The sequence below is a fragment of the Chlorocebus sabaeus genome, chromosome 10 (genome assembly GCF_047675955.1).
Source record: "Chlorocebus sabaeus isolate Y175 chromosome 10, mChlSab1.0.hap1, whole genome shotgun sequence".
Classification (NCBI taxonomy): Eukaryota; Metazoa; Chordata; class Mammalia; order Primates; family Cercopithecidae; genus Chlorocebus; species Chlorocebus sabaeus.
In genome coordinates this window covers 25876688-26020866 of record NC_132913.1, presented here as the reverse complement: position 1 = coordinate 26020866, position 144179 = coordinate 25876688, and the positions used below count along the sequence as shown (strand labels likewise).

The window sequence follows — 144179 nt, the reverse complement described above, 5'->3', positions numbered from 1 at the left end:
GGGTTTGGGGTTGTGGGGATGGGCTTACAAAGGGACAGCATAACACAATTGTGAGGGAATTAGAACTGTTCTATATGATATATAACTTTATGCATTTGCATAAAACCATGACACAGTACATAGCAAAGACAGAATTTTACTGTATGCAAAATATTTATTTCAAAAAGCTAAAACAAGACCACTTCTATTTCATACTGATTACAATTTTCTTTAATCAGAAATATGCTAACCAGAATTAAGGAGTAAAAGCTGATCTGTCCCTTACCAGGTCAAATGTATAAGTCTGACTCAGTTCACAACACTGACAAACAAAACTTGTATATATTTATTGTATATGTCATGACTTGCTCCCCATTATTTCTTCTGGATGGTCAATGAAGAGATAAAAATACAGATACGTTTGACTTTACCTATGACCCCACTCAGTTTCTTCTCTGTGCAGGAAGACGTGGCTACTATGTGTTTCTCTTTTGTGATCCTACAAATATATTTTGGATCATTCTACTCCCAAAAGAGGCTCTCAAAAGTTCCAAGAAAAAAAATTAAGAAATTTAAATAGTTCTTGAATAAACCAATATGTTTAATTTTCTTTTGTCTCATGTTTTCCAAAACCTAGTTGAACTCACAATTTTTCCTTCATGTAAATATTTTAACTTTCCTTGGAGTTTGTTTCATAAAGTAACATACTTTGAGAAAACCTTATTGATGTTGGATATCCGCGTTTGCACTTTGTACAATACTTAAAAGATTAATCTGGAGTCATAAAAAGTGTTGAAATCACGAGGAATTTGAGAGGTTTAGATGAATTGCTTTTACTGTCTATTCAGAGACTGTCTTATAGGCAAGACTCATATATATGTGCTTTATATATACTATATATAATTATATATAATTATATAATCTTATATAATATATAACTTTATATAATTATATAATTTTATATGTAATATATAATTACATAATTTTATATATAACATATATGTAGTATATATTAATGTTATATATTTAATATATATAACATACATATTTAATATATATAACATATATGAGTATATGTGTTATATATGTTATATATTGTATACATGAGTATATATGAGTATATAATATATAACATAAATATATACATATATGATATATTAAATATGTATGTTATACATATTTATACATATTAAATATATGTATAACATATATAAAAATATATATAACATATATATATGTGACCTTTTCTTTTCTTTTTTTTGAAATGGTGTTTCACTCTTATTGCCCAGACTGGAGTGCAATGGCATGATCTTGGCTCACCGCAACCTCTGTCTCTCAGCAATTGCCTTCAAGCGATCCTCCTACGTCAGCCTCCTGAGTAGCTGGGATTACAGGCATGCGCCACCACGCCTGGTTAATTTTGGATTTTTAGTAGAGACGGGGTTTCTCCATGTTGATCAGGCTAGTCTCAAACTCCCAACCTCAAGTGATCCTCTGGCCTTAGTCTCCCAAAATACTGGGACTACAGGCATGAGCCACCACGCCTGGCCTGTAACCTTTTCAAAACCACAGTCTACATGGATCAGTCCCAGAGAGAGGCCACGATTTGAAGAACCCAATCCATGTAACTGAAACTAATTTCAAAATGACTTAGATTTCTAATTTTTTGAATAGAATGAAAAGCATGTATAGACCATACAATACTTTTTAGACTCTTCTTTTTCCTTTCCACTGCATTTATACTAAAACTTCTTCTACCTCTCTCTTCTTTTTTTGTTTTTTGATATATTTTAAAATTTAAATTTATTATAATAATTTTTTGTAGAAATGGGGTCTGTTTGTTTCCCAGGCTGGTTTCAAACTCCTTCTGCCTTGTGATAGTTAATACTAGTGTCAACTTGATTGGGTTGAATGATGCAAAGTATTGTTCCTGGGTGTGTCTGTGAGGGTGTGGCCAAAGGAGATTAACATTTGAGTCGGTGGACTAGGAGAAACAGACTCACCCTCAGTCTGGGTGGGCACCATCTAATCAGCTACTAGCCTAAAAGCAGGCATGGAAACGGTAGACTGGTTGAGTCTTCCAGCCTCCATCTTTCTGCCTACCGGATGCTTCCTCCCCTCGGACATCAGACTCAAAGTTCTTCAGCTTTGCTACTCATGAACTTACACCAGAGATTTGCCAAGGACTCCTGGGCCTTCCGCCACAGACTGAAGGCTGCACTATCAGCTTCTCTACTTTTGAGGTTTTGGGAATTGGTCTGGCTGCCTCCTCAACTTACCGGCCACCTATTGTGGGACTTCACGTTGTGATCGTGTCAGTCAATTCTCCTAATAAACTTCCCTTCATATATTCATCTATGCTATTAATTCCATCCCTTTAGAGAACCCTGACTAATACACGCCTCAACCTCCCAAAGAGCTGGGATTACAGGAGTGAGCCACCGCCACCGTGCCCAGCCTCTCTCCTTTACAGTTTCTGGAACCTTCACTACCTCCCCTCTTTTTGTTTCACTTCACTCTCCATTTACACTTGAATTACCACCATTAAAGCCCACCAATAAATCTGATAAGGTAGGACTTGTCTTAAGGAGGAGAAGAGAGGGAAACAATTAGTACATCCATGCAGAATCCGCTTTCGCAGGCAAATAAAGGGAAAGTCAAGAAATACTCCTGTGATAATATTTATTCCATTACATACCAGAAAGGGGCATAGTCATTCTAGAGGAAGGCATTTAAGCCCAAATGATCAGACAATTGACATTAAGTGGACTGAGGGACTCAGTGCTTACTGACCAATTATGATTAGTATGACCAGTTTTAAGCTGTAAATAAAAGAGAGTATAACCTGGCAGGATGGCATGAGCCTGTAGTCTCAGCTACTCAGGATGCTTTAGCAACAGGATTGCTTGAGCTCAGCCCAGAAGTTTCAGGCTGTCGTGCACTTGTGAATAGCTACTGGACTTTATCCTGGGCAATATAGTGAGACCTCATCTGTAACTCAATTTAAAAGAGAGAGGATAAAATGTGGAGATCATGCCAGTCAAGGTTCAGTTAGGGAAGCAGGGCTACTATGAGTGATTGGCGATTTTTCTGTTAGAAATTAGACATTATGCAATTATGGCAGTGGCTGAGGAAGTGAAAATTCGGAAGGGGAGTTGAAGCATCAGTGAGGGGTCACCAACTGTTCTTGTGCAGCACTGGTGTAGGTGAAAAACTGGAGCTCTCAGGATGTTCTGAAAGGCCCAGCAGGGTCATGAAGGAGCAATCCATGGGAGGGTGTTGCATCTGTGTGTTCACTACCCCTGTGAATCCACCACCCAGCATCTAGTGGTGGGTCTGGGGTAGCCTTAGCAAGCAGGGACAGCAGTAGGGAAAATAAACAGATGGGACAGAGAGAGAGGACAGGGTGGAGCTGCTGGGTTCACTCTGGGGCCATCTATTACCACAGATTGAGAAGACTTTATAGAGCAGAACGGCTGCTATAGAGCTTCTGCCTTCTAGATCAGGTCTCATGTGAGTTCCATATTGGTCAATTCTAACCCAGCTATAGATGGAAAAATATACTGGGAAATGTGGGTCCCAATTTGATGAGGTTACACAGAGAAACCCTTCACAGGGGTCATGAGTGAAATAAAGAAATACAACATATCTTATATTAAGACTTAACAAGCATTGGGAGGATTCCCACTCAGTGTCAGACATTGTGCCAGATTTCTCTCTCTCGCTTGCTCTCTTGCTTTCTCTCTCAATCTCTCTCTCTTCTCTCTCTCACACACACACACACACTCACCTCTTTAGAAGCATCACCTTACATGCTACTTTCCCCACCCCTATTTCTGCAGTCCCAGTAAAAGAAATATTAAGAGATGTTTGGAAAGGTCTGGAATGTTATTCACAAGATGAAAACAGCAGTATAGTCTGAGACAACGCTGTGCAATGCTTAGGAGAGAAAGCTCTGGAGTTTGAGTCCAAATCCTGGTCCTGTCATACGATAGCTAAATGATCCTGGGGAAAATGCTTCATTTCTCTATTTTATTATTATTATTATTATTATACTTTAAGTTCTGGGATACATGTGTTGAATGTGCAGGTTTATTACATAGGTATACATGTGCCAGTGTGGTGTGCTGCGCCCATCAACCCATCATATACATTAGGTATTTCTCCTAATGCTATCCTTCCTCTTGCACCCAACCCCCCAAAAGGCCCTGGTGTGTGATGTTTCTCTACCTGTGCCCATATGTTCTCATTGTTCAATCCCACTTATGAGAGAGAACACGTGGTGTTTGGTTTTCTGTTCCTGTGCTAGTTTGCTGAGAATGGTGGTCTCCAGTTTCATCCATGTCCCTGCAAAGGACATGAACTCATTCTTTTTTATGGCTGCATAGTATTCCTTGGTGTATGTGTGCCACATTTTCTTTATCCAGTCTATCATTGAGGGGCATTTGGGTTGGTTACAAGTCTCTGCTATTGTGAATAGTGCTGCAGTAAACATACGTGTGCCTGTGTCATCATAGTAGAATGATTTATAATCCTTTGGGTATATATCCAGTAATATGATTGCTGGGTCAGATGGGATTTCTAGTTCTAGATCCTTGAGGAATCACCACATTGTCTTCTACAATGGTTGAACTAATTTACACTGCCACCAACAGTGTAAACACATTCCTATTTCTCCACATCCACTCCAGCATCTGTTTCCTCACTTTTTAATGATCACCATTCTAACTGGCATGAAATGATATCTCATTGTGGTTTTGGTTTGCATTTCTCTTATGACGAGCTTTTGTTGGCCAAATAAGTATCTTCTTTTGAGAGGTGTCTGTTCATATCCTTTGTTGACGTTTTGATGGGGTTGTTTATTTTTTTCTTGTGAATTTTTTTATGTTCCTTGTATATTCTAAATATTAGCTCTTTGTCAGATGGATAGATTGCAAAAATTTTCTCCCATTCTGTAGGTTGCCTGTTCAGTCTGATTGTTTATTTGTTTGTTTGTTTGCTTGCTTTTTCTGTGCAGAAGCTCTTTAGTTTAATTAGATCCCATTTGTCAACTTTGGCTTTTGTTGCAATTGCTTAAGTCTTTGTCCGTGCCTATGTCCTGAATGGTATTGCCTAGGTTTTCTTCTAGGGTTTTTATAGTTTTAGGTCTTATGTTTAAATCTTTAATACAATAAGCTAATTTTTGTAAAAGGTATAAGGAAGTTGTCCAGTTTCAGTTTTCTGCATATGGCAAGCCAGTTTTCCCAACACCATTCATTAAATAGGGAATCCTTTCCCCGTTGCTTGATGTGTGGTGTTATTTCTGATGCCTCTGTTCTATTCCTTTGGTCTATATATCTGTTTTGATAACAGTATCTTGCTGTTTTGGTTACTGTTTTCTTGTATTATAGTTTGAAGTCAGGTAGCGTGATGCCTCCAGCTTTGTTCTTTTTGCTGAGGATTGTCTTAGCTATATGGAATCTTTTTTGGTTCCATATGAAATTTAAAGTAGTTTTTTCTAATTCTGTGAAGAAAGTCACTGGTATCTTGATAGGAATAGCATTGAATCTATAAATTACTTTGGGCAGTATGGCCATTTTCATGATACTGATTCTACCTATCCATAAGTATGGAATGTTTTTCCATTTGTTTGTGTCCTTTCTTATTTCCTTGAGCAATGGTTTGTAATTCTTCTTGAAGAGGTCTTTCACATGTTTTGTAAGTTGTATTCCTTGGTATTTCATTCTCTTAGTAACAATTGTGAGTGGGAGTTCACCTATGATTTGGTTCTCTGTTTGTCTATTATTGGTGTATAAGAACACTTGTGGTTTTTGCACACTGATTTTTTATCCTGAGACTTTGCTGAAGTTGCTTATCAGCTTAAGGAGTTTTGAGGCTGAGATTATGAGGTTTTCTAAATATACAACCATGTCATCTGCAAAAAGATATAATTTGACTTCCTCTCTTCCTATTTGAATACCCTTTCTTTCTTTCTCTTCCCTGATTGCCCTGGCCAGAACTTTCAATGCTATATTGAATAGGAGTGGTAGAGAGGACATCCTTGTCTTGTGCCGGTTTTCAAAGGGAATGCTTCCAGCTTTTGCTCATTCAATATGACATTGGCTGTAGTTTTGTTATAAATAGCTCTTATTATTTTGAGATATGTTCCATCAATACCTAGTTTGTTGAGTGTTTTTAGCATGAAGAGGTGTTGAATTTTAGCAAGGGCCTTTTCTGCATCTATTGAGATAATCATGTGGTTTTTGTCATTGGTTCTGTTTATGTGATGGATTACATTTATTGATTTGCATATGTTGAACCACCTTTGCATCTCAGGATGAAGGCAACAGGATTGTGGTGGATAAGCTTTATAATGTGCTGCTGGACTTGGTTTGCCAGTATTGTATTGAGGATTTTCACATTAATGTTCATCAGGGATAGTGTACTGAAATATTCTTTTTTGTGTGTATCTCTGCCAGGTTTTGGTATCAGGGTGATGCTGACCTCATAAAATGAGTTAGGGAGGAGTCTTTCTGTTTCTATTGTTTGGAATAGTTTCAGAAGGAATGGTACCAGTTCCTTTTTATACCTCTGGTAGAATTCGGCTGTGACTGTCTGGTCCTGGGCTTTTTTTGGTTGGTAGGCTATTAATTAATGCCTCAATTTCAGAACTTGCTATTGGTTTATTCAGGGATTCAACTTCTTCCTGGTTTAGTCTTGGGAGAGTGCATGTGTCCAGGAATTTATCCATTTCGACTTGATTTTCTAGTTTATTTGCAAGAGGTATTTTTAGTATTCTCTCATGGTAGTTTGTATTTCTGTGGGATCAGTGGTGATATCTCCTTTATCATTTTTTACTGTGTCTATTTGATTCTTCTCTCCTTTCTTTCTATTAGTCTGGTTAGCGGTCTATCTATTTTGTTAATCTTTTTAAAAAACCAGCTCTGAGATTCACTGATTTTTTGAAGGGTTTTTTATGTCTCTATCTTCTTCAGTTCTGCTCTGATCTTAGTTATTTCTTGTATTCTGATAACTTTTGAATTTGTTTGCTCTTGCTTCTCTAGTTCTTTTAACTGTGATGTTAAGATATTGATTTTTATCTTTCCCACTTTCTCATGTGGGCAGTTAGTGCTATAAATTTCCCTCTAAACACTACTTTAGCTGTGTTCCAGAGATTCTGGTACATTGTGTCTTTGTTCTCTTTGCTTTTGCTTTCAAATAACTTATTTATTTCTGCCTTAATTTTGCTATTTACTCAGTGGTCATTCAGGAGCAGGTTGTTCATTTTCCATGTAGTTGTGCAGTTTCAAGTGAGTTTGTTAATCCTGAGTTCTAATTTGATTGCAACGTGGTCTGAGAGACTGTTTGCTATGATTTCCACTCTTTTGCATTTGCTGAGGAGTGTTTTACTTCCAAGTATGTGGTCGATGTTAGAATAAGTGCTATGTGGTCCTGAGAAGAATATATACTCTGTTGATTTGGGGTGGAGAATTCTGTAGATGTCTATTAGGTCCGCTCGGTGCAGAGCTGAGTTCAATTCCTGGATATCCTTGTTAACTTTCTGTCTCATGGATCTGTCTAAGTTGACAGTGGGATGTTAAAGTCTCCCATTATTATTGTGTGGGAGTCTAAGTCTCTTTGTAGGTCTCTAAGAACTTGCTTTATGAATCTCAGTGCTCCTGTATTGGGTGCGTAAACATTTAGGATAGTTAGCTCTTCTTGTTACTTTGATCCCTTTACCATTATGTAATACCCTTCTTTGTCTTTTTTGATCTTGGTTCATTTAAATTTTGTTTTATCAGAGACTAGAATTGCAACCCATTTTTTTTTCTTTCCATTTGCTCCGTAAATCTTCCTCTATCCCTTTATTTTGAGCCTCTCTTTGTCTTTGCACATGAAATGGGTCTCCTGAATACAGCACACCAATGGGTTTTGACACTTTATCCAATTTGCCAGTCTGTGTCTATTAATCAGGGCATTTAGCCCATTTACATTTAAGATTAATATTGTTATGTGTGAATTTGATCCTGTCATTATGATGCCAGCTGGTTGTTTTGCCCATTACTTGATGCAGTTTCTTCATAGTATTGATGGTCGTTACTATTTGGTATGTTTTTCCAGTGGCTGGTATTGGTTGTTCCTTTCCATGTTTAGTGCTTCCTTCAGGAGCTCTTGTAAGGCAGGCCTGGTGGTGACAAAATCCCTCAGCATTTGCTTGTCTGTAAAGGATTTTATTTCTCCTCTTATGAAGCTTAGTTTGGCTGGATATGAAATTCTGGGTTGAAAACTATTTTCTTTAAGAATGTTGAATATTGGCTCCCACTCTCTTCTGACTTACACAGTTTCTGTAGAGAGATCTGCTATTAGTCTGATGGGCTTCCCTTTGTGGGAAACCCAACCTTTCTTTCTGGCTGCCCTTAACATTTTTTCCTTCATTTCAACCTTGGTGAATCTGAGAAGATTATATGTCTTGGGATTAATCTTCTTGAGGCATATCTTTGTGGTGTTCTCTGTATTTCCTGAATTGGATATTGGCCTGTCTTGCTAGGTTGGGAAAGTTCTCCTGGAAAATATCCTGAAGAGTGTTTTACAATTTGGTTCCATTCTCCCTGTCACTTTCAGGTACACCAATGAAGTGTAGGTTTGGTCTTTTCACACAGTCCCATATTTCTTGGAGGCTTTGTTCATTCCTTTTCATTTTTTCTCTATTCTTGTCTTCACATTTTATTTTATTAATTTGGTCTTCAATCTCTGATATCGCCTTTCTCCCACTTGATTGATTTGGCTATTGATACTTGTATATGCTTCATGAAGTTCTCGTGCTGTGTTTTTCAGCTCCATCAGGTCATTTATGTTCTTCTCTAAACTAGTTATTCTAGTTAGCATTTCCTGTAATCTTTTATCAAGGTTCTTGGCTTCCTTGGATTGGGTTAGAACATGATCCTTTAGCACAGAGGAGTTTGCTATTACCCACCTTCTGAAGCCTACTTCTGTCAATTCGTCACACTCATTCTCCATCCAGTTTTGTTCCCATGGTGGCAAGGAGTTGTGATCCTTTGGAGGAGAAGATGCATTCTGGTTTTTGGAATTTTCAGCCTTTTTGTGCTGGTTTTTCCTCCTCCTCCTCTTCATGAATTTATATACCTTTGGTCTTTGATGTTGGTGACTTTTGGATGGGGTTTTTGCATGGTTGTCCTTTTTGTTGATGTTGATGCTATTCTTTCCTTTTGTTAGTTTTCCTTCTAACAGTCAGGCCCCTCTTCTGCAGGTCTGTTGGAGTTCTGGATGTTCACTCCAGACCCTGTTTGCCTGGATATCACCAGCAGAGCCTGCAAAACAGCAAAGATTGCTGCCTGCTCCTTCCTCTGGAAGCTTCATCTCAGAGGGGCACCGACCAAATGCCAGCCAGAGCTCTCCTGTATGAAGTGTCTGTTGACCCCTGCTGGGAGGTGTCTCCCCATCAGGAGGCACGGGGGGTCAAGGATCCACTTGAGGTATCAGTCTGTCCCTTAGCAGAGCTCGAGTGCTGTTTTGGGAAATCTGCTGCTCTCTTCAGAGCCAGCAGGCAGAAATGTTTAAGTCCGCTGAAGCTGTGCCTACAACCACCACTTCCCTCATGTGCTCTGTCCCAGGGAGATGGGAGTTTTAGCTATAAGCTCCTGACTGGGGTTGCTGCCTTTCTTTCAGAGATGTCCTTCCCAGAGAGATGGAATCTAGAGATGCAGTCTGGCTACAGCAGCTTTGCTGAGCTGCAGTGGGCTTCACCTAGTCCCAACTTCCCTCCCACTTTGTTTACACTATGAGGGGCAAACCACCTACTCAAGCCTTAATAATGGCAGATTCCTTTCCCCCTACCAAGCTCAAGTATCCCAGGTCAACTTCAAACTACTGTGCTGGCAGTGAGAATTTCAAGCCAGCAGATCTTAGCTTGCTGGGCTCTCCGGGGGTGGGATCCACTGAGCAAGACCACTTAGCTCCCTGGCTTCAGCTCCCTTTCCAGGGAGCGAATGGTTTCATCTTGCTGGCACCACTGGGGTATGAAAAAAAATCTGGCAGCTAGCTCGGTGTCTGCCCAAGCAGTCACCCAGTTTTGTGCTTGAAACCCAGGGCCCTTGTGGTATAGGCAGCCAAGGAAATCTGGTATGCGGGTTGTGAAGACAGTGGGAAAAGTGTAGTATCTGGGCTGCATAGCACCGTCCCTTATGGCACAGTCCCTCATGGCTTCCCTTGGCTAGGGGAGGGAGTTCCCCAACCCTTTGCACTTACTTGGTGAGGAAACGCCCCACCCTGCTTCTGCTCACCCTCCGTGGGCTGCACCCACTGTCTAACCAGTCCCAGTGAGATGAACCAGGTACCTCAGTTGGAAATGCAGAAACTGCCTGCTTTCCGTGTTGATCTCACCGGGAGCTGCAGACCAGAACTGTTCCTATTTGGCCATCTTGCTCTTATCTCCATTTCTCGATTCTTTAGCTTTGTCATTGTAAATTTCAGCTAATACCTACCTTAAAGGATTGTTTTATTGGTTATATGTGATAGTATAGATACAGCACCTGAAATGTAAAAAAATAAAGAGCTCAATTTAGAAACAATAAAAAATAAGTGTAAGATGGCCAATTAGAAGCAGCTGAAGTCTACAGCACTCACAGAGAGTGAACAAAAGTGATGAGTGAATTCAGCACCCTCAACTGAAATATACAGGTTCTCACGTTGGGACTGACTAGGCAAATAACTCGACCCACAGAGAACAAAGAAAAGTAGGGTGGAGGTGACAGTCCAACCAGGAGCAGCACTGAGCCAAAGGAACCCCAACCCCCAGCCAAAGGAAGCAGTGAGTGATTATGCCACCCCACCCCAGAAACTATGCTTCTCCCACTGACCTTTACAACCTGTGAATCAGGAGATCCCATTGGGAGCCCATGCCACCAGGGCCTTGGGTCCAATATACAGAGCTGTGTGGAGTCTCAGCAGAGCAGCTGCCAGGCACACACAGAAACCTGGGAGTTTTACATATTCTGGCCCTAGGATCCCTTGCAATGTGAGAGATCCATGTGTACATATGGATTCAGCCCCCTAGGAAGGGGAGTGAATCCAGGGAGCCAAGCACTGTCATTCTGAAGGCCCCACTTCTATGGCACCTCACAAGTTAAGACTCACTGGCTTGGAATTTTAGCTAGCCAATGGCAACAGGCTGGAGTCTGCACGAGACAGGACCAAGCTCTTTGGGGAAGGGGCAGTCACCATGTCTGCAGTTTGGTAGACTCAGCCATTGCAGCCTGCCAACTTTGAAGAATAAAAATGGTTTGGATGAAGAAGAGTCCCCGCAACACAGTGCAGCTGCTTTGCCAGATCGTGGCCAGACTGCTTCTTTAAGCAGGACCCTGATCCATTCCCACATATCTTTCCAACCTGTGAAGCAGGAGATCCCCTTGGGAGCCTACACCACCAGGGCATTGGGTCCAATACATAGAGCTGTGTGGAGCCTCAGTGAGTGAGGCTCTGGGTGGGACCTCTCCTTAGGGCCTTCAGTCACTCCAGTCAGGGTTCTGTGGACAGAGTGCTGATCTCTCTCGACAGATCTCCCAAGGGGAGGGGTGGCCACTATCTCTCTGGTTTGGTAGACTCAACCATTCCAGACTGTCAGCTTTGAAGAATGCAAATGGTCTGGACAAGAAAGGGTTCCCTCTAATGTGGCCAGATTGCTTTTTTAAGCAGGTCCCCGATCCTGTTCCTCCTGCCTGAGTAAGACCTCCCAAGAGGGATCTCCAGCCACCTCCTACTGGCACATTTGGGCCAGCAATGAGTCAGCCCTTCCCTGGAATGGAGCTTCCAAAGGAAGGAGCAGATTGCCATCTTTGCTATTTTGCAGGCTTCACTGGTGATACTTCCAGGTATGGGAAAAACTGAGGCAACTAGGGTCTGAAACAGACCCCAGCAAACTGCAGCAGCCCTATAAAGAGTGACCTGAAGGTTAAAAGAAAACTTTCTTTTACAAAACCTTCTTTTAGAAAACCTCTGTCTCCTAAAAACAAAGAGAAAACAACAGCAACAACAAAAAGACCCCACAAAAACACCATTCAAAGGGAAGTAACCTCAAAGATTAAATGTAGATAAATCCACAAACACAAGAAAGGATCAATTCAAAAAAGCTGAAAACTCAAAAAGTCAGAGTCCCTCTTCTCTTCCAAATGACTGCAACACCTCTCCAGAAAGGGCACAGAACTGGGCTGAGGCTGAGATGGCTGAATTCACAGAAACAGGCTTCAGAAGGTGGGTAATAATGAACTTCACTGAGCTAAGGGAGCATGTTGTAACTCAATGCAAAGAGGCTGAGAATCATGATAAAACAATGCAGGAGCTGATAGTCAGAATAGCCAGTTTAAAGAGGGACATAACCAACCTGACAGAGCTGAAAAACAACACAAGAACTTCACAATGCAATCACAAGTATCAATAGCAGAGTAAGACCAAGCAGAGGAAAGAATCCCAAAGCTTGAAGACTATCTTTCTAAAATAAGACAGGCAGACAAGAATAGAGAAAAAAGAATAAAAAGGAATGACCAAAACCTCTGAGAACTATGGTATTATGTAAAGAGACCAAACCTATGACTGATTGGGGTACCTAAAAGATACAATGGAATCAAGTTGGAAAACGTACTTCATGATATCATCCAGGAGAACTTCCCCACCTAGCAAGACAGGCCAACACTCAAAGTCAGGAAATCTAGAGAACTCCAGTAGGATACTCCATGAGAAGGTCAACCCCAAAACAAATAATCATCAGTTGTCCAAGGTCGAAATCAAAGAAAAAATGTTAAGAAGAGCCAGAAAGGCCAGGTCACCAACAAAGGGAAACCCATCAGACTAACAGTGGACCTCTCAGTGGAAACTCTGCAAACCAAAAGAGATTGGAGACCAATATTCAACATTCTTAAGGAAAAGAATGTCCAACCCAGAATTTCATATCTGGCCAAACTAAGCTTCATAAGTGAAGGAGAAATAAGATCCTTTTCAGACAAGCACATAGTAAGAAAATGCATCACCACTGGGCCTGCCTTGCAAGAGCTCCTGAAGGAAACACTAAATATGGAAAGAAAAAACCATTACCATTGCTACAGAAACACACTGAAGTACACAGACCAGTGACACTATGAAGCAACCACATAAACAAGTCTGCAAAATCACTAGTTAGCATCATGATGATGGGATCAAATTCACACATAACAATACTAACCTTAAATGTGAATGAGCTAAATGCACCAATTAAAAGACACAGAATGGTAATCTGGATAAAGAGCCAATACCTATTGGTATGCTGCCTTCAGAGACCCATCTCACATGCAAAGACACACATAGGTTCAAAATTAAGGAATGCAGAAAAATTTACCAAGCAAATGGAAAAAAGAGAAAAGCAGGGTTTGTGATCCTAGTTTCTGTCAAAATAGACTTTAAGCCAACAAAGATAAAAAAAGACATAGAAGGGCATTACATAATGGTAAAGGGTTCAATTCAACAAGAAGAGTTACTATTCTAAACAAATGTGCACCCAATACAGGAGCACTCAGATTCATACAGCAAGTTCTTAGAAACCTACAAAGAGGTTAGACTTAGACTCTCATACAATAATGGCTGAAGAATTTAATGTCCCACTGACAATCTTAGATAGATCATCAAGATAGAAAATTAACAAAGATATTCATGACTTGAACTCAGCTTTGGATCAAGTGGACCTGATAGATATCTACAGAACTCTCCACCCCAAAATAAGAGAATACACATTCTTTTCTTCATCACCTGGCATTTACTCTAAAATTGATCACACAATTGGAAGTAAAACATTCCTCAGCAAATGCAAAAGAACTGAAATAAAAACAGTCTCTCAGACCACAGTGCAATCAAATTAAAACTCCAGATTAAGATATTTACTCAAAGTCACACACCTACACGAAAATTAAACAACCTACTTCTGAATGACTCTTGGGTAAATCATGAAATTAAGGCAGAAATGAAGTTACCTGAAACCAATGAGAACAAAGAGACAATGTACCACAATCTCTAGGACACAGTTAAAACAGTATTAAGAGAGAAATTTACAGCACTAAATGCCCACATCAAAAAACTAGAAAGATCTCAAGGTGACAATCTAACAGCTTAAATAAAAGAACTAGAAGGCCAAGAGCAAACAAACTCCAAAGCTAACAGAAGACAAGAAACCATCAAGATCAGAGCTGAACTGAAAGAGATTGAGACACACACACACACACACACACACACACACACACACACAAACCCTTCAAAGAAATCAACGAATCCAGGAGCTGGTTTTTCAAAAAAAATAATCAAACAGATAGACCACTAGCTAGACTAATAAAGAATAGAAAAGAATCAAATAAACACAATCAGGAATGTTAAGAGAGAATATCACCACTGACCCCACAGAAATACAATCATCAGAGAATACTATAAACACCTCTATGCACAAAATCTAGAAAACTAGAAGAAATGGACAAAATCCTGGACATATACACCCTCCCAAGAGTGACTCGGGAAGAAATTGAATCCCTGAATAAACCAATAATGAGTTCTGAAATTGAGGCAGTAGTAAATAGCCTACCAACCAAAAACAAACAAACAAACAAAAACAAAACAAAAAAACTACAACAATAACACCAGAGGGATTCGCAGCTGAATTCTACCAGAAGTACAAAGAAGAGCTGGTACCATGTCTACTGAAACTATCCCAAAAATATTGAAAAGGAGGGACTCCTCCCTAACTCATTCTGTGAAGCCAGTATCATCCTGATACCAAAAACCCAGCAGAGATACAACAAAAAAGGAAAACTTCAGGCCAATATCCTTGATGAACATCAATGCAAAAATCCTCAATAAAATATTGGCAAACTGAATCCAGCCACACATCAAAAAGCTTATCCACCATAATCAAGTTTGCTTCATCCCCAGGATGCAAGGTTAGTTCAACATACACAAATCAATAAATGTGATTCATCTCATAAACAGAACTAGAGACAAAAACCTCGTGATTATCTCAATAGATGCAGAAAAGGCCTTTGATAAATTTCAATATCCCTTCATGTTAAAAACTCTCAATAAACTAGGTACTGAAGGAATACACCTCAAAATAATAAGAGGTATATATGACAAACTGACAGCCAGTATCATACTGAATGGGCAAAAGCTGGAAGCATTCCCTTTGAATACTGGCACAAGACTAGGGTGATGTCTCTCACCACTCCTATTTAACACAGTATTGGAAGTTCTGGCAAGAGAGTACTCAAATAGGGAGAGAGGAAGTCAAATTATCTCTCTTTACAGATGACATAATCTTCTATCTAGAAAACGCATCATATCAGCTTCTTAAACTGATAAGCAACTTCTCAGGATACAAAATCAATGTGCTAAAATCTCTAGCATTCCTGTGCACCAATAACAGCCAAGCAGAGAGCCAAATCATGAATGAACTCTCATTTGCAATTGCTGCAAAAAGAATAAAATATCTAGGAATACAGCTAACAAGTGAAGGATCTCTTCACGGGGAACTACAAACTGTTGCTCAAAGAAACCAGAGATGACACAAACAAATGTGAAAACATTCCATACTCATGTATAGAATCAATATCAAAAAAAGAGCATACTGCCCAAAGTAATTTATAGATTTAATGTTATTCCCATTAAACTTCCATTGACATTTGTCACAGAATTAGAAAAAACTATTTTAAAATTCATATGGAACCCAAAAAGAACTTGAATAGTCGAGACAACCCTAAGCAAAAAGAACAAAGCTGGAGGCATCATGCTACCTGACTTCAAACTATACTACAACGCTATGGTAACCAAAACAGCATGGTACTAGTACAAGAAAAGACACATAGACCAATGGAACAGAATAGAGAATTCAGAAATAAGGCCACACACCTACAACCCTCTGATCTTCAGCAAACCTGACAAAAACAAACCATGCGGAGAGGATTCTTTATTTAATAAAAGGTGCTGGGAGAACTGGCTAGCCATGTGTAGAAAATTGAAACTGGACTCCTTCCTTACACTACATACAAAAATTAACCAAGATGGATTAAAGACTTAAATGTAGGCCAGACATGGTGCCTTACACCTATAATCTCAGCACTTTGGGAGGCCAACGCAAGTGAATCACCTGAGGTCAGGGAGTTCAAGATCAGGTTGGCCAACATAGTAAAACCTTGTCTCTACTAAAAACACAAAAAATAGCTGGGCATGGTGGCACACACCTATAATCCTAGCTACTCGGGAGCTAAGGCAGGAGAATCGCTTGAACCTGGGAGGCGGAGGTTGCAGTAAGCCGATATTGCCCTACTGCCCTCCAGCTTGGGCAACAGAGCGAGACTCTATCTCAAAAAAAGAAAAAAAGGAATACTTAAGTTTAAAACCCAAATCTATAAAAATCCTAGAAGAAAATCTAGGTAATACCATTCAGGAAGTAGGCATGGGCAAAATTTCATGATGAGAATGCCAAAAGCAATTGCAACAAAAGCAAAAATTGACAAATGGGACCTAATTAAACTAAAGACCAACAGCAAAAGTGAAAAGACAACCTACAGAATGAGAGAAAATTTTTACAATCTATTCATCTGACAAAGGTCTAATATCCATAGTCTACAAGGAACTTAAACAAATTTACAACAAGAAAACAAACATTAAACATTGCCTAGTAAAAAGTGGGCAAAGGACATGAACAGACACTTCTCAAAAGAAGACATACATGCAGCCAACAAACATATACAAAAAAGCTCAACATCACTGTTTATTAAGGAAATGAAAATCAAAACCAAAATAAGATACCATCTCACACCAGTCAGGATGGCTTTAATCAAAGTCAAAAAACAGCAGATGCTGGCGAGGTTGTGAAAAAAAGGAATACATTTATACTCTTGGTGGGAGTTTAAATTAGTTCAACCATTGTGGAAAACAGCATGGTGATTTCCCAAAGACCTAGAGGCAGAAATATCATTTGACCCAGCAATTCCATTACTCTTTATATACCCAAAGGATTATAAATTGTTCTGTTATAAAGATGCATGCACACATATGTTCACTGCAGCACTATTCACAATAGCAAAGACATGGAATCAACCCAAATGCCCATCAATGACAGACTGGATAAAGAAAATGTGGTACATATGTGCCATAGTATACTATTCAGCCATAATAAGGAACAAGATCATATCATTTGCAAGGGCATGGATGGAGCTGGAAGCCATTATCATCAGCAAACTAATACAGGAAGAGAAAACCAAACATTGTGTGTTCCTACTTACAAGTATGAGCTGAATGATGAGAACACATGGACACATGAAAGGGAACAACATACACTGGGGCCTGCCAGGGCTGGGAGTGGAGGGAGAGAGAGTATCAGGAAGAGTAGGCAATGGATGCTAGGCTTAATATCTAGGTGATGGGTTGATAGGTGTAGCAAACCATTATGGCGCACGTTTACCTATGTAACAAACCTGCACATCCTGCACATGTACCTCTGTACTTAAAATAAAAGTTGAAGAAAAAAATTTAAAACAAAAGCGAAAATAAGTGTAAGTAAAATTTCTACTTCCACCTACTAACATAACTTTAAAAAATATTCCACTGCCAAAACAGAATGGTTTAAAATGATAGTTGAATATTTTAATTTATGGTCTTTCTCATTTCAATCAAAATGTTTAAATCTATCATTATTCAATAATATACAGAAAACTGAGTAAGTTAAATATATTATACAGTCCCAGAATTAGGATAATGAATTTTGAAAATTACAACCTGAAGTAAGTATGGTCTGGCACAAATAACACCAAATGACTGAATAAACAATTTAAAATAATTCAGTTAAAGGCATAAGTTGCATTTTAATAACTTTAGAAATTAAGATAGGGCATTTATTTTCTGGTATATTGTTAAATTTATATGCCTGCATTAAGTTCCTGTTAAGTACAGCCTTACAATCTAGATTTTCACCTAAGCTAATGTTGACGTATTGGGCATTTCTCTTCATTACCTCCCAATGATCAATATTGATCTTATGTCCTTGGCTTTTCCCTTATAGCTATTTGTCCTAAATGGGACAACTTCTCATTTTGCTACAGTAAGAAAGATCCCTCTGCTCTTTGACTGGTCTCCCATCTCACTTGGCATAGACTCTCAGTTTCTCATTGTTTCATGTTTTCTCCTGATATGTTCCTTTCTGCAAATCTGATTAAAGCATAATGTACTCCTCTGGATAAATGACAAGATGCTTATAAAGAAAAACTCCTGGAGAAAGAATATGATTTGGTTAGCATAAATGGGATGCGTTTACCTTATACTAAATATTGTTTATCTGTTTATTTTCAAATATTTTGACCAATACTATCAATTGGCATGTACATTCTACCTAGTATTAAGTGCAAAATAACTATAAATAATCTTTTTAACTTCTTATTTTCCTTTATGTACACATGAAGACACAGGATTATTGATTGAACCTACATAGCTGAGCTCATTTGAAATGAGTAACATTTTTATCCATTCACATTGCTCAGCAAAGTGAAAATTAGATGTAAGCTATTTATAGTCAACCATTTCAAGGAAGGACAAGCAGAAACCTGCCTACCCATTATATTTCACTTATATTACAACTTGTGTGACTTCTGATCAAGGGATCCCCCAATCTCAAAGGCAATGAGCAATGTCTGGAAGTGATATTGTCCAAGAAGACAGGTCCCACGTGTGCTAAAACCTATGGCATCTATTCAGCCCCCACACAAAGTTATTTTTAAAAGAGTTATGGCACTTTGTCTGTTCACCTTTATGAGGCAATGCCACATTTGGCCAGTAGATAGCACCCAAGATATTCCAATAAATATAGTGAAAAAAATCTCAGTGTGATTATTACTTTGCCAGGGAAACACCAGACAAGTTCATTTTAGATCAGCTGAGGAGGAAAATAGAAGTCCCCAATGCTTAGAAATTGGGATATTTTTTAAATCCAAATCCTAGTAACCTCCTAATGTAAACCTGTACTTTATCAGAGTAGGAAAATTAGCTGACTTGTTTCCTAACACAACTTCTGTTTGAATGTGTGGAGGTACCACACATTTGACACACATTTAGATAACACATGAAAGCAGCACTTGAACAGTGATGCTGAGGTCCGGAGAGACCGTGAAGAACAACCATGCCACTGCATTTCACAGAAACAATGAAGAAGGCTCAAAAGGCAACACTGTGCTGTACTCACTGATCCTGCTAAAGGGCACGGTGAAAAAGTCACATGCATTTCCGAATGCAATGTTTAAATTATTGAGAACCTGGCTATAAACAAACAAACAAAAATAAATCATAATTACTTAAAACTGATGGAGAGTGCCTTGGTGTTGTTAAACCTGCTGGTATGGGTAGCTGCTGCTTATGTTTTGACAAGTGATGACATCCTTGTTGCATAGGGAGCAGCTTCATCTTCCTTTAGCGGTAAGAATAGTAAAGAGAACTGCTTGTGTGATATTTGAACCATCATCCACATGTTACAACCTCAGCTCACCTGCTACAGCAAGTATGGCTCTACATTTAATAAGGTGATGAGTGTTAAGGAACCAGGCAAGTACAGAAATGTGGGATAAGAAGTTAGAAGATGAGAGTCATTCAGTTAGAGACCTAGTAAAGAAAAACTGTAGGCACCTGAACCAGGAAAGACCTTGTCAAGTGGGGATGGGGGTTCAGGCTGTTATACAAATTAGTTTCTAGGAGAGAGGTTTTTGTTCTGTGCTCTCCAGGGTCTAACATCAAGCCTTCTCCAGCTGCCACTCCCAGCCCACTTAAAGGGACTTATACACAAACTCAGAATGGCTGACCCAGTATCCTGCTCAAGAATTTTAAAATTTGGTTTAAATTGCCTGAAACGACCTTCAGCCACTGAACTTCCTATTCACGTAGGCTATTAAATTTCCTCTGTTGTAGTTGTTTGACTTGTTTGAGCTGTATTTGGGCACTTGCAAACAAAATGCTTTATTCATTCATGATAAGTTGTGGGGGTTGAGGGGCAATGGCGTTTACTCCAATCTCTTATCATGCCAGGTCTCTGTCTTCCCTCTCTTAGGAATTATAAGTATTCTCAAATTGGGAGATTTGCATTTGGTTAGCTAAGATGTTATTTTGTAAATGTGTTTTCCCCTCATTGTCCATTCATAATCATCTTGGTAGGGAAATAGGCACACCAGAGCTCCGGGCTACCCTACAGAGTAAGCTTACGGTAGTCCAAAGAGGCACTGACCCTGGGGCCTAGTCTTGATCTGCCACAATCTGGCTGTGTGACTTTGGGGATGGAATATCACTTTCTCTCTCTGATCCTCAGCTTCTTCATCTACAAACTGAAGAGGTTAAACAAGATGTTCCAACTCTAACCTTCCATAGTCCTGTTCCCTGCCTTCTCTCCATATATGAAGCAACATTTGAGGCAGGTTAAATAATTCCCTTGTAATGAAAGCTGTCATATTTGATGTACAAGTAGACAAGGTGATTATTCAGTTAAATAATCATGCATCCATGGACAATGCATGGCAACACACGTGGAACGATAATGACAGGTATATCTCTATCTACCCATGGAAAGAAAATGACAGGTTTATCAGTCATTTACCAAATCATTCTGATTTGGTAGAGATGTAATATCGGCACCCAGAAAGAAGCTCTTTACTGCCTTGTCAGTCTTGAGTGATGTTCTCTTGACCCAGGTGCCCTTTCATCACAGGGCCTGCTGGGATCCTGCCTGCCTCCCTTCCCCTCTAGCCTCTCCTCTTGACTACTCATAGTTGCATCAACCACCAACACACTCTTGTTACCTCCTTCCAGCATCCAAGTGAAGAGATAATGAAGAGGTAGTGTTGCAGCCACCAAAGGTTGGGAGAAAAGCACTTTAACTACAGATTAGTTAATTGTGTTTAAACCTGGAACAAATGATAAATTTATGCAATAAAACTTTATAAATCCTCCAATCGTGCCAAATATTTACAAAGAAAATGTCCAGTTCTTGCCTGAGAAGGCCCTGTAGAATCAAGAAAGTAAATAGATCCTAATGAGAGTTAGTTAAAGCTTCAGTGTATTCCAACGATTAGGGCTATAATTCTGTGGAGGATGGAAGAAAGGCAGGAAGGAAGGGAAGGATAGAGGGAGGGTGGAGAAAAGAAACCCAACTTCCTGGTAGAGTAGTAGTGCACAAACATGGCTGTATGTTGAAATATCCTGGGTGAAAAATATCAACGTTCAAGCCCACCCTCAGTGATGTTTGAAGTTCCGTGTGATTCTATTATGCAATTCAATACAATACAGCATTATATTTTATTAAAAAAGTGATTCAATTACTAAAGAAGAGTGGCCACTCGAAGGGATTTTATAATAGTTGTTAAGAATTGTTATCAAAAACCCCACCAGCTTCTTATTGCAGAGGTCTAAGAAGCTGGAAGCCTTCATGAGAATTTCCCCTATCCTTGGGGTAAATGCTACCATGTTCTGGAATCCTGAGTCTAAGGGCTGCACAGTATCCTTATGCCATATCATTCCCTTTCCCTCATACCCTTTTAAAATTACTGCCAGAACAATGCTTCAGGCTCCTTATAGTAAAATCTGTTTTCCTGATTATAAGATAGACCCTGAGGCTTTTAGCATCCATAGATCATTGTCACATCTATTATTAGCTAGAGGTTCATTTGTTGACTACATCAAAACTTTTGTAACTGCTGGACAATTGGAAAATACCTGAGGCAGAGTAATGAACTGGAACAAGCAGTGCACTGAAAATCTCAGGCCTTTGAATCAATTTCCGGATCTACCCATGCATCTCTAGGTGACTTGAAGCAACTCACAGAACTTTTCAGGCCTGTTTTCTTAACTGTAAAGGGAGAAAGTTGAATACTATCTAATATCCACTTGAAACTCTGAAATGCATACTATTTCCTTCTCCACTTTCTGGTAATGATACTAATGAACAGTAAAGGATAAGAAAGTTAAGTACAGAGGAGACGCACCAGAAAAAATCTAATGGTCTGGATGAGCCATAAGTTGACAATTTTGATCTCAAAGCATTCAACATATCCCTAGATATGTTCTTTGCTTTTAAAAGACTATAATTGGATCATGTAGCAGTAAAATTTGGTAGGTCCCACTTTCTACTACGGGTTTGTATGAGGGGGAAAAAAAAAAAAAAAACAACATTCTCTTTCCCCTCACACTGTGAAGAGTACCTTGCAAAATGAGAAAGCACTGATCTGATTCTCTAGTTGTTAAATAGACTGGAAAAGAGAAAAAGCGGTGAAAAACAAACAAAAACAACAACAACAACACTCTTCTACTATGCTAGAAAAGTTTAAAAATATTCAAACCCCAAGTTCAGTTCCTGTTCACAGTTCACTGCTCACTGTTGCCCTTGTACCCACATCTCCCTATTCCTCTATTCCTTTCTTTTCAACTACCACGACCACTCCTCATTCTGCCTCTATATCTTCATATCTATTCATGCATGATTTGTCTACTCCAAAAAAGGTTTACGACTCCATAATTTCTTGCAGATTACATCTAAACTGTTTATCTTGGCATTCCCAGATCTCTATAATGCAGCCTATAACCTAACTTTCTTCTCACTTTTCCTCAACATATTTTCTCCAGCCAGTCTGGGCTGCTTATTGTTCATCCCTCAGTTATGCCCTATAAAAATCCTCCACTCTGCCTTTGCTCATTCTGTTTCTCCCATACAGAATGACCTCCTCCATTTTCTCCCTTGTAGACTAATCCTGGCCATTCTTGGAAACTGAGCTAACTCACGTTTCGCCTCTTTCAAGAAGCATTCATGCTGGCCTACAATGATCTTTCCTTTCTCCAGCTGTACTAAGCAGCACTTACATTTTGCTGTATTGTCTACTGTGTTTTGTTTATTGCATATTTCTCAGACTGCATGCTGCTGGAGGACAATGTCTTAAATACTTCTATTTTTCTGCCTCTCTTCATCCTTCTCTTCTCCCGCTCTCCCTTTCTTCTTTCCATTCTTTCTTTCTCTTTACTATAGTCTGTACAGCAAAATTTGGGGGGAATCCAGAAAGATCAGTAGTTATTTTATAAATAAACACAGTAATGCCAGACTTAGGTTAGTGGGGCTGTTAATGCTTCACTTTTACCTGGCCTGATCACTGGGGCACGAAAGTTCACTAGTGCTTTTTAGCTTTTAACTTGGAATTCAACACCCCTCAGCATGTTTCTTTGTAAGACTAATTAGTGTTACTAGGGCACATGTCTGAGTTTAGGTTCTACTTTTAAACTTTATGTAGTTTCTCAAAAGAACAGAAATGATCTAAGACATATGAACAAATTGAAGGAAAAAAGTGAACTATTCCAGTAATTAAACAACTTGGTTATTTATTTATTTTCTTTTACTTTACTTTATTTTATTTTATTTTCAGATGGAGTTTTACTCTTGTTGCCCAGGCTGGAGGGCAATGGCATGATCTCGGCTCACCGCAACCTCTGCCTCCCAGGTTCAGGTGATTCTCCTGCCTCAGCCTCCCTAGTAGCTGGGATTATAGGCATGTGTCACCACGCCCGGCTAATTTTATACTTTTAGTAGAGACGAGGTGTCTCCATGTTGGTCAGGCTGGTCTTGAACTCCTGCCCTCAGGTGATCCACCCGCCTTGGCCTCCCAAAGTGCTGGGATTACAGGTGTGAGCCACCGCACTCAGCCTATTTATTTCAATAATGTGTTAAATCATGCCATCCTCATTTACAGAGTCTGTGATAGCGGAATTGCAAACTACCAAATTACCAAATGGAGACAGGACCTCACCTTCTGGCTCTATAGATGAGTCAGCTGAGCTCAGGCAGAGACATCAAGTCTAAATGAGGTAGTGCCTCTTGCAAAGCTGTTAGCCTCTCTCCCCTTCCAGCTGTACCTCTTCAGAAAGTAGTTCCTCTGTTTCCGCAAAACCCTTCCTATTATGTCCCTTTTGTTTTAAAAAGGTTGTCTGTAAATAAGATGCAGCCCTCTCCAGGGACCCAAAGTTGGACAAGATCAACCAATAGAGACTCTTCCAGTTTTTGAAATCCTCTTATTTGTGCTTTTAGGACAGAATAATTTTCTAGAACTGGTAGAACAGGGCTCTAAGTCTTGGTAAAGAGGGAATTTTTGTAGGGATGAGGAGTGGAATGGGTGAGATATAGATTTGGATATGCAAATAGTGGTTTTGTTTTTGAGCCTGTTGCAAGGCAAAAGGAGAGTCTAAGATCAAGCAGAAATGAGATGCAGGTAGTGCATCCTTTGCCATGGAACCCCCAGTCAGGCTTAGCAAGGGTTTAGGGAGGATGCAGCCCCTTGCTTGCCTCTCTCCCTCCCTACAGGAAATGGAGTTGTACTGGAAAGATACCCTACCTGCAGGCTCAAGGACAACACACTCTCAAATTCACACTGGGATCCCAGAACACTCTGGAATAACCTCCCTCCCCATCTGCGCAATCTTGGCACACTCAGTGAAAGGAATAGTAGGACTTTGCCCTAGTCAAAGCAGTCCTCCTGCCTTTGAAACCAAGGCTGCTCTACTTCAACCACTAAGATTTAACAACCCTCCTTCATTTCTATTTTGAGGTGGGGGTGGTAAGCAGAGAAGAAGGACCCTTTTTTTTTTTTTTTTTTTTTTTTTGGTCCAAAAATTACAACCCAATCTGTGCTTTTTGTTGTGTTTTATTTTTTAAAGCCTAGAAATCAATTGCAATTCTACTCCCTTGCTTCAACATGGTGTTTTCTTCTCTAAGAGCTTTGCGTTTCTAGATGTAAGAAGCAGTCTCGCCTTGCGTATTCTGTTGGAGTAACTGCCTAAAGTCTCATCCCTGGAGAAGTGAATGTATGTCTCTGGACCTTAGGTTTCCTATTCGCTCAATAAAGGGGTGACGAATGACGCCTAAACTCTGATCTACCGTAAAAGCAATGCAGGTCTGTCAGCCCAATTGCCTTTGATTTTTCCTCTCGAGTGTCCAGAACAAAGATAGTAAAAGGTTAAGGACCTCTCCAATGGAGAGTTGTTAACACAGAGGTCGAGGCTCACAGGCATCAGGTTTGCAGCTTCGCCCGGCCTCAGAGATACCACTCTCCAATATTTCTGAAGTCGGAGGCTGCGGTGGGGTATCCCGTCTTTATTCGGCTTCTCCAAAGACAGGGCAGAAGGTCTGGGAGCAACTCCGTCTGTCTTCAGGACACCTAGCTGTCTATACCATCCCTAAACCTGAGTAAAGCGGACTTCACCTAGCTCCGTTTCTCACAGTTCTGCTCCTGGTCCCTCGAGGTCCCCATTACTTCCCAACCCCAGAAATCCTTCCAGCCGCACCAGGCACACTTTGCACCCCTTACCCGCGGCTCTGAGAGCTTGGCGCTGCGGTGGAGTAGGGCACTCTCCCAGGGCGTCCTGGGCTCCAGTCCCACCTCCCCGCCCCAGCCTTTCCCGTTCGCAGCCCCCACGCCCCGCCCCAGGACTCTGCAATCGCCTTCCCTTCCTAAACTCTCTGGGCGCTCTACCGGCGGGCGCACTCCTTCTTGCAGCCACCCAGGAAGAACCTTTCCTTTCCCCCATCCCCAGCCTCCCCAGCCAAAGCGAGATCCAGTCCGTGGACAGGGCGCTTGGCGCAGTGGAGCCTCTCGGACCGGCCTTCTGCTGGGCGGGGATGGGAGGAGGCACCCGGCCTCTCCGGGCTCGGGGGCGCCGGCTGGCCAGGCGTGCTCAGCTCTGCCAGGCATCTGCCCGGCGGGATCGGATCTAGAGAGCAGCCTCGCGCTGAACCTATCACCCAAGCGCCCGAGCCGTCACCTCCCTCCCACAGGCGCCCCCAGCGCTCACCCCGAGTCCGGCCAAGCCAGAGAGTCCAAGGCGCGACTGGAGCCCCCTGCCGCGTGCCAGAGCTCCAGCTGCCTCGCACGCTCTGTGCCGGCCCCCTCCAAGGAGGGGCGCGCGGGGGCCCGGAGAGACACCTCCGGTCCGCCCACCCTCCCCCTTCCCCGCCCGCCCACCCGGCCCGAGCTGCGCTGCACCGCGCAGCACTCGGATTCCGGGAGGGAAGCGCCGCGCTGTGTCCCTGGCGTCCTCAGTCCTGCCCCGCGAAGTGGAGATGCGCGAGAGGCAGGCGAGGGCGCGCAGCTCGTGAGAAGCCGCGCCAGCCGGCATCATGCGCCTGCGGCCACTGCCTCTCGTGGTGGTCCCCGGCTTGCTGCAGCTGGTGAGTGCCCGGCCCGCGCGCAGCCCCACGCGCCGGGGACGCGTTTCGGCGGGAAAACCGCGCAGGCGGCTGACTTGGAGCCCAGCCTGGGCCTGCTTGGGACGTGGGGTTGGGGACGCGAGGAGGGCAAGGAGTTTTGGGTTGCCTTAGAGGTCGAAAGGAAAGAATTGAAGAATGGAATAGAGGGGATCTAGAGGCGACTGGGGGGCTTAGCACCGGTTGGAACTCGAGCGCTGGGGTAAAGTAAGCAGAAGGCGGCCGGGAAGTAGTTCCGGGAAAAGGAAGAGTTTTATTGGTAAGCGGTCAAGGAGAGGATGGGAGGTAAATGGATAGGATGAGAAGGGGCAGAAAGACCTTCCTCCAGTTCACAGTTCGAGAGGCTTGGTGGTGTTTATTTTTCACGTGGTGTTTTGCCCAGATGCACACAGACACTTCTTCCAAAGCACAGCATAGTGCATGCATCCTCGTTCTCAGAGCCAGCTAGTGGCGGCTTGCTGGGGGAAAACTTAGGCAAAATATGGATTTGGGGGACAGCTTGGATTTCTCTTCGTTTTCCGTCTGGCGCTGGGGACTGGGATGGGGTTTTCTGTCAGCTGGGGACACGGGATGTAACTTTCACGCCCAGCTCCGCGCAGGAGCCCCCTCTCGGGCATCTCGAAGCTGTCTTTTCAGGGAGACATCTCCCGCCTGGTCTGGGTGACTCGGGGGCGCTGAGGAATAAGAAAGATGTTAAAATGTGGTTTGGGGTTCGCGTTGTCACTCTCTTCGCTCTTCCCGCGAGGCGCCACCCTCTCCTCTTCCTGATATACGCCTGTATTCTATATGCATGGCTAATTACAGTTAAGGGAAAACCAAAGTAAGACCTTCAAGAAGAAACTTTTAAAGTAAAATTACAGAAGCGGAGTGTTTTGGCTGGATCAGCCTCTGTGATGGATTTCTTCTGGTCACTTAGCACTTGCCTTGATACGGTGCTAGTAAGAGGACTTTCTCTTGATGCCATAGTTTCTTGGTCCTCATACTTAAGACTTTGCCCAAGCACTTAGAAGATGTCAATCTGTTCTCTTTCTCTCTCTCTCTAATTCTCTTTGTCTCTTTCTTTTCCTATTAGAGGGAAAATCAAGTAACTTTGAAAGTTTCTCTATGATATGTATGATATTGTTAAGGCAGAGGCACTTTGCAAGTTCTGAGGGTGGAAGGAACTCTAAAAGGTGGAGAGACCACCGAGATGCCCGTGGTCCATGCTTGTTACGGTGGAGATGAGCTTCACCTGCACAGCGTTAACTCAGAAAGTCTTCAATGGCATCAAGAAGAAAATGCAATGATATTCCCAAATATCCTTGAATGAGCCATCACATACTGGCTATGTACGATACTGCATGTTAAAATACATTTTACATCTTAGACATTATGAATCCAAAACATATGCCACATTAATCTTTAGTATCCCTTGCTTTAAAAATTTTTTTTAGTCTGGATTCTAATAAAAGATGATCTAACAGAGCAGCATTTATATGCTGTGTGCAAGGAAAAGCCTGGGGAAATCAGGTATTTATGTGGGGGTCTTCAGAATATCTTTACGAATCTTAGTTCATTAATTTTGCATTTAATAAACATGAACTGTGTGCTCCGTAAGCACTGTGATAGGCTCTTAAAGATGAGAAAATATATTTGTCCACGTGTCGGGGAAAAGTTCTCATCCCAGCTACTATATGGGAAATGTTAGAATTTTTTTTTCCGCACCACCATAGCTAATAAGGAATAGGAAATACGTCTTGAAGGGATTATATGCTCTCCTTGAGAACTAGATTCTAATATTACAGCATGGATTGATTGATTCGCTTTTAAGAAAGCTTATGTCAAATTCTAATCCATTTTGGGATTGTGCTTGGGTTGTAATGTTTTTCTCCTGGAGCGCTTTATCATGGTAAGTGAGGTGGGGAGCTGCAGCCCTGTTGATAAGCACACATTCCTTACGCTGCCATCCCTTCGGACAGTAAAAGGCTGTTTACATTCTCCACATTCTTAGAGCTGTTGCCAGCCTTATAACACAAGGGAGTTAGAATGTGAAAGGAAAACAGAGTGGCTGAGCAGATCTAAATTGAAATATTCCCCAATCCCACCACATGCCCCACTCCAGTAGGTCTCAAAAAGGACAGATCATAATTTGCTCATTTGGATGGCTCATAGTTTTGTTCTACCTTTTTCAGCTGGTATTGAACTTCTTTGTTAAATCCTAACAGCAAGGGGATAAAATGTTTTCTAGATGTGAAATTAGTCTTTTACTTTTCTAGGAACCATATGTACTCAAAAAAATCTGTCCTTTGCTGACATAAGGCTTTTTTTAAAAACAATTTTTTGGTGAGGGAGGAGTGAAGTTACCTTGTTGTCGAAATTGGATTTTACTTTTCCATCTGCACTGCCAGCCAGAAGAACATACTTTAAAAATATATTAAATATTTTAAAAGAGCAATGGATTCATTTGGGCATATCAAACATTTAGTGATATGAAAATTACCTTTTTTTTTCTGAAAGCAGTTACAGGGAGTTAAGCCCAAATAAGTCACTAACTATGGTTATATATAACATATATAATACATACATATATATGTATATAATACAGTCACAATAACTATAATTTTTTTTACCTGTTTATGTGATGTTTAAAACTTCTAAGAAAACAGTAACTGGAATTGGTAAATACTGCAGGTAGCCTAGGAAGAATGTGTGTTTGTTACCTGTCCTTGCCCAATTTTCCTGACCTGTGTATCGTGCTTTTAACAGACAGGTGGCTATAGCTAATTAATGGGATTACTATTTGCAATATTTAAATATCCATCTTGAACGTATTCCTTTTTTAAAAATTCTTATTCAGCAACATACTCTTATAAAGAGTTTTAAGAGCACGTTATATCTTTTCTGCCATCTAATGAAGAAAAAATTAGCATTTGAAATGAATATTATAACAAAATGCGTGTTGTTTCATCATGATACAAGGTAAAGACTTCACCAGATGTCAACTGTTTACAGATTTGCATGATGATTTGTAACTGGTAATAAGTGTGATTTTTTTTTGTCTTTAAGTAAAGTGAAGATTATAAAAAAGAATAAATTTTAATTTAAATGAATGATTAACTAGTGTTTAAGATAAAATTTAGAGCTGATTTTAAAAATCAGTTTCTTACACATTTCAACTTGTTTTACTGTGATACAATGCTGAGTTTACAAAATAAAATATCAGTTAAAAGCAATGTAAGCTGGGAAATTTTTAGAATCCTATAAAATCAGATTCTTGTGATGAAAGATGGTAAAATCTTAGGCTCATCCTTAAAGTATCACATAATTTATTAAGGGTACTTACATTTAAACAATTAATAATTTTAATATTTGTTTAGTCTGATGATCCAATTTATTTCCTGTTCTGTATTTACAAGAATTGATAACTCTTTACTATCTTTCATTCAAAAATGACAATTTTCCTCATACAGCCTTGATCAATAAATACTGAAATAGTATTTTCCAGTGCTGGATCAATAGTCGTCTGTTGGCTATATGAAAATGTGAAGAAAAAAAAGAAACCACTATATCATTATTATGACTTAAAGTTGGCTGCGCATTAAAATTAACTCCTCATTATAAGCATCATTATTTTAGACATTTTAAAAAATAAAAATTAAGATTAGACAATTAAATCCTCGGTTCCAGCCACCCACCTCCCAGTAAAAGTTGTATTCCCTTGGTTTATTCTGATATTATGTTGTCTGGTCCAGTTTTAAATGCCTTCCATACAGAAAACTGACTCTTTGGGAAATCATTTTATTGTTTAGTTTCTGAATGGAAAAGAAAACCTTTCTTAACCTTTGTTCTATATTCTTTCGTAATTTTTTCTTATTTATTGTTTTTGATTAATAATTGGAATGCTAAATAAGGCAGAAAGCTTTTTTGAAAAATCTTTTAGAGGTTTATATTGTCAGCTTAAAATATGTAGTTCTTGCCATCAAATGTATTAAGAAATGTTGGTTTATATAAGGCATTGCCCACTTTTTGTCTATTAAAGAGCTGATCAATACACCTTGAATGATTCAGTCGTTTAGTGGTAGCAATCAAAGATGAATATAAATGTGTCACGGGTTTGTGATTTTGTAAAAGCTCTAGACTGTCTCTTACTGTTTACATATTCTACGAACTCTTTTACCTGAAGCTTCACCGGGAAAGATTTGAAAAAAGAATTATAGCCGCACACTCAAGTGCTTACAGTTAAGGCTGTGTCAGCGTTTCTGTAAAGAATCTCATTTCTATCTTAGCCATAAGCATTATTGTTGGTTAGAAGCTGGCATTTAATATCTTGATTTGGAAGTAAATTATTTCAAAACTGCTTTAAAAAAATTGGCCCATATGATTTTGAATGCTCCCCATATGAGGCTACTCTCTAGGTATCCTTATAGTATGCAGGATGGTGATTTAACAAACTAATTTCTGTATTATTGACTTTGTTACTAAATTAACAAGCACAATCCTATGGTTTTGACTTCCACAATGGTTATAATTTAAGTTGGGATATGTTTAAATGATTTTAGATAACCTTTTCCCAGTTAACATATATATTGTACTGCCGTAAGATTTTCTAACACTATTTCATCATAAGTATTTTTAATTATGCCAAAATCGGTGCCCTTTTATAAGTCTTTATTTACTAATGCATTTTTTAATTAGTTGTGATTTGATTAATGGGATTGATGACAACTCCATTCTTTATTTCAAAATCCTGCTAAATACAAAAGGGATCTAAAGCAATTTACAGTATAAGTTGTGGTATAGATTTTCATATTACAGGAAGAATCCTAAGATGTGATTGACTGAAAACTTCTATTTTATGTTATTTTTTAACTTATGAAAATCTAGATTAAAACTCTCGAACAAGGGTTTGACTCATTATGCTGTAAGATTGGTATGTAATAAGGAATTATCTTTCCTTGTAGAATTACCATTAAAAATGAAATTTCCATTATTTAAACCCAAGTGTGGTAGGAAATATTTTTCTTTTTCTTAGTCAGATCATTCACAAAATCAAATCGTTGTATCTAAAATTGCCATTCTTGTGCTCACTTCAGCAGCATGTATACTAAAATTACCATTCTAGTTATTTTTTCCTTTCTTAAATGGTAAGACAAGTGAGACATTTTATAAACTTAAACTACAAGGATAATAACGCTGACTTAGATTTCCATATGCTTACATAATTTTAAGTTTCTTTCACACAATTATCACATTCTATTCTCCCAATAAGACTAGAAGATAAAGAAGGATATTTTAAATGTTTCCATTCATGTTTTGGAAAGAACAATGGATTTCATGTCAAAAGACTTGGAGTCTATTTCTGAGTAAGTCGAACGTTCAACAAATATTTGTTCACTCAGTTTTGATCCAGACTTTACACTGAGACTAGAGCAGGAGGTGAGAACATAGCAGTCAACAAAACAGAACTGGTCCAAGTGTGTGAGTGTGTGTTTATGTGTGTATGTGCGCACCTGTGAGTGTGTATGTGTCTTGGACAGTTCGTTTAACTTCCTGAAACCTTTCACCTATAAAATGAAGTCATTAATGACAAAGTAGATAAAAATTTGTTTTTAACATCTCTCCTTTTTAAATATATTGTAACAGGGGTTCTGAATTTTTCTTCATATGATTTATGTCTTTAGTTACTGTATATATATGTTACATATAAATGTAATTGTTTTAAATATACATTTCACATGTATTTTATGCTGTTAACCACATCACAAGTGATTTATATACGTAGAAGTAGATTTAAAACACTACAAGACAGATTACTATATCTGTGCTTATGGAAAAGGAAAATTTAGTAAAACTAGGCAGAGAATTGATGAGCACTTACTTAACATATAATCAGCAAAATCAATAAAAAATTAAATTAAAATGGTGCATTCAGGGATTTTCTCCCCCCATACCATTTTAAATTGTAAACTCCTGACATCTAGTCATTGCTCAATTTAAATAAACGGCAAATTGACTCTCAGTTAAATTATAATTATTAAGATAAACATTACAGATTAATACTGTTCTTCAACCAGAAAACTAGCAAGTGACTTTTGTATGCCTGAATAGAATACAGGCTATTTAAATCAGAAATACTACAATGGTTTCAGGAATTCACATGTAAATGTTACAAAATTTTAAAAATAAAACAAACAAAAAACTGGCATGTGAGACCCAGCAAAGATGGAGAAAATCGCCGATGATCCTAACCTTAGGAGAAAATCCAAGTGAAACAGAAAGACTAGCTAGTCCTTGGATTCAGTCCAACTGTAAACGCTGTAAATGCCTCTACAAATGAAACTTGACTTAGAGATATTGCTGGGTTTTTTTGCCACATAAAGTGATTCTAAGGTCATTAAAAACAATATTTACATAAATTGTGTAAGTCTCTTCGTGCAAGAATATGCAAGACTATGATTTTCAAGCTTTTTCATATATAATGATAATGTTTAAATTTCATCAATTTAAGTTATATAGCAGGTATATTTATTCACCCAAAGCAATAATTTAAGAAATAGTGTGTATTATTCAAAGGGAAAGAACACATATGTGGTAGGGCTGTTAAAAACATATGTGATTTCTGTTCCCAAATTCCATTCCCCATTTGTGTGTGTAGACAACTACTGAAAGTGGTTGATTAGTATGAAAATCTGTATGATCTTTTCAATGGATAATGCATACAATAAATGAATAGGGACCATAAAGCATCATTTAGCAGTTTGTAGTAATGATAACAGGAATATGTATTAATGAAATTTTGCACTTGGATAGTTCAAACAGGAGACAGTTGGGATTGGCTTGAGGAATATGGCTATGGAAATGGAAAAGAAGATGAAGTTTCAAAAGCATGTTTTCCATAGTCTCGAGTTTACCTGTTGCTCCTGTGTTACTGACTCTCCAATTTGTATCTCAGTTTCTACCCTGTTGCTCAGGCTCCAAGCCCGTGTCTCCATAATTTACTGTTCCATTTTACTTGGATGTTTTATTGTGAACTCACACTCAACATGCGCAAAGTCACACACATCTATCCTGAACAAGTGCCTTCCAACATTCATGGATTTGGATCTTGAAGTCACTACTGTCCCATTTTTTTTTCTTTTTTTCTTTTTTTTAAATTTATTTATTATTATTATACTTTAAGTTGTAGGGTACATGTGCATAACGTGCAGGTTTGTTAATATGTATACTTGTGCCATGTTGGTGTGCTGCACCCATCAACTCGTCATTTACATCAGGTATAACTCCCAATGCAATCCCTACCCCCTCCCCCCTCCCCCCTCCCCATGATAGGCCCCAGTGTGTGATGTTCCCCTTCCCGAGTCCAAGTGATCTCATTGTTCAGTTCCCACCTATGAGTGAGAACATGCGGTGTTTGGTTTTCTGTTCTTGTGATAGTTTGCTAAGAATGATGGTTTCCAGCTGCATCCATGTCCCTACAAAGGACACAAACTCATCCTTTTTTATGGCTGCATAGTATTCCATGGTGTATATGTGCCACATTTTCTTAATCCAATCTGTCACTGATGGACATTTGGGTTGATTCCAAGTCTTTGCTATTGTGAATAGTGCTGCAATAAACATACGTGTGCATGTGTCTTTATAGCAGCATAATTTATAATCCTTTGGGTATATACCCAGTAATGGGATGGCTGGGTCATATTTGGAGCCTTTGTGCTAAGACAAGTGACATGATGTAAAGCACTGCACGGTTTGCAAAATTCTTTCGTGGTTAATCTGTGCATCAGCTCTGAAAAGTAAGTAGAGCGATAGTTATTGCACCCATTTTACAGGTGAAGCAACAAAAGCACACTGCAGGTTTCAGAGACAGACTGTAGACTGAGCAGATTGTAAACTTCAATCGTCCACTTTGATGATGAGTGCTATCTTTCTAGGTACTCATCACTGACACCCAGAATGATGGACTTGAGGGACATTTCTAGGAGACATCCCATTCTGCTCAGTGACCACTGAGCTAGAAACCTCAACTCATTCATCTTAGCTTTGCCATAAAGTGAAACAAGTTGAGTAGAACAAATGAATTCTTGGAACATTTCTTTATTCTGGAGTTCTACGTAGAATTTAACCTCATGGGCCGGGGGCGGTGGTTCACGCCTGTAATCCCAGCACTTTGAGAGGTCGAGGTGGGCAGATCACCTGAGATCAGGAGTTCGAGACCATCCTGACCAAAATGGAGAAACCCCGTCTCTACTAAAAAATACAAAACTAGCCAGGCGTGGTGGCTCATGCCTGTAATCCCAGCTACTTGGGAGGCTGAGGCGGGAGATTTGCTTGAACCTGGGAAGCGGAGGTTGCATTGAGCCAAAATCGCGCCATTGCACTCCAGCTTGGGTAACAAGAGTGAAACTTTGTCTCTAAATAAATAAATAAATAGAATTTAACCTCATAGAGCCTAGTCGCCAAGGGTCCCAGCTTTAATACCATTTTCATGTTAAATTAGTAGCCAAGTAATGTGGCTCCAGTTAGGATCAGCAGAGGTTTTGAGAGTTCCTCTGACTTCTCAGGATCTCACCTATACCACTCCAGATGGAAAAGATAAAACGGAGAGCGAAAGTGTGGGTTCATGGGCTGCTAAACCCTGGTTTTCTAGTGGACAAGTAGGAATATGAGGACAAGCAGGTGGGTGTGGGAACTTGTCTAGTGGGTGCCCAGACTTGCATAGAATTTGAGAGCATTAATATATAATTTTACTTTACTAGTCGCACATGGCTTTTGCTCTTTTCTTCTTTGTTTTAATGAAAATACATATTTTATTGTAAAGGTAATATTGTAGTGGATGTTATTGGTTCTTCACCCAGATTTGTTTTGGGGAGGCACTTTTGCAGAATGCACTCAGGGCCACAGGTGCCATTCACTTCCCCTGGAAAGCTCTTGACTAATGACTGACAGATGTCAGAGTGTGAAAGCCCAGCTCCCTTGCCCCCACTCTGGACAGCTCCCAAGTATAACTGAGGTGAAACAGACAATCTGGGGAATCCCTGCAGGAGCAGGCTGAAGCTACCCTCTGCATGACTTTGCCTGAGATCACACACTTCCGTGTCTTTTTCCCATTCTCTCACCAGCTGCCATGCTTCCTTACCAGGTTTCCCTGGAAGTGCTTCTGTTTTAAATCAATAGCCCTCAAATACTTGCTTCAGCGTGTTCTTCTGGGGAACTCAACCTAAGATTTCTGTTTAATTTTTTTTTTTTTAGTAATACTCAGAATTTTTTTAAGTAGCCATCCTCACCCCTGCCTGCTTTCTGCCACCTCGTACCTTACACTCAGGGCATTATTAATAGTTTAATGTTTATCTTTCCAGGTATTATGGATATGTATGCTTTTATAATAATTATATCATGCACAGTCCATGTTCTGTTACAAGCTTTTTTAATGCAATAGTATATTTTGGCTACTTTGGTAGAGCAACTTATATTTTTAAAGATTCACAGTATTTCATGGCATTGATATGCCATAATATATTTAATCAGTTCTTAATTAATATTTCAATTGTTTTGAATTCTTTAATATAGTTGTAAGTATACCTGTAACACAAATTCCTAGAATTTAAAATGTTGGTTCAATATTGAGAATGTATATATTGAATTTTGATAATTAAAAATGTTTTCCTAAATGATTGTACCAGTATAAGGTATTACATTATATGTGCATACCTGTATTGTGCTACCTGAATATTGGTATTTTTTTAAAAAATGTTTGGCAATCTATTAAAGGAAAGTACTTCATTGTTTTTGACATGTGTTGTATACTGTATTACTTATTAGGAATATAAAGCATGTTTTCATATTTAATAACCATATGTATTTCGTATTTTGTGGATTGCCTTTTTGAATAATTTCCTATGTTTCAGTTTTTTACAACCTTTGAATTTTATACTTTCTTTTTACTATTGCTCACACACAATTGTTCTTTATTATTATTCCTGAGTATTTTGTACATTATGAGGTTGTTATGGATATCTTTTTTATGGCTGACATTTTAAAATTGGTTTTTGCTGGAATGTAAGGAAAACTATTTATTTTTGTATATTTATGTTTGTATCTGTTCTTTTTCTGAACTCAATTATTAGTTGTAATATTTTTTATTTGATTCCCCTGGATTTTATGTCTAGACAATCATATCATCTGCAGATAATCTTATATTTGTCTCTTTTTATTGAACATTATGTCTCATATTAAAATTTATTCTCCTAGTGAATTGTATATAACCTTCAAAATATTATTGAATAATTCAGAAATTAAAGTTGTTATGTTTCCAACTTTAACATAAACTCTACTAAGTATGAAGTCTATTATTTATTAATTTTTATTTTTATTTTATGTATGTGTTTTTAGTATTTTATTTAGAAACACTAGCTATATTCATAAATGAAATATAACTAAAGTGAAATATGCCAGATTTTTGTATAAAGACTATGGTGGGATTAGAATTTAAAAGACTTCTATATTTTCCCCCTCACTTCTGGGAAGAGTTAAAATATTTGAGAGTTGCTTTTTCTTTGGTAGTTTTTTGGGAATCATTCTAATCTATTTGGACCTTTTTGTTTTGGGAAAAGAAGTCTTTTATAAACTTTTTATTTCCTTTATGACTACTTACTACTCAGGTTTTTTTCCTCAACCAACCCTTATTGAATCTCTTTTATTAACTTTAAAATTATGCATGTTTGTGTATCCTTAAATTTGTTTCACATAAAATTTTATATACTATTACTTTAATTTTTAAAAACTTACTGCACACTGTGAATTTACACTGTTTTGCCCTCAAGTTTGTATTATATTAATTGTTTTGTAAGAATGGTAGCTAGGGGAGTGCCTTCATTTTCTTTCTAGGTTTGACACCATCAATAGAAGACTTCAGGGGCGAATTTCATAGATAACTTGCTAAGAGGTCCAAACTGAGTGGAGCCTCAGGGTAAGGGGTGAGCATCCAAAACTCCACCAGCTTTGTGCTCAGGGGAGCCTCCTGGTAGCTGCCTTGGTTCCTGCTTCATGCCCAACTCCTGCTGCACTAAGCTGGATGGCGGGAATTGGGCGCACATGGGGAAAAAACTTCAGTTTTCTGACCAGGTGTGGTTCTCCTTTGCCTTTGTTTGGTTACAGGCTGCTCAGCATGCTTGGCTTTTCCGTTATTTTGATTTACATTTCTTCGTGTCCTCTGGGGATTCTAATTTTATGGACACTTTTGGCATCCTTTTCTCTTTCCAGCACCCTTATGCATTTATTTTTGTTTTTGCATTTCTAGTTCATTTCACCGAGATTTTTGGAGGGAGGCAAATGCATGCATTCTTTCAGTCTTCATTGCAACTGGGAATCTTGTAGTTATTTTTGGCTCATCTTTCCTCATCCCCTATAATAACCATTCAGTCACACAATCCTATGAAATTTCCTTCCAAATCCCACTGTAAACCCTCTCTTCCTCTCCATCCCCAGCCGTTTCATCACTACCACAGCCTCCTCACTGGTGTATCTTATTCCAACATGAGCCTTTTGAATTCATCCCACATATCACAGAATCATCTTTCTTAAATTCTCCTTTGATTTACTATACCACTACACTATTAAGAGTGAGATTGTGATTCTCTTTTTCTGAACACAGTGAGTCTAAATTCTTCTTCCTGGCTTTCCCAGCCTTAAATCTCTCCTCCAATATTTATCACATACTCTTAACTGTGGCGGGGCCTGTAACTTTAATGCTCCATGAATATTTCAGAGTGGAGGGGAAAGCGTAGTTTTTGATGTCAGACTGACTTGGATTCTGGTGCTTCCCTGGCATCTTGGACAAGCTAATAAATCTACTAAATCTCAGTTTCTTTCCTTATAAAATAATGGTAGTTATAGCTATCTCAGAGAGTTTTGCTGATTACTTACAAAAAAAAGTAAAATACCTGGCTCATAACATTAGCTTAACAAATGTCAGTTTCCTTTCCATCTGTATCAACTTAGGGTCTTTGTGCACAAGCAACCAAAACTGGTTCTGACCAACTTAAGCAGAAAAGAAATTAGTAAAATGGGGCAGCTCACAGAAAGGGTGAACCAGGCATGTCTAGAACAGAATCCAGGGTTTGTGTGTCACGAAATTGTCAATTAGCCAGGATAATGAATAAATGCCAACCATTTTTTCCCTGTCTCTACAATCCTTGCTTCACTTCATTTAAGATGCTATGTTCTGGTTGAGAAAGCCTGGTTGGCTTGGGTCATACGCCTTAGCTTGAGAAGGGCAGGGCACTTTGATGAACAGTTTTGCATCTCCTAGGGAATCCACACTAGATGTTCCCCTTAGAAAACTTGTGATCAGCACTCTCACTAAAGAAGGAGCTCTGTTAGAGAAAGAGACCCAGACAACTACAGAGAAGACCCATTCCAGCTGTTCATCTTAATTCACATGATTTCCACTCATAAATAGTCATAGATAACCAGAGATCACCAGATACTTAAGAAAAATCGTCAGGAAAAAAGGGACAAAGAGAAAACAGAACAATTTACCTTGGAGGCAAGCAATAATACAAGGAACGACTTATAATTTTTTAAATGACCAATTAGTATTCTCAGAGAGCCAAAAAGATATTGTATCCTGAAAATAAGAACAGGTTGCTATGAAGGAAGATCAACTGGGGAAAAATAAATCATTATTAGAAACAAAATTTATAACCGATAAAATAAAAAGTTAAGGAGAAGGCTGAAAATAATAGAGATAATGACATGCTGGTGAACTATAAGGTGCAGCCCTGGAAATTTCACATGGGAGACAGCAAAAAGACCAAAATGGAAAATATGAGAGAAGTGTGAAGAGACACAGAGGATAAATCCAGAAAATCCAATGAAGAGCTCCAGAAAAAGAGGACAGAGGCAATGAGAGGAAGGACGTAGTCAAAGACACAGTGTGGAATAGCCTGACTTAAAAATAACAAACTGGTGAAATTTCTATACTCAAGTGAAAAAATCTGAAAATTCTAAAAGCTTTCAGAAAAACAAGACAGGTTACTTAGGAAAAATGTTATATCTCATTAACAACAAAATAATATCTTCACAGTTCATAGGGTAGGAAATATTGAATCAATAGCCAAACTATCTATCAAACATGAAGGACAGAAGAGGAGAAAATTAGAGAAGGTAAAAATGATTAGGTGCAGCAAACCACCATGGCACATGTATACCTATGTAACAAACCTGCATGTTCTGCACATGTATCTCAGAACTTAAAATTAAAAAATGGTATTTGGGGCATGAAGGGTCTCAGGGGAGCTACTGCTCTCCCCGTTTGGGGAAATCCTCAAAAAGGTGCTGCAAAGCAAGAGAGAGATAGAGCAAAGGGAGATAATGAGTCACTCAGTTGCACTCCAGTCTGAGTGTGACTCAGTCTCTGGCCCTGGGAAAGTATGGGATTCCATTTCCTTCTGTGATCAGGCCACACTGTGACTCTATAGGGGGTTCCACTGAAGTTATATCAGCTTTATAAGTGCTATTTATTAGTTTGCTGTTTTTGAAATGGATTTATGTTCGAAGCATGAATGATTTAGATATTGTTTAAGAATAGAGTATAATATAATAAATATTGATGAACTAAAATAAAAAAAAAATTGGAGTTGAAGGGGATACAAGAGGTAAAAGTGAGCAAGCATGCCAGGTTCCTTATCTTACATAGTAAGAAGTTAATAGAAGCTGTATAACGTTAATACATTAAGAAATAGATACAAAGTCTTAAAAGTTACCACATACTAGAAGAATTAAAAATGATACAACCAACAAAAATCCAGTATACATCTTTGTCCATAAATTTCAAAATGAATGTGGTCTTTTCAGCAGGGAGAGCTGTCCAGCAGTGGTAAAGTCTTGCTCCTGTGGCATGAGTTGACTTCTGGAAGTGGGAAAGCAGAGGCCATCTGCCGGATCATGCTGTAGGGCAGGGTGTATCAACCTCAGAACTGTTGTCATTTTGAGCCAAATAGTTTCTTCTTGTTGGGAGCCATCCTGTGCATTGTAGGATGTTTAATAACACATCAGGCTCTTAACCAGATGCCAGTAGCACCTTCTCCCACTTATACAACCCAAAGAAGTCTCCAGACATTGACAAATGTCCCCTGGGGAGCAAAAACAGCCCATTTGAGACCTGGAGTGGGTGAGAAACCTGACATAGGTGATTTCTGACTATGCGAGAAGCTGAACCAAGTGACTGCCTCAGCCTCTCTCAACTAAATGCTTTGTCTTTGAACTGTTAGGAAGGGAGTCAGCATTTTGCTTAGACCTAGTTTCTTTCTTAACATTTTAGTTTTTCCAATTCAGACAAATTTCCTTTGATTCAGTTCAATTCAACCAACATCTTTGAGTGCCAACTATGTCAGACACTGTGCCCAGTTAACACATCTCTGTTGGACAAATTTTCATTTTTGAGGGTAATAAATGATGAATGTTCCCCCGATATTCCTTGCCTAGACAAGATTTCCTTTCCTACTAGACACTGTCACACATTTCATTTTGTCTCAGGTTCAGATATTACCAGTTGTTAGGGCTGGCTCTGAAAGTTTTAGTAAAGCCTTCTAATTTCCATATTTCAAAATGAAGTAATGAGAGAAAAGTTACTTTGTAGAAGACAGCAAATAAAACTGAAATTGACAATCACAACTATTGGTTGGCTAATAAAAATGTGAACTACTTCACACTTGACATGCAAATTTGTTACAATTAAAATATAGTAAGATTCCACTCTTCAAAGATTTTATCACAAACCCAGATTATATTTTTGATATGAAAATGAGTGCAGTGGTTCTGAGTGTAAAATTTGATTCAGTGTTTTTGAGATAAAAGGCAGCTTACAGCTATTACTTTCCACTCTTAGGAGCTAGGTTGCATTTCCTTTTTATTGAAAAATTGGAGATTTTCAAGTTTACTGAAATGTAAGCTGTGAGTTACTCTATTTGTATAAATGACATGAATCATTTTCTTCTATACTGGAATGCATTTTTAGTTAAGTTTTTCCTTTAAGGCAATTTGTAGTTTTTAAAAATGTATCTGTGAAGATACCCTCTGAGAGCTGCATGTCAACCTCCAGAGATAAAAATGGTAATAGAAACATAAATGGAATCCCTGGTGGTGTTAAAATTTGAAATATATTTTCACAAAATTTTAACTATGCATACATATCGACCTTAATTATTGCGATCAGGTCTGAGAATCACAGTGGACCACAGCTGGGCTGCTGCTCATCTGATCCCTTTACATATATGGAGAATGAACCTGCACATAGAATTCTGTACCCTTCACAGTGAGTGTGTTGGAGCACCTTGCACAGGCCAGCACATTCCTGTGCCTGTCTTTATACATATACACATGCAGGCACACAAATAACACTCTTTTACTGAACTTCCTCACTGCAAAAAAGGCTGCATTTTTCTTTTGCTTGTCTTTGCCTTGAAAGTTATAGACCTAATTATGCTACTACCATTCTCTGTACACATCCCTAAGTAAGTGAAGCCCTTCTTTATCCATGAATTCTTAGCTTCTATCAAAGATTAATGTAGGAAATGGCCATAGAAAAACATTTTTTGGTAATACTTGCTTTCATATTTTTATTCATCCACTCAATAGTTTAAGTGTCTACAGTAGGCATGGAACTATGCTAAGCTTTTCCTTAGAAAATATTTCTATGGGCAAATTATTTCTTCCTGATAAATCAGGTATTTTTAAGAATGAGAGTTTCAATTCAGTGTTTTCATTTATAACTTTCCGACTAGGAAGAGCAAAGCTAATGTGTAGCTCAGTTGCAACAAGTACCTTTACTAAACTTCATTTTCTTGAAGTTTTCTTACCAATTATATAATTTGTGACCATCATATATAGATAGATAGATAGATATAGATTGATAGATATAGATAGAGAGATATAGATAGCTAGATAGTCCTATTATATACGATTTATATCAGAAGCCTTGAGAATATTTTTTGAAAATATTTGCACTAAAAATTCCTTTGCCAGATATTTCACAATTGCTGTCCTAATGTACCTATAACACTAATTTGCTGAAGTCATTTTAATTCTGTGGATATTAATTTCCTCTAAATTCTTCCTTCTGCAAATTGAGATGACTGGATTCAGTGATTCCCAAATGCTGGTCCATGGGCCAGTTACAACAGCCATAGCAAGAAAGCATTTTCAGAACATTTAGGCATGCTACATCAGTGTCTCTGGGCTGGAGCCAAAGCAGCAGGTGATACTGGGACCCAGCCAGGTTTGGAGACCCCTGGATCAGATTTTCTCTTAAGTATCCTTTGGCTTTGTGAGTTCATGATGCTTTTGGAGGGTGGAATATAATCCAGCACAAAGGAAAAGACTGCCAGTGACTCAGGAAGGGGAATGCCTTAGGTCATGAGAGGATTTTCCAGCATTTGCAGACCTCTCCCCAAAGGTATGTTAAGTGTTTCTCTGTGGTTTGCTGTACACTAATTACATTACTCCATTGTAGCGTTTATCTCATTGTATTGTAATTGTGGGTGCACATCTTTGTATATTTCACTTAGCTCAAGTGAAATCTATGAACACAAAGAATGTGGATGTCAGTCTCTGGAATATCACAGCCATCCTCATAGTAAGCATCAGGTAAATGCTTGAATGGATGAATGAACGAACTATTGTGAGAAAACACTCAGTAACTCCCTTAACAGGTTTTGCTTCAGAGCCCCTGGAAAACTACCTGTAACAGATTGCAGGGAAAAAATTTGGGGTGGCATATTCCAACTAATCCCTTTGTCTGCTGGTTCAGTATCACTGATTTCCTTCGAAGTGTGTCCAAAACCCCTTTGCTTTGGAGCTCTGAGTTTATTTCCTTTCCTTACAGTTTGGTCATAAAGATCCTTTGGGACAACACTTCTATACTTAAGTTAAAGTACCGTACCAAAATAGACTGTTACTTTCTCTACCTGATTCTCTCAAGCTTAACTGTTTTCTCTTCTAGGACAAAGAAAGGATATTTGCAGTAGCCAGAGAACTGGTTGATTCCATTGTTTCCCCTTTGAAGTTTGATATTCAGTCAACAACATCCACATTATAAGACTTTATAATATTCATTACAGGCTCATTTCTACTACAATATGCTATGCAGTATTTTTTAATGTATTTTTATAATTAGCGGAATAATTAATATAGGAAAAATATTATTTCTAAAGTATTTCTACAGTTTAGATTCAGTTATTTGATAGAAAAATATTATGAAAATAAGGATTTGGCTGTCAATAATTTAAAATTTGTGATAAAAATTTCTGATTTTGTGTTTATTCTGATATTTTAGTGCTTTCCTACATTGATCTCCTTACTTCACTGATTTATGATTTTTCTGGTGAGGTAATAGGTGTAATTTGCAGATATTTATATGCTAAGGACACTTTCTTAGTATAGCTTAATTTACTGTCTTTATAGGTTAATTTACTGTCTTTCTTTTCAAATTCCAATCATCAGGTATCAGATTGTTATTTTAGTCTTAAAGTGATTATTTCATGATTTAAACTTTAAAATTTTTGAAAGACCAGATATCATTTTAGCAGTCATCACTTCACCTACTTGAAAGCACTGTAACTTATTTGCAATAAGCTCTCCTGTATATGAAAGTAGATACAATGAAACATAATAATGCATATATTAATACATAGGTGTGATCTGGCTTAAGGAGCCAAGCTTGGTGTGTATGGAATAGCTCCTCTTCTCATTATACTAAGCAAGCTTGTTTTCAGTAGATAAAGAGGGCAGATATACTTTCCGTTGAAGAGTGTCAGCTGCAGACTGTTCTTGTTTAAGCCAGACACAGCCCACTGTCTCCATTTGATGAAGGCATCCCATCTTAAGCTGTCATCCCCAACATCCCTTCTTAGACTATCAGAGAAGAGACTTGCATTTTCATCCAGGAACAACTTGACTTCAGGGTTTTGGACAAGAAAAATATTAGGGTGTAATAAACCCTTCTCATCTTTGGTACCACATTTAGTAGACCAGAATTGATATGGTGAAGGCATGTGACCAAGTCATTAAGCAAATTCCTTCCATAATATTTTATTTTGTTTTTCTTTGGATTTATATTGAAATGAGGTGGAACCAAAGCAACTGTACCCAAGATATTATTAAATGAAATGCCTGCAATTGAAGAGCAGTATTATATTGGTGCCAGCAGTGGGCAAGGGCTGTGATCTTTGAATGCTATTAATGAGAGCTTTGAATATCTTTATTAAGAATTTTGGGATGCTAGAGCTTCTGGGTAATGTTTGAACCATGGTAAGTGATGTGCTAGTATTGGTGCAAAATCTGGAGAAAGAACAAATGTGGATGCCTATGACCTCAAGTTGACCACTGTTGATCATGTAATAAAGTGTATTTTGACCTCTCATCTCCAGATATATCAGGGACAAGCTAGAAGTGTCACAACAGAAACAAAACCTGTGATTTTTGTCCTCACATCTGTTCCTTTCTCCCTCACTCACATTCAGTTCTGAATCTGCTTAGTATATTTTCCAACGTAAATTCCTGCTAAGCTCTTTCTCTGAGAACCCACAAATTTATCTAAGTTTCAATCATGCTTATGCTACTCGATTTTAACCAGCCTAATCTAAGACTTCGGCCTTTGTGACTCTATACTCTTTGAAATATGATGTTTTTGTGTGTTTAGCAGTACTCCCTTGACATCTTCCCTGAACACTGATCAGTACTTTGAATGGTTAGCTTTGGACACCTGCCTTTTGGACGCTTAAGATAAAACATATTTTGCTTTAGATATGTACTTCAACCAGAATCTTTGAAAGCTAAATATTCTTGTATCCGCAAGGGGCCAGAAAACCACTTTGCCAACTTTGTTTTAGTGAACTTTGGGGGTGGGAGAAGGTGTACTTGGGTACTAAAGCCCAAACCAGCTTTCTTAGCTTCAAGTGGCACAGGAAACACCCTTCAGATTTTCTACATCCTGTCTCAGAATAGCACTTCTTTCTGTGCAACAGAACATACTTCAGCTTCTTGCTGGAAACCAACAGGAGGCACAGCAGATGCATTAGTAAGTCAAAGAAATTTCAAACCCGTAAAGAAATGTAGCCAAATGACGTTGGAAAGCTCTGATGCATAAATGTGACTAGGAGTGTGTCCTGGCCCCTGATTTTTGGGGACCTGACCAGGGAAATGGTTGTCAGGTTTGCCCCATTGCTAGAGTAGCTGACAGCCATTGGTGATTTGTGAGATCAGATGACTTAGATCAGACGAAACATTTGAGGTAGGGGTTAACAATGGAACCCTTCCGAGAATGCCCTGGAGAAAGAATTAGTTGAAGTTAGGCAGAGCCTAGGTAGGGGAGACTTAAGGTGGACTAGATATGCTCAAATGGAGATGAGGATGGGGGCAGATGGTAGCAGTAGGTTTGGACAATATCTTTGGATCTTTACGGCTTGCTGAGCTTCAGGCAAAGCGAACTCTGGCACCCTGAAAATCCCTATAGGATAGATGTTTACCTGGCAGGTTATTAATCAGTTGGAGGAGTGTACGTGCAGACCCTGGGTTTAATCAGCCGCCTGCTTTTGCCAGGGATGTTTGCTTGGCCAAGGGAGCTTAAGCCTTTCCTCTGAGCTCACTTTCTGTCTGGAGTTGAAATGATGGTTCTCCCACCAGCATTTGACTTCAGACAGAGGGTCCACACCTGGTTTGACTGGGAACTCTGCCAGCCTGTCCACTCCATCCACGAGTCTGGTATTTTAATCTAAGAAAGCAGTTCACAACTTTTAGTATGCAATGATCTGGGATAGTTTCTAAAAATGCAGGTTCTTGAGTTTCTGCCTGGGAGAGAGATACCATGGGTTTAAGGTGGTGCCAGGAACCGCAGGAACCTGGTTTTAATTTTTAAGCATCATCTAAGGACTTTTAACACAATTTTTGAGAGAGATGACACTTTGAGAAACACTAGCCTAAAGGGAGCTAGTTCTACTTACTTTTAGAAAATCCTCTAGACACATTATGATTTTTGATGATAGATGATTTATTCAGGACCCTGACAGCATTTCGGCTCCAAAGCAGGGACCTCTGTGCAGTGAATGAGGTATGGTTTTCTCTGTTCTATACATATCTTCCCAGAATTTTGCTGTTAGGAAGCATGTTTTTAACATGTGGGTTTTTTTTTTTTTTTTTTTTTTTTTTTGGTGTTGTTGTTTCAAAGGATGGGGCTGAGAGATCTCAAAAGTTAAGCAGACGTTGAGCATGGGGACAGATTCAGCACGCAACAGGGAGCAATGGAGATGGTTTGCAGAGGAGAGTCTTATTACTCATTAGTAGTTAGGGAGGAGGTAGCCTATTTATCTTATTGTTCTGTCACCCTAGATATATGGGCATTTGTCTGATGTAGAGTTGGGTTTGTCAATTTCCCCACTTCTTTGGGATGAACAAATTTAATAAATTTTAATTTTTTGATTTAAAATAAAAATTCTAGAAGTAGGTTTTAAATCTGAGGCCTTATTCAGAATGATTCTTAAACACTTTATAGAAAAAGGGTGGCATAGGAGTCTGCGGCAGACACTGTTAGCTGGTTGTCACAATCTCTATCCATACCCTCTTTGTCTTTTGTAAAATTCTAGGATGATTAATAAGATAGGTATGGCTGGTGATATACAAGTGGAAATTTGCTGAGCGTTATTTCTGGGAAATCTTTTTTTTTTTTTTAAATTAGAATAAGGATAAACTTGGCTGCCATTCTTTCTGTCCTTGGTACTTTGCCCATTTCTCACCTTCCCACCTGGAGTGTAGACTTGTAGCTGGGGGGTGCAGCAGCTATCCTGTGAACATGAGGGAGCAAGCATGAACCAAGAGCTACCTCTCTCTTGGACCAAGCATGAACCAAGAGCAGAGAACAGTGATGGGCAAAGCCTGGTGGCACAGGGGGTCCACAGAGGGCATTGTGGACCCTCGGTGCCACCATTAGCCGGCTTGCTTCAGGGCCTCTTGTTTCTTGAATCCATGCCTCTTTAAGCCACTGTTGTAAGCTTTTGCTATTTGAAGTATCACATTGCCTTCATAAAAGATACTAAAACATTTTGTGAAATGTACCACCTTAATAAAAACACCTACTATCATGGGCAGTTCTGAATCATTGTGCAAAAGATGTGTTCATTAAAAAAATGGAAAAAAGGAAATAATTTTTTTAATGGCCTGAAAAATGATGCACCAGAGTCTTTTGGAGTTCAAAAGGAGTTAAAAAGAGTGTTCAAATGTCAATCTATTCCTCCCCCAGCACACCTGGTCACAAATTGCTTTATAACTGGAGTGGGTGGCTGCAAAATTGTCTCAGGACCTGAGATGGTAAGTTTTATATCTGTCAAGGTATCCAGAGGAAACACTTTCATGACACAAGCATGTTGTGTGTAGAGATTCAACCAGCTCTCTCTCATTTTTCAGAAGAATGGAGTGGCTTGGGACCACTTGTGAGCAAACTTTTTGCTGGTGTTTTTAGTGAGGTACAACTGGTTTTAAATACATTCTGATGACATCAGATTTCTCCAGACATGGTCAACCAATCAGGGACAAGATCTACCAGACCACAGTCTCTAATTGTGAGTCTTTCAATTTTGAGAGCTGGAAATTTGCAAATGTAAGCATATAACTTGACAAACTAAAAACATATGATGGTTAAGCAGGGTATGTTTCATCAGGAAGTCCCATGGTGGGAGCAGGTGGAGACGTGAGGCATGCAGAGAAACACTGTTGTGCGTGGAACTCTGGATTGGGAGCAGGAAATCGAACTTTAGTCGTGGTTCTTCCTGTCTCTTAGTTAGATGACCTTGAGCAAGTCAAAATGTCATGAAAGCTCAATTACTGCCCTGTAATTAAGGAGATAGGATATGAACTTGAAGTTATGCTTAGACCTAAAATTCTGTGATTCTATAGAATTTCCTCAAGAATAGAGGAATGTGATCCTTGGTGCCAGAGCAGAATTCAGGCAGAGGTGTCCTAGGACCCTGAGGTAGATCCTCAGTAATATTAGTTAATAGCATTATAGAGAGACCCCAGGAAATAACATTTAAAATCAGCAATCAGCTTTGTCAAAAGAGGTGCAGTATTATCCAGTGATGATTTTTCATTTTTTTGGAGTTTCTATTGTAAAAGGGTTTTGGCCTTTTATGAGATTTAGTCTGTAGATTTAGAAGATGATAGAAATTTCTCTAAAAACATGAGTCTATTTGAGAGCCTTAACATGTTCATCTTTGGTTCGTTCATCCTTATGCTTCTCCCATCTCTCATTCTCACAACTTGTTGAAAGTCACATCTTAATAATGCTTTTCAGGCCAGCATTCCCATCCCTCAGGAACATTACTCTGGTAGAATATTCATTAAGATGTATATCAGTCAGGGTTCAACCAAGCAAGTGGAACCAGTATGAGATAGATAGATAGATAGATAGATAGATAGATAGATAGATAGATAGGTAGATAGAGAAACACACACATATACATACATACACATACATACACACATGCACACACATACGTATATAAGACAGTGAGGTATTTTTATCTGTGTGTGCATACACATAAATTTACTATGGGGATGGTTGACCTTACACAATTTGGAGGCTGGGTAATCAGTCTCTGTAAGCCTATCATCTTTGTGTCTCATGGTGCAGCATGAATTCCACAGGGCAGACAGTTAGGAAGAGGAGATTACAAGCAGGCAAGAACTGACTTGTGGCAAACGGGAATGCCACAAGGACGGACAGAAACCTAGGTTAGCTCTGGTTAACTCTGATCTTGGTTACAAGGGTATCCTGCTGAAGCTAGGGCCTTTCTTCAGAGAGTTACACACATACCTGACCCAGGTGTCAGAGAAAGTGCAGGAGGATCCAAGGGAAGGTGGAATCGTTATAGGCCTGCTGCTGCTTCGTGTTCATGCAGCAGATCGGCAGCACCACGTGTGTGTCTTCTTCCTTACGCCTCCCACATCTCGCAAGAATCTCTCTCATGGCCCATCTAACCCAACATAGAAGGAAATTCTGAGAAATGTAGTTCAGCCTAGCCAATATTTCCTACCATTACAAGACCATCATTGTAGGAAATATGAGGAAATGAGAAGCATATTTCTTGCCCTGAAGAACTTTATAGTATGCTTAAATTAATGGAAATCTCTATGTAAAGTGCTCAATATAATTCTTATAAACTGCTGGTTTCCTTTCCCAGGTAGCCTTGCATTGTGACAGATTTAAACCTATTTTGAATCTTTTTTATTAAAGTCATGCTACTTCAGTTTGTATAGATGGTCACATTTCCACAAAATAAAAAAGACAGTGTTCTGTTACTTTGCTTAGAGTAAGAGTTCAGTTAGTTATTAGAATAAGTGAGTCACATACCTGCTGAATATTGCTTCATTCATTCATTGGTCCAAAATTAAGGCTATAATTTAATACAATAAATTATCTTTTAGTCCACTTAACTGATTTGCCAGCCTAACTAGCAGCTCTGATTCCCCTGTAATATACTAACTAGTCTTGTGGAACACTGAGAGTTTGAGGCCATGAGAGATATTTCTGAAAACTTCTGCTCCTGCCAACAGAGTTGTTATTATTATATCAGTTTTCTTTTATATCCAACATATTTATGCCACCTCCACTTGTTATTGTGATTCTGTAATTTAATTAATTACTATTGTGGATTGATAAAAATTGTTTCCCAAGAGAAAGAGATTTTCATTCATAAAAATTCAGTTAAACACTTTGGAAAGATTAAGTAAAAGCTGCTTTTTTAAATGGCTGGGAAATTAGCATGGCCAAGGCATTTGAAATATAAAAAGGCAAAAAAAAAAAAATTCTAACATTTTAAGCAAGTTCTGCACCTAGATTTCTTTGCAAGTGTGTCCATCATGGCTGTGCTTAAAAGAATTGGCACTGAAAAATCTTAGGGTGAGTGTGGTTTCTGCAAGAAATATAACACATAACACCTGTTCTGAGGGAAAACAAATCTTGGCCAACCAGTGAAAGATTGGCATTATATATTTTGATCAAAATGAAAAAGATTTATATTGGAAGTTCTAGCTAGTTCAATAAGACAAGAAAACAAAATTAATGGTGTTCATATTAGAAAGGAAGAAATAAAACTGATTACATAAAGATTAATTAATAAATATTCATTTAATTAAAAAATATTACATTATTGAATAAGTAGAAAAATCCCAAAGAATCAATAACAAGAACAATAAAAACTCCTGGAACTAATAAGTGAGTATGGCAAGGTCTCAGGATACGAGGTTAGTAAGTTCATTTGTTTCCTATACACCAGTAAAGAACAACTGGAATTTGAAATGTAAAACATCCAATTTTACAATGGCACCAAAAAATATTGATATATTTAAGTATAAATCTTATAAAATATGTACATGATCTATATGTGAAAAACTACAAGACACTGATGAAAGAAAACAAAAAAAATCTAAATAAATGGAGAACGAGTGCATGTTTGTGAATTGGAAAACTCAATATTGTTATAATGTCATTTATTCCTAACTTTATCAACAGATTCAATGCAATACCAATTTAAATTCAAGCAGGCTATTTTGCAGATATTGCAAACTGGCTCTAAAATTTTTATAGAAAGTCCAATACCTAGAATATCCAACCTAATACTGAAAAACAAAACTGAAGGGCTCACCTTACCTGATTTTAAGACTTACTATTAGGCTGTAGTATTCAAAACACCATGGTATTGGTTAAAAAAACAAATATAGACACATAGATCAATGGTGCAAAAAAGAGAACCAGGAAACAGATCTACACAAATATAGTCAGCTGATTTTTGACAAACGAACAAAGGCAATTCAATGGAGAAAGGGTAGCCTTTTCAACAAATGATGCTGGAACAGTTGGTCATTCATATTCAACATATGTATGTGACATAAACTTACACCTTTCACAACACTAATTCAAAACAGATCATAGACGTAAATTTAAAATGCAAAACTACAATACTTCTAATAAAAAGGAGAAAATCTATGTGACCTTGGGTCATATAGAGGCACAATTTGTGAAAGAAAAAACTGACAGCTTGAACTTTATTGTAACTAAAAACTTGTCAGTGAAAACACTATTTAAAGAAAGAAAAGATAAGCCATATACTGAGATATATCTGCGGAATATATATCTGATAAAGAACTTGTATGCAACATATACAAAGAATTCTCAGAACTCAACAGTAAAGAAACAATTTAAAGATGGCCAAAAGATCTGATACCTAATCATAGAAAATGTACAGACAACAAATAAATATATGTAAAGATGCTTAACATCATTCGTCATTCACGAATTGAACATGTAAACAACTGGAAGATACCACAACACATGTAAGAATGCCTAAAATCCCCCAAAATCTAACAATACCAATTACTGATTAGGATGCAAAGCAACAGGAACTCTCATTCATTGCTGATGAAAACACAAAATTGTATTGCAATTTTGGAACATGCTTGACTGTAATATTTGGAAGACAGTTTGACAGCTTCTTATAAAGCAAAATATATTTTTATAATATGACCCAGCAATTGAACTCCTAGATATGTACTCAATAGGTTTGAAAATTTATTTCCACAAAAAATACCTGCATGCAAATGTTTATAGCAGCTTTATTTATAATCACAAAGAACTGGAAGGACACAAGCTGTGCTTCCATAGTTGAACAGATAAACAAGCCACGGTACGTTCATACAATGAAATAGCATTCAGTGATAAAAACAATTTGAGCTACCAAACCATGAAAATGTATAAATGAACCTTTAATGCATATTGCTGAGTAAAAGAAGCCAGCCTAAAAGACCACACGCTTTATAATTCCAATTATGTAACATTCTGGAAAAGGTAGAGTTTTGAGATGGTAAAAAGATCAGTGGTTGCCAAAGGTTTAGAAGAAAGAGGAAGGTTTGGATAGTGAAGGACGGGCTGTATTTAATCTGGTGAAACTATTCTACATGATACTCATGGTGGATATGTGATGCTGTGCATTTGTTAAAGTCCATACAATTTTCCAGTGTGGTGACTGAATCCTTACAAATGTAAACGTAAAAAATCAATAAAAAGGCTGGGGAATTTTAGAAGGATAAAATGCAAAATATGACAAAATAGCCTAATTGTATTAAAATTATTTGAAACTGTAGTCCCAGGTATTTGGGAGGCTGGGATGGGAGGGAATCACTGGAGCCCAGGAGTGTGAGTCCACACTGGCAACATGGCAAGATCAGCCTCAAAAAAAAGAAAAGAAAAATTGGAATAACCTCACTGAAGAGGATAGGGAGGGGGTGATATTTCCTGATCTAAGTAATTGTATAAATAAATGATGAGTGGAGTCTGTAAAACTAACGGCAAGAAACTGTATATAAGCACTGTACTCTAGTTAATAAAGTTATTTTCCATAGAGTTGTAGGTTAACAATTCTTGTATCACAATACATGAATACTAGAATACATCAATTAAGTCAATGTATGGTGTACAGTGGGAGTTAGATTTCTCACTCTGAAGCTGAAATTTACAGATATCAAGGGGTGGAAGCTACAGTGATCTATTTGGTAACAAATTAGAGTTGGAGACATCCGTAGGCATTCAGCTTTAGTTTAATGTAGATATACATGGTTGCACATAAAAATATTTATAGATACATGTATGTATTTACAAGTTAGCATATACATAAATATTTTCTTGCTCTTACCAGCTGAGAGGGCCTAAAAACAAAACACTCCAGTTGCAATGAGCACGCCTAGAAACCAGATTTTTGTTTCTAATGCCATTTTTCATACAAGAAAAGAATTAAGGCTTCTTGGAGAAATGACTGATTCTAGAACCTAGGCAGGAAATATACAACATGGTCCTAGAGTGTCTTGTAGTGCCAGAAAGTAAGGAAATGCTCAAAAACAAAATTACCAACAAACACAAACCGGAAACAAACCCTCAATGCCACAAGGACACAGGAGCCAACTGAAAGAACCTTCAGTGGTCAAATCTGGGGCAATGTGAACAACAGAGTAAATTAATATTAGATTATAACCCAAAATATCATATCAATAACCATGTATCCTTACTGATATAAATTATTGAATAAAAAATGAGGAATAATAAACAAATCTCCCATGCAAAAGGATTCCAAATGATTTATATAGATACTTCACCCTCAAAGAGGGGAAACATAACTTAAGCATGGGCTGTGCATAATAACTTTCTTCCAGATAATACTGTATGAAAAGGGGAAACATAAATTTATAATGGAGAAAGCTGACAGCCATACCACATCCAGATGATCAAGGTTAAAATTAACTGTAATGTCATGTTGATTTTATATATCCGTATATAGTGGATGAAAAACTGCATGTTGTCTACATAGTATTCCTCCCCCAAACATGTAATCCCAGTCTGATTATGTGAAAAACATGAGACAAGTTCCACTTGTGGGACATTCTTCAAAACCCTGACCAGCATTCCTCAAAACTGCTAAGGTCGTCGGAAACAAAGAAAGTCTGAGAAACCGCCACAGGCAAGAGGAGCCAAGGAGACATGACAGCTAAATAGAATGCATACCTGGATGGGATCCCAGAACAGGGAAAGGACCTTAGGTGAGAACTGAGGAAACCTGAGCAAAGTATGGGCTTCAGTTCATAATAATGTATCAATATTGGTTTATTAATAATATCAAATATACTATACTGATTTGATGTTGAAACTAGGGAAATTAGGTGTGGTGTATATGGGAACTCTGCTATCTTGACAATTTTATGCACACTTAAAACTTTTCTGACATTAAAAATATGTTTAAAATGTGTAAGGACTGTGTATTATGTATAAGGTTGTACATGTCTCAGACGTAGATGTCTCTTTTGAACTGGCCCAGTGCCAGACCTAATGGCATCAGATAAAAGGGAGGCTCTCTCCTGAAATCTCCATTATTAATTCTGTGGCAAGAACTCTACTGGATGCCTGAGTTTTATTATCTCATTCAATACCCATCACGACCCCACTGGGACAGTGTTTTTCTTTCAGTCTATGGATAAGGAGTCTGATGCTGAGAGAAAATGAGAGATTTGTCAGAATCCTCGGCCTAGTAAATAAGATTTGAGTGTAAAAGAAATCATATGTGGACTTTCTCTCTTTACGTTGCCTTATCGCATTGTTAGATATAGGAGGCCTTTAATATCATGTTGTTAGCTAAAATTAAATCATTCTTTATTGCTTTATTCTCAAAATTTATTTCTTACCCTTTTGGGCTTCTATTTTGTAGTTCAATGTATCTTTGAAACCAAATTCAAAGTAATTTAAGCATCTCAAATATTCCTGGAGTTATCTCTCCACAGTCTCAGTAATGTCTGTTCCTCAGTTCAGTATTGAGCACTTTGAGTATTACATTTAGGATTTGGCATTACAATTTAAATTCAGTATACTTACAACCTTTCAAATAAGAATTGAAGACACCCTGGAAAAAAATGATAAAATTAATTCTAAAAAATCTAAACAGAATTATGAGGGAATAAACAAATACTTTAACCTTAAAGGTTAATACAGTTATTATAATTCATCATGAAAGCTGACACTATTTTATCTGATGACCAGGAAAAATAAGAAAATATGATTATATTATATGTCTCCTTTGAGGAGGGAACATACCAGTTTCTCAGAGAGGAAAAACTTTCCCTTGTTACAAAGTCTGAATGGATTTATTAGGATATTTTAAGGAGGTAAAAGGAAAGATTTGTTCACAATAGTTTCACAGCCAATATGGAAATAAAATGTATATGGTTGTTTCTCATAAAATCTGACTAACGGATTGAAGCCACAATAATAAAAGACAATTCAAAGCACGTAGTTATTTGAGATGATGTTATAATGTAGTTCATGTACTTAGAATACATTCCAAATTTTAAGTTGAGGATATGTTAGACAACTGAGAGAAGTATATAGTTACCTTGTTCTTAAAATTATCGTCCCTAAATATTATCTTTCTTTATCTGGGTTTCTGTGGGTATCTGGATCTCAGAGAATGTATGATTTAATGTGTGATCAGTACTGCTCACTGATTCCATGCACAAATGTTTTTGCCAAGTACCTTCTGTGTCAAGATACTCTGGTTCATTTGATAGCTAGTTACTTGCTCTCATGAGCATATATATGCTAGCAGAGAGATAGAAAATAGCATTAAGTCACCAGGAGACTGTTGGGCAGTAAAGGATGCTATGCAGGTAGGCCGGGCACAGTGGCTCACGCCTGTAATACCAGCACTTTGGGAGGCCGAGACAGGCGGATCACGAGGTCAGGAAATCGAAACCATCCTGGCTAACACAGTGAAATCCCGTCTCTACTAAGAATACAAAAAAATTAGCCGAGCGGAGTGGCAGGCACCTGTAGTCCAAAAAAAAAAAGGATGCTATGCAGGCAACATAGGGTACTGAGAAAGAGATGGGGGAGGCGGGGAACAGGGACGTGGGGTTGAGCAAGAGAGCACAGCTTTATAGAGGGTGCCAAGAGAAGGCCTAGATGAACTGGCATTTGATCTGAGCCCAGAGTGAAGTGAAGAAGCCAGACATGGAAATATCCCAACAAGAATCAGTCACCTCCTACCAGGTCCCACCTCCAACACTGAGGATTACAATTCAATGTGAGATTTGGTGGGGATACAGATCTTACCCATATCAAGCCTGTACTATTTAGATTTTTATGGTTGTTGTTGTTGTTGTCTTGAAGTTACTGAGACTGTGTATACATCTCTTTTTACTTGTAATTTAATTTTTATTTATTTATTTATTTTTTGTTATACTTTAAGTTCTAGGGTACATGTGCATAATGTGCAGGATGTGCCATGTTGGTGTGCTGCATCCATTAACTCACTATTTTCATTAGGTATATCTCCTAATGCTATCCCTCCCCATTCCCCCAACCCCACAACAGGCCCGGGTGTGTGATATTCCCCTTCCTGTGTCCATGTGTTCTCACTGTTCAATTCCCACCTATGAGTGTTTGGTTTTCTGTTCTTGTGATAGTTTGCTGAGAATGATGCATCCATGTCCCTACAAAGGACACGAACTCATCCTTTTTTATGGCTGCATAGTAGTCCATGGTGTATATGTGCCACATTTTCTCAATCCAGTCTGTCATTGAAGGATATTTGGGTTGGTTCCAAGTCTTTGCTATTGTGAATAGTGCCGCAATAAACATACGTGTGCATGTGTCTTTATAGTAGCATGATTTACAATCCTTTGGGTATATCCCCAGTAATGGGATGGCTGGGTCAAATGGTATTTCTAGTTCTAGATCCTTGAGGAATCGCCACACTGTCTTCCACAATGGTTGAACTCGTTTACAGTTCCAGCAACAGTGTAAAAGTGTTCCTATTTCTCCACATCCTCTCCAGCACCTGTTGTTTCCCGACTTTTTAATGATCGCCATTCTAACTGGTGTGAGATGGTATCTCATTGTGGTTTTGGTTTGCATTTCTCTAATGGCGAGTGATGATGAGCATTTTTTCATGTGTCTGTTGGCTACACAAATGTCTTCTTTTGAGAAGTGTCTATTCATATCTTTTGCCCACTTTTAGATGGGGTTGTTTGTTTTTTTCTTGTAAATTTGTTTGAGTTCTTTGTAGGTTCTGGATATTAGCCCTTTGTCAGATGAGTAGATGCAAAAATTTTCTCCCATTCTGCAGGTTGCCTGTTCACTCTGATGGTAGTTTCTTTTGCTATGCAGAAGCTCTTTAGTTTAATTAAATCTCATTTGTCAATTTTGGCTTTTGTTGCCATTACTTTTGGTGTTTTAGACATGAAGTCCTTGCTCATGCCTATGTCCTGAATGGTATTGCCTAGGTTTTCTTCTAGGGTTTTTATGGTTTTAGGTCTAACATTTAAGTTCCTAACCCATCTTGAATTAATTTTTGTGTAAGGTATAAGGAAGGGATCCAGTTTTAGCTTTCTATATATGGCTAGCCAGTTTTCCCATCACCATTTATTAAATAGGGAATCTTTTCCCCATTTCTTGTTTTTGTCAGGTTTGTCAAAGATCAGATAGTTGTAGATGTGTGGTATTATTTCTGAGGGCTCTGTTCTGTTCCATTGGTCTATATCTCTGTTTTGGTACCAGTATGATGCTGTTTTGGTTATTGTAGCCTTGTAGTATAGTTTGAAGTCAGGTAGCGCGATGCCTCCAGCTTTGTTCTTTTGGCTTAAGATTGTCTTGGCAATGCGGGCTCTTTTTTGGTTCCATATGAACTTTAAAGTAGATTTTTCCAGTTGTGTAAAGAAAGTCATTGGTAACTTAATGAGGATGGCATTGAATCTATAAATTACCTTGGGCAGTATGATCATTTTCACAATATTGAGGAATCCAACTTACAAGGGATGTGAAGAACCTCTTCAAGGAGAACTACAAACCACTGCTCGATGAAATAAAAGAGGACACAAACAAATGTAATTTAATTTTTAAAGTGATATTTTTGTCCAACAGATTTGTCATCATTCACTTATCTGCAAGGCCTTCACAGGTAGGGACTGGGTCTTATTCACCTTCGTGTCTCTAATACCTAGGCATAGTTACTGGGCTGTAGCAGCACTCAATAAATATTTGCTGAATAAATAATTAGACAAATGAATGAGATTTCAATCTGCTGGTTCCCATTTACAGCTGTACTTGCTGATGATGTTTATAACTCTACAATTTGGCTATTTATTAGATAAATACTTGTTTTAAAATTTCATGAGTATTTTTTATTTAGTACTCCAAAATGATGAATTATTTAATCCTTCATTTGCTTATGCCCCAGTATATATTTGGACTATGTATTAATGTTTAGAATTAAATTATTTGCGTACATTCCAGGTTACTTACTCTATTTACTTCATGACAGTTATTAAAACCAGAACACAACCCTTACACTCACAAAAATGCTTCTTTGAGCATAGTATATGGTGAGCTATAAAAGAAGCATCATTTCAATCTTCATCATAGAAAATAATAAAGTAAGAAGGCTTGTATTTTGGAAGTAAAAACACATCTCTGTTATTATTTTTATCCTACAGAAGCCTCCTGTCACCCCGAACATCATTGTGTGTGTACCCTTTGTGTATTTTCTGTTAAGTCAGAGAAGAAAAAGATGTTTAAATTGAAATATCTTCTAAACAGTGAAATGCCTACTATGCTATTGTCTTTGTCTTATTTGAGACTGGACGCCTGTGGCCCTAGGTTCCTGGCTTCAACCTGACTTCTGAGCATCATTTGAAATGAAAAACAAAACAGTCCCTTTTAATAAGCAACACACTCTGTGTTATTCAGATACTAGGAAACGCTTGCATTAGTCTTAAGTTTGTAGAAGAATATTTGCTCATTTAAATTTTATCTCTTACAAAGAACAAAATCTAGGTTGTGGTGTTTTTATAAGAGAAATGTTTTATATCACTGAAATTTATTATTTTATTCTGACATTATAAATTGTATTCTTAACTATTGGTGATTTAAAATTACTTTTTTTTTTCCTGCAACTATCTTCAAAACCTTGAATATCTTTATTTTATTTTTACATGAATAAGTCCACTTGGGATAAAGAGGCAGATGAAAAATAAAGCATAAAGAAAATCTCTTAATTCTTGAACTTGTATTAAATTATTATTTTAAATAAAAATTTGAACATTTTGTACAGTTGGGATCCATTATTGGAAAATGTTTAAAACATATCAATAATCAAAGATAAAGTGTATATAAAAGGAATTTTATACACATAAAGGTATATCATTAAAATATTATCATTAATAATAACTTTACTAGTTGTATTGGTCCCTTCTCACACTGCCATAAAGATACTACCCAAGACTGGGTAATTCATAAAAGAAAGAGGTTTAATTGACTCAGAGTTCCACATGGCTAGAGAGGCCTCTGGAAACTTACAAACATGGTGGAGGGGGAAGCAAACATGTCTTTCTTCACAAGGCAGCAGGAGAAAGAAGAGTGAGCAAAGGAGGAACTTGCCAAACACTTACAAAACCATTAGACCTCCTGAGAACTCACTCACTATCATGATAACAGCATGGGGGAAACTGCCCCCATGATCCGGTCACCTCCCATCAGGTTCCTCCCTCAACACCTGAGGATTAAAATTCAAGGGGAAATTTGCCTCACAATATCACTAATGAAATAAAACCTAAAACTTTAGGATTGGATGAACTAAAGTAATAAGAAATTGTGTCCTTTTGGTAAGAGCAGTAGTGAAAAAGCAAAAATGAAAAACTGCTTTTCTTTGATTATTTTGTTATATAATCAGAGCATCTCTTAAGCTTGCTGATCCCAATGCATAATTTTATTATTTTTTAAATGTCTTTTTTCGTCTAACTTCAGGTGCTCTGCTTTGTACACTGATTCATCTTATTCTTAGCTTTGCAATAATGTGCCATCTTTGATTTTTAAAAGTTAATCCAATAGTAAGTAGAAACTTCTTCTTTTACTATTTAAATATGACAATTTCTTCTTTCTCTAATAATAAATACAGTTTCCATGGTATTACTGTATGTGTGTGCACGTATGTGTGTGTGTATGCACGCACACGCATGTGTGTAAGAGAGAGAGAGAATCTCAGATGCAGGCATTCTTTATTTCTAATCTATAATTTCTATCCATTTTAGTAATAAGTTGTTCCAGGCACTACCACATTTTTTGCACACCATTTGTTATGTGTACTCTATTCTTGTCCTATAATTGTTCCAGATTGGACCATGATGGAGAAACAGCCTAGAAAATGGCCTTGTTGGGCAACAGGATGCCTCATTGCAATGCTGACCTGCAGAAGATACAAATGATGATATCAAGTTAACATCTAATGAGCTTTCATTCTCAAAAATTGCTGAAAGTCTTACAGCAGTCCTCACCAAGTCCACTGAGATAGATATAACTGTCTTATTCTTGTGTTCCAGATTAGAAACTAAGGCTAGAGAGATTAAGCAAACTTTAATTGATCATTGTCCTTTTTCCTTCGTGACATATGGCAGTGTTACATGCACCTAGCACATTGCCTCCCACGTGACAACGTCCATGAAACACTGGATAAATGAATACATGAAGTAATTTATTCTGGTAAATGACAAAGCTGATAAAAGGACCCATAACTCAACTCTAGACGCACTCACTTAGCATCAAAAGTCATGTCAAAGGGAAGATGTTAAAATCATCCTGGAGAAATAAGTCCAGAAGTAGTGATCAGAGCAAAGAGAGTCCGAAGGTGAGAGCCTCTAGGGAAGGTGTGGAGGAGAAAATAGAGCTGAGGCAGGGTAGATGCAAGCAGTAAACTGAAATTGGAGAGAAGGGAGGCAGTGTAGACAAATTCTGGAGAGACGGTCGATATCCCTCAATGGGTTTTATGAGTTCTTGGAAAACATCTTCTGTGGTCAGGCTAGTGAACTTCAAGAAGAGAGGGGATTCCCCCAGTCCTTCTCAGGCCTTTGTAACAGGAAGGATAGGCACAGCCAGAGTGACTGAATTCAGATAAAAGATGCTAAAGTACACTACCATGTATGTGTAGTGAGACATGGCCACCTTTTTGACACCCACTCTTCCTAGATCCAGCCAGGGAATAGCAGAGCCTCCAATGTTGCAAGGGTGCCATTTTCCAGAGAGATCCATTAATACCATGAGGGTTTAACAGCCATGGGAGGGGACAGGTCACTACTGGAGGCCAAGTGTACCACACGGGGCCCCTTCACAGTCTTTGGGATTACGTTCAGCTTTTCAATTGGACCTTCAGTTCTCCATCCAGTTAGTGTCAAAGCACAGTCCCAGAATGAGGGCAGGTACATCTCTGACTTCTTATCCTAATATCCAGCCCCTCCTCAAGCAATGTGCCCAGCAACTACCAGCCCCAGAACACCTGACATACAGCAAAGTTCACTGGGCAAGGGCATCAATTTTCTTTCCTTGCCTGATCTCCTTTAAGCTTAATTGGAACTGAATTGTCAACCTTGTCAAGCCTCAGGATGCATGATAAACGTGCATGAATGTTCATCACCGCACTATATACGATAGCAAATTATTAGGAATGACCTAAATGTCCATCAATAGGAGAATGTTCAAATATCTTGAGATTTATCTTCATAGCAGAGTATTTAACCTTAGGTGGGAGGGGAATATAGTGTATTTGATGAAACCTTGATTTGGGTTGTTATCTACATATTTAAACAAGATTTAGGAAAAAAAAAAAAAAAAAGGTCTCCTTTTTTCAGAATCAGGGCCAGGCACTGCATTTATCATACAGTCACTTCTGCTTTGCTGTCTTCTGCTTCAAAACCCTTTCTTTGTAGGAAATTTATTTGAGAAAAAGAAAATGAAAGGCAGTATGTGGTGGCAGTGGGGCCTTCTGTGGGGGAGACAACATCAACAGCAGAATTCTAATGTGAAATTGATGGTGTGAATTTGTTCAGTGATAGTGGGATCTTGGAGCTTTAAGTAAGAGAGGCCAATATGAGTAGGTTATGAGCAAGAGACAGCAGTAGTCTTTTGGATGTCTTCCCATGTGCTCAATTCAACATTTCATTTACAAGAACTATTAGCTTCCTGGAGGACTGGCAATATCCTCATCCACTGGGGCAGTTTGGGGAAGCTGGGCCTACCAAGAAGGGCCTGCCCGCCAAAGCTTCCTGTTGCCCTGAGGTCTGTCACAGACTAACCCTAAGGTCAGATACAGGTCAGCTTTCATCCTCTGTCTGGCTGGAGCCAGGCACAATGAGGGAACATGGAAAGCCTTGGCCAGTTCCTCCCTAAGGGAGGTTCTCAGTTGCAGAGTCATGTTCCCAGGTGCCTGGAGGCAAAGTGAACTGCCCCTTCACAGGACACAAGTTGCACCTCTACTGAATAGCTTGTCCTTTCTTGAGGTCCCAGTCGGGGACAAGCACAGGCAGATAACAGAGGGATTGATGGGGGCTGTGAAGAAGTCTCCACAGGTACCCAGGGGTGTCTCTGTTATGTAAAATTGAAAACTGAGAATTTAGTGTCCTTGGCTGCTATTTCAGCTCAATGTGCAGCATCCCCTAACACCTTCCTAGAATGGGCTGAAGGTGCCAACCTAGTCCATTCAGACAACCACACAGGAGGACGAATTCCCTTGTGTGCTGCCACCTTCCTTGTCTCCTGTCCCCACAATGATCAGCACTGCCACCAGAATTTCAGAATCTGTGGATGGCTATTTTGACCATCTCTTGGTGGACTAGGCCACCAGCCATGTTGTCACCCAATGCAATTATGACTCTAATAATTTTGCACTTTTGGGCCATATCAAATTTCCTAAATAAAACATTAGAAATACAATTAAACCACCTTCCTACTTCTTCCCCCCACCCTATAATTGAATTCCTCTCTTTCTCACTCCAAAGGTAATAGCTGCCCTGAAATTGTTGGGTAGATTTGCCTGGCATTTGCAAATGTTTGATTAACCCAATATTATGTTTCCAAGATTTTTCCATTTTGAAACATAATGTCTTTCATTTTTATTGCTATAATATGTATCACTATATAAATATGCCACAATTTATTTATTGATTCTCTTCTTGATGCTCTTTCGTGTTTCTCTATTTTTCTGTTATTAGAAAGTATTACACAATTAACTTTTTGTATAAGACTTCAGAACCACAAAGAAAAACATGCAAACAACGCCTCCCCCCATCCCCCAAAAAAGAAGAAAAGGAGATGCACAGGCATTGCACCAAAGTGGAAACTTAAGTGGCCAATACACAGTTAGCTTGATTAACTCACTAATAGTCACTAGCAAAAAGATTCTATTGCATATCCATGTATGTTTTTGGGAGAAGGTAGGCAAGTTGACACTCTTTTGTACTGCTGGTGAGAGTGTAAATTGGTAAAACTACTTAAGAAAGCAATTTGTTAATATCTGGTGCAAACACTACAACCTATTGGTCCTGTTTCAGGGAATGGCCCTTCACTCTACTTCCCCTTTGTAGCATTAAGACAAAAATCATTATGCATTCAGTTTTCCCAGTAAGCTGGGCACCTGGCATGCCCAGCTACAGCTGCAACCAAGAGAACAAGCAGGACAGCCTGAGAGGGTTAGTCTTAGGGGCAGCAATCACAGTGGAATGATGGAAATCAGGTCATGTTTTCATCATTGCAGCAGCTGCAGCTGTTTCCTTTGCTTTGCCAGCCACACATGGAGAGCTGACAGCTGGGTGCACATTTCTGTACTTGCACCTAAAGGCTGCGTGGCTAAGAATCCTGCACCCTCCAGAAACATTCCCCGCATCATTTTCGACAGCATGTGGGCATGGAGATGGGAAAAGTCCTCTGGAAGCAGCCGTCTACACTCAGAGTTCCTTTGCCCAGGCAGGGAAGAAGTGAGCTTGATTCATGGTCCTTACATGGTGGGGCTAGAGCCAGGAAGAGCTCTGTTCGTCACACAGTGAGAGAAACCAGCCTTAAAAACCAGTGCCCGAGAGAGAGTGACTGGGAAGTGTGTTCAAGCAGGTCCGTAAAGTAAGAAAGGCTTAAGAAGAAGAAGAAGGCTTGGAGCATCTGGAGGTGGGAGACATAGGGAAGATAACAGATTAAATAGCAGATTTAATGCATCAGTAACTGTAGAGAGGCTGGGATGAGATGGACACCTACCCAGTGTCAAAACATTGATCTGATCAAAGAAAATATTGGTCCAAAAGGTGCCTATGGGTACTAATGGGACAGCCAGTTTATAGCCTTTAAGGAATAATGTGAAGTAGTCAGGCCAGAACCAAAGATAACAATGCATTACTATTCTCTCTCATTCCCTCCCTCTGGAAAAGCCTTTTCTTTTTTGTTTCCATTTTTATGGATTTTGACAGAAAACATATCCATTTTGAAGCCAATCATCAGTTTCACAGACTATTTATCTGTACTTGTAAAAGGAAACATACTGTCACCTACCTTATTTATGGAGACAACATTCTTAGAAAGGAAAGTACAGTGTAATAGACACAACGAATCCACATAACATTATACCTACTGAAAACACATATTTTTTTTTTCTGGCCAAATCACCCCCCTACTAATAATGAGGATGGAGTAATGTTCCTAAAGAGAGTAAGAGAGTAGGATATTTAAAGACAAAGTAAAATAATAAATTAATGAAAATAACAAGATAGCTTCCATCTTGGTTTTTTGTTTGTTTGTTTGTTTGTTTTTGTTTGTTTTTGAGACGGGGTCTCACTTTATTGCCCAGGCTGGAGTGCAATTGCACAATCTCAGCTCACTGCAGCCTCCACCTCCTGGGTTCAAGCAATCCTCCTGCCTCAGCCTCCTGAGTAGCTGCAACTACAGGTGCATGCCACCACACCTGGCTAATTTTTGTACTTTTAGTAGAGATGGGGTTTCACCATCTTGGCCAGGCTAGTCCTGACCTCAGGTGATCCGCCCACCTCAACCTCCCAAAGTGCTGGGGTTACAGGCATGAGCCACCACACCTGGTCACTTTCATCATTTTTGTAACAGCTTCATTGAGTTACAATTCACAAGTCATAAAATTCACTCTTTCGAAGTGTCTTATTCTGTGGGTTTCAGTAATTCATAGGTGTGTCATCATCACTGCTATCTAGTCTTAAAGCATTCCATCTCCCAAAAAGAAACCCCATACCCATTAGCAGTCACTCTTCATCTCCTCCCTGCTCTCTCTCCGGTCCTAGGCAACCTCTAATTTACTTCTCTATGGATATGTCTATTCTGGACACTTCATGTAAATGGAATCGTACAAACTGGCTTCTTTCACTTACCATAATGTTTTCAAGGTTCATTCGTATCGTAGCAGGTATCAGTACTTCATTTTAAAAATAACTGAATAGGATTTCACTGTATGGATGTACCACATTTTATTTATCCATTCGCCAGTTAATGGACATTAATTTCAGTCTTTTTGTTTTACTAAGGTGGATCCCGCCCAGGTGACTGTGACTTCCAGAGGTATCTTGTGGTATATGTAAATTCATTTCTCCTTGTATGTAATTAATGCAGGCTAACTGCCTTTGTTACAAGCAATCAAAAGAACTACTTTGACACTAGCATACCTCTCTTGAAATACATTTGTGATTGCTTTCTTTTGGCTATTTTGTTTCTTTGAAATGTGAGCTACAACTGTTTATCAGAGGGAATAGTCCTGTACATAAGAAATGATCTCACTAAATTATACCAATACACATGGATTTAGAAGTGAAAATGCAGGATAAAAATGTTGTTGCTGTTTGTGGTTGCCATATCCGAGACCAATCAATATTACTTGTTATTTTTAATCATGACTACATCTCTATTGTGATGTAATCCATTGTTTTCAAGGTCAGTCTCTAGACCTCCTGGATACCTATGGAAGTTGAGCTTCAAAAACACTTTGTTGACTTTGCAAAACTACAGTTAGGATATAAGTTAGGTCAATGTATCTTTTTATTTGGGTTCATCAAATAAAGCTGACTTGTTCTGGGCCCAACAGCAAGTGCAGATGCCTGCTTGCTAGGAGTGGATACAGTTTCAGCCAAGCAGGAGACTTGCTTGCTCATACATTTGCCCTGCTGGTGTCCTGTACACCTGTCACTTTCATACATCATGGGACCTACTGCTGTTACCGGACACTCTTCTCCTCTCTGACTCCACAGTCATACCAGGGTTTTTGAAATGAACATTCCACAGAAATATTAGTGAGAAAATTCCTGTCAGAAATACATTCTGATACATTCCCATAAGACCCAAATTCATCTCTCCATTAGTCAAAAGCAACCTAGTTTTTCTAAATATGCTCCATTATTTCCAAATAGTTCCGAGGCATATTTCTAAATATGCTGTGTTTAAAAGGCCTCCCTTTATTCCAAGATTCCTCAGTATTTGAACCCATGTAGATTCCAGAATAAAGCCATACTCCTTTGCAGCTCCAGCCCCTCATGACAGTAAAGATCTCTGAAGTAGTGTCAAGAGTTAGCTCCGAGCCGTCTCACACGATGAGGTTGCCGGCCACCCCAGATCTGGAGCTTTGGAGGATCAATAAAACAATCTGCATCTGAGTCCAAGACTCATTATTTCTGGGATTAATACCCTGGTAATGAACTCGTTCAATCTGGTCCAAATTTTGTGTTGATCTCTTTCATTTGGAATGCTGACAGTTGGCTAGAATCACGAGGTAATGATGGCATGGGATTGACTTTGCAAGCCCACTAAATAGAGAGCAATATGCTCAATTTTGTGGAAGTTGTAACTGTGAATTAGCAACAGTGCATTTTACCATGCTATTAATAACATTTTCCCCATTAATGCCCCCAGATGAATGCAATACAGGTCTTTCTCTGCTTTGGGGATCCTCTACTTCTATCAATTTGGTATCTAATTAATTATGTAAGGGCAGGAAGGAAATAGAAGCAAGGGTAGGTGATATCTAGTTATTTCAAGCAGCAGTCCAGAATAGGATTAGTTGTAACCACTGCAGAAAGTATGTAATCCACTAAGTATCTTGCTTTCATGTCAATTTCTGCCACTTTTGCTACTTTAATATACATTATTTTGTTCTAGTAATATTTGCCTCTAGGTTATTTCAAATTAGGATGTATGAGTAGAAATACTTCCGCAGACAGGGAAATTAAAAGAAATTTCATCCCTAAATGAGATATCAGCTTGTGCATCTTTCCCCAAAATCACTGGGATTTTTGGACTAAACAATTCTAGAACTCATTAGTAAGAAATACGAAGGGGAAAACGTGGAGGATGATTTCCTCTTTTTCTAGCATTCTCTAAAATCCCTTCAAAGAAAGGTCAGCCACAGGAACTCTGAAGAACATTCTTCCACCTGCATTTCTGAGCTCCTCCTGTCTAAGTGGCTAAATGAATGAGAGTGTATGAGTCTCTTGAGCCAGTGATGCCCACAGCTCTGCCAGCAATCACTTGGCCAGAGACAGTAACTGAACATTATGCTGCCATGGACTAACGCCCCTGCACGCTTCCCTGGTCCCATCTTCAACAAAGCTGAAAAGTCAACAGCATTCGTACAGAATCAGGCCAAGTTGACAGACAAAGGTGTTTTCATTCCCTATCTCAGATCTGTTAGGTGTAATTTCTGTTATATTTTAAAATAAGTCATTTTCACCAGGAGTTTATGTAGCACCTATTACTTGCCAAGAAAATGTGGAGGGAGGTGGGAAGCAAGAGGATTGTCCCAGTATGGTTCTCCACTTCAAGGATCTATTTCAAGATGTATTTTCCCCACCCCACCCCCACCCCCACACACATCTCTACTGTATTGGCTGTTCAAAAGTGCAGGAGGAATCGGCACTTTTCCCCTATATTTCTGTGGCAGAGTTTACAGGGTGACTTCATGCATACCCTTTCATACTTGATACATACCCTTCTTTTCCCCCACAAGCCCCATTGCAAACTAATTCTTACTGTGATCTATAAAGCAAGGAGGAGACTTCAAACTTTACAACGCAATAAGAATTAAAATCTTGGATGATAAAAGTTATTACACATGAGTGAGTTTGTCTCTCCAAATCAATGAAATAAATTAGGTTCCCTGTGTTGTAGCATATGGCATCCTCAGAATTGCCTTCATATAATTATAACTGTTTATTAAAAAGAATTATGTAACAATATGGTTGATTTATTCTGATGTGATTGGCTTAGTTACTCAATTGGACTAAGCAATATACCCTAGATAAAATTAATTTAATTAGAGAATTCATTTCAGGGTGACTAGAACCCCTCATCACCTTTTGATAAACTTCTGAAAAGGTGTGCAAGCAAACAAGCAGAGTTCAAGAACACGTAGACACCTGTGTGGCGAATTAAGAAAGGAAAGAGAAAAAACGGAGCACCATTTCAGAGCACCTCCAGCCAGAAGGTTGAAAAATGATACTTTACTTCATGTTGTTAAATCTTTTTTTCAAAGGACAAACAGTTCTACGGCCCTCTCTTCCTAAGTTATCTGAGGCCCAGTTACTAAACTGTACACTAGCCTCACCATTTTCTACTCCATCATCATAGTCAGGATCTCCTGTGGTCAGGCCATTGGTGGCCTTGGGGCCCTCATGCTTCAGTGTGATCTTGATCCCAACACGGGCCAGTCTGCGTGTGTCTTTTCTGGGGATATGGAATGCCATTGTGAAAACTGGCACCATTGTGCTCAAGAGGATTATAGAGAGCAGAGATAGAGGGATGAGGGCAAAATTACCACAGCTATGACGGAAACAATTCAAAGTCTATATATCCAAATGTCCAGGGTCAAGAACTGTATCCTCCCACCTGCTTTCTGTCTGGTCTCCTTACTTCTGTTTTTTGTTTTTTGTTTTTTGTTTTTTCTCTTCTCTTTCTAATGCATTCTGTACAATGCCACTATCTTGTTGCTTGCTTATGTTTATTTTTTGTTTCATGAAATAAACCATACAGACCTTACTTCATTCCAAAAAATGAACCTGAGATAGCTTCACTATTGCTGGGCTAAGCTTGCTCAGCCCCTTTGATCAGATGTTATTTCCTTGCTTGAGAGCAGATGGCTTCCATCAACTAAACTGCAGAGGAAAGTCAAACATCCTCAACCTGGCATCTAAGTCCCTCAGTAACCTGTCCCCACCATGTCCCACCAGCCTTGCCGCCTGTGATCCCTCTGTGGGTGCCCGTGTGGCAGGCATGCAGGACCACTCGCCATTTCCTCCCTCCCCCATTCCCTTCCTCCTGTTCTACGCCCTCCACACCTTAGCTCATTCCATATTCTATTTCCAAAATAGCTCTTCGCTTCATTTCATTGCTGCTTCTCATATGAAACCTTTCCTAATCATCCCAACCAGTAACTATCTCTCCCTCTTCTGAATGTATGTGTGTACTTATAATTTTGATTTTAAATCCTGTGGTTGTTTATATACGTCTAATGGTTTCATTCACACTGGGGCTGTGGCCCTCGTTCTCCTTTTCTTCCCGGAGCCTCTTAGCATATTAATCTAATGTGGAATTCAGTGATTATTTAGTTGAATGAAAGCACATTATTGTTATTATTATTGTGGTGGTGTTGAAAGGTGCTGTTTTTTTTTTTATTATTATTGATGCAATGCTTTATAATTTCTGCTTTCAGGCAGGAAAACATTTCCCATGGAAGCAATAATATGCGCATTCATTCACCATCCTACATCCATGCTGGATTTTAACACATTGTATTTAGAAGTTTCCCCTCTCAGAACAAATAATTCTGTTTCCCAGGACTTCGTTAATTATTGGAGCCAACATTTCTTTCAGGGCTTGTTAATTTCCATTGTGCAGTCTATTGAGTCTGTGTGAGTTGCATGCAGACAAGGTCTTCTAGGCCTGTCCATCTCCAAAGAAGCTGATGAGAGACAAAGTTCCCAAACATCCGATTTTGTGCCCTTTGATGCTGTGGTACATGTGGCATGAGCGATAACATATTTTCTGCATGTGGCATTAACCAGGCGGAGCAAGGGGAGCAAATTCAGGCAGTCCCCTTGGTTCTGACTCTTTGTTTCAGTGTAGTTAGATCAGAGTTGTACTGCATCTCATTGAACTTGAGTGCTTTGATTTCCTTTGTTGTAGGAACAAAACTGTTAAAGAGAGAATAGAACAGAGGTGCTTCTATCATGAGCGTTGAAGTGATTGAGGAAATCTATACTGAACAAAAGACCCATTTATCAGTGCCATGAAAATCCTTTGAATTATCACAAAGTTTTTTGCTTTAAATCTTTTATCCTAGTGGATTGATGTAATAGGTATATCTCTAAAAGCTAGGTAAAGATTTTTGCACACAATGAGGGGAGATGAAAATGTTTTCCAAAATAAAATTATAAATAGTGATTTCCATTTGGGGGATGAGTCCACCAAGTGTCACTCATTACACCAAGTGTTTTCTTTCTTCATCATTTTATTTAATTACCAGTACACCTCCATGAGCTATATATTATTCCCATTTTACAGATGAAGAAAATAAATTTTAGAAAGTAATAAAGTCAGATATAGAACCCAAATCTTAATTTAAATTCTGCTTTCTTTCTTTTACACTGGACTGTTTCTACATATGAAATGAAGGTATTCTGTTTAACAAGGCAATGAGTCAACTCCTCTGTGTTGATCACTGAGTTATTTACTACCTAGTAAGACTGGCAATGTCTTCCAAAGGATGGCACACTATGTAATGACTCAAAGAAGCTCTCCACTTTTTAGTTGCCTGAAAATCATGTATTTTATAGATACTGATGAGGATATCAGCCATTTCAAGAGATGGAGGGAGCATCCAAGGATAATCCAAAGATGCTGCTCTTGACTTGGGAGAGAATAACCCAGAGAGGCTGAGACATTCCAGAAAAACACCAACTCTGAAATAAATATGAAAATGTGTGGGTACTGGAGACATGAGGAAGTGAAAAGCAAGGACACCTGATATGGTCTGGCTGTGTCCCCACCCAAGTCTCATCTTGAATTATAACTCCCATAATTCACTTGTGTTGTGGGAGCGACCCAAATGGAGATAATCGAATCATGGGTGCAGTTTCTTTCATACTGTTCTCATGATAGTTAATAAGTCTCACAAGATCTGATGGTTTATAAGGGGAAACCCCTTTCTCTTGGGTCTCACTCTCTTTTTGCCTGCTGCCATCCATGTAAGATATGACTTGCTCCTCCTTGCCTTTTGCCATGATTGTGAGGCCTCCTCAGCTATGTGGAACTGTGAGTCTACTAAACTTTTTCATTCCAGTCTTGGGTATGTCTTTATCAGCAGCATGAAAACAGACTAATATACTAAATTGGTACCAGGAGTAGGATGCCCCTAAAAAGATACCTGAAAATGTGGAAGCAACTTTGGAACTGGGTAACAGGCAGAGGTTGGAACAGTTTGGAGGGCTCAGAAGAAGACAGGAAAATGTGGGAAAGTTTGGAACTTCCTAGAGACTTGTTGAATGACTGTGCCCAAAATACTGATAGCGATATGGACAATGGATAATAAAGTCCAGGTAGAGGTGGTCTCAGATGAAAATGAGGAACTTCTTGGGAGCTGGAGCAAAGGTGACTCTTGTTATATTTCAGCAAAGAGGCTGGTGGCATTTTGCCCCTGCCCTAGAGATTTGTGGAACTTTGAACTTGAGAGATGATTTAGGATATCTGGCAGAAGAAATTTCTAATCAGCAAAGCATTCAAGATGTGACTTGGGTGCTGTTAAAAGATTCAGTTTTAGAAGGGAAACAGAGCATAGAAGTTTGGAAAATTTGCAGCCTGACAAAGTGATAGAAAAGAAATCCTATTTTTGGAGGAGTGATTCAAGCTGACTGCAGGAATTTGCATAAGTAACCTGGAGTCAAATGTTAATCTGCAAGACAATGGATAAAATGTCTCCAGGGAATGTCAGAGGTCTTCATGGCAGCCCCTCCCAACCACAGGCCCAGAATCTTGGAGGAAAAAATAGTTTCATGGTCTGGACCAGGGGACCCTGTGCTGTGTGCAGTCTAGGGACTTGGTGCCTTGCATTCCAGCCACTCCAGCTGTGGCTGAAAGGGTCAAATGTAGAGCGTGGGCCATGGCTTCAGAGGGTGCAAGCCCCAAGTCTGAGCAGCTTCCACATGGTGTTGAGCCTACAAGTGCCCAGAAGTCAAGAATTGAGATTTAGAAACCTCTGCCTATATTTCAGAGGATGTATGGAAACACCTGGATGCCCAGGCAGAAGTTTGCTGCAAGGGTGGGGCCCTCATGGAGAACCTCTGCTAGGGAAGTGCAGAAATGAAGTGTGTGGTTGGAGCCCCCCCACAGAGTCCCAACTGGGGCACCACCTAGTGTAGCTGTGAGAAGAGCTCTACTCTCCTCTAGACCCCAGAATGACAGATCCACTGACAGCTTGCACCATGCACTTGGAAAAGCCACAGACCCTCAATGCCAGACTGTGAAGGCAGCTGGGAGGGAGGCTGTACCCTGCAGAGTCACAGGGGCAGAACTGCCCAAGACAATGGGAACCCACCTCTTGTATCAGTGTGAGACATGGAGTCAAAGATCATTTTGGAGCCTTAAGATTTGACTGCCTTGCTAGATTTTGGACTTGCATGGGGCTGGAGTCCCTTTGTTTTGGTCAATTTCTCCCATTTGCATTGGCTGTATCTACCCAATGCCTGTACCCCCCATTGTGTCTAGGAAGTAACTAAGTTACTTTTGATTTTACAGGTTCATAGGCAGAAGGGGCTTGCTTTGCTTTGTCTTGGATGAGACTTTAGACTGCTGAATTCTGAGTTAACACTGAAATGAATTAAGACTTTGGGGGACTGTTGGGAAGGCATGACTGGTTTTGAAATGTGAGAACATGAGATTTGGAGGGGCCAGGTGAAGAATGATGTGGTTTGGCTGTGTCCCCTCCCAAATCTCATCTTGAATTGTAGTTCCCATAATTCCCTTGTGTTGTGGGAGAGACCCAGTGGGAGATAGTTGAATCACAGGGGCAGTTTCTTCCATACCATTCTTGTGGTAGTGAATAAGTCTCATAGTTCTGATGGTTTTATAAGGGAAAACCTCTTTTGCGTGACTCTCACTCCCTTTTTGCCTGCTGCCATCCATGTAAGACATGATTTGTTCCTCCTTGCCTTCCACCATGACTGTGAGGCCTCCCCAACCCATGTGAAACTGTGAGTCCAGTAAACCTATTTTTCTTCCCAGTCTTAGGTATGTCATTATCAGCAGCATGAAAACAGACTAATAAAACACCATCATAGAATCCCAACTATAAAACTCCTACAAGACTCAGTCTCACAGTTCAGCTGTTTCATATTCACAGAATTATAGGAGGCTGATTATCTCATAACTCATAAAAACCAACATTCCCAAGTTCAGGGGCATCCATTGTCATGGACTTGCCAGAACAGCACCATTTCTATCTATGCTTATTACCTAATATAACTGCCTTTCTGCCTGTCCTCAACTTCTGGCTTCACCTTCTTCCTGTTTGGTCACACTCCAGATTAAGACTTTACTACTTATGGACTGATAGCCCCTAAATCTACATCCCTGGACCTTGACCAGTTTTCTGATTTGTATCTCATTATACATCTTTATCAAGATGTTTCTGAGCCACTGTGAGCTCAGTTTACCCTACACTGAATTCTCTCTCTCCTCTCCTCTTATCTATGCTTACCATATTGCCTCTCTTTGCAAATGGTTCTATCAGGCATCTGAGCACAAAAGCACAAACCTTGGGAATCATTCTAGTTTCAAGCTTTCTTCACCCTATTTACCATACCTCATCAGCCACCAAGTCTTGTTTGTTCTGCCTCTTCATAATCTCTCATCACTACTATGGTCTCCCTCTGGCTTATTGCTGTTACTTTTGTAGCTGGCATTCCCATCTTCAGGATTGCCTTCTTTATGTCACATTCCATCCTTCTACAAGGAGGTATTCATTTTTTAAATTCAGCTCAAGTATACCCTTCTCCCTAAAGCTTTCCCTGGCTTGACCATTTCTTCCTTTTTACCACCTGTCACATTGAATAGTTACTGTGTTTACCTCATCACCTTTCTCTCCAAATTATGAATGAGACAACAGAAATTCAGCCCTATTTATCTTTGTATCCCCAATGTTCAGAATATGACAGATAGTCAGACTCATTGAATTGAATATCTCCAATATAAATACTGCTTCTCAGTGACTTCTGTGCATTCTAGACCTGCCCTTTACAACCACCTCGAATATCTCATTCTTCTTTTTTTGTGACAGAGTCTTCTTCTATCACCCAGACTGGAATGCAGTGGTGGGATCTTGACTCACTACAACCTCCTCCTACCACATTCAAACAATTCTCCTGCCTCAGCCTCCTGAGTAGCTGAGATTACAGGCACCCACCATCATGCCTGGTTAATTTTTGCATTTTTAGTAGAGATGGTCTTTCACCATGTTGGCCAGACAGGTCTTGAACTACTGACATCAGGTGATCCACCTGCCTCAGCCTCCCAAAGTGCTGGGATTATAGGTGTGAGCCACTGTGCTCAGCCTCATTCTTCCTTTGCTTGACATTTCTTCAAGTATTTACAATGAACATTCACATTTTTCCCTACGTCTTTTCTTTTCCTGGTGTAGCTGCAAATCTTTCCACTATCCCTGACTTTGTTTTCAGGACACTTCCAGATGCTGGTCACCATCTTCAGGAAATAATGTATTACTCAATGTCATCTTTAGAATCAAGTCTGAGTATCAGGATGCAGTCTGAGCCCCATGGGCACAGTAGTCTCCTTTGATGGTCCCTTATAGTCTGTACTTACAATGCAGCCAAATGTTGTGAGAGCTTTCTTAGGTGTCATACACCTTGTTATTAATAATTGTAGCTAGAGGACAATTCAACATACAGATATGTTTTCACGTAAAATGACAATTTCTGAAGAATTTTTCTCTAAGTTTAAGTGCAAGTCTTCACATGTCTCTCCATTCATTTAAATTCTTTTCTTCTTGCCTTTCAAGATCCTTTTGGCTCTTTGTTATGTTACCTGAAATATTAACTATCTCTCCTAGTTTTGAGTCACTTGAAGACTTGGTTAATGACTTTCCTCTAGGTTTACACAGAAATAAAATATTCAGATCTTCATTCAGTCCCTGTTTAAATTCAGATGCTTCTTCTCAATACATGTAACTTCGTATCCATTCTTTCTGAGTTACTTTCAGTTAACAAAGTGGCCTTTTGTTTATCTTGATTTATTTAAATACACTTATCACTAAACCATTCTTACTAGGGAATCTCAGAAACTTGTTATTCAATAGAAAGAACAGCTTCAAGGGAATTTCTCCTTCAGGTCATTTCATTAGAGACCATGTAGATATGGGATGGATGTACAAGAAAAACCATACAACACAAATTACTTCACTAAGTTCACTTTTCTCAAGTGTTCAGAAAAAAAGAACTATATAAGGCATTTGACGAATTTGTGCATGTCAAACAGAACAAGAGATGATTTAAGAGGAAGAAGTCACAACAGCTACATGAAAATGAGGGAAATACACTCAATTGCTTAGAAGTTTATTTTATAGAATACCAAATATTTGTGATTTGCCTCTTATTTTTTTATTTTAATCTAGAAGTTTTGGCTTTAAGTCAAATGTGCCATAACGTGCTTAATCAGCACTGGTGAACAGACCTCTAAAAGTGGAATAGAAAGAATAAGGAATGGAACCAGGAAGAGCCAGAGTGTTAAGAATTACTAAGAGCCAGTTATTAGGACTTCAGAGTCATAGGTCAAAGCCACAGATGAGAATCAGAATATTGGCAGGAGAAATATTTAGAAGACCCTAGACAAAGAGGAGAAGAAGAGAAAAAAACCTTAGGGTGTCTCATAAAGCCTAACAAGTCAAGAGAAGAGCAGATCCAGCACAGCAGAGCTTTGAGGCACAGGAATGAAGCCTCGGCCAACATACCTGAGAGCCTGAAATCTCACCTTACTTGGAAGGAAGTGCACAGCCCAAGGCTGACACTGACAGATTTCAGAGGATATCCTCTCCTGAAAAGAATCTCCTCCTTTGCAATCTCACACTTCAGTATTTCTGCTTGTCCTCCTTACCTAACCATGCTGGTGCCTTTTAAAAGGCTCAGATGCATCTTGTACTCTCTTTCAGTGCTGGATGTGTGACCAGTCACCAGGAGAGCTTCCTGATCTTCTCTTCTCTATGACTTTCCATAGGCCAGTTTTCTCCACAGGATTCAAAAAACATCTTTGATTGCCCAAGATGATTACATCCTTAATCACAGAGCCCTCGTTTTGACGCATTATGTATGAGATCAGCAAACTTGCAAAGCAATGTTGTCCATAGTTTCCCATTTTCAACTTGACATACTGCGGATTTAAATCAAGCTATCTTGGAGCAGTAAGCCAGTTCCTTAACCTGCGTTGCCACATTAGTCACTGTTTCGTTATTTCTGTTTCCTCTTAATCCACTTATCCATACACACCTGCCCACCCATAGAAGCCTACGCAGAGATAATTTTCAGATTTTGGCAGACGTGCATGCATATGGATCAAAGGTTGAGGCAATGTATATCTTGTGAATAATGACAGAACCTGCTAGAAACCACTACAAAACTGTCGGGCCTCAAAACGTATTATTTCAAAAGAAGGTGACTCTCAGGGATTGTGAGGAAGCTGGACTTGATTAGGGCCATTCTTCTGTCTCCTGCTTGTGCTGGGCCAATGGCCTTACTTGCTATATAAATGAATGCTGATCTTGGGTCCTGGGTCTCCAGTCCTGCCTTTGGGCCCTCCAGTCCTGTCTGCAGGTTGGCCTTCCCAGTCTTTAGAAGATCTATCAAGTTTGCTAAAATTGATCATCTTGAGTGTTCACGGATTAAAGCTCAGTGTGGTATTTCCTGGTGAACTTGGAAACTCTGCCCTATCTACCAAGGGATTAGCATTTTTAGCCCAATCATTGTATTAATCATGACTCTTACCTTAAATTGTCAAAGCCCAGAGAGACGATGACAAACAGGATTATTTGTGAGTTGCCGCTGTGTTCTTCTCTAGAGGATCTGTTTATACATTTGGATTTCCTGGATCATCACTGCATTGTCAGCTACTAGATTAGAGCTGGCAAGAGCAGGTACACAATAAAAGCGTACTGCTTAAATTTGACCAAGCTTTTCCTAAATACTATCAGTTTGCTTTCAGTGATTTTTTTTCTAACAAGAACACAGCAATACTGAACTCATAGTCATTTATTTATTCAACAGATATTCCACAGCCTCTTATTATGAGCACATAGAGCACATCCTATGCAGGGTGAACAAAGGAAAAGTGTTTCCTGTTCTAAAAAAGCAAACAGCACAATGGAGGCAGCAGAAACTGAATAAATAAAAAGCAATAAATAATTATAAATATTTAGGGAAACTCTGAGGCAGAGGAACAGGGACCTGTAAGACAGTGAAAGTGGACACTTCACATTGGCAGTCAGAGGAGGCCTGTCCAAGGAGGTGATGTTTAAGGCAAAATGTGAAGAATGACAATAAAGGGCATGGGAAGAGGATACCAGCGAGAGAAAAGAGCCTCTGTGATGACCCATGGTGGTGTTATAGTTAGCTATTGCTGCATTAAACCACTCCAGACCCAGTGACGTAAAACAGCAACCAATTTGTTGTGCTCATGGGTTTTGTGGTCAGGAATTGGGACAGAATGCAAGAGAAATGGCTTTTCTCTGTTTCACATTGTACAGAGCATCCACTGAGAAGACAGACTTTTAACATCTGCATAACTTGGAAGGCAAGGGACTGAAATCATCTAGAGTTATCAGAACTTTGCTCATGTCTGGCTCTTGTGCTAGCATGATTTGAAGGCTAGGCTCAACTGGGGCCATCAACCTGAGCATCTATACAAATGGTCTCTGCCCTGGGCTGCCTCATAGCATGGTGCCTCAGGGTAGTTATATTTCTTACCAAGCAGCTCAGGGCTTCAAGAGTAAACAAGATATGATGCCTGACCATTTATAACCTTGCCTCAGAAGTGCTATGGGCTGAATTGTGCCCCCATAATTCATATTTTGAAGTCCTAACCTCCAGGACCTCAAAATGTGACCATGTTTGGAGATAGAACCTTTAAAAAGGTAATTTAGGGTCAGGTACAAAGGCTCACACCTATAATCCCAATTACTTGGGAGGCTGTGACTGGAGGATCACTTGAGGTCAGGAGTTGAAGGCTGCAGTAAGCTATGATTGCACCACTGCATTCCAGCCTAGGTGACAGACGAAAACTTTGTCTCTCTTTAGAAAAGAAAAAGGCGGGGAAGGAGGAACCTAGGTTAAAAAGTCGTGTGTCATATGGGCAGGCCCTAGTCCAGTATGACTAGTGTTCTTGTAAGAGGAAGCAATTATGACACAGACAATACAGACCAAGGGATGACCATACTGAGGACACGGCAAAAAGATGGCTATCTGTAAGCCAAGGAGAGAGGCCTCAGAAGAAACCAAACCTACTGACACGTTGATCTTGGACATTTAACTTCTAGGACTATGAGACAATAACTGTCTGTTGTTTAAGCCTCCCAGTCCGTGGTATTTGTTACAGCTGCCTGAGCAGACAAATACATCCATGTAACATCACTTCAGAAGCATGCTATTGACCAAAGAAGTCATAAACCCACATAGATTGAAACAGGGGAATCATAAGCCCTTCAAGAGAGGAGTGTCAAAAGATACAGGGCCATGTTTGAAAGCTGCAGTATATTGGAAGGAGCTTGGCAGCTTGAGAAACTAAAAGGCCAACGTAGCTCAGACATGGTGTGCTTCCATGAAAAGTGTGCTGCTGTGGAAAGAATTAATGTTAAGAGGGCAGGCAGAGATTCATGATTTGAGAACATTTTGGCCATAGCAAAAAATTCAGATTGTTTTCTAAATGCAGCAGGAAGATTTTAGAAGGCTAAATAGGAAAGCAACATTTTTATTTCGATTTTTTAAAGGCACTGTATTAGTCCTTTCTCGCACTGCTATAAGGACATACCCAAGACTGGGTAATTTATAAAGGAAAGAGGTTTAATTGCCTCACAGTTTCATAGGGCTTGGGAGACCTCAGGAAATTTACAATCAAGGTGGAAGGGGAAGCAAACACATCCTTCTTCACAAGGTAGCATGAGGGAGAAGAATGAGAGCCCAGTAAAGGGGGAAGCCCCTTATAAAACCATCAGATCTCATGAGGAGTTTCTCACTATTATGAGAATGGCATGAGGGAAACCACCCCCATGATTCAATTACCTCCTACTGGGTCCCTCCTACGACATGTGGGGATTATGGGAACTACAATTCAAGATGAGATTTGGGTGGGGACACAACCAAACCATATCAGGCACTAACGCTGTTGAGGAGAAGGAGACAGTGGGAAGCTGAGTGGACGCTTAGGAGGCTAACTGAGCAATTTGGGTGAACAAAGTTGTTGGCCTGGCTAAAGGTAGTGGCAGTGAGAATAAAGTCATTGGTGGACACCAAATAGGGCTTGAAGGTAAAATTGACAAGGCTTGATGAAGAATTGAATGTGAATACGGAGGGAATTGAAGGTATGAAGGATCACTACTGGGCTTCTGGCTTGAGAAACTCATGGTGTTATATACTGGGGTGAGAAAAACTCGAGAAAATACAGATTGGGACAGGAAGAGTAATGTAGATCAAAAGATGTTTTTTTGGACAGGTAAGAACTTTTGAACTTTCCTCAAATGGAGTTTAGCAAATCTCCCCTCAAATACTAAACCAGAGATAGAAAAGGCCCTTTTATTAGTACTGACATTTTTCCATTAGGAAAGGGAAGTAGAAATAAATTATCTGGAAGCATCAAAGACAAAAGAAACTTACCTCCAAGTCTTCTAAGCCCTCGACTTTCTCCCCTCATTTAAAGGTATAGATTTATATACCTTAGTATGCAAGCATGTACTGAAAACTGTGCTTGTAATGAAAAAACCAAAAGACAGACTTGTTTGACTACCTATCTCATTTTATAAAAGAAGAAATGTCACTTCTTTTAAGCAACAAGTAAATCCAATTTGTCCAAGAAAATACCTAGGGAGATATTAGAACACTTTTTACTTCTAGAAAAGAATAGAACTATAAGCAGAATTCAATATCAACCTCATTTTTTAAGAAAAGGAAATACATTTGATTTTTAAGACAATAGGAATAACTTATTCTCTAATGAAATAATTGGCAAAACTTCAGGAGAATTCTGAATAGCTTGGGAGAATGGAACCATACATTGTAATCTATGACTTTCTCCAGAAAAACTTGTCTAATAATTGGGTTAATATATATGAAAAGAAATAGAAGCAAAGTCCTAATCTATTTGACCCTAGAAAATTGATTTGATTCCTAAGAGACCTTATTAAGGTTTAAAGCTGTAGTGTACCAGGAAGTAGTGTAAGCCCTTAGTAAAACTTTGACTGTGTTTGCATGATTCCCAACATTTAGACTAGACAATGAAAACAGAAGTCATGAAAATATTTTGTAAGGGCACATCTGGATGTTTAACTGATGTATGCCATTTTTATCTATAATTTTTGCTTTATTTATTATGCATAGCTTGCTGTCTACATAATGTCAAACATTTTTATCAGAGAATGAATGCATCTACATTGATGTTCTGGCAGTATTTTCATACAGGAATTTTAAAAACTACAGGGCACATTTATAAGCATTATTTATGCCTTAAGGAAGAATGTGTTTCAGGTAAAAAGTCTTCTGTTTGACTGCCAGTAGAGTAAGTACCCTCTTATCATGAAAATAATAGCTAACATTTATCGAGATCTTTCTATATGACAAGTCCTATGCCAAATCATTTAAATACCATTATTCTTAATCCAAATCATCCTTATCAGATACATGTTATTGTTATATATGGAAGATGGAAAACTCAGTTTTAGAGATTATATTAGTCTTTTAGGGCTGCCATAAGAAAAGCCACATACTAAGTGGCTTAAACAAACAAAAATGTATTTTCTCACAGTTCTGGATGTTGAAAGTCCAAAATCAGAGTCCTGGTAGGGTTGATTTCTGGTGAAGCCTCCTTCTTTGGCTTACAAGTGGTCATCTTCTCCCTGTGTCTTCATATGATCCTCTGCATGCTCAAAGAGACAGAGAGAGAGAAAGAGAGCGAGAGAGAGAGCACTCTTAAGACCTCATTTAACCTCTTAATTATTTCCTTAAGGGCTGTGTCTTCAAACACAGTCACATTGAGGGCAAGGGCTTCAATACAGGAATTTGGAGGGAACACAGTGTAGTCCATAGCAGAGATATGAAACTTACCCAAGGTCACATACCTAGGAAATATGGGAGCCAGGATTGGAACCCTGGCAGCCTGACACTAGAACATCAAGCCTCCAACTACTTTATACTTTCATTCATGGAGTAATGTCTGCCTTTGTCTTCTGAAAGATTGGCAAGGTACACACACACACACACACACACACGAAAATAAGAGTTAATAAAGTGGGCACGCATTTATTTTGGTCAAATAATATGAAAACATATCTCATTAAGCTGGATTTTATTAAAGTTAAAAATGCTTTGCAAAACACAGTGTCAAGAAAAGGAGAAGACAAGCCACAGACTGAGAGAAAATGTTTGCAAAACACACCCCCAACTCTGCCCAATAGAGGATTATTATCCAGAACCAGAATACACAACGAATTTATAAAATTCAATAATAGGAAAACAAACAACCAGATTTTAATGTGAGCCAAAGACCTTAACAGACGCCTCACCAAAGAAGATAGGCAGATGGTAAATAAGTATATGAAAAGATGCTCCACACCATATGTCATTAGGAAATTGCAAATTAAAAAACAAAAAACAGTGAGATACCACTACATACCTATTAGAATGGCCATAATCCAAAATGCTGACACAAAATCCTGGCAAGAATGTTGAACAATAGGAATTTTCATTTGTTGCTGGAGTGATGCAAAATGGTATAGCCACTCTGAAGACAGCCTGGCAACCATGCTCCTTGATATTTATCCAGATGACTTGAAAACTTATGTGCACACAAAAACTTGAGCATGGATTCAGCTTTATTCATAATTGCCCAAACTCAGAAGCAATCAAGATGTCCTTTGGTGGGTGAGTGGATAAACTGTGGTACACCCAGACAATGGAATATTATTCAGCACCTAAAAAAAAGTGAACCATCAAGTTATGAAAAGACTTAGAAGAACCTTAATTGCATATTACTAAGTGAAAGAGCCAATCTGAAAAGACTACATTCTACTATATGATTCCAACTATACAGCATCTAGAAAATGCATGTGAAAAGATCATTGGCTGCCTGGGGTGAGCAGGGAGGGAGGGATGAATAGACAGAGGACAGTGGATTTATAAGGCGGTGAAACTCTTCTGTATGATACATAATGGTGGATACATGTTACTACACGTTTGTCCAAAACCATAGAATATACAATACCAGAAGTAAACCCTAATGTTCACTCTAATAAATGCTGTGAACTTCAGGTGATAATGATGTGTCAATGTAGGGTCATCTAGTGTAACAAATATACCACTGTGGTGCAGGAAGCTGACAATGGGGGAGGCTGTGCATGTGTGGGAGAAACCTCTGTGCTTGCTGCTCAATGTTGCTGTAAACTCAAAATTGCTCTATAAAATAAAGCCTATTTAAAACAAGACAAAAAAAAACAAAACAAAAACACACATCTCATTGACTCAACTGATAGAATTTGGCCTTTGGTGCTATGTTGGAGGGTGTGTGGGTGTGTGTGTGTGTTTCTTTTTTTTACTTTTTTCCAAAAAGATGCAAATTAAGCAATTTAGTTCACTATAGATTGAATATTTTTAATCTCTAGAAATCCTAAGGAAAGTATAGTAACACAATTTCTGCATCTTGGTTAACAACCTAAGAGGAAATAAATCAACATCATATTAATTAAACTCTAAGTTGGCAGGCCGACCCGGTGGCTCACGCCTGTAATCCCAGCACTTTGGGAGGCTGAGACAGGCAGATCACTTCAGGTCAGGAGTTCGAAACCAGCCTGGCCAATGTGGTGAAACCCCATCTCTACTAAAAATACCAAAAAATTATCTGGGCATGGTGGCAGGCGCCTGTAATCCCAGCTACTCAGAAGGCTGAGGCAAGCGAATTGCTTGAACCTGGGAGGTGGAGGTTGCAGTGAGCTGAGACTGTGCCACTGTACTCCAGCCTGGGCAACAAAGCAGGACTCCATCTTAAAACAAAAACAAAACAAAACAAAAAGCCTCTAAGTTGGCCACACTTTGGGAGGTGTTATGAATGCTGAAGAGAAAAAGTCAGTATGCAAAAACCTAGGATATCGAGATATAGTCAAGGCATTGCAGCACAGAGACAAATTCTTACATCCTGAAACAAGAATATAAATGGAGATCATATGAATGACATTACTGGAACAATGATAATACTTACCTGTGCATTTGAAAATTCTTTACACACAGTAAATGGGTTTTTTTTTATGCAGGGGAAAATAAGCACAGGGAGACTGTCAGAGAAAGCCACTGATCACTGAAGCTGGAAAACACAATTCCTTGTCAGAAGATGATTTTGAAATACAAAGAACAATTATATACATAGTTAGGTGGGATGAATATAGGATAAACTTAAGAATAAAAATCAGTGCATCTACAATGCCAAATATTATGCAACATAAGTCTACAACATCTTTTTGTCCCAACCTTGAATTAAAACTGTGAAGAAAGCGGTTTCGTTCATGAAACAAAATGTCATGATTTTAGTTTCTGTTATTGAATTACTTGCCTTTAAGCCAAAAATTATTTATCGAATCCGACACTCGTGTGAGAAATCCCAACTTTATGGATTCACCTCCCTTCTCAATCCTTCCCCAAGAAGCTCACATCTATTACAGATTGGGATAGATCGGAGTAAAATGCACTGGAAGGGAAGATCTCGGTTCAGATGGTCGACAAATGTATAAGTTTGTCTTATCTGTTTTGGAATGCAAGCTCAGTGTCCATTTAACATAAAGCATCAGCTGAAAAAGTTAAACATCAACCACTTTGTAAATATTTGTAATGAATTACTTCAATAACTGCACATTTTAAAACTCACAGAGGATTAAAGTAGTATAGTGGGATAAAGTATTCAAATAACTAACTGTCCTCCTAACTCTTCTATGAAGTAAACAATCTGTGTTTATATTTGAGACTACATTTAAAAGCAAATACAGATTTGTTTTAATCGTACTATGTTTTGGTTCATCTTTCTCACTGTTCCCATGTGTTAATGTAGAAAATACTCAGTTGTCCATAATTCTGGAGCACCAGAATAAGTGAGAGCTCAGTGGCAATCACAGCACACAGCAAATGCCACCACTGGCATAGCCTCTTCCACTCACAGACTGACTTTCAACTGTGCGTAATGCTATTTATTGTGTATGAGTGCCTAGTTTCAAAGAGAGCATGGAGCATAAAGCATGTTGCAGAATAAGCACTCTGTTACTGTCTGTTTAATTAACTAATTGATTAATAACATTTATCTTCTTGAGCTACTAACAGACTAATTTGGACAAGACACATACACACAATTATGAGGAGTAGAGTTTAACTGTTTCACCACATCTCCTGTGCACTGAAGTAGTCATACATTATGAGCTATTCAGTGTCGTCAATACCCTGTGAGGCTATACTTTTCTTAAAGGAAGAAATAATAAATAGTTCCAGGGAAAAAATAGTTAGGATAAAAAGAACAGGCATACAGCACTGAACAATGACCTGCTGAGCTCTGCCCCACAAGGGGATTAGGCTATTTGCAATGTTTGTAAGCACACAAGCATGCACACACACACATACAATCACCCCATTCAACAGCAGTGGTTTGGTGATCAGACCTGAGTTCACTACTTCCCGTAGCCTCATCACATCCTATAGCCTCTGAAGACATGATACTGATTGGCAGAAAACAGAGTCATGCTAAATGGATGCAACATTCCCTAAAGTTGATAGAATGTTCTACTACAACTCTTCTGTATAAAAGTATTGAGAAACCATGACATGCCTTTGCAGGGACATGGATGGAGCTGGAACTAACAAGGAACAGAAAGCCAAATACCACATACTTTCACTTATAAGTGGGAACTAAATGGTAAGCACACATGGACACGTAGAGGGGAACAACACCCACTGAGGCCTTTCAGAGAGTGCAGGGTGGGAGGAGTAAGAGGATCAGGAAAAATAACTAATGGATACTAGGCTTAATACCTGAGTGATGAAATAATCTGTACAATAAATCCCCATGACACAAGCGTATCTATGTAATAAACCTGCACATGTACCTCTGAACTTAAAATAAAAGTTAAAAACAAGAAAACAGAACTTATGACCTGAATGTTTTAGGAGCAATGGTGAAATAATCTGGGGGAAGTCAGTGTAAAATACCAGTCAGCAATGGAGAATGTGCTGGGAGGAAGGCTAGGGGAGGCCAAAAAGCCTGGGATCCGTGGCAGCTCAGCTGCACCCTGCTATCATGAAGTAACAGCTGCGAGGTGTGGGCGAGTGGCCCAGCTTCTCTCCAGCACCACCTCTTAGAAGCGGAAATAATGATACTCCACCTACAATGGTACTGTAACAATTCCATTGAGTACCAGGGTCCTGACAGGAGGCGGGGCCCAACACATGTCGGTTTCCCTTTATGAAGTAAAGCCAGGGGGCCTGTGAGATGCCCACCCTAGAAAAGACAAGGCCCAGCGTTCCACATGGAGATAGAGCTTGGGAAAGCAGGGCGTTAGGAAGAACCAAGGCTGCTCCCCTCACAGTTGGCTTAACATAAAAACTTCACTCAGAGAAGAGCGGCCTCATGGCGTAATCATTGAGAACTAGATTTCAGGGAGAGGTTTGAGCCAAATGGGCTGATTTTTTTCCCTCAAATGCCAAGTATTCTGCTAAATACACCCAACCATGATTTTCATTCATTTTCCAGTATGTATAATCTTCAATGAATTTTTCTAAAATTTCTCCCTCCTGGAACTAAATCCTCTGCCACTGCTGTCTGCTTTTCAAGGCTTCATTAAAGTTCCTTGGATGAGGGCTTTGAGCTTTGAGAAATGCACCCGGTTTGTTTGTCTGCTCGCTTTGCTTGCTTGTCTGTTTGTGTTGCTTAGCTTTGCTTTAATGTGAAACCCTACAATAAATCTCCTCAGTCTTGTGGGAAAGAAAATATCTTGTCTCAAGCAGTTTTTGCCTTTGCTTGCCCTGGTGATAGATATAAAATAATGTGGTACTTAACCTTTTTGTTTTTGTTCACCCAGAAAACAAGTAGACAAGGACACAGGAGGCAATAGGCAATAGCTGAAAAATCACCCAGTACCACTGTTGACCAGATTCTGCATACGCTGAGCACTTGCAGAGGCTTGAGCTACAGAGGCCAAATAACCTCAAAGAAAGGTGGAAAGAGCTGAGTAATTTTGAGTAATTGTAGGCAGTTTATTTACTTTGTTTTATTCTTACAAGACCAGCCAAAATCTCTTGAGCAAAGATCACACCTTGGCAATCCATCAGCACATGCTATCAGCACCACCTTCTAAACGTTGTCTAGAATATAACCACCGCACAGCACTTCCACCTACTAGCCTAGACTGGGCCTTCTTGATTGTTCAGCTGGAGTCTGAACATTGCAGGAACTCCTTAACTATTGGAGGATCTCTCCTCCCACTGCCCCCTACAGTCTGCACTCAACACTGCAGTCCTAGGAATCCTCAAGCTAGTTAGAGGGTGCCTCTGTTCTACCCAGGACAGCTTCCTGTTCCTCTGGTCAGTTAGAGGAGATCCTGGCCTGGATGCTTGCCCATGCTTACTGGGTGAGTCTTCATGCTGTCCTGACCAGGCTCCACTCCAACCACACATATTTCCTTGATTTTTCCTTCCCCCAAGCCCAGCTTTCTTCTGCCTTAGGGCATTTGCATTTGCTGTTTTCTAGGCATTGAATTCTTTTTCCAAAATGTGTTCAAAGCTTATTTTCTCACTTTCTGCAAGTGTGTGTTTAAATATGACCTTCTCACGGTTGCTTTTCTTGACCACCTTAAATAAAAAACAGTTCTCAGTTACTCTGTATCCTCTTGCTCACTTTGCTCTTTACCACCAGTAGCATTCTTTAATATGTGTTTGTTTATTGTTGTCCTGTCTACTTCTACTAGTGAATTTCATGAGAGAGACACTAGCAGATGAGACTGACTTTCTGAGAGAAATTAATTTACCTACCTATAGCATAAGTAGAGCAGCTAGCATTCAACCCTCAGTCTGACTGTCTAAGCTGTGCTCTTTCTACTGAATCAAGCAACTGACTTTGAAGCAAAAATAGCCATGCTCCATCCATTGCTATTGTAGATCTGCAAATTCAATAAAGACAGAATACTCAAAGCACACTGCACTTTCATATCTACCTGCTGCATCTAAACCCTGCAAACTTACAGGCATTGTCCCACTTGCTAACAAGGTTACTCAGCCTGGGGAAGTTTAAAGCTTTATCAGTTTTAGGTTTGCCAAGAGAGAGAAGAAAGGTAAGAAAGCGAGGCTGAGCCTAGCAAGGGCAATTCTTTAACTCCCATAATTTGTGTCTCCTCTGTAGCTATTAAACATATTCTTTTTCTAAATTAATTATTTCCCTACATATATCATATCTCTTCCATTGTGACTTAAAAAATAAAATGATCCTCCTGCCTACAGTTTTATCACACAGCCCTACCTCCAAATTCCTCCAGTACACCCTCCATACTGTTGTCAGGAGGGTCTTTATAAAACATGAATCTTATTATTTTGCTCCATTAAAAAAAAAAACTTCTATAATACAAAATCATGATTTCATGATGTAGCATATAGACTCTTTCTAATTGAATTCCTGTGTTCCTCTCAGCCTTCTGGCTGGCCCAGCTTTCCCCACCTCTGGCAACTTTTTCTTTTTTTTTTTTTTTTTTCCAGACAGAGTCTCGGTCTGTTTCCAGGCTGGAGCACAGTGGTGCAATCTCGGTTCACTGAAACCTCCACCTCCCGGGTTCAAGTGATTCTTCTGCCTCAGCTTCCTAAGTAGCTAGGATTACAGGCGCACGCCACCACATCCGGATAATTTTTGCATTTTTAGTAGGGATGGGGTTTCACCATTTTGGTCAGGATGGTCTCGAACTCCTGACCTCATGATCCACCCACCTTGGCCTCCCAAAGTGCTGGGATTACAGGCCTGAGCCACCATATTCAGCCCCTTTGACAACTTTTAATTTCACAATACAGAAGTATTTAATAATGCCCTGCATGCATCCTTCAGTTTCACATTTACACTCTTTATTCTACTTCAGGCACTCTTAAATACTACCTTCTCTGCCCTATTTCCATCTGTTTTGCATTTTGGTCTATCATTAATATCTAGCATCTCTTGAGAGCCTCCAATGTGTCAGACTTTGTCCAAGGGGCTTTGTATCTGATTTAATGTTCACAGCAGCTCTACTCAGAAGCATTTATCTATGTTTTACAGATAAAGGGATTGAAGCTCAGAGACCCCAAGATCCTATAACTAGAAAATGGGAGAACAGGGATCTGAACCACATTTTCTTGCCACAGTGCCAGTGCGTGTGGAGCCAGCCCCCTGTGCTGCAGCCGCTCCTCTGCACCCAGGATTATAGCTCCTCCAAAGAGCTGCATGCTCCTCACTGTCAGAGCCTTTTCTCTCTCTCTTTGTAGCTGCAGTGCCTCAATGACCTGGTCATCCATTTTACAGTTACATAAATAGATTTAATTTATGACTGTCAATTACGTCTTCACACCAACAGTCCTGGGGCAGTCAGCCCTCACTCTTGACTGCTTGGCCTTGCCTCTCACCACCCCTTCAGAGCTGCCGAAGAAATGCCTGCTCTTCACCGAAGTTTGTTTGTTCGGTTTATAATGACCCTGGTTAGTGAACACTGCTGTCTGTAAAGACTCATGTTTCATCATGGCCTTCCTATGATAAAGTTTACAAGCATACTTGTTTTCTGTTACTGAGGATTGAATGTAGGAAGACAAGATTCTGTCCCAGTCATTGCTTTTGTTCTCCATACCATCAGTACAAGACCTGCTTTGCATTGTCCTTCCACTGGTGGTGATTGACCTCTGCTGATCATAGCCTCTGTTTCATTTATTTATTTATGTATTTTTAACTGTAAAACTGCGTGTTTCATCAAATCCCAGAACATTTCAATAGATTTATTTTTTATGCTGGATTGAATGATTTGAGACTTCATATGGAAAAATAAATGCAAGAATTCCCAAGAATGTATGAGGGAAAAAGAATAATGAGTTAGTACATGTAGCACCATATATTGAAATTTGCTTTAAAGTTAATGTAATAATTTTTTTATAGAAAGCTATTTGCACAAGAAAAAGCATATAGGGCAGTGGAAGAGAATCAAACCAAGAAACACATATAAGTACATGTGGGATGTTGCAATATGAAAATGAGAGAGTTTCCATTCCATGGGAAATAGTTTAATAAATAATACTCGCATTATTTGGCTATGATAAAAATAAAGACTAATTTTAATAATATATTTAAACATTCAAAATTTTGTGGTTTTTGAGGGGATGGGGTCTTGCCATGTTACCCAGACTCCAGATTGGTCTCGAACTCCTGGACTTAAGTGATCTTCCCACCTCGGCCTCCCAAAGTGCTGGGATTACAGGCATGAGCCATAGCCTCCAGCCCATTTAACGTTTTAAATGAAGAAAGTAACATTATATATTCATATACTTGCTTTTTTTACTTTTTATGAAAATTACTTTTGTAATTAAAAAGTATGAAAGTTATTTAAAAGTAATATTTACATGCTATGTGTTATATTTACTTATTACAAACGGAAAAACAATTCAAAAGTTTTATTCCAAAAGACTGCTTTCTTCCCCGTGCCCTCAATCTATAGCTTCTCCTTTCTGATATTTTTAAATGCATTTACTTATATACATGCACACAGACATGTAAAGAATTTTCTTACCTTAATAGGGATGATACTCCATTTTGCAAATTCTTTTTTTTTTTTTACATTAAGTATATATAATTGTGGATAATCTTCCACAAATATATATATATAGACATATCTCATTCTTTCCAAAGACCACACAGCATTCTATTATATAGCTCTACTTTGAGTTATTTAAGTAATCTTTTATTAATAAAAGGGCTTGTTAATCAAAAATGAAAAGTTAAACTTCCTTTCTTACTGTATCTCCAATTCTCTCCCCAGGAATAAACATAAAAAAGTGTTTTTGTGTTGTAGTTTTTCTAGGGTTATCATTACAATTTAAATTACATTTTCCTCTTCCTCCCCTACCCCCCAACTTTAGAGAGTAGCTATTGACTTCTAGATTTAGAAACTCTACTCTCTAGTGAGACTGTCTCCCATCTCCTTTGCTTCCCTTTATCTGCTGTTCTGGGACTATGTTTATGTATTCCATGTGTAGTCTATAGGTTAATTTAAAGCTTTTGAACCAATTTTAAAAGGCATTAATGGGATTATGCCCTTATAAATATTTACTACAGAACCAAGTTATGCTATTGGATTTATAGAGAATTAAATATATCGTTAAGACACTTATCTTTAGCCACTCATAGGATAATGCCCCAAGTATCAAGGTCCAGTGGCTTCTCTTTTCATTTCCTCTTAGTTTTCTCCCTTTTCAAGTCATATTCACCTGCTACCTTTCTGACTCATATACTCTTTATATATATATATATATTTCTTTTTCATTTGTTTTGCTGGAGAACCTTTTTGAGTAATGTTTTTGGAGAGCTTGTGAGGGCAACAAGCTTTCTGAAACTTGTATGATTGACAATGTTATATAAAATAGTAGTTTCAATGTGGAATTCTAAACTCATAGTCATCCCAGAGAGGGTTTTGTTTGTTTGTTTATTTGTTTGTTGACAGTGTTTGCTTCTTTGAGTTTTAGTGTCCACTGTTGCTGAAGGGAAATCTGTTGCTTAATTCTCCTTCCTTTATAAGTCATCTCATTTTTTTCTCTCATTAGAAATGGCCGGGCGCGGTGGCTCAAGCCTATAATCCCAACACTTTGGGAGGCCGAGACGGGCGGATCACGAGGTCAGGAGATCCAGACCATCCTGGCTAACACGGTGAAACCCCGTCTCTACTAAAAAAAAAAAAAAATACAAAAACTAACTGGGCGAGGTGGCGGGCGCCTGTAGTCCCAGCTACTCGGGAGGCTGAGGCAGGAGAATGGCGTAAACCCGGGAGGCGGAGTTTGCAGTGAGCTGAGATCTGGCCACTGCACTCCAGCCTGGGCGACAGAGACTCCGTCTTCAAAAAAAAAAAAAAAAAAAAAAAAAAAGTTTTAAAATGTCTTTTCATTAATTTCAACAGAATGTAAAGTTTAGTATGTGTCTTTTCCGCATCTAACTCACTTAGCCTTGGTGAGAACTTCAATATAAATGATCTAATTTTTCTTAAACTTAGGATATTTTCATTTCTTGTTTTTATTATTATTATTCTCTCTTCCATCCTCTTTCCTATCTGTTCTCATCTCTTGGAACTTTTTTTAGCCAACTATTTAACTTCCTGAACCCATTCTTTATGTTTTTACTTTCTCTTTTATTTCTTATGGCGTTTTTGGTTTTGGTTGTCGGAAATTTCTTTGCTTGAGCTTCAAGATCAATAACTTGATTTCGACTCTATTATAATGTTTGAGAGGTCTAATGACTTTGATTTCGGCAATCGTATTTTAATTTCCAAAAATCTCTTTCTTGACTTGTTTTGCAGGTACAATTGCCTTCATACTCTTTCTAAGGATAATATTTAGAATATTTAGAGTTATTTTTGATCTGTTTGTTTCCTCACATTTCTGTTGATAATATTTAGAATTTTCAGGGTTATTTGGGATCCATTTGATTTCTCAAATTTCTCTTCATCTTTTGTTCATATTTCTGAAGCATACAGGTTGCTGCTGTGGTCTGGATGTTTCTGTCTCCTTAAAATTCATACGTTGAAATTCTAACTCCCAAGGTGATGGCATTAGGAGGAAGAGTCTTCAAAAGTTGATTAGAACCATCACAAAAGGGTTTAATGCCTTTTCCAAGAGAGGCCCTTTTCCCTGGAAAACGGATTTCCCAGCTTCCAGAACTGTGAGATGTTTCTGTTGTTTATAAGTTACCCAGTTTATGGTATTTTGTTATAACCAAAACGAACTAAGACAGTTGCCTTGAGATGCCATATTGTCAATACTGTTAAACGTTCTCCAGGTGATTCTCATGTGGGATAAAGCCCTAGGAATGTTGCTACAGGGTCATAGGGTAGGTTTATTATTATATACATTCTTCTTCACCTTCTCTTTGGTCGTTTAATAACATATCCTGTGTATTTTTCCTTATCGGTACATAAAAAGCTCCTTCCTTGTTTTTTACTGTTTCATAGCACTCTGTTGTGTGATGGGTCATTGTTATTTCACTATTTCTCTGTTGATTTGAAACATGTGAGTTCCAAATATCACACCAAGGAATTTTTTTTAAAATTCTGTAGTGAATAATCTTATCCATCTGTCATTTCAAACATGTGCAGTTATACCTGCAAGATAAATTCTTGAGAGAGGAATTGCTGGCTCAAAAGTTAAGTGTGTTATTAATTTTAGTAAATACCAACCAATTGCCTTTCAATTTTAAACATGAGAAAGCAGCCCCAGAAAGACAAGGTGATTTGATCATAGTTTCTTAACAAGTTTATTCCAGGGTGGGAACTAGAACCATCCCCTCAAAACCTTAAACCCAGTATTTTTTCTACTGGATCATGCCACTTTTCACTGTACTTTATGAGCAGAAACAATAGCTACGTCAGTCAATTTGGTGGAACCGATCATAAGGGACTATTCAGGATAACATGGATAGGTATCTAGAAAAGCACTGAATACCTGTTGTCTTAGTCATCTCAGGCTGCTGTAACAACAATACCACAATGTGGGCAGCTTAAACAACAGATGTTTATTGCTCACAGTTCTGGAGATTGGAAAGTTTGAGATCAAGGTGCCAGCAGATTCAGTGTCTGATGAGAGTATTCTTCCTGCTTTGCAGATGGACATGTCCTCAATGAATCCTCACATTGCAGAGAGAGGGAGCTCTAGTCTTTCTCTTTTTTTATAAAAGCACTGGTTTCACCCTTGGAACTCCACCTTCACGCCCTCATCTAAACTTAGTTTCCTCCCTGAGGCCCCATCTCCTACTATCATCCATTTTAGGGGGATGTGAACATGCAGACCATAACATCATGGTTTCAAGAAATAATGAAAAGATATATCCATCTAAAGATAATGCAACATAATGTTGCTATTTTAAAAAATGGAATTAGGTATGCCATGAAGTGTAAGGAAATTTTGGAGAGAGAAATCAGAATAAGAAAAACTAAAACCAGAAACACTAGAGATAATAGCAGTTTTTCTCAACTTCCAAAGAAACTCAAAGTACAAAGTCAACAAGGACAAAGACAAAAGTAGATCATCAGTCAAATGCCAAGATATGTAAGAATTAACTTTAGAATGGCTGGTCCAGCTATTTCCCTAGCCTTCACCCCACCCCAGGACACAGAGGCTACCGCATAGGTAGCATGGAGAGTTCCTGCCCTTGGTATAAAATTCAAGACCTGTTCTCTGTTGAAGAGGTGGCTGATTAGACTGGGAAGGAATTCTAGTAAACATCCTGGACCTGGGGGGGGAAAGAAATGGAGATTTAAGTGACTCTAGACCTCTAGAGGGAAAATATAAAGGAAACAGCTTTGTCTAGAAGTAGAAACAGGAAAACCCTCTACCACCAGAATAAGGATCTCCTTCTTTGGCTACTGTAAGGTTTCCCAGCCTCCTGTCTGCTTCTCATCAGTGTGTCCTCCTGGGAAACCTATCTGTCCACATGCCCGACCAGTGACACAGAGGTGTTCTCCCCTCCAATTCAGAGGAGAAAGCACTTGGTAAACAAACTCTGGTTTATCTACCCTGGTAAGCAGGGTTATGTTCACTGTGTTATAATTCACCCTGCTATCGAAATGTTTGTTACATTCAATACATTTATTTAAAAATCTGATGTATAGACATACATTATGATGAATTAAATCTAGAGGAAGGGCTTAAAATATTCCTCCCAAATAATTGTAAGTTGCAGCCAAGGTTGAGAAACTCTTCTCTAAATAACTGAACTAAATAGTTGTATGTGTCCAGTATAAAATAATCTCTGCTTTTTAAATATTGAGTTCATAGTGAAAAATCAAACTCTAAACTCACTTAATAGATAACAAATGTTTTACCAAGAGAGCTATTAGCTTATAGTCAATTAGAGTAAATATACAGGGATTCAAGTAAAAAACAAAGTGACTGTAGTGAATCTACAATGAAATAGAATTCTTTTCAGAATGCTCGGATGAGAGTACCTAGAGTTGATAGAACACCAATGCGTCCATCACTCATGATTAACCCATATTTTGCTTTAAATTTCACTTCTAAGTTTTACTTTTCCACTTTCCCATTGATGTTCAGGAATTTTACAAAAATGTGTCTACTCATGAAATTCTCTTAGTCATTCTTGCTGAGTTATCATCTGTACATTAATGTCATTCATCAGTTCTGGAAAATACATACACATATTATGCCATCATATGTTATATTATTTGACATGAATTCAAGTTGTTTAGGTACATAGTCTAATTTATTTCAGGCACCAGACTTTTGTTCTTGTGTTCTTTTGCATGAATCCATTGAAACAAATTAGATAATTTGGTATAAGGACATAGTGGAGCAAAGTAATTCAATGAAATTAGCACCATTATCCCAGAAGGTGGACTTGGATCTTCAGTACCTCATTTTTTGCTTTTTTTAATCCGACCAGTAACAGAAATGTGTGTTATTTCCAATTTGTAGGGAAGTGAACACAGCCTGCTTCCTGCCTCTGTGTTAGATGGAGGAGTCCAGCAGTCACTCATTGAATATAACCTTTAAAAAGACTTTAAGGTGTGGAAATTGGAAGTCTTCTAATTAATAGAAAAGTTACCCCATTTCTAGTAATTCAAAGATATTCAGGATATGAAATTTAGCTTAAAAAGATATATCTACTGTTAAGTGGGATGGATATAGGACAGGAGCTTAATAAATTTGTGTGGAATTAATGAAAATACAAATATTTTTTAAATAGGGAGCCAATAATACAAAAATATACCTACTTGTAGGGATCTTATGCTGAGATATTATTTGCTCTTTTGCTTAGCATGCCATGCCCTCTGCCCCTGTGTACACACATACCTACAGCAAGAGAGAAGCAGAGATAAAAAATAAATTTAATTTATTCTAGTATGAATTTTGAGACCTGATATAACCAATAATAACTGTACAAATGGGTGATTTATTGTATTAAACATATATTTAAACTGCCACACTTTTATGATGGTAAGAAAAAAGAAAGAAGCTCTTCTTGCTGATTTTTTTCTGGTGTGTTTTGTTTTATTAGTTGCAGTGAAAAAAAAATTTTTTTTAGCTTTTTGGTTTGTTTGTTTGTTTACATAACTTGTGAGTGGTGCACTGAATAGGAATGTGCCAACAGGAACTAATATTTATCTAGCAAGGAGGTAAAAATGAGTATCTGGAGGATTGTTCAGTAATTTATGCTGAAAATAGAAAGGTTTGATAAGAAACACATTGTATTCCCCTGATAAGTACATTGTGACTTGGTGCAAAACAAAAGGCTGGAGAAGCTCCCCTATGTCACTGCTGTCCTGTCTCAGTTCTATTGCCTGGTCCCATGGCCTCATTACAGAACACACGTCATGATATAGTCTCATGAGATCCTGAGCAAATAGAGATTTTGCACACCAATTTGCAATTAAAACACACACACACACACACGCACACAACGTTTTTCTACAGTTGACTTTAAGTGCTGTTAAAAAGCCAGCTTCAGAAAGGGTTTTGCATATATCTTGTTTTCCTTTCCTATATTCACTTTATTTGCTTCACTGAAATCAGGAGATGAATCCTGAGCATACTGGATAACCCAACACCACGCAGCAAAGCTCTGAGCCAAGTTCACTGGTCTTTTATCTTGTCTCCCTTCCTTTGGAAGCTTCTAAAGATGGCTGGGGGAACAAATAATCTGTCACTCCCAATGTACAAAGGTCCCTCTTCAGACCATTTGGGTCAACAACAAATCCTCCCAGAAAATTCAGCATGCTGTCCTGTGACTGCTGAGGCTCAGTGCTTGAATCAAAGGAGGTCAGACCCAAATCCAAAGGGCAGCTGGCAAGAGTCCAGTCACAGATCCATGTCAGAAGAGCCACCGGCAGGGGGGAAGCAGATCCTGAATGGCCTCTCAATCCAGGCTTCTCCCACAAGGAGGCCCATTGGGACTTAGCAAGGACTGTTTCTCTGTAGTCAATTACTGAAGGCCTGGAAGCTTTGGATAATTAAGTTTGTTTCTTCATTCAGAAGATTTTCTTGAATAACCAACACTTAAAATTGTGTGAAGACCATCACCAGTGTTAGATATAGCTGAGAGAAGGAAGAATTGGAAGGAATTTATCACAAGTATTTACTAATACAGCCCCTGTTTGCTCCTTTTCTCAACAATACTGGCTGAACACCTGCTGTGTGCTAGGCCATGTGTGGCATAGACCATCGTATAAGGCCGTGGTCTAGTCTTCATGGAGTTTTCCATTCCCATGTGAAGATAAGAGCTGAACCCAAGTGTTTATAGTGCAGTGGAGTTTGTGGTCAGAGGCACAGTAGCCAATGCTTGGGGGAACAGTACAGTAACTCTCAAGAATATAGGAAGGGGGTGAGGGGAAGCATTGCCTTCTGGGAGTTAAATCTAGCAGGTATACTTAGACCTATTTACAGTGGTTGAATTTGGTCAGGGGATAAAGCAAAGATACGGTGCTCCCACAGAATTTGGGGAAAGCAAGGTAGGGGGCAATGTTGTGATGATTGTATTGTTGGCCATTCTGAGTAAAACTAAGTCAACATGTGGTCAACCCAGAGAGGAGAGAACTCTGAAGTCCAGAAACACGAAATTAACTTTGGCCTAAGATTATGAGTAGTTCAGCCTCTATGACAGAGAAATTCCTGTTTTGACTCACCAAGCCAGCAGTTTGTTTTGATTCCACACTCACTAAAACTTCTGATTCTAAATTGGCTTCTAGTTTAGGCCTATCCATTGGGGAGAGACTCTTTTACTCATGTGAGGCACAGACTTCCATCCATGAAGGTTCTACCTGTCACTGTAAATTAATTAATTTAGTGGCATTCTGCGATGTGTGCGCACACACACATCAGTTCCGTGAGTTGATGTGATGTGTATCTATTCCCAAAAAGCAATTCTGCCCAGGATGTGCTACTTAAAGTTATTTGCCTCATCCTACTAAGCTGAGAATCAAATACTGGACTTGGTGAATGTCCCAGGGTGCCCTGCTATGAGACCATTTGACAGTCAGTCATCTGCCCTCCTCTAGTGACACCCCAAGCTAACTGGTTGCTCTTTAGATCAAACTAAACATAAGCCAAATGGTACAAACTGTACCAGACCAGCAGAGGATGTTCATTTTACTTCTAGCTAGAGTGATCATGGAAACACTATCCTTGAACAAAATGTAGAAGTTCATTATGCAAAGAACAGTGTAAATGGGAATGACAATGGCCATGTCATGAGCCAGATACAAAGGGATGTGACCAGCATGGGCAGTCGGGAGCTGGAGGGGAGATGTCCATTAGGAGATATCATGGAAAAGGTGAACTGGGCTTTTGTGAGAGGCCTGAACTGCTAGAATCATCCTTCTGAATCACTGAGTAGGAACTAAAGAACAATTGATAGGTTTGAGTAAAAGAATCTGCACTATATATGATATTGCAACCAAAGATGGATTCAATTCAAGTACAATTTAGAGGCAGATACAGGTTTGCAAGCTGTTGTCATGAGGTAGCCAAGGCATCAAGTAGGATGGAAGCAAATGAATGAATGAAAGGAAGATATAAGAGCAACAGGGGCTGGGCGCGGTGGCTCACGCCTGTAATCCCAGCACTTTGAAAGGCTGAGGTGGGTGGATTACTTGAGGTCAGGAGTTCAAGACCAGCCTTACTAACATGGTGAAACCCTTTCTCAACTAAAAATACAAAAATTAGCTGGGCATGGTGGTGGGTGCCTGTAATCCCAGCACTTTGAAAGGCTGAGGTGGGTGGATTGCTTGAGGTCAAGAGTTCAAGACCAGCCTGACTAACATGGTGAAACCCTTTCTCTACTAAAAATACAAAAATTAGCTGGGCATGGTGGTGGGCACCTGTAATCCCAGCTACTCCGGAGGCTGAGGCAAGAGAATCGCTTGAACCTGGGAGGTGGAGGTTACAGTGAGCTGAGATCACGCCATTGCACTCCAGCCTACGTGACAGAGCGAGACTCTATCTCAAAAAAAAAAAAAAAAAAAAAAAAAAAAAAAAAAAAAAGAAAAGAAAAAAAAGAAAAGTGATAAAAAGGGGAAGGAAATTTCATTAAATTTCCATTAATTAGTGAGCTTTCCTTCTCTGGGTAAGATTTTTAAATAGAATTGTGCAGTGATAACATTTTGCAATATGAGAGTCAAAAGGAGCATCCCACCTCATTTTAAGTGGGGATCCGGCTCCAGGAAGATGGCAGCAAGATAACTGAACCAAGGAGCAGGGAGGACATTAGCAGAAGATGCTGAGTGACCCAAGGAAGGTCAGGCAGAGACTGAGGAAGTCGGGGAAGCCAGCTTGGGTAAAATGTTTGGCCTAGGAGATTTAGATGAGCTAGGGAGTCAGAGGTGACTGCTTCAGCAGGGTGGAAAACAGAGGGCAAGTGAATCAAGGGTATGATAGGAGAGTAATGAGGCCCAGGGCATAGAAACAGAAGCCTTAGTGAGGGAAATTAATGGAGAACTGTGGGCCTGAGAGTGATAAATTATAATAGCTTATAGTAAAATTTATCTCATAGAGTCTCGGGTGGAGGAAGGATGCCAGCTAATCAATAGGCCAGGTAACTTCAAGATAGCCCTCATTTGAAATAACTACTCTGGTTTTAAGAGAAGCTACAAATTGGAACCCTTGTGTGGTGTTGGTGGGAATGTAAAATAGTGGAGTTGCTGAAAAAAAGTTTGGCAGTTTCTCTAAAAGCTAAACGTAGAATTACCATCAAACTCAACAATTCCTCTCCTGATATATACCCCAAAGAACTGAAAACTGGGACTCAAGCAAATACTTTTATACTAATAGTCATTGCAGCATTATTCACTGTTGCCAAATGTGGGAAAAAGCCAAGTATTCGTCAAGAGATGATGGATAAACAAAACGTGGTACATACATACAATTAAATGTTATTTAGTCGTAAAAAGGAATAGAGTTCTGATATATTTACAGCACGGACAAACCTGAAAGCATTATACTAAGTGATACAAGCCAGACACAAAAGGAAAAATATTGTATGATTCCACTAATATGAAATATCAATAATAAGTAAATTCATAGAGACAGAAAGTAAGTCACCAGGGACTAGGAGGAATGGGAGTTATTGCTTAATGGTTAACAGAGTTCCTTTTTGAAGTGATGGAAAAGTTTGAGAAGTAGACAGTTGTGATGGTTGCACAATATTGTGAGTGCAACTAATGCCACTGAATTGTACACGTAAAAGGGGTTAACATTTGGAAGCAACCAAGATATCCTTCAGTAGGTGAATGGATAAATAAATTGTAGTAAATCCAGGCAATGGAATGTTATTCAGCAGGTGAAAGAAATGATCAAACCATGAAAAGAAACTTTCAATGTACAATACTAAGTGCAATACTAAGATACTGATCTGAAAAGGCTACTTACTCATTCCAATTAGATGATATTCTGGGCAAGGTGAAACTAGGGAGATAGTAAAAGAATCAGGGGTTGGGGAGAGGATGGGATGAATAGGCAAAGCGCAGAGGATTTTTATGGCAGTGAAACTATTCTGTATGCTACTATAATGGTGGATACATGTCATTATACATTTGTCAAAACCCATAGGGTTCAGCAAGAGTGAACCCTAATATAAACATGGACGTTAGGTGGTAGTTATGTGTCAATGCAGGATTGATTGTAACAAATAAACCACACTGGTGGGGGAATGGTGGTAATGGGGCAACTGTGGGTGGGGAGGAGAACAGAGGTATATGGGAAATCTCTGTACTTGGCTGCTTAATTTTGCTGTGAACTCAAAACTGCTCTAAAAAATAAAGTCTGTTAATGATGGTTAAGATGACAAATTTTATTATCTCTATTTCACCAAAATAAGATAAAATTATAAAAAGAGAAACCGTGAAGGCTGCTGTAGGATTTAGGATGGGAGAGAAAGTGCAGTGTGAGCCTCTCCTGGGCAGCTGCCCCTGTGTCCCTGAGAGGATGGAAGGGGCTGCTGTGCCATCACGAGTGGAGCCAGCACCCCAGCATCCCCCAGCGACTCTCAGAGTCAGCCTTGTGGGACCTGAATAGCTTCCTCGTTGATTGGAATTACCTCCACTGCCAGTCCCTGCTGCTAGAATACATGTGTGGACCAGGGGAGTATTTGAAGTGCTGGTTTCTGAAGCTTTTTGTTTGGTAGAATGCCAAAGAACACAGCTTTTGCTGTCATAATTGATCTAAATTTAAATGCTCACTTGTTTTTGTTTCAGATTGGTTTGTGTGTGCATGGACACAGCTTAAGTTTGTGGGTATAGAGTATATTTTGTCAACATGGAGAGAGTGAATCAGAGCTTTTGTTGTCTAAATCAGCCCTTGTTTTCAGTCCTGATGTCCCTATGCTTTGATAAATGTCCTCCAGCCTGTGAGTCAAGGAGAGGTTGGAATCCAACTACTTAATTGGAGGTTTTCCAGTTCACAGTAGTTAACTTTTCTGCAACTTGTCTCCTTAATTTAGAACAACATTCAAAGAATAATAAGCACTATACCTCACATTAGCTTGGCCTATTTCTAGACTGCTATATAGAGTATTCAGAACTAAAAGACATTTGTTGTCTTTCAAGAGTCTTCAGTATGGTTGTAGAGGAAAAAGAAAACTCTGGAAATGTATTAGCAATGTTCATTCAAATTGCTAAATGAACTGGTTTAATAGTTTTCAGTGAATGCAGCATTAATTTGCATATTAAATCACATTACATCTTCTTCCATTAATGAAAGTATTTTTAGATTTAGGCAATCAGTACAATCTTTTGCAATATTCAAATCCTGATATGCAAAATAGTGCCAGCTCAATTGTATGTTCAGATACTTTCTAAAACATCTTAATTCATCGATGCCCATTCTTCTCTCAAGTTCAAGTTCATGTCCGGGGAGATGGTTGTGAAGTGGGTAGCGTGTGTGATGGCTGAGGAAAGTAGCAGCTTGTCTTGTTGATTTTATTGTTTTCCAGATAGGCTTTCCTGTTGCCCCATGCCAGAAAAACAATGAAATTCTGTGATTTAAACACATTTATTAAATACCCTGTGTAGCAGGATAAGTGCAGTTATGGACAAGATAAGCACAGTACCACACATGAAGCTTTTTAAGAGGAGACAGCCCTGGTATCTTGGGACAGTCAGATTTGTGACTGCCATCACAAATTATTTCAGTAAGAGAGAAATGGAGGTAGTATCTGTAGTAATCAGCTTGACTGTCCGGGGAGTCTTCTGACAAGGTCAGATTTTAAAAGGGCAGACACAAGTCTTACTTATTAAATTAGCTAATGACATGAGGCTTAGAGAGAGAGGGACCTGACAGGATTCAAAAGGATCTCAGCAGGCTAGAATGATGGGCCAAATCCACAGAGAAGAAAGTCACAAGGGATAATTTTAAGACCTGGCACTTGGATACAAAAAGAACACCACCACCAGAGGATAAAGGATATATGGTTAGCAAGTATGGAAAAGTTTTAGTTGAAAATAAACTAAAGTTGTGAGTCATCAATATGGCAAAAGCTTTCCAAATGTGCATAAGCTTTCCAGAATGCTTATGCAACCCTAGACTGTATTAATAGACTGTGGTATTTAGTAAGAGGAAAGTGATAGCATAAAGCATTTGGAGGCAGTACACACAGATGTCAAGCAAATGCTCTTTGGGGTCAGACAATCCAGTTTTAGATCCCAGCTCCAACTCATAGTGTAGTAGAAGCTTTTCTCCCCCCCAGATCAGGCCACAAATGATTCATAAAAATATCCAACATACATGAAACTTTTAAACTTAAATGCTGAAGGTTCATTCTTTCACAAATTATTTGATGTAGGATCAAACCTTTTCCTTTGAGGGTGTATCAAGTACATATTGGTATGGCCATATCTGGAGTTTGTGGCTGGCCTTTGTTCTCATTTGTTTGATGTCTATTCTGATTGGTTATAACAATATGTGGAATATCGTCCTTCGGAATATGAATCCCCTGACTGAAGTTTGTCATTTAAATAAAACTCACCCGTATTGAATCATCTAAGAAGATTCCTAGCCGTTGCTTCTTTTTCTTCTTCTTCTTTTTTTTTTTTTTTTTTTTTTTTGGTCATGGGGCAAGTACTTAAAGACATCTTCCAATCAATCTAAATCTTTCTAGAATTTTTACATTTTTCCTTTTATCTTTTAATAGTTTTCTTGCTCTCACTTATTGAACTGCAATTTTTTAAAAGACCCATATGCAACAAGTTTCTCTAAGCATTCACCTTAACTTTTTTTTCCTTTATTTTAGTTTACTTTAGAGACAGGCTCTCACTGTGTCACCTAGGCTGGAATGCAATGGTGCAATCATAGCTCACTATAACCTCAACCACCTGGGCTCAAGTGATCCTCCAGCCTCAGCCTCCTATCTGGGACTTCAGGTGCACGCTACCACACCTGGCTACTTAAAAAAAAAAAAAAAAAAAAAAAAAGAAGTCTTGCTATGTTGCCCAGCTGGTCTCAAACTCCTGACTTCAGGCAGTCTTCCCGCTTTGGCCTCCAAAAGTGCTGGGATTACAGGCGTGAACCACCACACCTGGCCTTAATTTTCATATAAAGGACAACTTTTTTCTCATTCATATTCATCAGCCTATCTAATACTTTATTAAGTTACATAATTAAAATGACAAATATAACTGGCATAAACAGGATGGGGACAAACAGCTGTCTCACATAAAATTCAAAAGAATTGGATAGATCCTAGAGGAAAGCCCACCAGCTGTGTGCATTCAGAATACTTGGGCATCAGCAAGATCCAATGGAGAACGCTGGTTAATTTGGCCAATTGGTTAACATCCTTAAACAACTTCTTAACTTTTCTAGAGCATGTCATTTAATATAGACTACAGTAGCTCTGCTACTTTTTTGCTTATACTGCCAGCTTAATTCCTTAAGCATCAGTTCCCTCAGCTGTAAAATAAGGATAGTAAAATAATATAAGTAAAATAAGATACCTGCCTCTCAGGGTTGTTGTGAGGTCTAAATGAGATAGCAGGGTCTATGGCACAGAGAAAATTCTTAGTAAATACTTGCTATTTTTCTTATTAACAGACATAGTGTGTTCTGTAATGGTCAGACCACAGGCATAGATTGTTTTCCCTTAAAACACTCTGATACATAAAACTGTAAACACATATAGAGCAGAAATCCTAGTTTTCCACTTTACATCTTTCTCACATTGTGAGGATTTCATAAATGTTTCTGGAATTCATTGACTGTATTGTGTTTTTATGGGGAATATGAAGGAACAGGATCACAATCAGATTGAAGTCACCAGGATGGTTATGAGAATTGAAGAACAGTTTTTGATTAAAAAGTGGAGGCATTTGGTCTGAAGAGGGGCTTACTGAGTGATACAAACATCCTCAGCTATATCAATGTTGATTTTTATGGAAGAATTACTGAGCTTGTTCTGTAAGACTCTAGAAAGAGAGAGAAAGAACTAGGACACCTGAATAAAGTTCTAGGCAGACAGATTTTAGCCCAGTAGAAGCAAGAATTTTAATAGAGAATTTAAAGATGAGATAGGTTCCCTGGGGAGATAGCTCCCTGTCACACCACGTTCAAAGACAGATAGGATGACCAACTTGGCAGTGATAGTGTAGAATAAATTCAGGGAATTCAATTAGATAATGGGAACTTCCCTCAAATTGTAATGGCAGCACCAAAATCCATTGTTGAGCAAAATCTACTAAGAGAGATTAGACAGAAAACAGTCTGGGTCTTTAGACTGCCAAAATAGGCATAGTACTACATGTTATTGTTTCATCTTTACTATAAAAAGCTTTCTTTTTTAAAAGAATGAGTATTTATTGTCTCAAAATATCTCAGACATGACTTAAAATATATGTATATTTAATATGAGAATTCCATATCTCAAATCAAGAAGGAAAAAAGGATCTTTTTAATGTTTATTGTTAATAATATTATTGGCCAAGCATGGTGGCTCATGCCTGTAATCTCAACACTTTGAGAGGCCGTGATGGGAAAACCGCTTGAGGCCAGGAGTTGGAGACCAGCCTGAGCAACATATCGAGACTCCATCTCTACAATTTTTTTTAAAAAGACTGAGTGTGGTGTCTCCCACCTGGTATCCCAACACTTTGGGAGGCTGAGGCAGGCAGATCACCTAAGGTCAGGAGTTCGAGACCAGCCTGACCAACATGGTGAAACCCTGTCTCTACTAAAAAAATTCAAAAATTAGCTGGGCATAGGGGTGGACACCTGTAATCTCAGCCACTTGGGAAGCTGAGGCAGGAGAATCACTTGAACCCAGGAGGCAGAGGTTGCAGTGAGCCAAGATTTTGCCATTGCACTCCAGCCTGGGTGATAAGAATGAAACTCCGTCTCAAAAAAAAAAAAAAATTAGCTGGGCGTGGTGGTGCACACCCGTAGTCCCAGCTACCTAAGAGGCTAATGCAAGAGGATCACTTGAGCCGAAGAGTTCAGACCGCAGCGAGACATGATTGTGCCACTGCACTGCAGCCTTGGTGAGAGAGCAAGACCGTCTCTAAAAGCAACAAAAAAGAAACCCCTAAAATATCACTACAGTAGTCTTCTAAAGGAGCTAAATACCTTGAAGATGTGCAAGCTCCCAGTTCCCCTTCTTCTGATTTAATTGGTCTGAGATGGCATAAGCTTTCTAGTGTGCTTCTCAAACTGCCTGTATAAATAACCAGCTGTTGTTTAGGTGCCAATCTGATGTTTTTATAACATGCACAATCACATGATTAAATAGTGTTCTAATATCAGCCTGCTCTAAAAGTTTCCAAACACAGAAGTAGCTATCTTGAACTGCTGATAGATTGTAGATTGTGCTTCTTTAAGGGGCAGTGATTCTAACACAAAGCTGGAGTGGCCAGCCTCTGGCTTACAGAGCCTGGGTTACTTGTCAGTCATTACCTTCCATAGAACTTCTTATATATCTACTTGTATTTTATACTTTGACAGCCTGAGGACACATTTTGGTTGGGAACACTGACATGTAGTTCAGGTGCTCCCAAAGCACATAGGAAAAGGCTAGACGTTTATCAAATACCCTGTATCCCAGGCATTGTCAAGGGTTTGTGAGACAAAAGCTGACTCAGATCTGGGGTTTGCCCTCAATAGGTTCACATTCAGGTATGCACAACAGAATGCAATTCACATACATTCAAATCATTACAATGTAATTTAGCAAGTGATGTAATAAAGTCATGTCCAGGCTGGTGGTGTAGGAAAGGCCTGTGAATGTCAGGGGTTGCCTAAGTTTGGAAAGAGGACTAACCTCTCATGTTAAATAAGATCCCCTCTAACCTGCCTTGCTAGAGGATAAACAGTAGACACATAATGGGTTCTCAATAAGTGCCTGTTTCTCAGTTAGGTTATTTATCATACATTTTAGTAATAACTGTATTACATGCTAAGCATAAGTTAACATGTACATGCAGAATGTTGTTATGTTTCATTTTATTGGCCAAGTTCCCATTTAGTCACATTATGTCCCAAACATTGCAACTGAATTAGAATCCTTGAGACTCCCTTAAAACATAGAAGTAACAGTAAAAACTGTCCTTACTTAAAGCTCAGTGTGGTTAGAACCTGTGCTAGGTTTTAGTAATGTCAGCCTCTCCGATGCCTACTGGGTTGCTGGATAATGACCCCCAGGACACATCTTTCACTTGTACTCAAGTGGCTGGAAATAGTTTGCTGTGGCACCTCTGCCTTTAGAAGGTCCTGGGGACTTATTATTTTAATGCTTGTACAGCCTGATTTATCCCTTCAAACATCTGTCAGCTGTGCTTTGTCTTGAAATTGGTACTGATGCTGCTGCTGATTTTTCAACAACAGCTGGGAGACGTTCATTAGTTAGACTCTCAGAGGGTATGTATGGCTTTAATATTTTCTTTTACTGATGATCTCTGAAGTATTAAATTTTATGTATCCCATATCTACAGGTAATCTTGAATTTTTATTTCCCTGTTTCAACACTCGAAGCGTTAGGTTTTACTCAATTAGCTGAATTATTAACAGTTCAGTCACTGAGTCCTGACGATATATAAGAAAAATGGACTTAAAGTTCCTGAGTGAAATACTTGCTATTTAATACAGGGGAGAGAACATGGCCCGTTCACTCCAGCAGACATAAATAACGCCAAAGCACAATTTTTCTTAAATGATTTCCAAATTAATTTGTCAATGGAACATCCTTTGATTTAGTTCTCATTAAGTTTGATTTAGCATTCATTTGCTTTACCTCCTTCTACACTCAGAATAGAGAAGTTCTTTTGCCCTTCCTTCTTCCTAAACTTCCCTATCTTCTCTTTGCTTTGGCCATTGTTAAAGCTTATTTGTCTGCTCAAAGATTTAAAAATCTTTCACTTTTTGTTGTTGTTCTTAGCACCTGGCAATTTAGTTCTCACATCCAGTGTAGACAGAGGCAGCAACATTTTGTACTGTATTTGAAACATTGAACTTTCTCTGTCAAAGAAATAGTCAGTCCCTCTGGCTTCATTTGTTGCTCTGTTTCTATCACTTTTTTCTCCTCAAGTTAATTTATGCAGCTTATTGTTGTGGGGGATGGGAGGGTGGGAAGGTAATTCAAGAAAAATTTTGAATTTTTTGTATTTTCTTCTGGTAGTGGTTGGGTAAGGGTGGAAGCCATGAGGTGAGAAGAGGCTGTGGGACAAATTTATAGTTTTATTTAAGTCAGGACCTAAGTATGGAACACACTAACAGAAAAAGAAACAGGCCAGATGGTTTTACTCATGCCTGAAATCCCAGCACTTTGGGAAGCCAAGGTGAGAGGATCATTTGGGCCAAGAGTTCAAGACTAGCCTGGACAAAATAGCAAGACTCCCTGTTTCTACAAAAAATTTTATATATTTAGCTAGGGGTGGTGGCATGTGCCTGTAGATCCAGCTCCTCCAGAAGCCTGAGGCAGGAGGAACACTTGCATCCAGGAGTTTGAGATTACAGTGAGCTATCATTGTGCCACTGCACTCCAGCCTGGGAGACAGAGAGAGACCCTGTAAGAAAGAAAGAAGGAAAGAGAGAAAGAACGAAGAAAAGGGGGGAAAAAGGAAATAAAGGAAGGGGAAGGAAATAAAAAGAAACAGTCTCTGGAAAACGATAAAGTGGCCTCTGTGTTGCAGCGAATTCTCCCAGTGTTCCTCCACACTAGCTTTGCCTTAAACTGGAGTAGCCGACCTCTCCTAGGATAGGCAGCGGCAGGGCCTGCTCCTTGTGAAACCCAGCTGCCTGTGCGGGTGGGGTTCACCTGGAAATAAAATGTTATCTAGAGAGTCTCCCCACCTACCAATGTGCAGATTCTGTATGCAGGCCAGAGCCCCAGTTGAATGAGGCAAATTTCTGTAGCATATGGATGACACTGCATTATGATTTGTACTAAAGACCTTGAGCTCTTTGAAGGAAGGATGTGTGTCTTATTCATTTCTGCATCTCTCTGAAATATTAAAAAGCAACATTATATAATGAAAAAGACATAGAGTAAGTAATTAGACAACCAGGGTCTCAGAGTCAGAATCTGATCCCTCCAAGCCGCAGTCTCCTCGTCTGCACGCTGCGGGTGATAACCACCTGACCCAAAGATGCAAATCACCGAGCACACAATAAACCTCAGTAAACAGCCCTTCTTTTTATCCTTCCTTCTACAGTACCTTGTGTGTAGCTGGTGCTCAAAAAATATGGCTGCTCCTCCCCAGGGTGTGTGTTTTCTCCCCCTTGCTTTCTTCTTCCTTTCTATCCATCTTTGTATTCCTATTTCTTTTCTAAAGCCCACTCTGTTTTTCTCAGTTTGCTTTTTGATTTTCTTCTCACTTATTTATGGCTTACATCTGAGAACTGCACTTGGTTCTGCCAACCAGTGGGCATTCCCTAGGCTGGCTGATACCACTCCAGGCTAAAGACATCCTTGACCTTTATCATAAAACAAGGTATAGCCCACCCCACCCCACTTGTCACCCACGTGGGCCAGCAGATTGCAAACACTCCTAGAACTAGATGAGCCACTGCACAGTTAAGATCCTCCCAACCTGAAAACAGCACTATTACCTGGCATGCTTCCTATTTGATTGCTTTTGCTTTTTTCCCCAGAAGGTATTATCATGAATAGTTTTACAATTGAGTCTATTTACCATATTTATAATTCTTCCTGCCTGCCTTTGTCGCTTTTCTTAAAATGCTGTTCTCTACATCTCTTTCAAACTGCCTCCTTTCCAGCACCACGTCTTGCTCAAGACTCCAGGGGATGAGAACAGATGTGAAATTCTCCTGCAGTTAGAAGATATCAGTGCCACTGTGGTTCAACCACCGATATGAACCAACAGATAATTACAGTTTAAAATTAGTATTTTAATGAACCAGTGTTAGCAAATGTAAAGCGAAATCTCTCAGGCATCCAAGAAACAAGCAGGAGGGAGGACATTAACTAAGAAGTCCAACAGACGGATGGTCAGCAGGTGCTGGTCTGATGGAGTTGGACATTCCCATTTTTATGTCTTGCACGACGGGGAGGGAAGCCCATATTTAAAAGTGAACAGAGAGGCCTAAAGAGCCATGACAAATTCTCATCAATCACAGACATGAGGCCTCAATTCAAGAACCTCAAATTAAATATCAGTGCAAAATATGGGGAAATAAATTCCATATTCATTTAAACCTAATGTGAAAATTCTTTTTTCCTTTCAGAAATTAGTGGTATCATTAAATATTTATGTGGCTTCTTGATACCCAGCAGTAATTGTTAGTAATATCATAAACTGTTTCAGCACAGCAGAAATTTTCAAAACCAGATGTCAATAGGTGAAAAGATTGTTGAATTGTTAAGGTTTATTTTTTAAATGTTTATAGTGCTAAATATGTATTTTCCTAAAGGCTTGGTTATTATACAGCCTATTCAATTAAAGGAAAAGCTGTAGATAATGTTAAAAATGGTTTGAATGCTGGATTAAAATGGGCTATTAGATGTATCACTGTAGGGGTAATAAAGGGACTTGGGCTCTGTTTATTTTCCAGGGTTCACTTGCTCAGGGAACTTGGATTAGTTGCTTAAACTCTCTGTGCCCTGATCTCTCATCTGCAAAATGAGGATGTTATCACTTGCCTTACATGGCTTACTGGGAAATAGGAAAACAGAATTTTGTGATGCCCTCAAACAGCACAGCCCAGCACAAGGACGTATTCAGCACCTGAGTGGAACAATGTTTTATTATTACATTGAACGTGCATTGAGGAAGGCATCTTAACACACAAACCTCGACTTATATCCTAATCTATTTTGGCGTCCTGCAGCCAAAATAGATTTACTTTAGATCTTTTGAATTAAAGATTTCTGTTAACAAGAAAATATGCGTGAATATGTTTTCACAGCTGATGCTTTGCACCCCAGCAGGAAACTGGCTGGGATCAAGTAGGAAAGTTCTCACCCAAAGCTCTGACTCAGCCTAATCCTTGCAGAAAATGTGCCCCTTGTGCTAGCATCCATCCTTCTCAGAAGCCTGGCCCAGCAAGGCCTGCCCTCACTCCCATGTCCGCCTTAGGCTACCTGCATTAACCTACTTGCTTCTTTAACCCTATTCATCGAGTCTCACCGCTGCCCCTAGGCCATCTCTACCATCCCTCGTACAGGATGCTGCTTTCACAGAGAGTAGCACAGGAAGTCAGAGGGACATGTCTTGCCTTCTCCCCCTACTCTATTAAGGATGATTCTCAATGAATTATTCACAAGGCATAGACTGGTAATCTAGATTGCATTGTTTCTTTATTTTCTCTGTTTTCACAGCTCTACCCTGGGGTCAGCCGTGATTGGATAAGGGAGGAAAAAAGTCTTCCTCTTTGCTCTTTTCTCCCTGGGCTATAGGGCAGCACTTTCATTTCCCTAGACACTTCTATTTGTTCTGCTCCCCAATGATTAAGATTTGTACTTTATTGACAACTGCAAAATGGGTTTGTACTCATTCCAATTGTCTCTGCATATATAGCTGAAACTTTGTTACATATTATAGATCAAGTGGGGAGATTGCTTTATGTTGTGTATGTGTGTATATATGTTTATGTACATACATACATTCATATACATTTTCAATAGTTTTTTCATTCTATTTAGTGTAATGAGCATTTATTAACCATCATGTCCCAGGTATGCTAGGCATCCAATATAGAAAACTAAATTTCTCAAATGCCTAATTATTTACTGTTCAGGCATCAAAGTACTTTGAGTCCCAAAATTCATTACCCTTTTCAATTTCACCAGAAACTAGATGACTAAATAACTATACTTTCTTTATTTATTTATTTACTTTAGAGATGCAATCTCTCTTTGTCTCCCAGGCTGGAGTACAGTGGCGTGATCATAGCTTACTGCCCCCTCTAATTCCTTGACTCAAGCAATCCTCCTGCCTCCATCTCCCAAGTAGCAGGAACCACGGACATGCACCACCACACCCAGCTAATTTGTAAATTTTTTGTAAAGACAAGTTTCGCCATCTTGCCCAGGCTGACCTTGAACTCCTGGGCTCAAAAGATCCTCCTGCTTTGACCTCCCAAAGTGCTGAGATTACAGGCCTGACTCACCACACCCGGCCCTGATTCTACATTAAATAGCAAGTGACCTTAATCTGTTCACCTTCATCTGGGAATATTTTAGTTCCTGAGTCTTACTGGAAGATGTTATTAAATTTATACCTGCTTATTATTGACTATTTTCAAAATAGGGAAGTGCATTAAAAATAAAGGGAAAATTATGAGAAACCTTTCTGTCCAGTCATAACCTATATATACTTTAGGATATTCATTCTAACTTTTTTCCATTCATTTTCATATACAGTATACTTGAAATAGTACCTTATATGCAATTTTGTAACTATTTTAACCTAACATTACAGAAACGAGTATTCCCCATATTATTAAAACCCATATCATTTAAAAATACTAGATAATAAGTTCTTAAGTAAATGTATTAACATCACTTACAAATTTTCTTCAAATTTGAGAGATTTTGGTTGTTTGCAGTTTATCAAAGTACAAATAACATTGTAGTGAACATCATTGTGCATTTGTCACCATTGTTATTGAGGAAAAATTTCCTAAGGAGACTTCAGAAGTGCAATTATTACATCAAAAGAATGAAGAATTTTAAGGTTTTTTGTGCATATTGTAAATTGCTTTCCAGAAATGCTTTACTAATTTATATTGTCATAACAAAGAGAAATAGCCTTTCAAGCAGTAGGTATTTCATTCTGAAAAAATACTTGTTGTTTTCATATATTTCATATTTGCTAATTTGTTAACCATAAAAGTATCTGTTGTTTATGTACTTATTTAATTAGTAGTAATGTTGAACTTTTTATTAAATGATTTTTTTTATTTATATTTTCTCTAGTGATGATTTATCTATTAGTTTATTATTTTTATTTTGTTTTTCCCAAACATATTGCATTATTTTTCCAAGTTTAAAAAAAAGTGTGTTTAATGTAGAAAATGAAACAGAGATAAGTACAAAGAAGAAAATAAGAAATACCAAGAATTTATTAGCCTGAGACAACCAGTTAATGAATTGTGTATTTCCTGCCAGTAATTTTAAATCTGTATATAAACTATTTTTTACAAACGTATATCACTTTTCCCCACTTAAGAGTATTTTATTTTTCACATTACTAAATATTCTTTACTTACATAATTTTAATGGATACCCATATAAATCATCTTTTAATACTTCCATTAAATGTATATTCTTACCACTATGAATAATGCTATAATTAACAGACTAGTACATAAATTCTGGGCATGATTTATTTCAAATTTTTAATAAGCTTCTAAAAGGTATAATTTACATACAGTATAATAAACCATTTTGGTTTATTATTTAAATCATTTTCAAAAGTTTTGACAAATGTATACACATGTATAACCACCACCTGAATCAAAGTTTAGAACTTTTTCATGTCCTCAAGAAGTTCTCTCGAGTCCCTTTGTAGTCACCACCACCAACCCCTTGGTCAAAGGCAACCACTGATCTGTGTATAGATGAGTTTTGCCTATTCTAGAGTTTCATATAAATGGAATTATATCACATATACTCTTACTTTCTGAGATCTTTTTGAGATTCATTCATGTTGTTGTATGTTATCAGTTTTTATCTTTATTCTGAGTACTATTTAATTATATGAAACTACCTATTTATGTTTTCTCTACAATTACTTTTTTATCTATTAGGTTTAATATTTTTATTTTCAATTTAATTATCCATTAGTTTCCATTTGATTATCCATTATTTAATCATCTATATTTGATGGTTCATTATTTGGACATTTGGGTGTTTCCGTTTGGAACTATTACAAATAGAGCTGCTATAAATTCTTGTATAAAAGTCTTTGTTTAGACATATATACTCATTTCTCTTGGATAAATACCTACAAGTAAAATTGCTGGGTCTTAGTAGAGGTATATCTTTAATGTTATACAAAACTGCCAGATTGCCTTCCAAAGTTGCTTTTTACATTTTATTTTCGCACCAACAATGTACAGGAATTGTAGTTAATCCATGTCTTTACCACCATTTGATACTGCCAGTCTTTTTCCTTTTAGCCCTTCTAGTGGGTATGGAGTGCTAGCTCATGTGGTTTGAAGTCTCATTTCCCTGATGACTAATGAGATGCAGCACTTTATAATGAGCATATGGGCCATGTGTATATTTTTGGTGAAATGTATTTTCTTTGGCTCAATTATTTTTCCCATTTTTTGACATTGGTTTGTCTTCAATTATTATTGAATTGGATGAGTTCTTTATTATATTTTTAGATATAAGACCTTTGTCAGATAAAAAGCTATTGAAATATGTGGGTTTATTTCTGGATTCTCTATTCTATTCCACTGAGTTATAGCTATTTCCATATACCAGAACGTTTAGGCATCATTTTTCCCTTAAGGTAAATTCCTAGACATGGTACACTGGGTTCAAGGATATCATAGTTTTTAAGGATCCTGGTTCATGTGCCTACATTTTTCTCTGGGAAGATTGTACTTGTTTATTCTTCCAGGCACTTTCCCAACCTTCAACACTGACTGTTTTACTTAAAAGAAATAAAATAAAATCTATGCCAACTTAATTGTCAGAACATACATTTCTAGTTACTTATTTATTTATTTACTTTTAGAGACAGGGTCTTCCTTTGTTGCTCAAGCTGGAGTGCAGTGGTGCAATCATAGCTCACTGCAGCCTTGAACTCCAGTCCTCAAGGGATCCTCCCACCTCGACTTCTCACAATGGAAGGACTATAAGTGTGAGCCACTATGCCTGGCCTTGTCATTATTTTTAAATGGATACTTATCTGCTCACCACAGTATTCACTGGCTATTTGTGTATCTTTTCTATGAATTGTGTGGGTTTTTTTTCCTTTGCCTATGTTCCCATTTTGATTTTTACATCTTTTCTGGATAATAGGTAAAATCTCTTTATCTTACAAGGGAACGAAGCTTTTTTCTACCATGTTTATATCAAATAGTTTATCAGTTTATTGTTTGCATTTTAACTTCACTGGTCAGGTTTCTGATTTCAAGAAATATTTAATATTATTCTTTTATTTCTGAATAAAAATCATCTTTACACTTCCCAAAAAAATTGTAGTTTTTGAATCAAAATACATGAATATATACATTTATTTGGGCAGAAGTAATATCTTCACATTATTCATTCTTCCCAAGCAAGCACATGGTGTCTTCATTTAGCATAGATCTTTGTTCCTCTCAGCAGAGTTTTATACATTTACTCATAGAAATGCTATGCAGCACACCAACATGGCACAAGTATACATATGTAGCAAACCTGCACGTTGTGCACATGTACCCTACAACTTGAAGTTTAATAATAATAAATAAATTAAAAAAAAAAAAAAAAAGAAATGCTAAACTTTCTTGCTAAGGCTATTCCTGCATATGTTAAAATTTATGTTGCTACTATGAACAGTATCTTTCTCAAACTACATTTTAACACTTAATAGTAAAATGTAGGAAACCATTTTTGTTTATCAGTCTTTCATCTAGCCACTAATATCAATTTGGAATTCTTTTCCCTTGGTATTCTTGGATTTCCTATTTCTGCAACTTATTTTTCTCACCGGGCAATGATATCTTCATGCACTGCATAATACCTTTTTAGTCAACAGCGAACTGTGTATATGATAGTTGTCCTATAAGATCATAATACCATATTTTTACTGTCCCTTTTCTATGTTTAGACATGTTTAGATACATGAATCCTTACCATTGTGTTACAATTGTTTACTGCATTGTGTTACAATATGCTTACTGTGTGTTACAATTACTTACAGCAACAGAAACTACATACCATATAGCCTAGGTGTGTAGCAGGCTGTACATCTAGGTGTATGTAGTACACTCTATGATTTTCACACCTGCTCCCAACACTTGCAATAGCCTACAAAATAATCTGGGAACACTGCATTCTAGAATATCTGTTGCTTACCTTTGTGATTGTGCGGCTGACTAGTTGAATAGCTTGTGTAATTTATTTATATTCTATTGAATGTATATCACTTTCACACCATCATAAAGTCAGAAAATCATAAAATTGTAAGTTGAACCATCATAAGTCAGAGACCATCTATACTACAAATCACATGCCAGGTGGTTTAAAATAATAGAAATTCTGTCACAGGCTGCAAGCTATAAGTTTGAAATCCAGGTGCTGGCAGGGCCATGACGTCTCTGAAGCCTCTAGGCCAGGGTTCTTCCTCGCCTCTTCCAGCTTCTGGTAGCCCCAAGTGTTCCTTGGTTTGTGGCAGCATAACTCCAATCTCTGACTCCACCTTCAGAGACTGTCTCTGTCTTCACATGGTGTCTAACCTTGTGCTTCTCACCTCTTATAAAGACACCCGTCAAATTGGATTAGGGTCTACCATAATAACTTTATCTTGATTACATCTGCAAAGATCCTGTTTCCAAATAAGGTCATAATCACAGGTACCCGGGGTTAGGATTTGTTGAAAGAAAAATCTGAGGCAAAATAAAAATTTAGAGTTAATTTGTGTAAACAACAGTTCCTCAATTGGGAAGCATCAAACCAAAAGAGGTGTAGTGCTCCACTGCGGAAGAATTAGAGGAAAATATTTACCAGGTGAATATGGAAATAAGTCAAAGCAATTATTTGGCTGGTTACAGTTTTTAAAAATCGTCCTTTTTGTTTTACCTTGATGGAAAGTCCTCGATCATATAATTATATTTTAGTTGGCTGCTTTTGATTGGCTGAGGTTACGTTTCAGGTTAAGTTTTGTTTTTCTTTAACTTGGGTATCTACCAGAAATGACCCAAGTTTCACTCATGTTTGCAGCTTAGGCAAAATGAAGGCTATTTTTAAAGCCTATCTGATTTTGTCTGCCCAGGCGTTTTTCAGGCCCGACTTTCACTTTAATTTTGCTTTAATAGACTTCAACATATCTTTTTGAGGACACAATTCAACCCATAACACTGTCATAGGTGGAGCAGGTTGGAGCAAGCTGTTCTATCGATGGGCAGTCCTCACGGTTTGAAATCTCATCCTTTTCCCAAGCCACAGTCTGTCTCCATACTCAGACCTCCAGCGAACCACTGTGAACCTCACCTGGCTACCGCTGGACAGCCCTGCGGGTACACCAAAACAGCTGTCTTATAGTTTATTGCTTCTAGATAGTCATATCTTTGATGAAAAAAAAAAATCAAGACATGGTGACCATCAAGAATCTATAATTTATATGGCAACCTTATGTCAGTAATTCATGGAGGATACTGCAGAAATTCACACAGCAAAGATAGGCAATCAGACTTGTGGGTTCTGAATATCCTGTTCTTGATTCTCATCATCTGTCTCAGAAGTTAATCGCTAATTCTGATGGCTCACATGGCAGAGCATGTGGGTTGATCTTTTCCATACCCAGCCCAGCCTACTCCTAGACATAAGTCTTAGCTTATGTTTTCAGTCTGACCAAAGGCAGGTGATGGAGGGACTCCCATGCTTTCGTAACAGCAAGTTCACTCTTATAAGTGTGTAGTCGGTAAGGAAATGGGGGATCAGCAGTTACATTCTTTAGCCTTCTTGTAATTGACAATGATGGCCAGAACAGATAGCCACTCCTAAGTGTTTTGGTTATGTTGAGAGGTAAAGCATGAGGAGCACAACACATTCATGGTGCAAACTATGAAGGAAAGTCAAGCGAAGGCATTAAGAAAGAAATAGTATGGAAAAGAGGAAAGCAGAGTGTTTTTAAAGGTTAGAAATCCATTAATTGCTTGTTTGAATCTTCTTTTAAAAAAGAGTATGCATGAAATCAAACTATAACTTATATGCGATGTAAAAAGATATGAAAAAAAGTTTAATTTATATGAACAAAAGGCTTTCTTGAGATTCTGACAACTGACTGAGCTTGGATTTGGAGACAGAGTATAAGAATTAGTGATGAATTGAGGAGTGAGAACAGCCAGGCCTCTTCTAACTGCTTTCTCCTCTGCTATCCTCTGCTATTTATGTGATTTCTTTATAAATATTAGAAATCTCCAGGTATTTTGAGGCATACATGTTTTAAAATTAGGTCATAGTCAGATGAGAAGTGAGAGATATCTAAAGACCAAATATGCTATGCATAAGAACGATGCCTGTTGTGAACTTATTAAATAAATTAAAACTAACAATTATTAATTTCATCTGCTCTCTCTTGGCCCAGGTTAACAATACTTGCTCTATCATTTTCATCTTTAGTGGGCATTTATGATTAATCTTGAAGAATTCTTTTCATGGCAAAAAGGTACCTGGTGAAGACCCAAGACAGATAAGAATTTTTGGGTAAAACACAACAGAGAGATGGTTGCCTATCATTTGAGGCTTGTTTTAAAGTTTTCTTTACACATATATTGAATATTGTTGAAATATAAAAATTGACCAAAACTGCAGTGGCTGATGATAAACAAGCATTTGTGTTTTGGTGGTATAAACATGTCCTTCTTATCTTGTGGAATTCATACCAGCAGTGACAGTGTGACAGTGTTCAGGAAAGCTCAAGGATTGGGTCTGGATTTTTCAAGAACCTGCCTCAATAGGAACCATGAAATCTTGGAGGCAAAATTTAGGCAGATCCCAGGCTTTGTGTGAGCTCCTTCAATCAGAATGATTCAGAACTGAACTCTGCAGGCTAATTCTGCAGGTCATTCCACATTCAGACAACCTCATCTATAGGGCAAAGCTCTGATTACCTCTTTAGCACCTGTACATTGTAACTACTATGTAATCACCTCACTTCATAGAGTTGCACACACCCTCTATATTTTGGTTATGTTATTAACCATAAAATTTGATGTTTTAAAGCAACAACCATTTTATTACATCTTATGATGTTATGGGTCTGAATTTTGGATAGGGCTTAGTTGGCTGGTTCTTCCACTTCTGCTTTTGGAAAGGGCATTGACTGGGATTGTTCAGTGGTACTCACCTGACAGCTGAACTGACACAGAGGGCCCAAGATGGTTTTCCTCACATACTTGGGTCCTTGGAAGGGATGGTTGGCATTTTGCACACATCTGGGCCCCTTTCCATCTCCATGTATTTCAGGGCCTCCATGTGTGGTCTTTCCAGCAAAGTGATTAGACTTCTTACCTTGTTGCTCAGGTTCCAAGGGTGCATGTACCAGAAAATTATAACTTTCTCCCAACAGTGAGGAATAACTTCCCTGATGCAGAAAACATAAGAGACTAATTAGGCAAAGGGACATTAGGGAAGAGGCAGCATCTAGGCACAGAGAAATATTTGCTTTTAGAATGAAGATGGACTCAGGAAAACTATCAGAAGCATTCACACATGCTGATAAAAGACTGTCAATTAATATATGTCTCTCACATTCAATCCATGCATGATAGAAGATGTACCAGTCATCAGTCATTTTCAGATGCTATGGAATGATTGGCACTTAACACCCTATAGTGATACTAGAAAGAATGCTCAACCGGGAATGTGGAGACTTCAATTCTAGACTCTCTCTTAATTTTAAGGGCCTCCATTTTGTAAGTTGAAGAATTTTGCAGTTGGAATAGAGTCACCTCCTGGAAACCCAGCAAGTACCTATTACTTCCTTCAAGTGAGATATTCATCTTGATAATCTAAATGTTCTGATTCCTGCCCAATTCTCCAAAATCACCTTGTGCCCTTTCTCCACACTACCCTCATGCAATTCTCAGAATTCACACTTTCCCTGACTAGAAAGCTCCTCACATACTGCCTCTCTGCCCGCAACACTCCTCCCTTGTTGTGATAGTGAGCTCCGGCTAACTATCCCTGTGTGAGCTTAAATGTCACCTTCTCAAGATGGTCTTCTTTGGCCACCCAATCTAAAGGGCCCCACCCTATTCTCTGGTGCATCTCGTATTGGGTTTCTTCTCTGAACTTTTCATGGTTTCTATTTATTTTGTGAATGCATTTGTTTACAAGGTTTCTGTTGGTCTCCTCTAGACACTACCCTCCATAGAATAGGAACTGTTCTTACTCACCATTGTATCCTAGTGCCCAACATAGTGCCTGAAATATGGGGTGTCCCCCAAATATGTGTGAAATGGATGTTACAGAATACTGTAAGTAACTTTCAGTCTAGTGAGAGATGGTGAAACAAGGCCAAACATTAATGCGTCTTAAGAGAGCCATGAGCAAAGTTTTCTGTTTTTTGTTTTTGTTTTTGTTTTCAATTTCTGAGTTTTTTAAGAGAAAGTCAAAGACAGAGAGTACATAGCAGTGAGTGGACTGTGCATTGGAAAGCCAGAAGGAGCCATCTCTGGAAGCACCTTCTTAACCATTTAATGAGTCTGAATTCTATTATCAGTGCAATGGAATGCACTGAGGAGTGTGAACAGTGGAGGGACGTGGCCTGGGTGTATAAAGGTCACTCTGGATGCTGCATGTGAAGCAGGTTGAAAGGACGAGATGGGCATTTCTGAAGGTACTCAGGAGAGAGGTCATGTTGACAATGGGGGAACAGAGGTAGACAAATATAAAATGGATTTGGAGATAGAATATACAAATTAGTGATGAATTCAAGAGTGAAAACAAGGGAGATATCAAGAAGAACTCGAGGCTCTGAGTTGAGCCAATGGAGGTAGGGGAACTGAGATGCATAGGTGGGAAGGATGAGGCATGTGCCAAGGAAGTAGAAAATGTTTGCAGGAGGAAAATCAGAAAGGAAATCAGTGCAAATGACCTTATTATCGTGTAAGGGACCGACATTGTTAAGGGGAAGTTTACATTTCAAGATTGTCTCTGAGTTTCTGGATAACTTTACTTTATGACCACTTCTTCCTTCTGCCACCCCGTCAAGCTACTTCCTGCATGTACAGGCCCATTTGTTCCACCACAAGTTCTTTCTTTTAGGAGATGTTGCCAGTGTGATCTGTACATCATAGTTGTTCAGGGAGCATCAAAGTGAACTGTTTAATCAGCAAGTCGATGAGTTCATGTCTTGATATTTCTCTGTACATAAAGACCGAATGAATCACTTGTTCCTCCCTCCCCAATAACACTGGGGCTATTCCACTAGATATTAAGTATTCCAGCTTATTTAATAGACAGCTAAATTTGCCTATAAAAACCAAATGCAGTACAGTGAGAGATGAAGCATTTACCTATGCGACTTAGGTCCAGAACACTTGTAGTCTGAAATAATCAGATTTCCCTACAAAACTGGGACTGATCTGAATAATATATTCCTTGGTACTTTACCTCAACATGGGCACTCCTGGAAAACTTGCTCCCTCCTTGGCAATTTAGTGGATGCTGTGCTAATTGTCTTGTGTACACTAGAGGACACTCCTCCCAGTATTCTTTCTCTTCCCTACCCTGTTAATGAAGGTAAGATACAGCCTTTATTTTCCAGAACCATTCTTGCATCTGACCACGCCCCTCCACCAAACCCAATCACTCTCCTCCTCTGGGGCCAGGAGTCTGGGATTATATTTGAGTCTCCAAGGTCTAGAGCAACTAGGACCCCATCAGGAATGGTGTGCAGCTTCTCAGTTTGTTCCTTCTTCAAGCATGGCTCTTCTCTTCAGGTTCCCTAAAAAAATCAGTCAATTAAACCTCATGGCTTTGATCCCCAATAATTTAGAAATATCATATGGTCATTTGGGCACATGCAAAGAATAATTTTCCAATTCATAAAACCTCCAGAGAAATTTCAGGGAGAAATGGCAATGCACAAAATCCCAAGGGAAAATGTAACCAAGTCATAAAATTAGTATTGAAATGGCATTGGAGCTTAGTGGGGAGACTTACACATTTTCAGAAACATATTCATTAAATATGTGTGCTTTATTGTTCAAGGCATTGGAAACACAACAGAGAATAAGAAAATGTCCCTATCTGTAAGGAGTTCAGCCTAGTGAAAGGACACAAACCAGTTCAGGTGCTACTATAGGAGTATAAAGGTGGTTTGGGTGGGGTGGGCGGTGGTGACCGATTCTATCAGGTTATTAAGAGACATTTTATATATGAAATGCTGCCATGAACTGTTTTGAAGCTGATACGACTGCAATGATCATCTGTAACTTCTGACTTCAAGTTTCATTTTGGTCATAAAATCCTTATTGCTCTCATTCATGGAGCTTTCACTAATTAGTTATTACACATCGGAACTCATCTATAATGTATTAATAAATGATACTGGTATCTTTTGTATATAATGGAATTCTACAGAAGTTTACTTTCGTGGAGAAGGGGTCCCACTGCTCTGAGTATGTCACCACTGCTCTAGGTAACAGGGAGCTAAGTAAAGACTTTAAAAAGATGCCTCAGCCTGCGTGATGGCTCATGCCTATGATCATAAAACTTTGGGAGGCTGAGGCAGGCAGATTGTCTGACCAGCCTGGGCAATACGGTGAAACCCTGTCTCTAATCAAAAATACAAAAAATTAGTCAGGCGTGGTGGCATGCACCTGTTATCCCAGCTGTTAATCCCAGCTATTCAGGAGGCTAAGACAGGAGAATGGCTTGAACCCGGGAGGTGGAAGTTGCAGTGACCTGAGATCATGCCATTGCATTCCTGCCTAGGCAACAGAGCAAGACTCCGTTTCCAAAAACAAAAAACAAAAAAGATGTCTCACCGCTAAATTTGCATTTTAGAAAATTTACTGGGCAAAATTCCTAATAGCTGAAGATTAACATGAAATGATGGCAAGAGAGAGACTGTGCCTCTTCCTGTAGTCTGGACCATCTCCTAATTCCAGGACAGTCCTGTTGAACCTTGTCCAGGACTTCTGAGACAGGTATGGGAAGAGGTTGCTGGTGGGAGAGAAGGGAAAGAAGACCACCAGGAGATCACCAAAGAAGTAGAAAACACTTTGATTTTCATCTCCTGAAATAATTCCAGACGCCAGGAAAAATGCCCCTCATTTCCATTATATTTCCTGGTTGACTGCTTTATTGACTAAATTTTAATTAGGATTTAAAACATTTCCCAAAGTAGTCTAAGTGTAAGGAAATAAAAAAGTTGTGAGAGGTCCAGGAAGTTACACACTGCCAGTCAGATTTAGTTTTTCAATTTTTATTAGGTACTTACTGTGAATCAGACACCATTATAGGGTCTAGAGACATACGATGAGGAAGATCAAGTAGCAGTCATCAAGGAACATACAAGAGGAAAAACCAAGTCAAAAAACAAAAATGATAATAATAAACAATGTGATAAGCATGGTGACCTATACTTTGATGGTTTACTCTGGGAGCAGCATGGAGAGACACTTGGCCCTGAGTCCAAAGCTGTGATTAAGTCACCGTTGAGTAACACTATATAGATTGTCCCCAGCTTACTATGGTTCAACTTAGGATTTTTTCAACTTTATAGTGGTGTGAAAGCAATAAGCATTTAGTAGAATATCAATAAATTACATAAGATATTCAACACTTTATTATAAAATAGGCTTTGTGTGAGATGACTTTGCCCAGCTGTAGTTGCCCAACTAAAGTAAGTGTTCTGAGCACATTTAAGGTAGATTAGGCTAAGCTATGACGATTAGTAGGTTAGGCGTATTAAATGCATTTTCAATTTATGATATTTTCAACTTAAATTGAGTTTATGGGGACATAACCCCATGGTAAGTCAAGGAGAATCTATAAGTAGGTTCTGTGGAGGATACAAGAAAGCAAGAGGCATAATCGAGTTATGAAAATAAGATATTTACACATGAGCATATCTATTAAAATCAAACAGGCTCTCCAGAGACACAGAACCAGTAAGATAGAGAGGTAGATATCTCAAGAGCTGTATTTCAAGGAATTGGCTCACATGATTACAGGAACTGGCAAGTTCAAAATCCATAGGCAGATCAGCAAGCTGGGAATTCTTGGGCAGGAGTTTATGCTGCCATCTTGAGGCACAATTTCATCTTTTTCAAGGAAACCTTAGTTTTGCTTTTAAGGCATTCTAACTGATTGGATAAGGCCAACCCCAATAATCAAGAATAACCTTTTTAACTTAAAATCAACTGATTGATCTGGAGAAGACACCAAAGATGTAACTGGGCAACTTTTGCCAAAGATACATGGATGCAATCTGTCATCTCAGCAGAAACCAGGAATAGAGATGTAGGTATCCAGTAAAGATGTGTGGCGGGCCCTCTTGTTGATGGGTTGAACTCCCATGAATTTCACCGGAGACTGAAAATGTTTTGAGAATTTTATACTGCCAGTAATATTGCCAGCCTGGACTGAGGGGGACAGAGAAGGGAAGAAATGAAGGAAGCATGACTCTGAGGGCAGAGCCATGGATGTAAAGGGGACTCTTGGGCTAAGACGGCAGGGCAGCCACCCCAGCAGGTCCAGAGGACAATGAGTTTGCTCCTGCCCTGAACAGTCCCAGTTCCTTCTGATCTGGACTTGGATGGCAAATGCTGAAACAGAAAAGTGTTATCCAGGATTTTGGGAGGAGGTCTGGATAAAATTGACCCTGATTTGGATTTAGATTTTACTTGTAGTGACTGCAAGATCTTTTTTCCAGAGTATTTGAACGATTATGCAACTAAATACAGTATATTGTCCTTAAAAATAATTAAAGATTATACATAAAATATAGATCATTTATATTACACAGAGAGAAAATATGAATTAAATATTAAAATGTTAACAGTTATCAGACTTTAATTTTTCTGTTTTCTTAGTTTCATTTTCTAGAATAAACTTTTTACTTTATAATGAGAAAAATTGTTTTTTATTTATAAGGCAAATATATTAATCGTTTTTTTTTTCTTTTTTTGTTGTTTGACTTTTTGTTTTGTTTTGTTTGTTTTTGGTGTTGGGTCCATTAGAGTATTACTATAGAAAGTACAATAGCCTTATACAAAAACCGGATTCCTAAATTTATTGCTACCTCTCAATACTTGGACCTTGGACAAGCCACTTAACCTCTCTAAGGCTATTTCCTGCCCTACATACCTCACAAAGTACGTGTAAGAATCAAATGAGGTTATTTGTAAAGGCTCTGTAATTCTCATTAGAAATGTCAGTAATGATTACTGCAAAAATACTTTTAACACAATTATCAGTTTCAAATGCACAAGTAATAGACCTTTATATTTTTAGTAGATAAATATTTTATAGTTTGTAAACTGTCACTGAACTTAAAAAACATATTTATATTGGATCATAATGAAGTAGAATATTTACATAGGATCTTGTAAAAAATCTCCAATACACTGTGAGTATTTACATTTAAGTGAAATACTGTACTATGTATCTAAGACAGTGGAAAATTTATTTTAAATTAACAAATGTCATGCTTGGTGAAAGAATGTAACCAATAAATAAATGCTAACATCCTGAATAAACACAACAACAACAAAAAGTGGACTGATTGTAGATACAAATCGTATGTACAAAATCCCTTCATGGTAACACCTAGATTAGTGTTTGTTTAACTGAATACTATAGTCTAGCCAAGTGGACGCATAAAATTCACTATCACAGTGAGTAAGTATGTGCTAATTGCCAAATTAATGGTACCTGAAGACTGAAATATGAAATGGATTTGATAGTAAAATACAAAGCATACACAAAGTCATTTTTCCAAACCTACACCCGCCTGTGTCTTCTTCCTCCCTTGTATATGTCTCCTCATCCCTCACTGAAACTGCCTAAATTGGCATGGAAATAGAATAATCTGGCATTACTACTCCTCATTTGACTGTTCTTCCCTCCATTGCAACTTCCCTTTTTAAATGCCAACTTTTCGCAGTCAAGACACAGATTCATGATGTCTCTCCCAGGCCATTCTATTTCAGAAGTATTTGTGTGTTCCCATTACGTGAAGCTCATGTCTCTCATTGAAAACTTGAATGACGAATGTGGACAGTGCCACTTGCCATGCTGAGTCACTTACTCCTTAGCAACAAAAGGAATATTTCAATCTACTAGATTATCAAAATCTAGTTTGACTTTGCAAAACTTGTATTGAGACTGTGATCTGACCCTTTTCAACTCAGGACACACGGCCGTATCATATTTAGCAGCCCCTTCCAACAAAGCATCTTTAATATTTGTTTCCAGCCCATTCATAATTTGTTAAAGAGCTCTTTTAATTCAGCTTTCTAATACAAAATAAAACCTAAGTTTTCTTTGACACTATCCTCCTAAATGTTTACAGAGAACTATGGTATGTGCATGCACACATGATATTTCTGTGTGTCTAGTGTGTGTATGCACGTGTGCGTGTGTGTGTGTGTGTACTGAATTTTTTTGCAGAGGCTTGTGTCACTGATTTTTCAGATTACTGTCATCAAGCTAAAATAAGAATTGCCATATTTAACCTTAGCAATAAAACTACTGCCAAGCATTGCAATCTAGTTTTTTTGGCTCTTACTGCTAAGATTTCTGTCTTCACATTTATGTTTCCTGTTAGTTCCTGTATCAATTTAGAAAAATGTAAAGGGTAGCTATTAAAAGATATCTGGAAGGTAAAATGAATTTGCCACTCTCAGCAAAAAGGATGTCCAGTGTTTAGCTTTCTTCTCCTAAGCAATCATTTGTTTTTCAGCTTACAAAATGAATTTTGGAACAATGCCACATTATGCCACAAAATATTAATAGGTACAATTAGTACATTGATATATGTTTGATTCTATCATTTTTCATTCCTTTTTTTGTCATTCTTCTTTTAATCTACTGTGACAGTTCTGTAATAGAGCACCAGAAATATGACTGTAGGGCAAGCCATACTACTAATCATCAATACAGCATTGTATGCTGTCCAGCAGATGCATGTTCCTGTTTTGTCAACAGGGATGACATTCTGCAAAATTTCTACCCAGAGAAATGCTTTCCAAGATTTGCTTACAAGCAATAAATTTAATGGTATGCTGAATTTGATCATTAATTATATATTTTCTTTGTTATATTCAAATGGGATGCCCATGAAATTGATCATGACAGGGTTTTGGGTTTTTTTCTGTTGTTGTTCTTTTTTCTGTTGAGCAGCTTGTCATTTTAGTTTAGCTGCAGGATATAGAACAGTACTGTCAAAGCAATCTAACTATATAAGCTATATGTAAGCAACCCAAATGAGGCTTTGAACCACTTTTTATTATTCATTCTGTAATTCTTCAACTGTAAAGGGATCTGTAAGCCACTTCTAGATTGTATAACAGCGGTCACTTTGGGGTTCTTGGCTTAAACTAGTAACCCCAGTGAAATCATTAATGACCACCAATATAGATCCCATTGTTAACAACACCATGAACAAATCCATTCAGAAAACCACGTATTCTTCCAAACTTGCACTTAGCAATGGTCATCATTCTGAAACAACAATAATAAATACTTACAGGGTATCCAAGACCGATAAGCCAGCTGCCTTTAAAAAATATTTGTACAGATCTGTATGAAATTTTCTGTAGTAGCATATGCCAGTCCTGTTATCAAGGAGAAGCCAACTCTCTCTCCCAGCTTGTTGCAAATCCACACATTTGGAGTATTCAGCTCATTCAGCTTAGTTCTGGAAAGTCAAAATTTTCTTCTTTTATAAGTAGAGGACTACATATTTTTGGTGCACTATAGGATAGTTACAACATTCCTTCTTAGTGGTAGGAGATCTATGCAATCTATGCATTGTGTATTATATATGTTATAGCAAGTGCTTAATATTAAACCAGTAAAGATATAAATATTTTATATTGAGTAAAAACACAGAAATCTGAAAACAATCTCTTAAATTATGGATGCCTCTTCAATTTTATGATTATGGGGGGAAATTAGGTTGTTTTGCTTTGCCTTTCATTTAGAGCAATCAGTTATCCCTGTGAAAACCATGGATGTTACCTACATTTATTGTCTGTTAGCATATTTTTAACACACCTATAAACATAAAGACAACTCTGTATTGTTTCAGAGTATTCTTTTTAATCCAGAGCATAGTTACCTAATTATCAAGTAACATTAATATATATTATATTGATTATATAAAAGAGGGTTATAGCATAATCATGACAAAGGGCTGACTGTCCCAGAACCCAAGACCGCACCTTATGCGTTTTCAAAAGATCTTTGAAGGTCAAAGGGTGAAAGGCCAGGCCTCCTGAGGTCATCACTTCCAAGCACTGTAGCTGGTAGCTGCAAGTCAGGAATTCAGCATAGACTGAACATCGGAGCCTGTTTATGCTCATGAAAATAGTCACCAAGTTAACCTTTCACTAGGAAAAAATATAAGTATTGTCTTACAATGTTATCGCACTCTCATTAGTAATTATGAACAAATCAATACACAATTCGGAACCAGAGATAAAGGCGTATAAATTCCAAGATCGATTGGTTTTCTTGTCACAAATTCATTCTTTATCAACTATCAACCAGTAAGTCCTGGATTTCATTTCACTCATCCAAATAAAGATATTAGTTGCTTAATTCTGTTCACTCCCTGCCTTGTTGCTTACCCTGTTCCCTTAATTAGGATTAGCATTTCCACCTTCTGATATACTGGGATGTGTATATATATAAAGAGAGAGAGAACAAGAGATGGGACCTTATGAGAACTATGACTAGGTGAATTACTTCACCCCCTTGCTGTCTGCAAATTGTCTGAAGACAGGACCTATGTCTGTCCTGCTCAGTAGTGTACTCTCAGTGCCTACACCACAATGTGGGCTCCTGAAATATGTTTGAAAAGTGTGTGTCAAATAAGTGTTTAAAAAAATGAACGCATGCATTTGTGAACCTGGTCGAGGGTCTCCTCACTTCTCTGTGGTGCAGTATTCATCTCCTTACAAGTATTCCTGCCTGTAGACCAGCCTCACTGTAATTCACTTTCCACTTTGCAGCCTCCTTCATCTCTTTGAAGTGCAACCCTGTCTTGTGCTTTTCACCATTTTACTACTAAGAAAACCAAGCTCAGAGAGGAAATGTGGCTTGCACAGCATGCTGGGATGGTTAAGTTACAGCACCCATTATCCATTTTTATGCTCCTGACCCCAAGTCCTTCTAATAAATCAAAGGACTACTGTTCCTGTCTCTTGCTCTTCCCTGCTTGTCCTGATTGACTTCATTGCCCCTCCTTTTCTCATTCATTTCTTTGCTCTTGGGACAATTTTTCTGATTGGGTAAATTCAGCCACTGGGGGGCGCAGTGATAGATTTTTTTTCTGCAATGCACTGATTCGATCGGGACACTCCACTTTTTCTTCTCAGTCCAGTGACTTGCCAGTACAATGGTAGAATACAATAGCATTCCTGTGATTGCAGGCATAGGCAAATTCAGCGAAGCAATAAACTTAATCCTGCAAAAATAAAATAGCATTTTTGTGGAAATATTTCTAAACTGATTGATGCTTTCCATTCTCTTAAATAGGTTGTGTTAACGTCAACCTAGTCTCTTCTTGCTGAGTCAGAAAGGGCATATATCCAGGCCTCTATCCAGCACGGTGGCTCACACCTATAATCCCAGCACTTTGGGAAGCCGAGGTGGGTGGATCAGGCCTGAGGTTGGGAGTTCAAGGCCAGCCTGAACAACATGGAGAAACCTCATCTCTAGTAAAAATACAAAATTAGCCAGGCGTGGTGGCAAGTATCTGTAATCCCAGCTACTCGGGAGGCTGAGACAGGAGAATCGCTTGAACCCAGGAGGCGGAAGTTGTGGTTAGCCGAGATCGCACCACTGCACTCCAGCTTGGGCGACAGAGCAAAATTCCATCTCAAAAAAAAAAAAAAAAAAAAAAAAATTCAGGCCTCTCCTACTCCCCCAGTGCCACGTAAGTGAAGAGTCAATATGTGCTAATAAACGTGTCGTTTAGACTTGTTAAACACTGGCCTAGGACAGCAAAGGTGGTGGCAATATCTGTTCCCTTGGTGTCTCTGTAAGTAATAAAAGTACCACCTATTTGGACTGTTCTAATAAAGGCATGATTTATATTAAAAGAAATTTGAACCCCAGAAGCTCAAAGTTTTAAATTCTTTTTGTTTAGTTTTCATTATTCACTGAGTGTAGAGAAATCTTTTCCCCTTGCGGTTCAGGATTCAGCCCAACATATAGCTCCAGAGAAGAAGCAGAGCTATCACGATGATGAACTGTAGGAAAGGGTTATCCTACAAATGTGGAAAATATCTGACTGTCATAGAAGCCAGAGGAAACCAAGTAGTGTTTGTGTCCCTGCACCACCCAGAGCACTAAATATAGAATCATCTTTAGTGATGGTTTCTTTCGTTAGCTCCCTTCCCTTTGGTAAACAAGTTGACCTACAAAGAAAGCCACACCTAAAGATTGATCCTTTCTCACTGAATGTGTAGAATAAAGTAAAATGGGCAGGTTCCTAAACTGAGAAGGGATATTTCATTCTTATCTAGTCAGCAAGTAATTCTAATTCTACATAAGATATTCATAGAATAAGCTCTTTTTTGTAGAGCTATCAATTATCAAAGCAATTTTTAAGGCATTAATATTAAATAAAAATAAAATAGCGATATGAATAATAGTGATGACAGACACATTAATAGCATGTAAAATTACTAGAATAATTTAGAAATAGTCTGTAAATTCCTAAACAACTCTGAGGTTATTTTAGATAATTCAGTGATACTGTAAAGAGTTCTTAATTGACATATTGTAGCTTCTGACTTAAAAAAAAAAAAAATCCTAAACCAAGTGCCACTGAATTAAAGATAATTTCAACTAAGGTTATGATAACAACAATCTGCAACACTTATGAGAATTCTGAAAGCAAAACCTTAAAAAAATACATTTGCTCTACCTCAGCCAGATCAAGATCAACATTACAGTGACATGTCACAGTGACAAGTTGCTTAGCATGTACCCTTGAGAGGGAGTGATGAAAGCGGCACTTTACCTCTGTGTGTTTCCTCCTCAAAACCCCTATCCCTAGTGTAATCATGAGAAAAATATAGAATAAAGTCAAACTGAAGGCTATTCTACAAAATATCTGCCAAGTTCTTCAGAAAACATTTACGTTCATCCAAAACAAGGAAAGTCTGAGAAACTTGTAACCAAGACAAGTTGAGAATCTTTGTAACCTAAGAATTGGTAATGACCAAATTTAATGTGGGATCCTGCACGGGATGCTGGAGCAAATAAAAGACATTAAAGAAAAGCTAAGGGGACCCAATTAAAGTATGAACTTTAGTTAGTGTCAATATTGGTTTAATAGCTGTGGCAAATATGCTCTAGTATTAGATGCTAACGGTAGGGGATACTGAGTGCAGTATTTGGGTGCAGGGTCTATGGGAACTGTTTGTATTATGCAGCTTTTCTGTAAACTAAAATTATTCCAAAATAAAAATGTTTATTAAAAAATACATAGCGAATACAGTTTAAAAAGTCTCTTCTGATATAATGTTTGCAGAGAAAGATGCTTTTTAGTTTATAAATTATTTCCATAATTTGTGACAGTTCTCACATCTGCTACTATAAAATTCATTGCAGCTTCTCTGCCTCTTGGGAAAAAAATGCATTTAATTATCAGTAAAATTCAACTTTAGCTTGTTATGATGAATGATTTGAACCTGTCAGCTTTTCCCCCCTAAAAACAAAAGAACCAAAATGAAATACAGTCTTATTCCTCTACTCCCTTTCTTCCACCTGCTTCATTTAATTGATGAAGGCTTGTGCATTTATTAATCTTTTTGAGCTCTTCTGTAAGATGCAGAAAAAGCTAATATGATATCATTGTATCTAGCTAATGTGTGTGCTTTGTGAAATTGATACACCCTGCCAAGACATAAATTACTTAAGCTTTGATAAATGTGTTGAAATCAAGGAATGTTCAAACAGATAAAGCATAGCAATTTTTCTTTCTTCCCCTTTTTAAAACTCCATTTTATGCTTGAGGTTAAATGTTTTTGCATTATTATTATAATATGATGGGGGAAAAGACAGCAGGGATACTGAAATTAGCAGGAAGAACCCCAGCAAATACAAAAGTAACCAGGAATATACAGCTACCTGTTTTGTAGATAACATTTAACAATCTTGCCTTGGACAGAGTGGATTACCAACAGATTCAGAACCACCTACAATCTTCTCCCAGCATGTTGTATCACAGAAATTGTCTGTTCAGGAACGAGGACACCTGCCAGACACTTTATATTCTCAGCTCCCTTTGCTGACTCATATAGTAGATTGGAATCAAAGATCTACAAACACATTTTGTTGGCAAAGGGAGCTCACCTGGGATTTGGATGTGACTCAGATGCCAGTAAGACTAGAAACAAGGAAACATTCGATTGATGTTCTGGGGTTGAGAGGGTGGATTTCTACTTGGTCATTAATTTATCACATGGCACTGAACAAGTTGCTCAATTAACCATTAATCAGTTTCCCTGGAGGCTTGAGAATTCATAGAAACCTTTGGAGACTCTTCTTGAGTAAGAGGCACGAGATTATCCATTGGACCATGGAAGAGCCATCAGTCATTGAATGCCTTTCGCCAAGGAATAGGCCCAGTAATTTCCATCCATTCTTTTAGTCCCTACAACCAGCAAAGGAGATATAGGTGAGAAAACTGAGGTTCAAATCATACACTTGAGCAAGGGGTGATGATGCCATTAGGCAGTAAATCCTATGCTCTTTTCCATCATATCAAGTTGCTTCCCCATTGGGAATATATGGGTAAGCAGTGGGGAGGTGGGCAGGGTTGTGGCTCATCAGCCTCCAATCTTCTGATTAGGTCATCATGTTGAGCATGTGGACTGCGGACTTAGGTCATATAACCCTCTAGGTAGACCTGGTGTAGAAAAGTGTGCCTGAGTTCTCAGCAGTGATGTTATAAAGTGGTGATTTATAACAAGAGGAAGGCTGAACAAGTTACACCAAGGCTGAAAGTTGGGCGGGGAGATAAAATTGTCAGCTTTTAAATGACATAGAGAAATATACTTGCCCTTTAAATTATATTCTTCTACCGGTAAATCACTGTCAGATAACTTTTTGAGATTTGGGTTTAGATTTGGAAGTCAGCACTTGTGAGAACTGTCCGTGCATTTTAAAGTAATAAACAGAAGAGGTTGTACACAGTTTTTCCGACTTGGCTAATGTTGTTGTCAAAAGAAGCTAGAAATATGATGCTCTAAGGCAAGCCAAATTTAAAAAAAAAAAAAAAAAGTGCTTTTATATATATATATATATATATATATATATATATATATGTACTTTTTATCTAAGACACTGCCAGTGCATGCTGTCACTGGAAGAGAGAAACATTACATATCTTTGCCATTAGCTAATTTTTATTATTTTTTTATTATATAGACTAATCTTAAAATCAAGGGCTCCTTGAGCAGGTTTGGACCTGAACAGTAGTGTGTTAGAATGATTTTTTTTTTTAGAAATCTAATTTCATTTCAAATTCTCATATAGAGAACCTTTTCCAAAGAATAAAACAACTTTTGTAAAAGCAAATAATGACACTCAATTTATCTGTTTGATAAGCTTAGAATGTTTTCTACTTTCATTTTTTTTTAAGAGAGTCACATATATTTGGGTCAAGTCCTCTTACAACATAAACTGCTACCAGGAAAGTGTTCAGATCTTTGAAAATGTCTCAGTAATGGCCGATTGTTATTATTTTTACTATAATTATTATTATTATTATTATTATTGAATAATCTCAGAACCATCACGATGGAAGTCCTAGAGATAAGAGAAGGATCTCTTAAGGTATCGGTGTCTGTCATATATTTGAAAGTGCACCAAGATCAGCTAAGACTACATGATTGCAAAACTTACTGGTTGTTGAATGATGGGCTCAATTCTTACTGGTTTTTCAGTAATGGGAAAGTGAGGAGAAAATTAGGCATAGCACTAAAATAAGAAAAATGAAGCAGGCAGAAAAAAAGTTTAGGGAAACATGTAGCATAAAACAAACACTTTAAAGAAAAAGAGGGCACATTGCTATTGATAAAGGAGTATTTTTATACTTCTGGTTGAAAAAAAATTTTTTTAAATGAAAAATGTATTTTAGTTCTGCTGATAAAGTATCATGGTATTTGTAATAAAGTAATTGATATTATGATACATAAAGGTAAGAATCAAGACGTATTTTTAAAAACAAGCTTAAAGGGGAAAATGTCAGAAGGGCTCTCTCCCATGAAATAGAAGGAAGGTGAGAGTAAGGGAAGAAGCTCAGAAGCTGTACCAAATCAAGGAGTAGAGATTGGGAACTAAGGAGCACTTCTTGTAAGCCAGATGTTCCGCAAATGGTAGATGTATCTGTAAGCATTTACCAAGCATGGTGAATCTCATGAAATACTGGAAACAGGTGAAAAATAGGTAGTAGACTATGGGCAGCAAGAATCACGATCACAGAAGAGAAATTGGACTTTGATCAGCAAGAGCTTCTTGTCTGCCTATGCATCCTGGGCCCTCTTTCTGGAGAGATGCTGAGACAGGTCACTTGGACCAGGCTGTCTCCATTCTCAGGAAACTCAAGTCGGAAGCAGAGTCTGGGTGTTGAGCTCCATGGGCTATTACCAAATGATTGGAATGAAGTTTGTGCACATCATGAGTAAGAGTGTTCAAGGGACTGGACGTGATGGTTCACTCCTGTAATCCCAACACTTTGAGGGGCCAAGGTAGGAGGATCACTTGAGGCTGGAATTCAAGACCAGCCTGGGCAACATAGCAAGACCTCATCTGTATAAAAATAAAAAATTAAGCCGAGCAGTGGTTCATGCCTGTAATCCTGACACTTTGGGAGGCCGAGGCAGGCAGATCATTTGAGGCCAGGAGTTTGAGACCAGCCTGGCCAACATGGTGAGACCCTGTCTCCACTAAAAACACAAAAACTAGTCAGGCATGTTGGCGCATGCCTGTAATCCCAGCTACTCGGGAGGCTGATGTGCACGAATTTCTTAAACCCAGGAGGTGGAGATTGTAATAAGCTGAGATTGCACCCCTCCACCCCAGCCTGGGTGATAGAGCAAGACTGTCTAAAATATATATATATATATATTGACCCCTCCACCCCAGCCTGGGTGATAGAGCAAGACTGTCTAAAATATATATATGTGTGTGTGTGTGTGTGTATGTGTGTGTGTGTGTGTGTGTGTGTATGCCAGGGATGGTGGTGTGCACCTGTATTCCTAGCTATTCTGGAGGCTGAGGAGGGAGAATCATTTGAGCCCAGGAGTTTGAGGTTGCATTGAGCTATGATTATGCCTCCAGTCTGGGTGACAGAGTGATATCCTATCTCTAAAAATAAATAAATAAATAGTATTCAAGGAACTGGAAGTCATTATGTTAAGTGAAATGAGACAAACACATATTCTCACCCATCTGTAAGAGCTAAAAACTTGATCTCATAGAAATAGAGGATTTTGATAGTACCAGAGGTTGGGAAGCATTTGAGGGTGGGGTGGGTGAAATGAAGAGAGATTGATGGATGAGTACAAACATAGTTAGATAGAAGAAATAAGTTCTAGTCCAGGCACGGTGGCTCATACCTGTAATCCCAACATTTAGGGAGGATGAGGCAGGAGGATCACTTGAGGCCAGCAGCTTAAGACCACCTGGGCATCAAACTGAGACCCCATCTCTACCAAAAAAAAAAATTAATCCCATTTTTTAAAATAAAATAAAACAAGTTCTCATGTTCAACAGCAGTGTAGGGTGACTATACTATAGTTAACAACAACATGTTGTATATTTTAAAGTAGCTTGAAGGACTTGAAATGTTCCCAATACATAGTAGTGATACTTGAGATGATGTATACCCTAAATACTCTAACTTAATCATTACACATTTTATGCATGTATCAAATACTCACATGTACCCCCATAAATATGTAAAATATTATATACCAATGAAAGAGAAAAAAAGTGTGCAAAATCAGAAAACTGTAGTTACAGTATCAGAAATACTTTCAGCCAGAAATCCAAAGTAATGATCCCTCTTTCCCTGGGGAATCTGACAGCCTTTCAACACCAGGAGAAAGGAGTATCAATTCAGGGTGTATAAGCCCCTAAGAAGAGGCCATATGGATTTAGGTTCTCAAAATGTAAGAATATGCATCATACCAACTTGTTCTGAATTTTTTAAACTCCAGAAATGAAGAAGAAAATCTTCCAGGAAATTAACCAAAGGGAGAAGTATATGTTGTAGCACCCTCCCATCCTTACCAAAGTAAAAAATAATTTTCAAGAAACCTAGCTATACCTTTTGAGTCCTTGGATTCCTAAAGTGATTTGGGGACTAGACATAGGTGAAAACACTTTTCACAAAGCCCTGTTAGGATTTAAGCTTCTAAACTTTTATGAACATGCAATAGATAACCTCATGTTATCAAACTATGCCATCTAGTCAAATGCTGTATTTATAATCAGGCTGTGTCTTTCATTTATTTTCAAAATTGGACTGAAAGCAATAATTTTGGGAATAATCTGAAACCATTTTTACCAAGCACTTTGCCAAGTTTGAAAGGGCTAGAGAAAGGACATAAACACAGCCTCATTTCTTTCCTCACCCATTTCATCATGCTGACAGTTTTCCGGAGAATCATTACAAGAGTAGTTTGTGCCGTTAGAGATAAGAAGCTGTGTTTCCACTAGAAACCTCTATTTTCCAGACTTTTTATAAATCACCCATAAATATTCACTCCATGAAACGGCATCATATATAATGATTCTGTCCCTTAAAATCCGTATCTACTTAACTAAATTATTTTTAGTAAACATGGGGACTCTTGTACTATAAAAAGAAGAAAAAGAAAAATCAAATGCAAATAAAGTCTTATGTTTCTGTGGCTATGATTTGAACCAAAATACTGACAAACCCATAAAACACATGCACATGACATTTTCTTACCAATTATTTTAGGATATAATTCAGTTGTAATAAAATTTATTAAATCCTATACAACCTATTAATTCAAAATATACCTCTCTACATTACTTTCTGTTTCTATAAAGGCAACTAAATTTTTACTTATATTTTTTCAACTAAAAATTTTGTAGAACTTTCTAATCCTCATCACATGCCTTTTTTGTTACAGAGTTTGAGACGGAATTATATAAAGAGCTATGAAATTACATGTTATAAGCCTTTGAACATAATAATCACCTTAATATTTCCAAATATACTTAAAAGACTTATCAATATCATTGACAGTTTTTAGCTCCTTGGTAGATACCTTCAGCATTCTATTTTTGTCTTCTACCCGAAAGAAAAGAGTTGACAATTTAATGATTATATCAAACGAGAAATCAAAATATACTCTTCCCCTAAACTGGAAAATTAGCATTGTGAAGATCAGGAAACAGAGACTAAAACCACATCAACCCGTTAAAATGAAATACTTTGTTCTTAACATCACCGTTTTTAATTTTCATACTCACAGTTTTCCATTGCTTGAATTAAATGCTCATCTTGTTACACTGTTGAACTGGGCTGTGTGTGTGTGAAATGCTGTCGAATAAGAATCTAAATAATATTGAAAGAATTTCCCTTGCGGTTTGATTTCAGTTTGAGTGCGCAGTCACGGTATTAACCTAAAGTTTATTTCTCTTTCTTCTTTTCGAACAGCTATTTTGTGACAGTAAGGAAGTGGTACATGCCACGGAGGGGCTGGATTGGGAAGACAAAGATGCTCCAGGGACCTTGGTCGGCAACGTGGTGCACTCAAGGATCATCAGTCCCCTGCGCCTGTTTGTTAAACAGTCTCCGGTGTCCAAGCCCGGCCCCATGGCGTATGCAGACAGCATGGAAAACTTTTGGGATTGGCTGGCCAACATCACGGAGGTTCAGGAGCCATTGGCAAGAACTAAACGGAGGCCAATAGTGAAAACAGGAAAATTTAAGAAAATGTTTGGATGGGGTGACTTTCATTCCAACATTAAAACTGTCAAACTCAATCTCCTCATCACAGGGAAAATTGTTGACCATGGAAATGGAACCTTCAGTGTGTATTTCCGACATAATTCAACAGGCCTGGGCAATGTTTCAGTGAGCTTGGTACCACCCTCCAAGGTGGTGGAATTTGAAGTTTCCCCCCAGTCTACCTTGGAGACCAAGGAATCTAAATCTTTCAATTGTCGCATTGAGTATGAAAAAACAGATCGGGCAAAAAAGACCGCCCTGTGCAACTTTGACCCATCCAAGATCTGCTACCAGGAGCAGACTCAGAGCCATGTGTCTTGGTTGTGCTCCAAGCCCTTCAAGGTCATTTGCATTTACATTGCCTTTTACAGTGTTGATTATAAACTCGTGCAAAAGGTGTGCCCTGACTACAATTACCATAGTGAGACCCCATACTTATCTTCCGGCTGACCTTCCTGTTGTGGTAGAAATGAGGGATATATGTGTGTGTGTATATATATATATATATTTGGTTAGAATGACCAAGAAACAAGCCCAGCTCTTTACGGTAAAGGATCCCTTTTGTTTATGGCGGTGAACAAATAGTTCCCTATCAGGTTTTCAAATTTAAAAAAAGAAAAAGAGACATCTTTAAATGTGAGATTTGTTTGTTTCTATCATAGGTACATTTATCTAAAAAGTTAAATTGTTTATGAAACCATCACTTTCATGCAAGATGACTAAGTTCTAGAAATCTTATTGTTTCTCTGAAAGAAACATCAATGATAGCAATATGTGACAAAAAGGAACAAAATTATGCATGTGATAAACATTGCTCTTGAAATGAGCCTGCCTTTGAAATATGTTTTGGAAGGTTACTGCAGAAATAGCAGATGCAGTAAAGGAAAAGATTGTATTTGATAAATGAATTGTGTTTTTGACATTGGAACTTTTTTTTATATTTCTATCTTTTCCCCATCCATCTGTGCTGTTATTGATATGAGAGAAAAAAGGGTAAAATTTTTTTCAAAACTCGTGTGTGAAGTTACAGTGCCACAGTGGAACCAAGTTCCTTATCATCTGAGCTAGAGTTGCGTGGAATGTGATTTAAGCACTTAGCCCTGTGTTGGTCACCATTCTTATGATTCCCTTCTGAGTTTGAATACTGATGTAATGGGAAAGCAAATCTGAGAATAAGTTTGTTCAACAACAACAAAATTCATGATGCTTTTAGACTCTCCTGATAAATTCAAATGCTGTGGGATTAATCAAAAAGTGACAAAATTTGTATGCATCCTATAGCTTAGAGCTTTATTCAATTCATTCGGTAGTGTGATTCTTTACACATGGGTAGAACAACTCTTAAGTTGAGAGAAAGTGCTTGTTCCCTAGACTAGAATAGAAAACAAAAGTGGGAAGTGGAGGGAGGAAATTTCAGGATTATGGATTCATTATTTCTAGCCTCCCAGATTAAGTTCTCCTTGCATTCAGTTAATATTTAAATAAAAGATCAAACTCTATGTGGAAATAGAGAGTTATATTTAAACATTTCTAATTATTAAGTGCTGACAAGCAAGATACATGGCTTACTAGACTTTTGAAATGACTTCCAAATTAATGTCACTTCACAGTCAGTGCCCTTCTCATCTTCCCTGTGGGGGTGAATAGCAATGCTACATGGTAGAATTGGATGATTATTAAATTAGAACAGAAAGAGGTGTCTAGTTATTAGGAAAAAGGCTTCTAGAACTCAGGACGCTCATGGAATTGTCAGTCATTTTACAATAGATGTTAACTTCTTTCTCCCTTCTTATTGTAAAATATTAATTAAAGTAAAACTTTAAATTGAGGACTAAAGGAAGATAAGTCCTAAACAACAAGAAGTAGTCTTACCACACTGTTCAAAAAACCAAGAGCTCTGTTCTCTATTTTATATCTTCATTTCTTTCCTTTTACTGGTAATATCTGCCGTGTTCAATTTTTGTCTTTTGTAAAAATTGTACTAGGCTTAGTGTGTGGCAATGCAAGCTTGAAGTTCTTGCTCTGAGTTCACCACGTGTTTTTGTAATTTTGTGGTTGGTGAGTAATATTTTGAGACATCTTTTTATTTTCACCTAGAAACAAGAGTAAAATATTATTTATTGTAAAATATGTGGGAATCATATATGTATATATATACTTAGAATTTTCTGTGTATAGAGAAAGTATGCGTACACATTTCTATGTAAATAAAAAGAATTTGCTAGATCTGTCACATGAATCCTGGGTGGTTTTTTTTAAAGACTCTGTTCTCCTTGTTTCTTTTCCTCACAAGGGCTTATTCTCTCTCTCTCTCTCTCTCTCTCTCTCTCTCTCTTTCTGTGTGTGTGTGTGTGTGTGATACCAATTGAACATGAAGGTTTCCCTTAGATTAGATACATATTAAATAGGCAGCTTGGCTGTGGAGATTTTAAAGCAGGGCAAAAGGATAACTCACATAAAACATTTTGTACATAGCATGGCATGGCATCTAGTAAGAAAAAACTCTCTACTTGTGAGCTGCCATTATGATTATTATTATTTTGACATGAAATAATGAGGTTTAAAACTATCGGATATTCAAAAGTTGAGAGATGTGAACATTATTTCTATGCTAGAAAAAAAAACCCCTATAAATCGATTTATACAGTTCTTAGATGTTAGCAAGGTTTGTAGAATTTTTTTAAAGTTTCCCATAAGCTTGTTTTTAAATTGGAGTAGAATATATGCCACATATATTTCTAGGTCAAAATTTCATTGCAAAGCATACCTAATTGTCAATAATGGTACTTGGCACAATATAAATCAGAGACCACTTAAGCATGCAAATACACACATTTCTACAAAACCGTTTTTTGCCTTTTAGTACTGCTATTGAGGAAAAGGACATTCATGGAAGCTAATTTTGCACTCAGTCACAAACTGTTTAAAAATTAAAGTGACAGAACTTTTAAATGTATAGACATATTAACATATAGAAGAGTAATATTTCAAAGACAGTGCCACCTACACTACCTTCTTAATCCTCTTATTTGACAGACAAGAAAACGCAAGTCCCTATGAGGGTAATGATGTGCCCACTAGTAAATGGCAAACCCACCTGAAACATATTTCTCCTGACTCCTAGTCCCAGGTCCTGTGTTACATAAGAAAGGCAAACTGAAGCAGGTATTCAAGACAACAAAAATAATTGCAATGAGTTTATACAAAGACAGGACCCAGTAGCCAAAACTGAACCTGAAAACAGTGGAAATAACCTCCCCCTAAAATATTTAGGATAATAATTTATCTATGATCACAAATCTTTTAGAAACTCAAACTACAGAAAAGTCAGTCAGGATAAATCCAAATTAAGTCAGGTTAAATCCTTATATCCAAAGATAAGAGTCCTGGAATACATTAGCAATATGACTGGCTAAGAATTAACAACAGTGGAAGACTGCATTGGGCAATTTTCAGGTGATTATGGCACCTGAGAATTTATTTTCATAGGAATTGGTGTATTTTGGGGAATGCCTTGATTGCCTAAAGGTTTGATTTCACCTCATGAAGAATTTTAAATTAATTAACTGGCCCGTAAAATATAGAGGATGGAGTCGTGCATTTTTCCTTGCAGTGAAACTAAAGTTAACTCAATGTTGATTAATCACAACTCTCAATGAATGACAATTTAATATTGTCAATTGCAAGAGGCAAATCAGGGGGAAAAAAGTTCACATTACAGATTCTTTTTTCTTCAGAAAAGTCATTAGATGATCTCAAAGATCATTTCATCTTCACCCCAATCTCCTACCCTGTATTGTGAGGTCTGGAATCCTGGGAACATATCCCATTCTGTTTCATTGTTAAACTTCCCTTCTCTTCATTCAACTCAGCTGTCCCATAAATACAGACAGTCCCTGATATACAATGGTTCAACTTACAATTTTTTGACTTTATGATGGTGCAACAGCCATATGCATTCAGTAGAAACAGCATTTTGAGTACTCGTACAACCATTCTGTTTTTCACTTTCAGTAAAGTATTCAATAAATTACATGAAATATTCACCACATTATTATAAAATAGGCTTTGAGTTAGATTATTTTACCCAATTATAGGCCGATGTAAGTGTCTAAGCACATTTAAGGTAGGCTAGGCTGAGCTATGATGACTGGTAGATTGAGTGTGTTAAACGCATTTTTAATTTAGGATTTTCAATGTACAAGGGGTTTATCAGGACACAACCCCATGATAAGTTGAGGTGCATCTGTAGTACTTAATCTATTATCTAAAATAATGAGTTAACTCTTTTGTGTCCTCCACAGCACCTCTTAAAGTGTATGGTACGTAAATAGTATGTTAGCCAGAGAAATGGAACCAATATCATATGTAGAAAAATGTACGAGAAGATGTATTATCCTCATACATGGAGAGAATTGGCCCACACTATTAGGAGACTAAGAAGTTCAATCATATGCCCTTTGCAAGCTGGAGAACCGGGAAAGCTCATGGTTCAAGGTCAAAGGCCCGAGACTAGGAGTTCCAATGTGCAAGGGCAGGAGAATATGGATGTCCCAGCTCAGCAAGAGAATGAGAGCAAACTCACAGTTCCTTCACCTTTGTGTTCTATCCAAGCCCTCACTAGACAGGATGGTGCCTACTCATATTGCTGAGGGTGGATCTTCTTTACTCAGTCTACTGATTTAAATGCTAATCTCTTCCAGAAACACCCGCACACCCCTAGAAATAATGTTTTACCAGCTATATGGGTATCCTTTCACCCAGTCAAGTTGACACTTAAAATTAACCATCACAAGTAGGTACTTGATCAATATTTGTTGATTTTTTTTAAAAAATCTCCCATGAAATACATTGATTATTCAAGAGCCACTCTATCCATATCATAAGAGTTATCTTGCACCATTTCAAACATGAGCACCCTGCTTCAGCTGAACACAATACCCACAGAATGTTAGCACTCAGAAGCACAGAAATTTAAAAGCCAGAAACAATTTTAGAAAACATTTAGAATAAGTTTTCTTTATCAGCTAAAGAAACGGAGTCCTGGCTAGGTTTAATAGCCTGGTTATACTTACTGTTTTTCCTGCCTGGGCAAAGCCATTCCTCATCTTCTTTATTCTCCAAATCTTTGATGTTCCGTATCTGGGATAGAAACTCCCAGCTGTCCACCAAAATCCGTTCTACTTCTCTATTGCAATGGAAAGGTCAACTGTGTGGCTAGTCCTGCATCTCATGTACTGCAGTGTGGCCTTGTTGCTGAGCCACAACTAGTGGAGTGTGAGAGGAAAGGGTGTGTGCACTTTTAGGAGTGGACTCACTCAGGAGTGTTCCCATGCTTCTCTGTGTTCTTTTCCCTTTGGCTGACTTCGATAGATACCCTGAGGACACATTGATAGTGACAAAGTAATCCCCAGTTTGAATTCTTTTCTGATAATGGAAAAGGGTCACTCAACCAACCCCAAACCTACCCTGGACTGCTATATGAGAGATAAGCAAATACTTTGTTCTATAATCATTAAAATATTAGGATGAATGTGTTACTGCAGCTTGGCATGACCTAACTAATAAAAACATTGCACAAAATCTTCTCTATCTACATACTCTAGCACACTCCAATCTTTGTCTAATTGAATTGTGTGTTTGAGTCTATGCTAGGCATTGCAGTAATAATTTCATGTGCACAACTCTGAGTTTTCCCTATTACTTATACTTCTTTATGTGTTCCATCATCTAAAAACACATAGGGTCTCCATATTTTATACTTTTTGAATGTTTCATAATGCCCAGATAAAGCTGTTTTCTTAAAAAGTGTCATATATATGGCATTAAACTGCATTGAAACATATGTAGGGAAGTTGTTTACTTAAATACATGTGTTTTCCAAATGATCCATATAAAATAGAGGTGGAGAATTCTTAAGATAAGGAAACAAAAATTCAAGAATCATGCTAATTCTACTTCCTGTACTAAGGCAAGGAAGATGAGTATACATTTTTTTCTATCTTTCTTTTGGTTGGTTGGTAACGCACTACATTAATTTCTAATTCAAAAGGTACCAAAATGATATACAGAGGAAGACCTCCTTCCTGCTTCTTTTCCATAGCTACCTTGTGCCCTTCTCCAGAGACAAGCCAGAGTATACATTTCTTGTCTATCCTGGCGGAGATAAATTAGTATACTTTTTGTTCTCACTCATGTGTGGGCGTTAAAAAAAAAAAAAAAAAAAAAAAAAAAAGGTGATCTCATGAAGGTAGAGATGTAGTTTGATAGTTATCTGAGGCTGGAAAGGGTGTTGGGGGTGGTGAGAAAGGTTGGTTAATGGGCACATACAGTTACAGAGAAGGAATAAGTTTTAATGTTCTATAGCAGGATAGGGTGACTATACTTAACAACAGTGTATTACATGTTTCAGAATAGCTACAAGAGAGGACTTGAAATGTTCCCAACACAAAGGAATTGTAAATACTTCAGGAGATACCCTAAATATTCTGATTTGATCATTATGTATTCTATCCGTGTAACAAAATATCACATGTACCCCATAAATATGTACAAAGATCAGATATATTTTTTTAAATTAGTAGGTTTTTAAAGTATTTTATTTTATTTATTTATTTTGAGATGAAGTCTCACTCTATCACTCAGACTGGAGTACAGTGGTGCAATCTCGGTTCACCATAACTTCTCCCGGGTTCAAACAATTCTCCTGCCTCAGCCTCCTGAGTAGCTGGGATTATAGGTGTGGGTTTTTGAGGTATTTTAAATTACTACGAATGTTTCCTTCCATTGCCTGGGATGCTCCATTTAGTGTGTATTCTGGCTAGTTGAAACATTGTGACGCACTAATTCGTTACTGTTTCCTTTATATAAATCTCTTTTAAATGTTAAATAAAAGAAAATTTTGATTTAAAAATACTACCTATAATCCCATTACTAATAAATTAAATATATTTGTTCTATGTTTTTCTTCTCAGTTTTATCCATATATGGATGTGTTTGTGTGTGTATATATGTGTGTGTGTATATATATATACATATATGTAGTTCCGTGTGTGTGTGTGTGTGTATATGTGTGTGTATGGTATTTTTACAGAGTTGCAATCATGTACTATGTGATAATGTAATTAATACACCATTATATCTGATATTTAAAACTTTTGACTGGAATAAAAAGACACTAGGAACACTTCCTGAGAAAACCATGTGGAAAATAGTGCACGGCTGGATATGAAGTCATGAATGGAGTATTCCCAGGATTGTGTGAATAACAGGATGCCCTCTACCTTCTTTCTTGTTATCCACCCTAAGATAAAGAGAAGTCCAATATAATTATTCTAACCCCTGAAACATAATTTTGCAAAATTTCGGTGGGTCAAAACATAAATTACAAACTGGGTGTAGTTGTTTATGCCTGTAATCCCAGCACTTTGGGAGACCAAGGGAAAAGTATTGATTGAAGCTAAGAGTTCCAAACCAGCCTGAGCAACATAGTGAGCCCTCTACAAAAAAAAAAAAAAAAAGTTAACAAATTAGCTGGATGTGGTGGTGCACAGCTGTAGTCCTAACTACTCAGGAGGCTGAGGCAGAAGGATCACTTGAACCCAGGAGTTCAAGACTGCAGTGAGCTGATTGCACCACTGCACCCCAGCCTGAGTGACAGGGCAAGACTCTTTTTCTAAGAAAATTTTATTACATATCCATTTTAG

The 144179-nt window shown here is 38.4% G+C and overlaps 1 protein-coding gene across 1 annotated transcript; it reads left to right on the top strand.

Annotated features, from left to right (window-relative positions):
* The first annotated feature begins 26016 nt into the window (after window positions 1-26016).
* Window positions 26017-138782, top strand: NXPH2 (neurexophilin 2). Its single transcript, XM_007964874.3, has 2 exons — window positions 26017-26215; window positions 136180-138782. The coding sequence occupies exons 1-2, from the start codon at window positions 26165-26167 to the stop codon at window positions 136921-136923; spliced, it is 795 nt and encodes a 264-aa protein (XP_007963065.1). The 5' UTR covers window positions 26017-26164; the 3' UTR covers window positions 136924-138782.
* Window positions 138783-144179: the final 5397 nt, after the last annotated feature.

Excerpts from the sequence above, each read along its gene's own strand:
- NXPH2 (XM_007964874.3), top strand. The coding sequence starts at position 26,165 with ATGCGCCTGCGGCCACTGCCTCTCGTGGTGGTCCCCGGCTTGCTGCAG. Across the intron at positions 26,216-136,179 it reads TCCCCGGCTTGCTGCAGCTG|CTATTTTGTGACAGTAAGGA; the intron begins GTGAGTGCCCGG and ends CTTTTCGAACAG.